The 144,179-nt window shown below is 45.7% G+C and overlaps 1 protein-coding gene across 1 annotated transcript; it reads right to left on the bottom strand.

Moving 5' to 3' along the window:
• Window positions 1–35,118: 35,118 nt before the first annotated feature.
• Window positions 35,119–91,245, bottom strand: LOC138680865 (carboxypeptidase B-like). Its single transcript, XM_069768087.1, has 11 exons — window positions 91,151–91,245; window positions 90,986–91,061; window positions 82,397–82,521; window positions 81,740–81,836; window positions 81,537–81,638; window positions 80,431–80,532; window positions 76,388–76,498; window positions 76,209–76,299; window positions 40,456–40,658; window positions 37,323–37,407; window positions 35,119–35,798 (listed from the first exon to the last, which is right to left on the bottom strand). Exons 1-11 carry the CDS (start codon window positions 91,213–91,215, stop codon window positions 35,617–35,619), a joined length of 1,239 nt encoding a protein of 412 aa, XP_069624188.1. The 5' UTR covers window positions 91,216–91,245; the 3' UTR covers window positions 35,119–35,616.
• Between the last annotated feature and the right edge of the window lie 52,934 nt (window positions 91,246–144,179).

Here is a 144,179-nt window from a genome sequence, read left to right as displayed (position 1 = left end):
GCTTATCCAGCTCTGTCTGCTACTAACCTGCTGTGTCATAGCTGTTTACCTGCATACCATCATAAATATTCTTGAACTCTTAACCTGTTGTCTCTCTCGGCCTCTTTTCTGACCCATGATACTGATCTCCACTGCACTTAGCACTAAGTTTATAACATATACACAGGGTCTGTTTTTTCCTGCAGTCTCCTTCCCCCCCAAAAAAGGGAGCTTTAAATTACCACTTAGTGGATCTATGGGAGTTCTGTTTGGCGTATATCTGCCAGCCACGTTCTGCCTTGTCCATTGTGTGATCTATTACACAGGGCCTGACTTTTCCTGCAGTCTCCAGCCCCCCCAAAAAGGGAGCTTTAAATTGCCACTAAGTGGATCTACGTGAGTTCTGTTTGGCGTATATCTGCCAGCCACGTTCTGCCTTGTCCATTGTGTGGTGTGATACGCAGGGCCTGTTTTTTTCTGCTGTCTGCCCCCCCCCCCCAAAAAGAAAATGGAGCTTTAAATTACCACTAAGTGGATCTACGTGAGTTCTGTTTGGCGTATATCTGCCAGCCACGTTCTGCCTTGTCCATTGTGTGGTGTCATACACAGGGCCTGTTTTTTCCTGCAGTCTCCCCCCCCCCAAAAAAAAAAGGGAGCTTTAAATTGCCACTAAGTGGATCTACATGAGTTCTGTTTGGCGTATATCTGCCAGCCACGTTCTGCCTTGTCCATTGTGTGGTGTAATACACAGGGCCTGTTTTTTCCTGCAGTGTCCCCCCCCCCAAAAAAAAAGGGAGCTTTAAATTGCCATTAAGTGGATCTATGTGAGTTCTGTTTGGCGTATATCTGCCAGCCACATTCTGCCTTGTACATTGTGTTGTGTAATACACAGGGCCTGTTTTTTTTCTGCAGTCTTCCCGCCAAAAAAAGGGAGATATAAATTCTCCAAAAGTTAATATACACCTTCTACCTTGTTTAACAGTGGCATATAATGGTTGTTACTTTGGTAACATTTCCGCAAAAATGAGGAAGTCTGGTGGAAGAGGCCGAGGGCGGTCGTTGCCAGCTGGTACTGATGGAGATGGTGGTAGTGGAGCATCTGGTGGTACTGGGAAAAGCAAGATAGCATCAAAGGCTCAAGGTGTTGAGGCAGCGTCATCATCTGGCTACACAAGGCCTCAAAGTCTCCCTTATCTGGGAGTAGGAAATCAGCTTTTAAAGCTGGAGCAGCAAGAACAAGTTTTGGCTTTCCTTGCTTACTCAGCCTCTAGCTCTTTCACCTCCTCTTCAGAAGCTTCGAAATCTAAAACCAGCAAGTCGTCAGTGGCTGCTCCAGGTCCGGAAAAAGTTGCTTTCTTGTGTCCTTCACCCAAAAAAAAAGTGAAGGATGCGGCAGGCAACACTACACTTTACTCCATGGAGCTCTTTACACATACCGTGCCTGGGTTAGAGAGGGAAATTGTTAAAAGCCAATTACAGGATGAATCGGACCTGGAGTGCACAGATGCACAGCCACAGCTTGATTATTATGCTGTTCCATTGACTCAGATCACTATTTTGCCCTCGCAGTGTACTGAGCCCGAATCTGACCCTGATGAGACTATGGTGCCTAGTCCCGAACGCTATAGCACCTTACACGGTGACACAGAGGACGGTGCACATAACATTGAAGAGGAGGTGATAGATGATCCAATTGTTGACCCAGATTGGCAGCCATTGGGGGAAGAGGGTGCCGCTGCCTTTAGCTGAGAAGCGGAGGAGGATGATCTGCAGCAGCCATCTACATCGCAAAAGCTGTCATCAGGCGGGCCCGCATCAAACCCAAAACCTGTGTCAAAAACCACAACAGGTGTAGGACAGCGTTGCAATCCGGTGACAGTAGCACGGCGTGCAAAGCCTGAAAAGGTATTCCATAGTAGGATGAGTGCAGTGTGGCAATTTTTAACCAAGATCTGAATGATCAGTCCAAAGTTATATGTAAGAAATGCTCAAAGACCTTTAGCAGAGGGAAGAATGTACAAAATTTAAATACAACGTGCATGCGTAGACATCTAACCAGCAGGCACTTGGAAGCATGGACTAACATCCAAATGTCCCGTACTGTTGGTGCACCTGCTCATATTGAAGCTAGTCAGCAACGCAACATTGCTTCCCTCACTGGAAGCCCACCGGTTATGACACCACCAGAACCAAATGTGGATGTATTGTCGCAAGGCCAAAGCAGTCAGGGAATCACAAGGTTCTTGGTTGGAAACACTGTAGGTAGGCCTACATTAAGAATACCATCACCAAGCCTCTCTCAATCTGCCATGTCCACCACCACCCCTGCTAGTTCCACCATATGCAGCTCTCCAGTCCAGCTCAGCCTAAAAGATACTATCGATAGGAAAAGAAAGTACTCTTCCTCTCATCCGCGTACACAGGGTTTGAATGGCTACATTGCTCGACTAATCTCGTTAGAGATGATGCCCTACCGTTTGGTTGAAAGCGAAGCTTTCAAAGCCCTGATGGCCTACGCAGTACCATGCTATGACCTACCCAGTCGACACTTCTTTGTGAGAAAAGCCATCCCAGCACGCCACCAACATGTCAAAGAACGCATTGTCCATGCACTCAGGCAATAAGTCAGTAGAAAGGTGAACCTCACAAGAGATGCATGGACCAGTAGGCATGGCCAGGGACGTTACATGTCCATTACGGCACACTGGGTTAATGTGGTGGATGCAGGGTCCACAGGGGACAGCCATAGTGGCACAGTTCTGCCTAGCCCACGGTCTAGGAAACAGTTGGCTGTAGGCATTTGCCCCTCCTCCTCCTCCTTCTCCTCCTCCAGAAGTGAAAGCTCGTCCACAGAGCGCAGTCGCATGACCACTCCATCCGCAGCTGCCAGTGTTGCACTGTGGTGTCCCATTATGGAACAGCTAGTGGGAAGCGTTAGCAGGCTGTGCTGCAAATGAAGTGTTTGGGTGACAACAGACACACCACGGAAGTACTGGCCAAGTACTTGCAGCAAGAAACTCAGTCATGGCTGGGCAGTGTACATCTTGAGGCAGGCAAGGTAGTCAGTGATAACAGAAGGAATTTTATGGCTGCCATAGCCCTTTCAGAATTGAAACACATACCTTGCCTGGCTCACACCTTGATCCTGGTGGTGCAGTGCTTCCTCAAGAATTACCCTGATTTACCAGCCATGCTCCTGAAGGTGCGCAGACTTTGCTCGCACATCCGCCGGTCGCCCGCACACTCCAGCTGTATGCTTACCCATCAGCGATTGCTGAATCTTCCCCAGCACTGCCTAATAATCGATGTTGCAACAAGGTGGAGCTCTACAGTGCACATGCTTCAGAGGCTGTGCGAACAGAGGCGTGCTGTCATGTATTTGTGGGAGGATACACATACACGGGCAGGCAGTTGGATGGCAGACATGGAGTTGTCTGGTGTGCAGTGGTTGAAGCTCCAAGACCTCTGTCAAGTCCTTCAGTGTTTTGAGGAATGCACACGGCTGGTCAGTGCGGACAACGCCATCATAAGCATGAGCATCCCACTAATGCGTCTGTTGATGCAAAGTTTGATGCACATCAAGGAGCAGGCGTCTGCGGCCGAGGAGGAGGGAAGCCTTGATGACAGTCAGCCATTGTCTGCTCAGGGAACTTTCCTAGACAAGGTGGCGGACGAAGAGGAGGAGGAGAATGATGGGGCTGAATATTTATGGGAGGAGGATGCTTCTCAGGGGGCAATAGAAACTGGTGGCATTGCAAGGTCAGGTACAGGTTTTTTGCGGGCCATAATGATGTAGATTTTCAAGAAAGTGCTCCTCAACCCAGCACAAGCAGTGAATTGACACCTGGATATTTGGCCCACATGGCAGAGTATGCCTTGCGTATCCTAAAACGGGACCCCCGCATTATAAAAATGATGACCGATGACAATTACTGGTTGGCCTGCCTCCTGGATCCACGATACAAATGCAAATTACAAAGTATCATGCCACATGAGAACCTTGAGCAAATATTGGCTACCAAACAAGCAACTCTTGCAGACCGTTTGGTTCAGGCATTCCCAGCACACAGCGGCGCTGATGGTTCTCACTCGAGCAGTAGGGGGCAACATGGCAGAGGTGTTAGATGTGCACAAAGCCGAAGTGGCGTTGGACAGAGGGGATTTATGACCAGGTTGTGGAGTAATTTCCCAATGACCGCAGACATGACAGGTTGTCACGGCCGCTACTCACCACTCCACTCCTGGGTCTCGCCGCGCTGTCCCCGCTTCTTCTGCTGTGGCCGCTGCTCTCGTTCCCCTCGGCCGCTCGTCCTCCAGGTCACGGCGCGCTGTTCCGTCTTCCTCCATCGCTGTTCGTTCCTGCAGTCCGGCTTCCGGTGGGCGGTACGCTCGTCCTCGGCGGGCCCCTCCTCCAAGTCTTAGGAGCTCTGCTTCTGGGCAGGTGCGCAGGATCCTGCGTTAGGCACTCCTATCTGTCCTGGGTCCTCTGATACCGGATGTGATTGCCCGGTGTGCTGCAGTCAATCCAGGTAGAGTGCTTACTATTTCAGGCCGCCTCCTCTGCTAGGAGGTGCCTGAGTGTCTTTAGCTTTTGCTTTTGCCTCCGGTCTCCTTGCTTCTTTGTCCCAGTAGTATGTGCTGGTTTCATCTCGCCCTTTCGCCATACAGCTCCGTCTCTGTTCTCCTACTGTTCTAGCCCGTCATCCCTACCTTCGCTCATCATCTCTCCTCTCTCCCTACAGCTCTGTCTCTGGTATTCCACTGTTCCAGCCTGTCGTTCATCCCCGTGTCCTCAGCTTCTGGTCCCATTGTCCTTGTTTCTGGTTTTCTGTTTAGCCCTCTTCCTCTGTTTTTCCCTTCTTCTGAGCCGTCCCTCTTGGTATCTGCTACCGTGGATAGGAGACCTCTGGGCCTGCTCCTGAAAGCCCCTGTATAGGGGTTGGTTAACATCTGGACTACTCGCCCAGGGGTAGGTCTACCACGGTCCAGAGGGTCCACTCTCTTTCTTGCCTCAGTAATGTTATAGTACACTCAGGCCATGGACCCCGCAGGTGCCGCTTTCTCTGCTCAGAAGGAGCTAGCCCATTTGCGCGATAATCAACAGCGCATCATGTCCTTCGTGAAAAACATGGAGTCTCACCTGACCTCTTTACAAACTTCCGACCCAGTTAACGCTACTCAAATTGCAGGCCTACAGCAAGAGCTCTCCCAGCAGCGTGATACGCAGGCACGTATGCTGTCTTATATGGCTTCCATAGACGACCGCTTATTTAACTTGCAATCAGTCTCCGCGGCTTCTGCTCAAGTTTTGCAAGACTCTAATTTTGCTCCTTCGCCCCATCCGCCACCTCATCTTGGCAAACCTCCTAGGTTTGGCGGTGACCCCAAACTTTGTAGGGGATTTCTTAACCAATGCCGTCTCCACTTTGAACTCCTTCCTCAACAATATCCTACTGATCGGGCCAAGGTGGCTTTCATAGTGTCTCATTTAGAGGGTGAGGCTTTGGCTTGGGTCAATCCCCTGTGGGAGCGGGATGATCCCATAGTCTCCCAATTAGCTTTTTTCCTTGAGACTTTCCGCCGGGTTTTTGATGAGCCCGGGCGCCTAGCCTCCACGACCGAGTCACTTTTCAACCTGCAACAGGGCTCTCTTAGTGTTGGTCAGTACGCCATCCGCTTTCGCACCCTAGCCTCTGAGCTAGGGTGGAACAATGAGGCTCTGGTTGGCGCTTTCTGGCGAAGTCTGTCCAGTCGGATAAAGGATGAGTTGGCAGGACGGGATACTCCAACCTCGTTAGAGGATCTCATATCCCTGTCAACACGCATTGACCTGCGCTTCCAGGAGCGAACTCGTGAGTCCGCTAGAGAGAGGAGGCCCGTTCGTTCTTTACCATCTGTCCGCAGGTCGGGGAGTCCGCGGCCTTTGTTGTCCTCTTCGGCATCCATACCAGAACCTATGCAGGTAGATCGGGTAAAGCTGGCTGAGCAACGTCGTCGGGAGAGACGTTCCCAAGGACTCTGCTTTTATTGTGGTAGTGCTTCTCATCTACTGCGAGCATGCCCTGAGAGACCGGAAAACTCCTCCGCCTAGGACAGGTAAGAGAGGCCTCCCTAGGTGTTTCTGATTCCTCTCAACCCTTGTTTCTGTCTGTCCTGCTTGTTCTTAATCAGAGACGTTTTTCTGAGGTAGCGTATGTGGATTCGGGCGCGGCAGGCAATTTTATCAGTCTTAAGGCAGTTCGGAGGCTTCACGTTCCAGTTCTCTCATTGGACTCTCCTCGTCTGATCGCCTCTGTGGATGGAAGACCCTTGCAGGATGCCATTACCTTGGTTATGGAAGAGATTGAATTACGGATCGGGGTCCTACATCGTGAGAAGATCACTTTCTATGTTCTGCCTAACTTCGCTCATGCTTTGCTTCTAGGATTGCCTTGGCTCCGAACGCATGAACCTACTCTTGACTGGCATTCGGGTGACGTACTCCGTTGGGGATCCACGTTTCAAAAACAGTGTCTATTGTCCGTTTGTCCTGTGGCCCCGCCTTCTGCAGTTTCCGTTCCCCCTGGTCTACCTTCTCCATTCTGGTCCTTCATTGACGTTTTTGATAAGAAAGAGGCTGAGAGTCTTTCGCCACATCGTGCCTACGACTGCCCGATCGAGCTCCTTTCCGGTTCCACCCTGCCTAGAGGAAGAATTTACCCACTCTCTCCTGCTGAAACTAAGGCCATGTCCGAGTATATCCAAGAAAATTTGTCCAGAGGATTCATCCGAAAGTCTTCTTCTCCCGCAGGCATGGGATTCTTCTTCGTCAAGAAGAAAGACGGGTCACTTCGACCTTGTATCGACTACAGAGGTCTGAACAACATTACGATCAAGAACAATTATCCTCTGCCTCTCATTCCTGAGCTCTTTGATCGACTAAGAGGGGCACGAATTTTCACTAAATTAGATCTTCGGGGTGCTTACAACCTTGTCCGAATCCGTGCCGGTGATGAATGGAAGACCGCATTTAACACTCGAGACGGTCATTATGAATACCTAGTCATGCCATTCGGTCTCTGCAATGCTCCTGCAGTTTTCCAAGAATTCGTTAATGACATTTTCCGTGACCTTCTTTACTCCTGTGTTGTGGTGTATCTAGACGACATCCTGGTCTTTTCGGTAGACTTACCGTCCCACAGAAGAAGTGTCCGTTTGGTTCTGCAACGTTTGAGAGAAAATCGCCTTTATGCCAAGTATGAGAAGTGTCTCTTCGGACAAACTTCCTTGCCCTTTCTTGGATACATCATTTCGGATGCCGGTCTTAAGATGGATCCAGAGAAGGTGAATACTATTCTCAATTGGCCGCGTCCCTATGGAATAAAAGCCATCCAGCGGTTTCTTGGATTCGCTAACTACTACAAGCAATTCATATCCCATTTCTCCTCTATAATTCGGCCTCTTACTGCTCTCACCCGCAAAGGTTCCAACCCGAAGACTTGGACCCCGGAGGCCGAGAATGCCTTTGACTCCTGAAGAAGTCCTTTTCTTCCGCTCCAGTACTTCACCATCCAGAGGTTAATAAGCCATTCGTTCTCGAGGTGGATGCCTCTTCCACGGGTGCCGGAGCGGTGCTCTCCCAAAGGTCTCAATTGGGTCGATTAGTTCCGTGCGGTTTCTTTTCTAAGACGTTCTCAGCATCTGAACGTAATTATACCATTGGGGACCGTGAACTTTTGGCCATAAAGCTTGCTTTGGAGGAATGGAGGCATCTTCTTGAAGGAGCTGTTCATCCTTTCGTGATTTTCTCTGACCACAAGAATTTGGCTTACCATCAAACTGCGCACAGACTTAATCCACGGCAGGCTCGATGGTCCCTGTTTTTTGCCCGCTTCGATTTCGAGCTCCGTTTTCAGCCTGGCGACAAAAATGTCAAGGCAGATGCACTGTCCAGACTTTCACAGCCAGAAGACATCGACGAAGAACCTGCGCATATCCTGGATCCCTGCAAAGTCGTCACGGTAGCTCCTCTAAGGATGATCCGTCCTCCTCCGGGTAAGACACTAGTGACGGAGGATGACAAAAAGAGCGTGCTTCGTTGGGGACATTCCTCTAAATTGGCAGGTCATGCCGGGATAAAGAAGACCTTCCTACTCATCTCTCGCTACTATTGGTGGCCTTCGTTACGTCAGGATATCAAAGACTTTGTCGCCTCTTGTCCTTCCTGTGCTAGGTGTACAAGGTGCCAAGACAGTTACCTCGTGGGAGTCTGCTTCCTCTTCCAGTACCTTCTAGTCCGTGGCAACATATCGCCATGGACTTCATTACCGATTTACCAAAATCCTCTGGTTGTACTGTCATCCTTATGGTCGTAGATCGGTTTTCTAAAATGGCTCATTTTGTTCCTCTGCCTGGACTACCCTCGGCTCCAGAATTGGCGAGAACCTTTATTTAGAATATTTTCAAACTTCATGGTTTTCCTCAAAACATCGTGTCTGACCGAGGAGTTCAATTTACGTCACATTTTTGGAGGGCGTTATGCAAACTCTTGAAGGTGTCTCTGGATTTTTCGTCTGCTTATCACCCTCAAACTAATGGACAAGCTGAGCATACGAATCAGATTGTGGCTTCCTATCTTCGTCATTTCATTAACATCCACCAAGATGATTGGGTCAGCCTTTTGCATTGGGCCGAGTTTGCCTATAATAATCACTCTAATGAGTCCTCTGCTAAATCTCCTTTTTTCGTTGTCTTCGGTCAGCATCCGAATATGCCCCTCCCAATTTCTTCCGTGTCTGGAGTTCCGGCAGCAGATTCTTTATCTTCTAAATTTTCTGCAATTTGGGGTGAAGTTAAGGAGGCACTCAATTTGGCCTCTGCTAAGATGAAGAGACATGCCGACAAGAGGCGTTTAGATTCTTCTCCATTTTTTCCTGGCTATAAGGTTTGGCTTTCCTCGCGTTACATTAGGCTCAAGATTCCATCCTATAAACTTGGTCCTCGCTACATCGGTCCTTTTGAGGTTCTGAGTCAAGTCAACGATGTCGCCTACAAGCTGAAGTTGCCTGCCTCACTCCGTATTCCCAATACTTTCCATGTGTCCCTGCTCAAACCTGTTACTCTTAATCGCTTCCATCCTTCTTCCGGTACCTCTCCTCAGTCTGTCTGCACCGATAACATTTTTGAGGTGAGGGATATTTTAGCCATGAAGAGGGTTCGTGGGAGAGATTTTTTCCTGGTGGATTGGAGGGGTTTTGGTCCTGAGGAGAGATCGTGGGAGCCTCGGGAGAATATCAATGCTCCTCGTCTTCTTGACAAATTCCTCTCCGGGATTGGGAGAGGGGATTTTAAGGAGGGGGTACTGTCACGGCCGCTACTCACCACTCCACTCCTGGGTCTCGCCGCGCTGTCCCCGCTTCTTCTGCTGCGGCCGCTGCTCTCGTTCCCCTTGGCCGCTCGTCCTCCAGGTCACGGCGCGCTGTTCCGTCTTCCTCCATCGCTGTTCGTTCCTGCAGTCCGGCTTCCGGTGGGCGGTACGCTCGTCCTCGGCGGGCCCCTCCTCCACATCTTAGGAGCTCCGCTTCTGCGCAGGCGCGCAGGATCCTGCGTTAGGCACTCCTATCTGTCCTGGGTCCTCTGATACCGGATGTGATTGTCCGGTGTGCTGCAGCCAATCCAGGTAGAGTGCTTACTATTTCAGGCCGCCTCCTCTGCTAGGAGGTGCCTGAGTGTCTTTAAGCTTTTGCTTTTGCCTCCGGTCTCCTTGCTTCTTTGTCCCAGTAGTATGTGCTGGTTTCATCTCGCCCTTTCACCGTACAGCTCCGTCTCTGTTCTCCTACTGTTCTAGCCCGTCATCCCTACCTTCGCTCATCATCTCTCCTCTCTCCCTACAGCTCCGTCTCTGGTATTCCACTGTTCCAGCCTGTCGTTCATCCCCGTGTCCTCAGCTTCTGGTCCCATTGTCCTCGTTTCTGGTTTTCTGTTTAGCCCTCTTCCTCTGTTTTTCCCTTCTTCTGAGCCGTCCCTCTTGGTATCTGCTACTGTGGATAGGAGACCTCTGGGCCTGCTCCTGACAGCCCCTGTATAGGGGTTGGTTAACATCTGGTCTACTCGCCCAGGGGTAGGTCTACCACGGTCCAGAGGGTCCACTCTCTTTCTTGCCTCAGTAACGTTATACAGGTACTGCTGCATCGATTCGAAGTGACAGGAGACCGCATTTGTCCAGTATGGTTACCAACTATTTTTCCGCCATTATCGATGTTTTCCCTCTCAGGTCATTCCCCTTTGATTAGTGGGCATCTAAACTAGACACCTGGCCCGAATTGGCAGAATATGCATTACAGGAGCTCGCTTGCCCAGCTGCTAGTGTGCTCTCAGAAAGAGTCTTCAGTGCTGCTGGTTCAATACTGACCGAAAAAAGGACACGTCTGGCTCCCCAAAATGTTGATGATCTAACCTTCATTAAAATGAACCAATCATGGATTTAAAATTATTTTGCCCTACCTTCCCCTGCTGACACGTAGCTTGCCAGAAAAATTTCTTGTATTTGGCCTCCTCTTACTGACTGCTCCAATTCCGCAATTTGCAGGTGCCGGTGTCCACCATAGGCCATTTGTATACCTCCCTTAATGGGCTGACTCCCCCCACAGGGCCGTGGTCACAACTTGGCGCAAGCACCCGTGCGAGTGCCGTTTGCCTGGACAGGTGTGTGTGCCCACTCTTAGGCGACGGCACTGGCACAGGGTCCCACATAGTACAATGAAGTGTCTCTTACGGTGGTGGTGCACAACCAACGTCAGACACACCGTCGTAACATGAGGGGCCCTGTGTCAGTACCACCGCCCACGAGAGAGTGTTCCCCCCCAGCTCTACCACTTGCAATACTTACCTCTCCCTGCTCCACCACTGTGTAGTCTGTGCTGTTAAATCCTTAAATGGCACTGCCATTACAAATTTGTTGCAATGATAGATGATAGTAAAAATATACTGGGGCCAAGGCCTCCATTTAGACCCCTTAATACTTTGCACCAAATACCACTGTCTGCAACTCTGCAGAGGAGCCCACCCCTGTACCTCGCTATGCCACCAGTTTATTTATGAACAATTCCTTGGCAGACATTTAGCCCAATTTAGTATTTTGGCCTACTAACTGTGTCAGCCACTTATAACATTTGTCCTCTGCTGAACAAAGCTATGCCACCCTAGTAATCCTGTTACCAATTGTGAACTGCATGTAGCCTACTTACTTATTTGTGCCTAGTAACTTTGTCAGCCTCTCATAACAGTTGTCCTCCCAGGCAGAACCAAGCTAGGCCGCCTGGTTAGTCCTGCTAGCAGTTTTGAACTGCATTTAGCCACCTTTTTTTTATTTTAAGCCTCTGTCTGTCTGAGCCACACATTACAACTGTCCCCCCTGAAAAAAGCTAGGCCGCCTTGTTAGTCCTGCTAGCAGTTTCGAACTGCATTTAGCCACGTTTTTTTATTATAGGCCTCTGTTTGTCTGTCTGTCTGTCTGCGCCACACATTACAACTGTCCCCCCCTGAAACAAGCTAGGCCGCCTGGTTAGTCATGGTAGCAGTTTTGAACTGCATGAAGCCACCTTTTTTTATTTTAGGCCTCTGTCTGTATGTCTGTCTGTCTGCGCCACACATTACAACTTACCCCCCTAAAGAAAGCTAGGCCACCTGGTTAGTCCTGCTAGCAGTCTCGAACTGCATTTAGCCACCTTTTTTATTTTAGGCCTCTCTGTCTGTCTGTCTGTCTGTCTGCACCACACATTACAACTGTCTCCCCCTGAAACAAGCTAGGCCGCCTGGTTAGTCCTGCTAGCAGTTTTGAACTGCATGAAGCCATCTTTTTTATTTTAGGCATCTGTCTGTCTGTCTGTCTGTCTGTCTGCGCCACACATTAGAACTGTCCCCTAGGGGTACCTAGACTGATTGATCATATCCATGATACCCATGGAGATGATCCTTCAGTCATGAAATTTGCAGGAATTGAAAAGGTGACCCTGCCCAGTCGAGGAGGGGACTTGCACAATATGTTACTTAAGAAGGAGGCAAGGTGGATTATGGACACACGAGCTATGGGCGCTTTAGGGTTAAACGATCGAGTAGATATGTCTATTTTCCTGTGAATAGGTTCGTATATATTTGAGGAGATGCTTTTTTCTCTTAAGGTTTTTTCAGTTTATTAGTTCTGCTGAATATGGGCAAATTATGTGTACTCTATATATGTAAGAGGAAGATTGTAGATAACAAAATGTTTTTTTGCCTACTCTGATGCAAGTCATTGTTAAAAGAGAGCGGTTCAGAGAATCCAGTGGCCCGTTCCCTTTAGGATCAGTGAATATGGGACTAGTCTTGGTGTGATCAGATAGGTTAGCGCCAGGTTGTGGATTAGTACACAAAGTTACTGTTGTTTTTAAGTTGTTTTTATGTATTTTGTATACGAGCTTGGCGTTGGGTGGGGCGGAGTGAGTTTGGTGGGGGGAGGGGTTTCACCTCCGTGCACCTACTTCCTCCGTCACCCTGAAAGCTCGCTCACTGACCCGTGGAAGTGCCAGGTGGGCGCGAAACGGCCGTCGTCAGGCTTGCCGCACTCTGAAAATCTGCACCCCCGGCCGTGAAGATTTTAATGTAAGCAAATAAAGTTACCTCTCTTGGAAGGATCGGTGAGTGCTGCCTTTTCTTTTCTACTTGGATGGATTTTATGATGTGTTTTGGCTGAAGCACCCGTGATCCGGCGGCCACACTCCCATCGCAGGTGAGCAGGCATAATTACCCTTTTGAGCAGTGGTGCGGTCAGCTGAGCTTTCTTATAGATCGATCTAATAAGGGTGTCTGCCGCTGCTTGGTGTTCTCCACTGAAGAAATCTGAGCTTCAATCTTCAGGCTTTCGGGCTATATCAGATATTAAACTACATTAGAACTACTTGTTTGGTTGGGCCTAATAACTGTGTCTGCCGCTGCTTGGTGTTCCCCACTGAACAAATCTGAGCTTCAATCTTCAGGCTTTCGGGCTATATCAGATATTAAACTGCATTTGGGCTACTGGTTTGGTTGGGTGTACTAATGGTGTCTGCCGCTGCTTGGTGTTCTCCTCCACTTTACAAAGCTGAGCTTCAATCTTCAGGCTTTCAGCCTATATCAGATATTACACTGCATTTCTCCTCTTTACAAAGCTGAGCTTCAATCTTCAGGCTTTCGGCCTATATCAGATATTAAACTGCATTTGGGCTACTGGTTTGGTTGGGCATACTAATGGTGTCTGCGGCTGCTTGCTTTTCTCAACTGTACAAAGTTGAGCTTCAATCTTCAGGCTTTCGGCCTGTATCAGATATTACACTGCATTTGGGCTACTGGTTTGGTTGGGCGTACTAATGGTGCCTGCGGCTGCTTGCTTTTCTCCACTTTACAAAGCTGAGCTTCAATCTTCAGGCTTTTGGCCTATATCAGATATTACACTGCATTTGGGCTACTGGTTTGGTTGGGCATACTAACGGTGTCTGCCGCTGCTTGGTGTTCTCCTCCACTTTACAAAGCTGAGCTTCAATCTTCAGGCTTTCGGCCTATATCAGATATTACACTGCATTTGGGCTACTGGTTTGGCTGGGCTTACTAACGGTGTCTGCCACTGCTTGGTGTTCTCCTCCACTTTACAAAACTGAGCTTCAATCTTCAGGCCTTTGGCCTACATCAGATATTACACTGCATTTGGGCTACTGGTTTGGTTGGGCGTACTAACAGTGTCTGCCGCTGCTTGGTGTTCTCCTCCACTTTACAAAGCTGAGCTTCAATCTTCAGGCTTTCGGCCTATATCACATATTACACAGCATTTGGGCTACTGGTTTGGTTGGGCGTACTAACGGTGTCTGCCGCTCCTTGATATTCTCAACTGTACAAAGCTGAGCTTCAATCTTCAGGCTTTCGGCTTATATCAGATATTAAACTGCATTTGGACTACTGGTTTGGTTGGGCATACTAATGGTGCTGCCGCTGCTTGGTGTTCTCCTCTACTTTACAAAGCTGAGCTTCAATCTTCAGGTTTTTGGCCTATATCAGATATTACACTGCATTTGGGCTACTGGTTTGGTTGGGCGTACTAACGGTATCTGCTGTTGTGAATTCTGCTTTTGGGCTCCCTCCGGTGGTTGTAGGTGGTAATGCAGTTGTCCCTGGGCTGCAGTCCTGGTCAGGTGTATCTGCTGATTGCAATTCTGACTGGGGTATTTAGGTTTGCAGGATCCATTAGTCCTTGCCAGTTGTCTATGGTTTTTGGGAGGTGTTGGACCTCTGTCTGGTTTCACCTGCTTAGCTGCCATTTCAGCAAAGATAAGTGTCTGTTTTTTTTTCTTTGGCACACATGCTGTGTGCTGGATTTTTGATTATATTTCTGCTTTGTGTGTAGGATTCTCTGGAGTTGCAGATATACGTTCCACGTCTTTAGTTAGATGGAGGAATTTTTTGTATAATCTGCTGTGGATATTTTTGGAAGGGTTTTATACTGACCGCACAGTGGCCTCTTTTGCTAAATCCTGTTTTCTGCCTGTGTGTGTCTTTCCTCTCCTACTCACAGTCAATATTTGTGGGGGGCTGCCTATCCTTTGGGGTTCTGCTCTGAGGCAAGGTAGTATTCCTATTTCAATCCAGGGGTGTTTAGTCCTCCGGCTGTGACGAGGTGTCTAGGGTTTGTTAGGAACACCCCACGGCTACTTCTAGTTGCATTGTGAGGTCAGGATTTGCGGTCAGTACAGTTACCACCCACTCCAGTGAAAGTTATTCATGCGGCTCCAAGGTCACCGGATCATAACATTACAACTGGCCCATAATGAGTTAAATGCATCTCGGAAGAAGGGAAGAAAGGTGTTGAGCCATTTTTTTTCTACAGTCTGCTTTGTCTTTTCTTCCCTCTTATTCTCTGGGTGGCTGAGGAGTCTTGTGCTAGCATGGATGTTCAGGAATTAGCTTCTCGTGTAGACCAGCTTGCTGCTAGGGTACAGGGTATTTCTGATTATATTGTTCAGACTCCTGTTTTAGAACCGAAGATTCCTACTCCTGATTTGTTTTTTGGTGACAGGTCCAAATTTTTGAGTTTTAAAAACAACTGTAAACTGTTTTTTGCTCTGAGACCTCGATCCTCCAGTGATTCCATTCAGCAGGTTAAAATCGTCATCTCCCTGCTGCGTGGCGATCCGCAGGATTGGGCGTTTTCCCTGGAATCTGGGTATCCGGCTTTGCTTAATGTAGACTCCTTTTTTCAGGCTTTAGGATTATTATATGATGAACCTAATTCTGTGGATCAAGCTGAGAAGACCTTGTTGGCCCTGTCTCAGGGCCAAGAGGCGGCAGAATTGTATTGTCAGAAATTCAGAAAATGGTCTGTGTTGACTAAATGGAATAATGATGCTTTGGCGGCAATTTTCAGAAAGGGTCTTTCTGAATCCGTTAAAGATGTTATGGTGGGGTTTCCCACGCCTTCCGGTCTGAGTGATTCTATGTCTCTGGCCATTCAGATTGACCGGCGCTTGCGGGAGCGCAGAACTGTGCGCGCTGTGGCGTTGTCCTCAGAGCAGATTCCTGAGCCAATGCAGTGTAATAGGATTCTGTCTAGAACGGAACGACAAGGATTCAGACGTCAGAATAGGTTGTGTTATTATTATGGCAACGCTTCTCATGTCATTTCAGTCTTTCCTAAGCGGACAAAGAGGATCGCTAGTTCATTTACCATCAGTACTGTACAACCTAAATTTCTGTTATCTGTGTCCTTGATCTGCTCATTGTCATCATTTTCTGTCATGGCGTTTGTGGATTCAGGCGCCGCCTTGAACTTAATGGACTTTGAGTTTGCCAGGCGTGGTTTTCCCTTGCAGCCTTTGCAGAACCCTATTCCTTTAAGGGGCATTGATGCTACACCCTTGGCTAAAAATAAGCCCCAGTTTTGGATACAGGTAACCATGTGCATGGCGCCAGCCCATCAGGAAGATTGTCGATTTCTGGTCTTGCATAATTTGCATGATGCTAGCGTGCTGGGTTTTCCGTGGTTGCAGGTACATAATCCTGTGTTGGATTGGAAGTCCATGTCTGTGACTAGTTGGGGTTGTCAGGGGGTTCATAATGATGTTCCTTTGATGTCAATCTCCTCTTCTTCCTCTTCTGAAATTCCAGAGTTTTTGTCTGATTTTCAGGATGTATTCGATGAGCCCAAGTCGAGTTTCCTTCCACCGCACAGGGACTGCGATTGTGCGATTGACTTGATTCCAGGCTGTAAGTTTCCTAAGGGTCGACTTTTCAACCTGTCTGTGCCTGAACATACCGCCATACGGAACTACAGTCATGGCCAAAAGTATTCACACCCCAGCAATTCTGTCAGATAATACTCAGTTTCTTCCTGAAAATGGTTGCAAACACAAATTATTTGGTATTATTATCTTCATTTAATTTGTCTTAAATAAAAAAAAACACAAAAAGAATTGTCCTAAAGCCAAATTGGATATAATTTCACATCAAACATAAAAAAGGGGGTGGACAAAAGTATTGGCACCCTTCGAAAAATCATGTGATGCTTCTCTAATTTGTATAATTAACAGCACCTGTAACCTACCTGTGGCACCCAACAGGTGTTGGCAATAACTAAATCACACTTGCAGCCAGTTGACATGGATTAAAGTTGACTCAACCTCTGTCCTGTGTCCTTGTGTGTACCACATTGAGCATGGAGAAAAGAAAGAAGACCAAAGAACTGACTGAGGACTTGAGAAACCAAATTGTGAGGAAGCATGAGCAATCTCAAGGCTACAAGTCCATCTCCAAAGACCTGAATGTTCCTGTGTCTACCTTGCGCAGTGTAATCAAGAAGTTTACAGTCCATGTCACTGTGGCTCTCCTCCCTAGATGTATACGGAAAAGAAAAATTGACAAGAGATTTCAATGCAAGATTGTGCGGATGTTGAATAAAGAACCTCGACTAACATCCAAACAAGTTCAAGCTGCCCTGCAGTCCGAGTGTACAACAGTGTCAACCCGTACTATCCGTCGGCATCTGATTGAAAAAGGACTGTATGGTAGGAGACCCAGGAAGACCCCACTTCTTACCCCGAGACATAAAAAAGCAAGGCTGGAGTTTGCCAAAACTTACTTGAAAAAGCCTAAAACGTTTTGGAAGAATGTTCTCTGGTCAGATAAGACAAAAGTAGAGCTTTTTGGGCAAAGGCATCAACATAGAGTTTACAGGAGAAAAAAAGAGACATTCAAAGAAAAGAACACGGTCCCTACAGTCAAACATGGCGGAGGTTCCCTGATGTTTTGTGGTTGCTTTGCTGCCTCTGGCACTGGACTGCTTGACCGTGTGTATGGCTTTATGAAGTCTGAAGACTACCAACAAATTTTGCAGCCCAGTGTGAGAAAGCTGGGTCTCCCTCAGAGGTCATGGGTCTTCCAGCAGGACAATGACCAAAACACACTTCAAAAAGCACTAGAAAATGGTTTGAGAGAAAGCACTGGAGACTTCTAAGGTGGCCAGCAATGAGTCCAGACCTGAATCCCATAGAACACCTGTGGAGAGATCTAAAATTGGCAGTTTGGAGAAGGCACCCTTCAAATATCAGGGACCTGGAGCAGTTTGCCAAAGAATGGTCTAAAATTCCAGCAGAGCATTGTAAGAAACTCATTGATGGTTACCGGAAGCGGTTGGTCGCAGTTATTTTGGCTAAAGGTTGTGCAACTAAGTATTAGGCTGAGGGTGCCAATACTTTTGTCTGGCCAATTTTTGGAGTTTTGTGTGAAATGATCAATGTTTTGCTTTTTGCTTCATTCTCTTTTGTGTTTTTTTTCATTTAAGACAAATTAAATGAACATAATAATACCAAATAATTTGTGTTTGCAATCATTTTCAGGAAGAAAATGAGTATTATTTGACAGAATTGCAAGGGTGTCAATACATTTGGCCATGACTGTATATTAAGGAGTCTTTGGAGAAAGGGCATATTCGGCCATCTTCTTCACCGTTGAGAGCGGGATTCTTTTAGTTGCTAAGAAGGATGGCTCCTTGAGACCCTGTATTGATTATTGCCTCTTGAATTGAATTACCTTTGCTTACCGATTTGTTTGCTAGGATTAAGGGGGCTAGTTGGTTTACGAAGATTGACCTTCGGGGGGCATATAATCTTGTTCGTATTAAGCAGGGTGATGAATGGAAAACTGCGTTTAATACGCCCGAAGGCCATTTTGAATACCTTGTGATGCCATTCGGGCTCACTAATGCTCCATCTGTATTTCAGTCCTTCATGCATGATATCTTCCGGACTTATATTGATAAGTTCTTGATTGTATATTTGGATGATATTTTGATTTTTTCTGATGATTGGGAGGCTCATGTGGAACAGGTCAGGATGGTATTTCAGATCCTTTGTGACAATGCCCTGTTTGTGAAAGGGTCTAAGTGTCTCTTTGGGGTGCAGAAGGTTTCTTTTTTGGGCTTCATTTTTTCTCCTTCGTCTATAGAGATGGATCCGGTTAAGGTTCAGGCCATTCATGATTGGATTCAGCCCACATCCGTGAAAAGCCTTCAGAAATTTTTGGGTTTTGCAAATTTTTATCGCCGTTTCATTGCTAATTTTTCCAGCGTGGTTAAACCCTTGACCGATTTGACGAAGAAAGGCGCTGATGTGGCGAATTGGTCTTCTGCAGCTGTCTCTGCCTTTCAGGAGCTTAAACTTCGATTTACTTCTGCTCCAGTGTTGCGCCAACCGGATGTTTCTCTTCCGTTTCAGGTTGAGGTTGACGCTTCTGAGATTGGGGCAGGGGCCGTTTTGTCTCAGAGGGATCCTGTTGGTTCCTTAATGAAACCGTGTGCCTTCTTTTCCCGTAAGTTTTCGCCTGCTGAACGCAATTATGATGTCGGCAATTGGGAGTTGTTGGCTATGAAGTGGGCGTTTGAGGAGTGGCGACATTGGCTTGAGGGAGCTAAGCATCGTATTGTGGTCTTGACCGATCATAAGAATTTGATTTACCTCGAGTCTGCCAAACGGCTGAATCCTAGACAGGCTCGATGGTCCTTGTTTTTTTCCCGTTTTGATTTTGTGGTCTCGTACCTTCTGGGTTCTAAGAACATTAAGGCTGATGCCCTCTCTAGGAGTTTTTGCCTGATTCTCCTGAGGTCTTGGAACCGGTCGGTATTCTGAAAGAAGGGGTGGTCCTTTCTGCCATTTCCCCTGATTTACGATGGGTTCTTCAGGAATTTCAGGCTGACAGACCTGAACGCTGTCCTGTGGGGAAACTGTTTGTCCCTGACAGATGGACAAGTAGAGTGATTTCTGAGGTTCACTGTTCCGTGTTGGCTGGTCATCCTGGCATTTTTGATACCAGAGACTTGGTTGGTAGGTCCTTTTGGTGGCCTTCTTTGTCGCGTGATGTGCGTTCTTTTGTGCAGTCCTGTGGGACTTGTGCGCGGGCCAAGCCTTGTTGTTCCCATGCTAGTGGTTGCTTTTGTCATTGCCGGTCCCTGAGAGGCCCTGGACGCATATTTCGATGTATTTTATTTCTGATCTTCCGGTTTCCCAGAGGACGTCGGTTATCTGGGTTGTTTGTGACCGGTTCTCTAAGATGGTTCATTTGGTGCCTTTGCCTAAATTGCCTTCCTCTTCGGATTTGGTTCCATTGTTTTTTCAGCATGTGGTTCGTTTGCATGGTATTCCGGAGAATATTGTGTCCGACAGAGGTTCCCAGTTTGTTTCTAGGTTTTGGCGGGCCTTTTGTGCTAGGCTGGGCATTGATTTGTCTTTTTCTTCTGCGTTTCATCCTCAGACAAATGGTCAGACCGAGCAAACTAATCAGACTTTGGAGACTTATTTGAGATGCTTTGTGTCTGCTGATCAGGATGATTGGGTGGCTTTCTTGCCATTGGCCGAGTTTGCCCTTAATAATCGGGCTAGTTCGGCTACTTTGGTTTCGCCTTTCTTTTGTAATTTTGGTTTTCATCCTCGTTTTTCTTCTGGGCAGGTTGAGCCTTCTGACTGTCCTGGTGTGGATTCTGTGGTTGACAGGTTGCAGCAGATTTGGGCTCATGTGGTGGACAATATGGTGTTGTCTCAGGAGGAGGCTCAACGTTTTGCTAACCGTCGTCGGTGTGTTGGTTCCCAGCTTTGGGTTGGGGATCTGGTCTGGTTGTCTTCCCGTCATGTTCCTATGAAGGTTTCTTCTCTGTTATGATGAGGTAATTCAGTACCACAATGGACATAGAAGTCAGAGCACATACAGTGATCTGACAATAACCCAAAAACATAGAACGAGCTCCGAGACGTGGGATCTCTGCTGACCGCAATCCCTAATCCTCTCCTACCACACTAGAGGCAGCCGTGGATTGCGCCTAACGCTCACTATGCAACTCGGCACAGCCTGAGAAACTAGCTAGCCTGAAGATAGAAAATAAGCCTACCTTGCCTCAGAGAAATACCGCAAAAGAAAAGGCAGCCCCCACATATAATGACTGTGAGTAAGATGAAAAGACAAACGTAGAGATGAAATAGATTTAGCAAAGTGAGGCCCGACTTACTAAACAGAGCGAGGATAGGAAAGGTAACTTTGCGGTCAACACAAAACCCTACAAAAACCACGCAAAGGGGGCAAAAAGACCCTCCGTACCGAACTAACGGCACGGAGGTACACCCTCTGCGTCCCAGAGCTTCCAGCAAGCAAGAAAAAACAAATAGACAAGCTGGACAGAAAAAAACAGCAAACAAAATAGCAAAGCGGAACTTAGCTATGCAGAGCAGCAGGCCACAGGAACGATCCAGGAGGAAACAGGTCCAATACTAGAACATTGACTGGAGGCCAGGATCAAAGCACTAGGTGGAGTTAAATAGAGCAGCACCTAACGACTTCACCACATCACCTGAGGAAGGAAACTCAGAAGCCGCAGTACCACTCTCCTCCACCAACGGAAGCTCACAGAGAATCAGCCGAAGTACCACTTGTGACCACAGGAGGGAGCTCTGCCACAGAATTCACAACAGTACCCCCCCTTGAGGAGGGGTCACCGAACCCTCACCAGAGCCCCCAGGACGACCAGGATGAGCCATATGAAAGGCACGAACAAGATTGGGAGCATGGACATCAGAGGCAAAGACCCAGGAATTATCTTCCTGAGCATAACCCTTCCACTTAACCAGATACTGGAGTTTCCGTCTTGAAAGACGAGAATCCAATATCTTCTCCACAATATACTCCAACTCCCCCTCCACCAAAACCGGGGCAGGAGGATCAACAGATGGAACCATAGGTGCCACGTATCTCCGCAACAATGACCAATGGAATACGTTATGTATGGAAAAAGAATCTGGAAGGGTCAGACGAAAAGACACAGGATTAAGAACCTCAGAAATCCTATACGGACCAAAGAAACGAGTTTTAAACTTAGGAGAGGAAACCTTCATAGGAATATGACGAGAAGATAACCAAACCAAATCCCCAACACGAAGTCGGGGACCCACACAGCGTCTGCGATTAGCGAAACGTTGAGCCTTCTCCTGGGACAAGGTCAAATTGTCCACTACATGAGTCCAAATCTGCTGCAACCTGTCCACCACAGTATCCACACCAGGACAGTCCGAAGACTCAACCTGCCCTGAAGAGAAACGAGGATGGAACCCAGAGTTGCAGAAAAACGGCGAAACCAAGGTAGCCGAGCTGGCCCGATTATTAAGGGCGAACTCAGCCAAAGGCAAAAAGGACACCCAGTCATCCTGATCAGCAGAAACAAAGCATCTCAGATATGTTTCCAAGGTCTGATTGGTTCGTTCGGTCTGGCCATTAGTCTGAGGATGGAAAGCCGAGGAAAAAGACAAGTCAATGCCCATCCTACCACAAAAGGCTCGCCAAAACCTCGAAACAAACTGGGAACCTCTGTCAGAAACGATATTCTCTGGAATGCCATGTAAACGAACCACATGCTGGAAGAACAATTGCACCAAATCAGAGGAGGAAGGTAATTTAGACAAGGGTACCAAATGGACCATCTTAGAGAAGCGATCACAGACCACCCAAATGACTGACATCTTTTGAGAGACGGGAAGATCTGAAATAAAATCCATAGAGAAATGTGTCCAAGGCCTCTTCGGGACCGGCAAGGGCAAAAGCAACCCACTGGCACGAGAACAGCAGGGCTTAGCCCGAGCACAAATCCCACAGGACTGCACAAAAGAACGCACATCCCGCGACAGAGATGGCCACCAAAAGGATCTAGCCACCAACTCTCTGGTACCAAAGATTCCAGGATGACCAGCCAACACCGAACAATGAACCTCAGAGATAACTTTATTCGACAACCTATCAGGGACAAACAGTTTCTCCGCTGGGCAACGATCAGGTTTATTAGCCTGAAATTTTTGCAGCACCCGCTGCAAATCAGGGGAGATGGCAGACACAATTACTCCCTCTTTGAGGATACCCGCCGGCTCAGATAAACCCGGAGAGTCGGGCACAAAACTCCTAGACAGAGCATCCGCCTTCACATTTTTAGAGCCCGGAAGGTACGAAATCACAAAGTCAAAACGGGCAAAAAACAGCGACCAACGAGCCTGTCTAGGATTCAACCGCTTGGCAGTCTCGAGATAAGTCAAGTTCTTATGATCAGTCAAGACCACCACGCGATGCTTAGCTCCTTCAAGCCAATGACGCCACTCCTCAAATGCCCACTTCATGGCCAGCAACTCTCGATTGCCCACATCATAATTTCGCTCAGCTGGCGAAAACTTCCTGGAAAAGAAGGCGCATGGTTTCATCACCGAGCAATCAGAACTTCTCTGCGACAAAACAGCCCCTGCTCCAATCTCAGAAGCATCAACCTCGACTTGGAATGGAAGCGAAACATCTGGTTGACACAACACAGGGGCAGAAGAAAAACGACGCTTCAACTCTTGAAAAGCTTCCACAGCAGCATAAGACCAATTGGCCACATCAGCACCCTTCTTGGTCAAATCGGTCAATGGTTTAGCAATACTTGAAAAATTGCAGATGAAGCGATGATAAAAATTAGCAAAGCCCAGGAACTTTTGCAGACTTTTCAGAGATGTCGGCTGAGTCCAATCATGGATGGCTTGGACCTTAACAGGGTCCATCTCGATAGTAGAAGGGGAAAAGATGAACCCCAAAAATGAAACCTTCTGAACACCAAAGAGACACTTTGATCCCTTCACAAACAAAGAATTAGCACGCAGGACCTGAAACACCATTCTGACCTGCTTCACATGAGACTCCCAATCATCCGAGAAGATCAAAATGTCATCCAAGTACACAATCAGGAATTTATCCAGGCACTCTCGGAAGATGTCATGCATAAAGGACTGAAACACTGATGGAGCATTGGCAAGTCCGAATGGCATTACTAGATACTCAAAATGGCCCTCTGGCGTATTAAATGCAGTTTTCCATTCATCGCCTTGCTTAATACGCACAAGATTATACGCACCACGAAGATCTATCTTGGTGAACCAACTGGCCCCATTAATCCGAGCAAACAAATCAGATAACAATGGCAAGGGATACTGAAATTTAACCGTGATCTTATTTAGAAGGCGATAATCTATACAAGGTCTCAGCGAACCATCCTTCTTGGCTACAAAAAAGAACCCTGCTCCTAATGGCGACGATGATGGGCGAATATGCCCCTTCTCCAAGGACTCCTTCACATAACTCCGCATAGCGGCGTGCTCAGGCACAGACAAATTAAACAGTCGACCTTTTGGGAATTTACTACCAGGAATCAAATCGATAGCACAATCACAATCCCTATGCGGAGGTAGGGTATCGGACTTGGGCTCATCAAATACATCCCGGTAATCAGACAAGAACTCTGGAACCTCAGAAGGGGTGGATGACGAAATAGTCAGAAATGGGACATCACCATGTATCCCCTTACAACCCCAGCTGGACACAGACATGGATTTCCAATCTAATACTGGATTATGGACTTGTAGCCATGGCAACCCCAACACGACCACATCATGCAGATTATGCAACACCAGAAAGCGAATAACCTCCTGATGTGCAGGAGCCATGCACATGGTCAGCTGGGTCCAGTACTGAGGCTTATTCTTGGCCAAAGGCGTAGCATCGATTCCTCTCAATGGAATAGGACACTGCAAGGGCTCCAAGAAAAACCCACAACGTCTAGCAAACTCCAAGTCCATCAAATTCAGGGCAGCGCCTGAATCCAAAAATGCCATGACAGAATACGATGACAAAGAGCAGATCAAGGTAACGGACAAAAGAAATTTTGACTGTACCGTACCAATGGTGGCAGACCTAGCAAACCGCTTAGTGCGCTTAGGACAATCAGAGATAGCATGAGTGGAATCACCACAGTAGAAACACAGCCCATTCAGACGTCTGTGTTCTTGCCGTTCAACTCTGGTCAAAGTCCTATCGCACTGCATAGGCTCAGGTTTAAGCTCAGGTAATACCGCCAAATGGTGCACAGATTTACGCTAACGCTAGCGTCGACCAATCTGAATAGCCAAAGACATAGACTCATTCAAACCAGCAGGCATAGGAATTTCCACCATGACATCCTTAAGGGCTTCAGAGAGACCCTTTCTGAAAATAGCTGCGAGCGCACCTTCTCTCCATTGAGTGAGTACGGACCACTTTCTAAATTTCTGACAATATACCTCTATATCATCCTGAGCCTGACACAGAGCCAGCAAATTCTTTTCTGCCTGATCCACTGAATTAGGTTCATCGTACAGCAATCCGAGCGCCAGGAAAAACGCATCGATATTACTTAATGCAGGATCTCCTGGCGCAAGAGAAAATGCCCAGTCCTGAGGGTCGCCACGTAAAAAAGAAATAATGATCAATACTTGTTGAACTGGGTCACCAGAGGAGCGAGGTTTCAAGGCCAGAAATAGTTTACAATTATTTTTGAAACTCAGAAATTTAGTTCTATCTCCAAAAAACAAATCAGGAATAGGAATTCTTGGTTCTAACATAGATTTCTGATCAATAGTGTCTTGAATCTTTTGTACTCTTGCCGAGAGCTGATCCACACATGAAGACAGACCTTTAATGTCCATCGCTACACCTGTGTACTGAACCACCCAAATGTCTAGGGGAAAAAAAAGGCAAAACACAGTGCAGAGAAAAAAAAATGGTCTCAGAACTTCTTCTTTCCCTCTATTGAGAATCATTAGTACTTTGGGCCTCCAGTACTGTTATGATGAGGTAATTCAGTACCACAATGGACATAGAAGTCAGAGCACATACAGTGATCTGACAATAACCCAAAAACATAGAACGAGCTCTGAGACGTGGGAACTCTGCTGACCGCAATCCCTAATCCTCTCCTACCACACTAGAGGCAGCCGTGGATTGCGCCTAACGCTCCCTATGCAACTCGGCACAGCCTGAGAAACTAGCTAGCCTGAAGATAGAAAATAAGCCTACCTTGCCTCAGAGAAATACCGCAAAGGAAAAGGCAGCCCCCACATATAATGACTGTGAGTAAGATGAAAAGACAAACGTAGAGATGAAATAGATTTAGCAAAGTGAGGCCCGACTTACTAAACAGAGCGAGGATAGGAAAGGTAACTTTGCGGTCAACACAAAACCCTACAAACAACCACGCAAAGGGGGCAAAAAGACCCTCCGTACCGAACTAACGGCACGGAGGTACACCCTCTGCGTCCCAGAGCTTCCAGCAAGCAAGAAAAAACAAATAGACAAGCTGGACAGAAAAAAAACAGCAAACAAAATAGCAAAGCGGAACTTAGCTATGCAGAGCAGCAGGCCACAGGAACGATCCAGGAGGAAACAGGTCCAATACTAGAACATTGACTGGAGGCCAGGATCAAAGCACTAGGTGGAGTTAAATAGAGCAGCACCTAACGACTTCACCACATCACCTGAGGAAGGAAACTCAGAAGCCGCAGTACCACTCTCCTCCACCAACGGAAGCTCACAGAGAGAATCAGCCGAAGTACCACTTGTGACCACAGGAGGGAGCTCTGCCACAGAATTCACAACACTTCTCCTAAGTTTAAGCCTCGGTTTATTGGTCCTTACAGGATTTCTGAGATTATTAATCCGGTGTCTTTTCGACTGGCGCTTCCAGCCTCTTTTGCGATCCATAATGTCTTTCATAGATCTTTATTGTGGAAATATGTGGAGCCCGTTGTTCCCTCTGTTGATCCTCCGGCCCCTGTGTTGGTTGATGGGGAGTTGGAATATGTTGTTGAGAAGATTTTGGATTCCCGTTTTTCGAGGCGGAGGCTTCAGTACCTTGTCAAATGGAAGGGTTATGGCCAGGAGGATAATTCTTGGGTTTTTGCCTCTGATGTCCATGCCGCTGATTTGGTTCGTGCCTTTCATCTGGCTTGTCCTGATCGGCCTGGGGGCTCTGGTGAGGGTTTGGTGACCCCTCCTCAAGGGGGGGTACTGTTGTGAATTCTGCTTTTGGGCTCCCTCCGGTGGTTGTAGGTGGTAATGCAGTTGTCCTTGGGCTACAGTCCTGGTCAGGTGTATCTGCTGATTGCAATTCTGACAGGGGTATTTAGGTTTGCAGGATTCATTAGTCCTTGCCAGTTGTCTATGGTTTTTGGGAGGTGTTGGACCTCTGTCTGGTTTCTCCTGCTTAGCTGCCATTTCAGCAAAGATAAGTGTCTGTTTTTTTTTTCTTTGGCACACATGCTGTGTGCTGGATCTTTGATTGTATTTCTGCTCTGTGTGTAGGATTCTCTGGAGTTGCAGATATACGTTCCACGTCTTTAGTTAGATGGAGGAAATATTTGTATAATCTCCTGTGGATATTTTTGGAAGGGTTTTATACTGACCGCATAGTATTCTGTCCTATCCTTTCCTATTTTATCTAGAGTGGCCTCTTTTGCTAAATCCTGTTTTCTGCCTGTGTGTGTCTTTCCTCTCCTACTCACAGTCAATATTTGTGGGGGGCTGCCTATCCTTTGGGGTTCTGCTCTGAGGCAAGGTAGTATTCCTATTTCCATCTATAGGGGTATTTAGTCCTCCGGCTGTGACGAGGTGTCTAGGGTTTGTTAGGAACACCCCACGGCTACTTCTAGTTGCGATGTTAGATCAGGATTTGCGGTCAGTACAGTTACCACCTACTCCAGTAAAAGTTATTCATGCGGCTCCAAGGTCACCGGATCATAACAGTCTGCCGCTGCTTGGTGTTCTCAACTGTACAAAGCTGAAATTAAATCTTCAAGCTTTCGGCTTATATCAGATATTAAACTGCATTTGGGCTACTGGTTTGGTTGGGCGTACTAATGGTGTCTGCGGCTGCTTGCTTTCCTCCACTTTACAAAGCTGAGCTTCAATCTTCAGGCTTTTGGCCTCCATCAGATATTACACTGCATTTGGGCTACTGGTTTGGTTGGGCGTACTAACTGTGTCTGCCGCTGCTTGGTGTTCTCAACTGTACAAAGCTGAGCTTCAATCTTCAGGCTTTCGGCTTATGTTAGATATTAAACTGCATTTGGGCTACGGGTTTGGTTGGGCATACTAACGGTGTCTGCCGCTGCTTGGTGTTCTCCTCCACTTTACAAAGCTGAGCTTCAATCTTCAGGCTTTCGGCTTATATCAGATATTACACTGCATTTGGGCTACTGGTTTGGTTGGGCGTACTAACGGTGTCTGCGGCTGCTTGCTTTCCTCCACTTTACAAAGCTGAGCTTCAATCTTCAGGCTTTTGGCCTAGGCCTATATCAGATATTAAACTGCATTTGGCCTACTGGTTTGGTTGGGCGTACTAACGGTGTCTGCGGCTGCTTGGTATTCTTCTCCATTTTACAAAGCTGAGCTTCAATCTTCAGGCTTTCTGCCTATATCAGATATTAAACTGCATTTGGCCTACTTGTTTGGTTGGGCCTACTAACGGTGTCTGCCGCTGCTTGTTGTTCTCCTCCACTGTACAAAGCAGTGCCGCCTGTTTAGTCCTGTTACCAATTTTGAACTGCATTTAGCCTACTTTATTCTTTGGGACTATATCTGTGTTTCTTCCTCATCCTGGCCATTGGCCAGCCACTGCTACATGAGTCTGCTGGTACATTGACCCAGACCACTACATTCCCTTTGCACTCTACACAGCCAGAATCTGACCCTGCTGAAAGTCAGGTTCCCCTTCCCGCATACTATACCACCTTACACGGGGACAAAGAGGAAGGTGCAGATGAAAGTATAGGTTCCTTCATCAGGTGGGGGGGCATATTCGTTGGCGACGTCACTGGCACAGGGCCCCTCATAGTACGCAAACGTCTCTCTGCTGGTGGGAGGCACCCCCGCCGTCAAACACACTGCCGTACTTTGAGGGGCCCTCTGCCAGTGCCAATGCGAACAAGTGCCCCCCCCTGCTTGCTCGGGATCACAGCACTTGCAAAGTTTTAATACTTACCTCTCCCTTCTCCACCGCCGTGACATAGTCCCCGTTTCCTGGGCTCATGAAGAACTTGAACCTGAACCAGCCCTACCCCCCCCACAACTTTAGCCAAATGACCCCCAATTTTCAATGCCTAACTATTATTATAAGGTAAATTAAGATTCACAAGCTTAAGTGACAAGAATTGATGTTTTTGACATTACAATGGGCACTGTAGGTGTTTCCCTGTCCTCCACTCACTGCCGACTTTGATTCCCCATTGACTTACATTGGGTTTCGTGTTTCGGTCGATCCACGACTTTTCGCAATAATCGTCCGATTTTACCCGACCCGACTTTCGCGATACCCGACTCGATCCTAAAAAAGTAAAAGTCGCTCAACCCTAGCAGTCACCACATGGAAAACAACCTTTAGGTGGTCCAGCAGATCCAAAGCTGTATTTATTCAACCTTGGGACATAGTGGCTTGACACCAATAGGTCCTTTAAATTTTTTCTTTTTCTGGCAGTCATTGAAGGATAGTTGTTAAGACATTTGGAAAATAATGGGTCACTTCTGAGGATGCCCCAATGTTTTTGGAGACAACTCCTCATCATGGCCCATTCACCTTTATAGGTGGAAATGAATCTTACTATGTCGTGTTGTTCAGACATTTCCTTACTTTTTTGCTTGTGCATAGTAGTTCATCACGTGGCGTATATTTAGCTCTCAAATAGCCCTTTCCGATATTCTTATCACTGTATCCTCTTGTTTGAAACCTGACTTTAAGGTCTGCTGCCTGGGCCTCAAATTTGGTGGTGGAGGAGCAGATCCGCTTCATCCTAAGATGCTGACCAACTAGGATGGCTTTTATCATGCTATATGGGTGGCCGGAATCAGCATGCAAAAGTGAATTGACCGATGTGGATTTTCTGAAAACATCTGTCTGCAATTACATAGTAACATAGTTAGTAAGGCCGAAAAAAGACATTTGTCCATCCAGTTCAACCTATATTCCATCATAATAAATCCCCAGATTCACGTCCTTTTACAGAACCTAATAATTGTATGATACAATATTGTTCTGCTCCAGGAAGACATCCAGGCCTCTCTTGAACCCCTCGACTGAGTTCGCCATCACCACCTCCTCAGGCAAGCAATTCCAGATTCTCACCGCCCTAACAGTAAAGAATCCTCTTCTATGTTGGTGGAAAAACCTTCTCTCCTCCAGACGCAAAGAATGCCCCCTTGTGCCCGTCACCTTCCTTGGTATAAACAAATCCTCAGCGAGATATTTGTATTGTCCCCTTATATACTTATACATGGTTATTAGATCGCCCCTCAGTCGTCTTTTTTCTAGACTAAATAATCCTAATTTCGCTAATCTATCTAGGTATTGTAGTTCTCCCATCCCCTTTATTAATTTTGTTGCCCTCCTTTGTACTCTCTCTAGTTCCATTATATCCTTCCTGAGCACCGGTGCCCAAAACTGGACACAGTACTCCATGTGCGGTCTAACTAGGGATTTGTACAGAGGCAGTATAATGCTCTCATCATGTGTATCCAGACCTCTTTTAATGCACCCCATGATCCTGTTTGCCTTGGCAGCTGCTGCCTGGCACTGGCTGCTCCAGGTAAGTTTATCATTAACTAGGATCCCCAAGTCCTTCTCCCTGTCAGATTTACCCAGTGGTTTCCCGTTCAGTGTGTAATGGTGATATTGATTCCTTCTTCCCATGTGTATAACCTTACATTTATCATTGTTAAACCTCATCTGCCACCTTTCAGCCCAAGTTTCCAACCTATCCAGATCCATCTGTAGCAGAATACTATCTTCTCTTGTATTAACTGCTTTACATAGTTTTGTATCATCTGCAAATATCGATATTTTACTGTGTGAACCTTCTACCAGATCATTAATGAACAAGTTGAAGAGAACAGGTCCCAATACCGACCCCTGCGGTACCCCACTGGTCACAGCGACCCAGTTAGAGACTATACCATTTATAACCACCCTCTGCACCTCAATCTTGATGTCCAGAAAATTCACCTCAGTCTTACTTGTTTGATAAGTCAATTTGATGTTGTTTGTATTATCATTCAGTTGTTGCATAAATTCATGCAAAGCATCATCGGGCCCTTGTCATATGATAAACAAATCATCAATGTATCGCAGCCAGCACTGCACATGGTCCGCGGCCCGTGGCCCCCCCCCACCAAAAATCTCCCTTTCCCAATAACCCAGGAAGAGATTGGCGAAGGAAGGAGCACAGGCCGCGCCTATGGCAGTGCCGCGCTGCAGCAAATAATAAACATCCTTGAACACAAAAAAATTCCTTGTTAGAATGAACGTCAGAAGTTCCATGACCAAATCCCAAATAGCACCATCCAGGAAAAAGCGGACCACCTCCAAACCATCCCTATGGCCAATGCAGGTGTACAGAGATTGTACATCAGCAGCAACGAGACACATGTTGTTCTCCAATTGTATCCCATTGATCCAACGGAGGACATCTGACGTATCCCTAGCATAGGAGGGGAGTGACTCAACCAAAGGTTTTAAATAGTAGTCCACAAATTTACATATGGGGTCACTCAACCCTCCCATGCCCGAGACTATCGGATGGCCTGGTGGGTCAATGGGATTTTTATGGATCTTTTAGACAAAGTAAAGCATTGGAACCATCGGAAATTCAGTAAGTAAACCATCCAACACATGCTTAGGAATGATGCCTCTGTCATGAGCATCCACTAGAATCCCCTCTAATTCATGAAAAAAAATATTTGTTGGATTGTGGTCTAGTTTCCTATATGTCTCCCTGTCTCTCAGATGTTTTAATGCTTCCCTCTCATAAAGGGTACAAGGCCAAAGAACCACATTTCCCCCCTTGTCTGCTGGTTTTATAACTATGTCCTCATAATTTTGAAGCTGTTCCAGAGCTAATCTTTGTTTAGATGTTAAATTATCATGTTTACGTTTTGTAGATATTTTCTGGAAGTCCTGTATGATCATTTTAGTGAATATCTCCACTACTGGACACAGAGACAAGCGGGGAAATTTAGGGGATCTAGGTCCACAGTCTCGTGGAAAGGTACCTACCACATCAGATGTCTGTTCGTCTAAGAGATCCTCCAGTGCCATCAATGCCTCCCTTTCTACATCATCATTTGTTGACACTTGACCATCCTTCTCAAATAGTTTCTTAAGGATTAGTTTCCTTGAGAAGAGGTATAGGTCCTTTGTGGCTGTAAAAAGATCAAATTTATTAGTAGGGGAGAATGTCAAACCCCTTTGTAAAACATCCAATTGATCACCAGAAAGGGCAGAAAGGGTATGATTGGAAAGATTAATTAACTCCAAGCCTTTGTTATCTTTTTTATTTTGTTGGTTATTTTGAGGATTTTTACGCTTCCCAACATTTCTTTCTCGATTGAAACCAGAGTTGCGCAAGTCATAGAACCTTGGCTGTGTCTTACTTGACTCCTCACTAGATGCAATTGATATTGTGGAGGCAGATCTGGCACGGGAGGATCCCCTCGACCGGTTCCCCTTCCTATTCCATCTATAAATCGTGTTGGATTGTTGATCACTCATCCCGTTGGAATTTCCTAGATTTGCTTTCACAGATACCTTTTTCCCATTTAATAAATTCACTCTCCAACTCTGCATTAAATTGAGCCAAGGTTTTACTGGGTAGATCTTGCTTTAGTTTAATTTGAAGTTCCTCAATATTTCTATCCAAGATCTCCAAGTTCATCTGATTATTCTGAGCCAAGAGTTCCATGAAACCTCTAGAGCACCCCGTGGCCAGCTCCTCCCATTTTTGTCTAAAGGTGACATCATCTATCTCAAAGGAAGGAAATACCTGTACCCTGAGTCCCCTCAGTATAAGACCTTTTTCCAAATAATTATTCAAGAATGCCCTAGCCACCAAGTTCTTAACCGCTTATTGAGATGATCCTTTAGTTGTCTGAAAATTTCTTGTTTGGCTCTACCATTGGCCATCAGGGATGCACCAGGATCATCACAAAACACATCATTTAACTGTGTCAGCCACGTTTGTTCAAGGGCTTTATAGTCAAGTTGAAACTGATTTTAGTTGCTGTAAAATATACAGAAATAAACATATACAAAAATGAGCATCAGTTTATTAATACCATATAACTATAGATGGCGAGTCGACTCAAATAACAATATTATTAAACCAGAGAAACAGGAGTCAAAAATGGCCAAAAAGTAAGCAAAATTGCAAAATTTATTGAAAATTCTTATCACTAATTTTCACATAAAAACATACATAATGTTGCCAAGTAGTATATAGTAGATAGTTATTTTTAGAAAATATTGTGACTACATCCGTGGATACAACCAATGATCCAAGTTCACAAGACGGGACAATAGTGAATACAGTAAACATCAAAAGTATATTTAAATAGGCAGAAAATGTGCTGCCAACACATAAGTGCTACTAATATTGATATATGGCAATCCAGCCCAATGGTATAATCACACTAGTGGTGCTAATAAGGTCACCATATATCGCTTGTAAAAAAAATAACTCTCTCATTTAACAGAATAAAAATTCAAAATTTGAAAATTGCAAAATTTTCATAATTTTAGCCAAATTTCCATTTTTTTTTAACAAATAAACGCAAAACTTATCGACCTATATGTCACGAAAAAACAATCTCGGAACCGCTAGGATCTGTTTAAGCGTTATTACCTCATAAAGGGACACTGGTCAGAATTGCAAAAAATGGCCAGGTCATTAAGGTCAAAATAGGCTGGGTCATGAAGGGGTTAATCTAATATGTTCTCCCAATGGAATGGATTTTAGGGTGTGTTTTGTGTGACTACTTGAGACATGCAAAATTGTATTGCCTTTTTGTGGTTTGCAGTTCATTTTACTGTCGATTGGTTGTCCTATATTGCCTTGGAGCTCAATATCTAAAAAAAAGATGGAATGATTCTCCAATTTATATGTAAAACGAATATTGTAGTTATTGGAATTATTGTAATTTATGAAGGCTGGTATGGCAGATATATCTCCTCCCCAAATAAACAAAAAGGTCTGATTTATTTTACGCATTTGTTTCTCATATCCATCTTTACTTTATTATATTTTAAAGAGAACCTGCTAAAAAAAATTGATGCAAATATCATGTAAAAATCCTTGAGTTTCCCTAAATCTGTAGCGCTTTTCTGTTCTGAGCTGCTGTATTCCATTGCACAGATAATCACATTTGTTTCTGCTGGAACACAGTATGTGAAATCTCTGCCTGTAGTCCAGCTGGGTGTTTCTTTTCTCTGGAAGTGTATGCTTTCACCTCTCCCAGAAACTGCCAAGCTGTGATAGTAGTCTAAAGGTACCGTCACATTTAGCGACGCTGCAGCGATCTAGACAATGATGCCGATCGCTGCAGCGTCGCTGTGTGGTCGCTGGAGAGCTGTCACACAGACAGCTCTCCAGCGACCAACTATGCGAAGTCCCCTGGTAACCAAGGGTAAACATCGGGTTACTAAGCGCAGGGCCGCGCTTAGTAACCCGATGTTTACCCTGGTTACCAGTGCTAATGTAAAAAAAAACAATCACTACATACTTACATTCCGGTGTCTGTCCCCCGGCGCTGTGCTTTCCTGCACTGACTGTGAGCGCCGGCTGGCCGTAAAGCAAAGCGGTGATGTCACCGCTGTAATCTGCTTTACGGCTGGCCGGCGCTGACAGTGCAGGGAAGCAGAACGCCGAGGGACGCGACAGACACTGGAATGTAAGTATGTAGTGTTTTTTTTTTTTTTACATTTACACTGGTAACCAGGGTAAACATCGGGTTACTAAGCGCGGCCCTGCGCTTAGTAACCCAATGTTTACCCTGGTTACCAGTGAAGACATCGCTGAATCGGCGTCACACACGCCGATTCAGCGATGTCTGCGGGAGATCCAACGACGAAATAAAGTTCTGGACTTTCTGCTCCGACCAACGATGTCACAGCAGGATCCAGATCGCTGCTGCATGTCAAACACAACGATATCGCTATCCAGGACGCTGCAACGTCACGGATCGCTAGCAATATTGGGGATCCTAGTTAATGATAAACTTACCTGGAGCAGCCAGTGCCAGGCAGCAGCTGCCAAGGCAAACAGGATCATGGGGTGCATTAAAAGAGGTCTGGATACACATGATGAGAGCATTATACTGCCTCTGTACAAATCCCTAGTTAGACCGCACATGGAGTACTGTGTCCAGTTTTGGGCACCGGTGCTCAGGAAGGATATAATGGAACTAGAGAGAGTACAAAGGAGGGCAACAAAATTAATAAAGGGGATGGGAGAACTACAATACCCAGATAGATTAGCGAAATTAGGATTATTTAGTCTAGAAAAAAGACGACTGAGGGGCGATCTAATAACCATGTATAAGTATATAAGGGGACAATACAAATATCTCGCTGAGGATCTGTTTATACCAAGGAAGGTGACGGGCACAAGGGGGCATTCTTTGCGTCTGGAGGAGAGAAGGTTTTTCCACCAACATAGAAGAGGATTCTTTACTGTTAGGGCAGTGAGAATCTGGAATTGCTTGCCTGAGGAGGTGGTGATGGCGAACTCAGTCGAGGGGTTCAAGAGAGGCCTGGATGTCTTCCTGGAGCAGAACAATATTGTATCATACAATTATTAGGTTCTGTAAAAGGACGTAGATCTGGGGATTTATTATGACGGAATATAGGCTGAACTGGATGGACAAATGTCTTTTTTCGGCCTTACTAACTATGTTACTATGTTACTATGTAATATTGTTGTGAAGTTGGTCAGTGTGACGGTACCTTATCAGTCTCAGATGTTGCTGAGCTGTGATTGACAGCAATTGAAAGGGAGTGGTGAAAGTGCATGACCCCCCAGAGAATGCTTTAATAAAATGCTCAGGAAAAATACAAGGAGAGATTTCACATACGGTGCTCCAAAATAAATAAATGTAAATACCTCTGCAACTGAGTGACACAGCACAGAATGGAAAACAATGGAAGAATCAGGAGAGGACAAGGATTTTTGAAAAGTATGTGATTCACTATTTTTGAACAACTGACAGATCCTTTATAAAATTAAATGACATAAAATACAATTCCTTAACTGACATTTATTAATTTTTCTTTTTCTTTTTAAGTCGTTTACATTCATTTTTCCAATTGGTAATTAAAACCAAGAAAGTCAAAAAGAATTACTACGATGATATTTAATACAAATAGATAAAGGATGATCTTCTGTTAGTGGTTTATAATCCAATAGTAGGTTTCAATTAGTCGTTGTGGTAGATGTGATCGGCAATGTATTTCAAAGCCAGCATAGCTTCTTTGCCAACAGGCTTGATTAAATCTGCTGGGAGTGCAAATCCATATCGAATATCACCCAGCTCAACTGTGAAAGAGTACTCTATACGGTTTTCATAAGCCCAATCATCAGAGCGTCCAGCAGCAATGTCTGAAATCCAAAGAGTACAAAATTATTTTAAAGCATATACAATGATAGTGGAGCTAACGGGAAGTTTAGGAAGTTCCAAATAAATGGATGGGGGTCTTCTATTCAGGATTAGAGTAGAACATGTTTACAAAGAGTATTTATCATTGTAAAAGATTTTTCATGTACAAATATTGCCCAAAAGCCTATTTTGCAATGATCACATAATCCTCCTCCAAAAACCATTGTCCTTTAGCTACTTATGTAGTAGCAGGACATGCGGTTGAGGAAGTCTATGGCTCTTCCAGGAAACCTGGGTGAGGTGTAAGGAAACTGGGAAAGATGGATAATTCTAGCAAAGCATAGTTTGCTAAGGGCTTTATTAATTCTTGTTTATGAGTCTGTCTTTTTAAGGAATGAATGGCAACTTTTGTATCGATGTCTGTCCTTCACCTTGAAGCCTGAGTTCCTCTGTAAGGGCTCATGCCGATGACTGTCACTTAGGTCTGAGTCCGATCTGTAAAAACCTCAGATTCAACTTGGATCAGTGTTATTCAATGAGGCAATACCCATGTCCGATTTTTTTTTTCCTTGGATCTAGTGGTCGGAGGAAAAAAATTGTAGCAGGCACGATTTGCCTTTGATAATCACATGGCACTCGCCCATTCATGTCTATTGGTCTATGGAGAAAAGTGGACCGCACTCGAATGACATCTGAGTGTAGTCCGATTTTCTCAGACAGATTGAATGGGGGAGATGGAGAAACTTTTTTTATTCACCTCCTTCGGAAAAATGGATCCCACTGTGATCAAACTCTGATCAGACACTGATTAGCATAACCAGACTGTTTTTCTTTAATGGAGAATATGTTGTTGTCTGCACCAGCCCCAAACCTTGGCCAGTTTAGGTACAGGGCTGATTCATTAATGGATTTAGGAAGGTTTGCAGTGCTTGTTATTTAGGTAGAAGGACAAGTGTCTGAAGGGACAGAAGGCGGCTGTTCAAGAGATTCTGTTGCTGAGAACTGCTAGTTCCTTCTTATAATACAACTTTTAGATTTTTGGGTGGTTGGTAATACAGTAGGTCATGTGTATAATCTGGGAAGCTGATGTGTAGTTAGTGTTCAATTCAACATGGATTACTTTGTGTGTTTGTGCATCAACAATAAAAAACAGTAGAAACTCTGAGCAGAACTTCTATATCACTGTCTCTGACTGCATTGATCCCCTTTTATCTACCGCTACTCAGCTACGCTTCCACACTAGGTAAATTATGGATTTCCAGATGAAAGAGAAGACATTGAGTACATTACCTAGTGGTGCCTGACCAGTTTAATATTTAGGGAGCTAATATTTGATGTGACAGCCCTAATGTAATATATAACGGTATTCATTTATTTATTACACAAGCTTACATATTGTCTAGGCCCTTGTCCAAAATTGCAAAACAATTGAGAAGATCCAAATGGTCTATAAGATGGGAAATGTAATATAAACTAAAAGTGGGGTGTTGATGAATTTGGAATATCTGATCAAAACAAAGACTCACAGTTTGTAGTTCCCCCAGGACCATAAGTGTATTTGGCTCTGTAAAGAGGGGTCATTGCGGAAACTGCTCCTTTGGCAAGATTGTTCTGCAATAGAAATAGGCACATATAGTACGTGTTACACAGCATCATATGTGGATATGACTAGGAAACACACTCACTGCCCCTAGAACTGAAGGTAAATGTCTGACAGGTGCCAAATTAAAGTGAACCATTTAGGATTACTTGTTTATTTGTAGACGGTTAATGTTAAGACTGGCGGAACGCACCAAGAAAGGTGATATAGATGCGTTCGCAGTCCGGGGTCCACCGTGCAGGTGAAAACCTGCTGCTAGTAAATACAGACTATATGGCGGTACACTAAAGTATATACACGTGGGTTCAACCTCACCCAGCGTGAAGGGAGCAATCCTGCTGCGTCACAGGATCGCGGCACCGCACCTAAAGCGCGAGCGAGTAGTCAGCGTACTTAACCCCAACTGGGATTGAAGTCCGATTAGACCCTCGCTGGCACAACACCACAACTGGGTGTGTAAGGAAACTAAGAATAAATATATAAATGCACAGGAGTGCGAGCAATGCTGCACTGACGGACGCCACCAACCACACTGGCTTGGGTATGGAAAGCGCAAGGCAAGCGCACGGCGCCGTACAGGCGGACACAGAAAGAGGACGCTGCAATGTGTGTTTCGTGCTGTTGGATAAGGCGGGCGCTAGATTAGCAAACATACACCTTCCGCGAACAGACATTCAATAGGGAGGGTTATTTAAAGAGCGACTTACACTCACAACACACACACATATTTACAAGACAATACTAGCGCATGGCCGTGCGGTCATGCGCAGTTTATATAGTTGCAGCACAGGAAGTGGCTACAGCACTTTTGCCCTTCCAAGACCTGCCAAGAGGACCAATGGAATGTGCTGCAGAGCCTGAGCACATGACCCTCGATCTCCAACGGGAGATCTTACCCTGGGCATGCTCAGTACGTGCAGACAAGGACTTAGTCCCAGAGAAGTCCGCTCGCTGCTGACCAGCACTGACTTTAATGGCAGAGACTGGAGAAGCAGCAGCAACTCTTCGCACAGAGTCAGACTGAGCGAGACGCTGGGATCGACGTCCCTGCTGAGCAGACTCCACTGCGGCTGGAGGAGAATGGGAGACCGCAGCGGAGATGGATCGAGAGTCCCCCTGTGCAGCAGAGGAAACTCGACTCCTAACAGTTAATGTATCATGGAATAGTGGATTACATAAAAACACAGCTATGGTTATTTTTTTCAGTAAATCAAAGGAGAAAATAAATAATTTACACAAAGGAAAGCAAGAGTTAATCATTTACTCTCATTTATGTTTTCAAATGGTAAAGAAATGCTAATTTAGGTAAGAAAAATCGCTGCCACAGTGTACATTGGTATACTACTTATGTACAGTCCTAATCAGTAAGATAATGAAAATCAGAACATTATACTAGGCAGAAATGTTGTATTTGTAATGTCGTATCTGTCTAAACATTTGCTTTACTGATATTCTATGTCTTTTATGACCTGGCGGACAGGTGTTTAAGACTACACTGTATTTCCAAGTACATATAGCATTGCTATTAGTCTATTGCTTAGGTTAAGCCAAGTACTGGTGATAGTTGTCTACCCCTAAGACTACTGTTGGTGTTGACCAGAATACATGATATTTGGGCATTTCAGTTATGAGCATACAACTCCTCCATACTACCTTGAAGAGGTCCCACCGCAATCTTAGAACTGTATGTAAATGAAGGCTTAGAAGTCCTCTTGGACATAGTCAGCTTGGAGGGGTCCAGGAACTGTATCTGTAGCCCAATCCATTTTTTTGCCTTACGAGGCTGACACCTCTGCCTCACCATGTCTTGCACCAACATTACATTGAATTGGTGTATGCACATTGGGAACTTCTTGTTGCATGCAAAGTTCTCAATGTTTTTCTGTGCATGTTCCCAGTTTGAATTGGAAAAAGACCTTTTTGCATCAATTTTGACTATTGTCAGTGTCTTCACATACACATCTACCACTACCTTCCTTGGGATCCAGTGCCGCTCTGCTCCTCTTCTCGGTGATGTCACTGCTCTTCAGACTCCAGATTACACTGCTCTTTGTGACCCAGAAATGGTTTTTACCATGTAAGCCTATGGAACGTCAGAACAAGGCCTCATAGGCTTACATTGTAAAAGAGATGTTCTGCTCACACAGAGCACAGTGTGACCTGCATAGTCTGAAGAGCAGTGACATAATACAAAAGAAGTATACGCTATTAAAGCTCTTAGGAGTGCTCACTGAAATAGGGATTTGTGCTCTGAAGAAAAAAATCCAAATATTCAAAAATGAGAAAATCTTCGGCATTTAAAATTGAAAGTTTATTATCCAATATTCATGTGAAAACAGAGAGGCAAATTGTCCACCACATATGTAAAAAAAAGAATACGGCACTGGTATATACAAATATACTTCCGCTGCGACGTTTTGGCAGTATAATGCCTTTCACAAGCTAAATCTGTGAGAAATGGGTCTCTGGTAATGAAATATATATGGCCTATCTGCCTGAGCAGTAAGAGCGCCTGTATGCGGAGACGAGCAGCCGGTGTCTGTGTCACAACACAGATTTGGCTTGAGAATGTCATTATACTGCCGAAACGTCACAGCAGAAGTATATCTGTATATACCAGTGCCTTATTCTTTTTTTTTTACATATGTGGTGGATGATTTGCCTCTCTGTTTTCACATGAATATTGGATAATAAACTTTCGTTTTGAGTGCCGAAAATTTTCTAATTTTTGATCATTCAGAAGAAGAGCGGAATAGCCCTGGATCCTAAAGAAGGCGACAGTAGGTAGTTGAGTATCTTAGCACCTTAGCACTACAGTACATACACATACTGTATACACAGATTTAAGGCTTCTTTAAATCTATCCATACTTTCATCCATTACAAAGTCATGGCATCAAGTTCTATAACTTTACAATTTTGACAGTAAAATAATCTTTTTGCTTTTTAGAAGAAAACTGCACTACCTTTAAAAATTGACCACAAATTGATATGAGAAACCCAATTTCTCTGCAGAAGATTTTTACATATACTAAAGATGAAAATCAGTGTCCTACTCACCAGTTCTGTGTGATCTTTGGCAAGAGAATAGCTGTAGGAATAAGGGAAAATCAACATCTGGGAATAAGAATGGATGCTTAGGTAAGCCTTGATAGAGGAAAGGTTCGCGCGGATGAAGTTGGCAAGGGCTTTGCTTTCACTCTCAGATTCGGGACTAGCACCACAATATGTGTCATCACAGGCATTTGAAGAAGCTCCAACAGCTTAAAAAGAAAAACAAAAACACTTTATATGAATGACTTCTATTTAGGCAGCATGTCTGCAAATTACATTTAGTTTGATATTTTGCATTGTGGGAAAAAACAGTATTATTACTGAGTAATCTTATTCTTCAGAGTCGTAGAGTGACGATTTTTGTTTCTCATACACTTTTTGGATCTTTCCTCCTGACTAAATGGCATCACTGCAAAGTCAGGAATAGTTCACAAATAATACTACATGTTACCAGAGGACTGTGTCTTATAAGACACTTCTTAAAGTGAACCTGTCACTAAACTACTACCACAACTGTAATCATGATATTCCTTTCTTTTACCTCTCTATAAGTCATAGAGTAAAGAAATGAATTTATAATCCAGCGCATACAATATGCTAATTATTACCAGAAGAATGATACATTGAACCTAGGTGCATTTGTACTTATCAGCAAACCGAGCATGCGCCAGACACAACAAAGTTCGGACACTCAGCATTCTAGGGCATGCGCAGGGCACTATCGAAGTCTAGGAAGGTACTTCGGGCTTCACAGAGCAAGCTTTGGAGGCTATAAAACAAAATGTAAAAGGCCGGAAACAAGTGATGGTGGCGTTGTGTGAGAAATCTGTGTAACAGGTCCCTTTTAATGGAAAAGAAAAGTACTAAAATACTAAGAAAGCTATATTTTAGGTTTCATTTGGACATCTTAAAGAACCAACTTCTATGTCCTAAATAGGGTTGAGCGAAACGGATCGTTCATTTTCAAAAGTCGCCGACTTTTGGCAAAGTCGGGTTTCATGAAACCCGACCCGACCCCTGTGTGGGGTCGGCCATGCGGTACGCGACTTTCGCACCAAAGTCGCGTTTCAATGACGCGAAAAGCGCCATTTCTCAGCCAATGAAGGTGGACGCAGAGTGTGGGCAGCGTGATGACATAGGTCCTGGTCCCCACCATCTTAGAGAAGGGCATTGCAGTGATTGGCTTGCTGTCTGCGGCGTCACAGGGGCTATAAAGAGGCGTTCCCGCCGACCGCCATCTTACTGTGGCTGATCTGAGCCTAGGGAGAGGTTGCTGCCGCTTCGTCAGAAGCAGGGATAGCGTTAGGCAGGGTCCATTAACCACCAAACCGCTTGTGCTGTAGCGATTTCCACTGTCCAACACCACCTTTTGTTTGCAGGGACAGTGGAAGCTACATTTTTTTTTCCTCAGCGCTGTAGCTCATTGGGCTGCCCTAGAAGGCTCCCTGATAGCTGCATTGCTGTGTGTACGCCGCTGTGCAAACCAACTGCTTATTTCAAAGCACAAATCCTGTTGTTCCTTCCTTTCTGCACAGCTATCTTTTTTGTTTGTCCACACTTTTTATTTAATTTGTGCATCAGTCCACTCCTTATTGCTGCCTGCCATACCTGGCTGAGATTACTGCAGGGAGATAGTAATTGTAGGACAGTCCCTTTTTTTTTTTTTTTTTTTTTTTTTAATTCTCCCTAAAAAAATAAGCTGTGGGAGATTAAGATTGGCATTTCTGCTAGAGTGCCATCTGTTGTGAATTCTGTGATCAAGCTCCCTCCTGTGGTCACGAGTGGTACTGCGGCTTCTGAGTTTCCTTCCTCAGGTGTGAGGTTAAGTCGTTAGGTGCTGCTCTATTTAACTCCACCTAGTGCTTTGATCCTGGCCTCCAGTCAATGTTCTAGTATTGGTCTTGCTTCCTCCTGGATCGTTCCTGTGGCCTGTCTGCTCAGCATAAGCTAAGTTCTGCTTGTGTTACTTTTGTTGCTATATTTTCTGTCCAGCTTGCTTAATTGGTTTTTCTAGCTTGCTAGAAGCTCTGAGACGCAGAGGGAGCACCTCCGTACCGTTAGTCGGTGCGGAGGGTCTTTTTGCCCCTCTGCGTGGTTGTTTGTAGGTTTTTGTGTTGACCGCAAAGCTATCTTTCCTATCCTCGGTCTATTCAGTAAGTCGGGCCTCACTTTGCTAAATCTATTTCATCTCTGTGTTTGTGTTTTCATCTTACTCACAGTCATTATATGTGGGGGGCTGCCTTTTCCTTTGGGGAATTTCTCTGAGGCAAGGTAGGCTTATTTTTCTGTCTTCAGGCCTAGCTAGTTTCTCAGGCTGTGCCGAGTTGCATAGGGAGCGTTAGGCGCAATCCACGGCTACCTCTAGTGTGGTGTGATAGGATTAGGGATTGCGGTCAGCAGAGTTCCCATGTCTCAGAGCTCGTCCTATGTTTTTTGGTTGTGCTCTGAACTTCAAGGTCCATTGTGGTTCTGAATTACCTATACATAACAGTACTGGAGGCCCAAAGTATTATGCTTCTCAATAGAGGGAAAAAAGAAGTTCTGAGACCATTTTTTTTTCTTTGCACTGTGTTTTGCCTTTTTTTTCCCCTAGACATTTGGGTGGTTCAGGACACAGGTGTGGTGATGGACATTAAAGGTCTGTCTTCATGTGTGGATCTTCTCACTGCAAGAGTACAAAATATTCAAGACTTTGTGGCTCAGAATTCTATGTTAGAACCAAGAATTCCTATTCCTGATTTGTTTTCTGGAGATAGAGCTAAATTTCTGAGTTTCAAAAATAATTGCAAACTGTTTCTGGCGTTGAAACCTCGCTCCTCTGGTGACCCAGTTCAACAAGTTAAGATCATTATTTCTTTATTAGGTGGCGACCCTCAAGACTGGGCATTTTCCCTTGCGCCAGGAGATCCTGCATTATGTAATATTGATGCGTTTTTTCTGGCGCTCGGATTACTGTACGATGAACCTAATTCAGTGGATCAGGCAGAAAAAAATTTGCTGGCTCTGTGTCAGGGTCAGGATGAGATAGAGATTTATTGTCAGAAGTTTAGAAAGTGGTCTGTGCTCACTCAATGGAATGAATGTGCTTCGGCAGCAATCTTCAGAAAGGGTCTCTCTGAAGCCCTTAAGGATGTCATGGTGGGATTTCCTATGCCTGCTGGTCTGAATGATTCTATGTCTTTGGCCATTCAGATCGGTCGACGCTTGCGTGAGCGTAAATCTGTGCACCATTTGGCGGTATTATCTGAGCATAAACCTGAGCCTATGCAGTGCGATAGGACTTTGATCAGAGCTGAAAGGCAGGAACACAGACGTCAGAATGGGCTGTGTTTCTACTGTGGTGAATCCATTCATGCTATCTCCGATTGTCCTAAGCGCACTAAGCGGTTCGCTAAGTCTGCCACCATTGGTACGGTACAGTTGAAATTTCTTTTGTCCGTTACTTTGATCTGCTCTTTGTCTTCCTATTCTGTCATGGCATTTGTGGATTCAGGCGCTGCCCTGAATTTGATGGACTTGGAGTTTGCTTGGCGCTGTGGGTTTGTCTTGGAGCCCTTGCAGTGTCCTATTCCATTGAGAGGAATTGATGCTACGCCTTTGGCCAAGAATAAGCCTCAGTATTGGACCGAGCTGACCATGTGCATGGCTCCTGCGCACCAAGAGGATATTCGCTTTCTGGTGTTGCAAAATCTGCATGATGTGGTCGTGTTGGGGTTGCCATGGCTACAAGTCCATAACCCAGTATTAGATTGGAAATCAATGTCTGTGTCCAGCTGGGGTTGTCAGGGGGTACATGGTGATGTTCCATTTCTGTCTATCTCATCATCCACCCCTTCTGAGGTCCCAGAGTTCTTGTCTGATTACCGGGATGTATTCGATGAGCCCAAGTCCAATGCCCTACCTCCGCATAGGGATTGTGATTGTGCTATCGAGTTGATTCCTGGTAGTAAGTTTCCTAAGGGTCGACTGTTTAATTTATCTGTACCTGAGCACGCTGCTATGCGGAGTAACGTAAAAGAATCCTTGGAGAAGGGTCATATTCGGCCGTCATCATCGCCATTGGGAGCAGGGTTCTTTTTTGTGGCCAAGAAGGATGGTTCGCTGAGACCTTGTATTGATTACCGCCTTCTAAATAAAATCCCGGTCAAATTTCAGTACCCCTTGCCGCTGCTATCTGATTTGTTTGCTCGGATTAAGGGGGCTAGTTGGTTCACCAAGACAGATCTTCGTGGTGCATATAATCTTGTGCGTATTAAACGGGGCGATGAATGGAAAACTGCATTTAATACGCCCGAGGGCCATTTTGCGTACCTAGTTATGCCATTCGGACTTGCCAATGCTCCATCAGTATTTCAGTCCTTTATGCATGACATCTTCCGAGAGTACCTGGATAAATTCCTGATTGTATACCTGGATGATATTTTGGTCTTCTCGGATGATTGGGAGTCTCATGTGAAGCAGGTCAGAATGGTGTTCCAGGTCCTGCGTGCTAATTCTTTGTTTGTGAAGGGATCAAAGTGTCTCTTTGGTGTTCAGAAGGTTTCATTTTTGGGGTTCATTTTTTCCCCTTCTACCATCGAGATGGACCCTGTTAAGGTCCAGGCCATTTATGATTGGACTCAGCCGACATCTCTGAAGAGTCTGCAAAAGTTCCTTGGCTTTGCTAATTTTTATCGTCGCTTCATCTGTAATTTTTCTAGTATTGCTAAACCATTGACCGATTTGACCAAGAAGGGTGCTGATGTAGTCAATTGGTCTTCTGCTGCTGTGGAAGCTTTTCAAGAGTTAAAGCGTCATTTTTCTTCTGCCCCTGTGTTGTGTCAACCAGATGTTTCGCTTCCGTTCCAGGTTGAGGTTGATGCTTCTGAAATTGGAGCGGGGGCTGTTTTGTCGCAAAGAGGTGCTGATTGCTCGGTGATGAAGCCATGCGCCTTCTTTTCCAGGAAGTTTTCGCCTGCTGAGCGAAATTATGATGTTGGCAATCGAGAGTTGCTGGCCATGAAGTGGGCATTCGAGGAGTGGCGTCATTGGCTTGAAGGAGCTAAGCATCGCGTGGTGGTCTTGACTGATCACAAGAACTTGACTTATCTCGAGTCTGCCAAACGGTTGAATCCTAGACAGGCTCGTTGGTCGCTGTTTTTCTCCCGTTTTGACTTTGTGGTTTCGTACCTTCCGGGCTCTAAAAATGTGAAGGCGGATGCCCTGTCTAGGAGTTTTGTGCCTGACTCTCCGGGTTTGCCTGAGCCGGCGGGTATTCTCAAAGAGGGAGTAATTGTGTCTGCCATCTCCCCTGATTTGCGGCGGGTGCTGCAAAAATTTCAGGCTAATAAACCTGATCGTTGCCCAGCAGAGAAACTGTTTGTCCCTGATAGGTGGACGAATAAAGTTATCTCTGAGGTTCATTGTTCAGTGTTGGCTGGTCATCCTGGAATCTTTGGTACCAGAGATTTGGTGGCTAGATCCTTTTGGTGGCTGTCTCTGTCGCGGGATGTGCGTTCTTTTGTGCAGTCTTGTAGGATTTGTGCTCGGGCTAAGCCCTGCTGTTCTCGTGCCAGTGGGTTGCTTTTGCCCTTGCCGATCCCGAAGAGGCCTTGGACACATATCTCTATGGATTTTATTTTGGATCTCCCCGTCTCTCAAAAAATGTCGGTCATTTGGGTAGTTTGTGATCGCGTCTCTAAGATGATCCATTTGGTACCCTTGTCTAAATTACCTTCCTCCTCTAATTTGGTGCCATTGTTCTTCCAGCATGTGGTTCGTTTACATGGCATTCCAGAGAACATCGTTTCTGACAGAGGTTCCCAGTTTGTTTCGAGGTTTTGGCGAGCCTTTTGTGCTAGGATGGGCATTGATTTGTCTTTTTCCTCGGCTTTCCATCCTCAGACAAATGGCCAGACTGAACGAACCAATCAGACCTTGGAAACATATCTGAGATGTTTTGTTTCTGCTGATCAGGATGATTGGGTGTCCTTTTTGCCGTTGGCTGAGTTCGCTCTTAATAATCGGGCCAGCTCGGCTACCTTGGTTTCACCGTTTTTCTGCAATTCTGGGTTCCATCCTCGTTTCTCTTCAGGGCAGATTGAGTCTTCGGACTGTCCTGGTGTGGATACTGTGGTGGACAGGTTGCAGCGGATTTGGACTCATGTAGTGGACAATTTGACCTTGTCCCATTAGAAGGCTCAACGTTTCGCTAATCGCAGACGCTGTGTGGGTCCTGTTGTGAATTCTGTGGCAGAGCTCCCTCCTGTGGTCACAAGTGGTACTTCGGCTGATTCTCTCTGTGAGCTTCCATGGTGGAGGAAAGTGGTACTGCGGCTTCTGAGTTTCCTTCCTCAGGTGATGTGGTGAAGTCGTTAGGTGCTGCTCTATTTAACTCCACCTAGTGCTTTGATCCTGGCCTCCAGTCAATGTTCTAGTATTGGACCTGTTTCCTCCTGGATCGTTCCTGTGGCCTGCTGCTCTGCATAGCTAAGTTCCGCTTTGCTATTTTGTTTGCTGTTTTTTTTCTGTCCAGCTTGTCTATTTGTTTTTTCCTGCTTGCTGGAAGCTCTGGGACGCAGAGGGTGTACCTCCGTGCCGTTAGTTCGGTACGGAGGGTATTTTTGCCCCCTTTGCGTGGTTTTTGTAGGGTTTTGTGTTGACCGCAAAGTTATCTTTCCTATCCTCGCTCTGTTCAGAAAGTCGGGCCTCACTTTGCTAAATCTATTTCATCTCTACGTTTGTCGTTTCATCTTAACTCACAGTCATTATATGTGGGGGCTGCCTTTTCCTTTGGGATATTTCTCTGAGGCAAGGTAGGCTTATTTTCTATCTTCAGGCTAGCTAGTTTCTCAGGCTGTGCCGAGTTGCATAGGGAGCGTTAGGCGCAATCCACGGCTGCCTCTAGTGTGGTTGGAGAGGATTAGGGATTGCGGTCAGCAGAGTTCCCACGTCTCAGAGATTGTTCTATGTTTTTGGGTTATTGTCAGGTCACTGTATGTGCTCTGACCTCTATGTCCATTGTGGTACTGAATTATATAAGTATATAAGGGGACAATACAAATATCTCGCTGAGGATCTGTTTATACCAAGGAAGGTGACGGGCACAAGGGGGCATTCTTTGCGTCTGGAGGAGAGAAGGTTTTTCCACCAACATAGAAGAGGATTCTTTACTGTTAGGGCAGTGAGAATCTGGAATTGCTTGCCTGAGGAGGTGGTGATGGCGAACTCAGTCGAGGGGTTCAAGAGAGGCCTGGATGTCTTCCTGGAGCAGAACAATATTGTATCATACAATTATTAGGTTCTGTAGAAGGACGTAGATCTGGGGATTTATTATGATGGAATATAGGCTGAACTGGATGGACAAATGTCTTTTTTCGGCCTCACTAACTATGTTACTATGTTACTTTATCATAACAGTACTGGAGGCCAAAAGTACTAATGATTCTCAATAGAGGGAAAAAAGAAGTTCTGAGACCATTTTTTTTTCTCTGCACTGTGTTTTGCCTTTTTTTTCCCCTAGACATTTGGGTGGTTCAGGACACAGGTGTAGCGATGGACATTAAAGGTCTGTCTTCATGTGTGGATCAGCTCATGGCAAGAGTACAAAATATTCAAGACTTTGTGGTTCAGAATTCTATGTTAGAACCGAGAATTCCTATTCCTGATTTGTTTTTTGGAGATAGAACTAAATTTCTGAGTTTCAAAAATAATTGTAAACTATTTCTGGCTTTGAAACCTCGCTCCTCTGGTGACCCAGTTCAACAAGTTAGGATCATTATTTCTTTTTTACGTGGCGACCCTCAGGACTGGGCATTTTCTCTTGCGTCAGGAGATCCTGCATTAAGTAATATCGATGCGTTTTTCCTGGCTCTCGGATTGCTGTACGATGAACCTAATTCAGTGGATCAGGCAGAGAAAAATTTGCTGGCTCTGTGTCAGGGTCAGGATGAGATAGAGGTATATTGTCAGAAATTTAGAAAGTGGTCCGTACTCACTCAATGGAATGAAGGTGCGCTCGCAGCTATTTTCAGAAAGGGTCTCTCTGAAGCCCTTAAGGATGTCATGGTGGGATTTCCTATGCCTGCTGGTCTGAATGAGTCTACGTCTTTGGCCATTCAAATCGGTCGACGCTTGCGTGAGCGTAAATCTGTGCACCATTTGGCAGTATTACCTGAGCTTAAATCTGAGCCTATGCAGTGCGATAGGACTTTGACCAGAGTTGAACGGCAAGAACACAGACGTCTGAATGGGCTGTGTTTCTACTGTGGTGATTCCACTCATGCTATCTCTGATTGTCCTAAGCGCACTAAGCGGTTCGCTAGGTCTGCCACCATTGGTACGGTACAGTCAAAATTTCTTCTGTCCGTTACCTTGATCTGCTCTTTGTCATCGTATTCTGTCATGGCATTTGTGGATTCAGGCGCTGCTCTGAATTTGATGGACTTGGAGTATGCTAGGCGTTGTGGGTTTTTCTTGGAGCCCTTGCAGTGTCCTATTCCATTGAGAGGAATTGATGCTACGCCTTTGGCCAAGAATAAGCCTCAGTACTGGACCCAGCTGACCATGTGCATGGCTCCTGCACATCAGGAGGTTATTCGCTTTCTGGTGTTGCATAATCTGCATGATGTGGTCGTGTTGGGGTTGCCATGGCTACAAGTCCATAATCCAGTATTAGATTGGAAATCCATGTCTGTGTCCAGCTGGGGTTGTCAGGGGGTACATGGTGATGTCCCATTTCGGACTATTTCGTCATCCACCCCTTCTGAGGTTCCAGAGTTCTTGTCTGATTACCGGGATGTATTTGATGAGCCCAAGTCCGATACCCTACCTCCGCATAGGGATTGTGATTGTGCTATCGATTTGATTCCTGGTAGTAAATTCCCAAAAGGTCGACTGTTTAATTTATCTGTGCCTGAGCACGCCGCTATGCGGAGTTATGTGAAGGAGTCCTTGGAGAAGGGGCATATTCGCCCGTCAACGTCGCCATTAGGAGCAGGGTTCTTTTTTGTAGCGAAACGTTGTGAAACATATATACTCCCTTAAAAAAAACACGATTTATTTTAGAAATAGTCTAAAAAACCACTTCCCAGTGAGTACAAAAAAAAGGAATACAATATCGAATCCAATAGTGCACCTCACCTCACAAATACCCTACACTGACCTGCTATCCCTTCCTAAACAGTGGAGGTTGGCACCCTGATAGATGTTTTGGCGCCCCCACTCCGCGACGGCTGACACCTGCTATCCCTATTAATAAAACTGGTCAGCTAAAGGAGGGAAAACAATGAGCAATCAAAAGGGATGAAGGAAGGTATAAGGCAAAGAAAAAACAAAGGTGCACTACAGATAGATATATGTATAACGTCATCCCTCAATGATGTCCCATATTGTACAGCGAAGAACTGAGACAAAAAACATATAAAGCCGGTGATATGCTCACAGCGTCTCAGTACCACAGTCCATCCGTATATACACACAGGACACGGTTCTATGCATGTACAGTGGGTCAATAGTGGGAGGACAGATATACACCTATCAAAAAAGACCCGGTTCAGTCTAAATTGACATAATGCACAATGGTAACCCCTTGATAAAACTATCGGTGTATTCTCAGAGTATAAAGCAATACACTTCAACTCAGTAGACCCTATAGCATAATACTATATCGGTGAAGGAGATCAAAAAAGAATATGATAGGCTACACATTGGATGCAACATATACCATATAGTGTGCTTACGCAACCGATAGTGGGTATCCATATAAATGCATAGTCAAAAACGACACAAAGAATAGATAATGTCTGCAGCAATACGTGAAGGGGGTATTGTCCCAACATTTGTCACTTAGCTGTCGACGCGTTTCCCCGTTGTACGGTTCCTCAGGGGGCCAGAATGATAATACACCCGAGGTCATAGATGCAGGTGCCCTGATGTCCAGGCAGACCTGACCTCTTTTTTGTAGCCAAGAAGGATGGTTCGCTGAGACCTTGTATAGATTACCGCCTTCCAAATAAGATCACGGTTAAATTTTAGTACCCCTTGCCGTTGTTATCTGATTTGTTTGCTCGGATTAAGGGGGCTAGTTGGTTCACCAAGATAGATCTTCGTGGTGCGTATAATCTTGTGCGTATTAAGCGAGGCGATGAATGGAAAACTGCATTTAATACGCCCGAGGGCCATTTTGAGTATCTAGTAATGCCATTCGGACTTGCCAATGCTCCATCAGTGTTTCAGTCCTTTATGCATGACATCTTCCGAGAGTACCTGGATAAATTCCTGATTGTGTACTTGGATGACATTTTGATCTTCTCGGATGATTGGGAGTCTCATGTGAAGCAGGTCAGAACGGTGTTTCAGGTCCTGCGTGCTAATTCTTTGTTTGTGAAGGGATCAAAGTGTCTCTTTGGTGTTCAGAAGGTTTCATTTTTGGGGTTCATCTTTTCCCCTGCTACTATCGAGATGGACCCTGTTAAAGTCCAAGCCGTCCATGATTGGACTCAGCCGACATCTCTGAAAAGTCTGCAAAAGTTCCTGGGCTTTGCTAATTTTTATCGTCGCTTCATCTGCAATTTTTCTAGTATTGCTAAACCATTGACCGATTTGACCAAGAAGGGTGCTGATGGGGTCAATTGGTCTTCTGCTGCTGTGGAAGCTTTTCAAGAGTTGAAGCGTCGTTTTTCTTCTGCCCCTGTGTTGTGTCAACCAGATGTTTCGCTTCCATTCCAGGTCGAGGTTGATGCTTCTGAGAGTGGAGCAGGGGCTGTTTTGTCGCAGAGAAGTTCTGATTGCTCGGTGATGAAACCATGCGCTTTCTTTTCCAGGAAGTTTTCGCCTGCTGAGCGAAATTATGATGTGGGCAATCGAGAGTTGCTGGCCATGAAGTGGGCATTCGAGGAGTGGCGTCATTGGCTTGAAGGAGCTAAGCATCGCGTGGTGGTCTTGACTGATCATAAGAACTTGACTTATCTCGAGTCTGCCAAGCGGTTGAATCCTAGACAGGCTCGTTGGTCGCTGTTTTTTGCCCGTTTTGACTTTGTGATTTCGTACCTTCCGGGCTCAAAAAATGTGAAGGCGGATGCTCTGTCTAGGAGTTTTGTGCCTGACTCTCCGGGTTTATCTGAGCCGGCGGGTATCCTCAAAGAGGGAGTAATTGTGTCTGCCATCTCCCCTGATTTGCGGCGGGTGCTGCAAAAATTTCAGGCTAATAAACCTGATCGTTGTCCAGCGGAGAAACTGTTTGTCCCTGATAGGTGGACGAATAAAATTATCTCTGAGGTTCATTGTTCGGTGTTGGCTGGTCATCCTGGAATCTTTGGTACCAGAGAGTTAGTGGCTAGATCCTTTTGGTGGCCATCTCTGTCGCGGGATGTGCGTTCTTTTGTGCAGTCCTGTGGGATTTGTGCTCGGGCTAAGCCCTGCTGTTCTCGTGCCAGTGGGTTGCTTTTGCCCTTGCCGGTCCCGAAGAGGCCTTGGACACATATCTCTATGGATTTTATTTCAGATCTTCCCGTCTCTCAAAAGATGTCAGTCATTTGGGTGGTCTGTGATCGCTTCTCTAAGATGGTCCATTTGGTACCCTTGTCTAAATTACCTTCCTCCTCTGATTTGGTGCCATTGTTCTTCCAGCATGTGGTTCGTTTACATGGCATTCCAGAGAATATCGTTTCTGACAGAGGTTCCCAGTTTGTTTCGAGGTTTTGGCGAGCCTTTTGTGGTAGGATGGGCATTGACTTGTCTTTTTCCTAGGCTTTCCATCCTCAGACTAATGGCCAGACCGAACGAACCAATCAGACCTTGGAAACATATCTGAGATGCTTTGTTTCTGCTGATCAGGATGAATGGGTGTCCTTTTTGCCTTTGGCTGAGTTCGCCCTTAATAATCGGGCCAGCTCAGCTACCTTGGTTTCGCCGTTTTTCTGCAACTCTGGGTTCCATCCTCGTTTCTCTTCGGGGCAGGTTGAGTCTTCGGACTGTCTTGGTGTGGATACCGTGGTGGACAGGTTGCAGCAGATTTGGACTCATGTAGTGGACAATTTGACCTTGTCCCAGGAGAAGGCTCAACGTTTCGCTAATCGCAGACGCTGTGTGGGTTCCCGACTTCGTGTTGGGGATTTGGTTTGGTTATCTTCTCGTCATATTCCTATGAAGGTTTCCTCTCCTAAGTTTAAACCTCGTTTCATTGGTCCGGATAGGATTTCTGAGGTTCTTAATCCTGTGTCTTTTAGTCTGACCCTTCCAGATTCTTTTTCCATACATAACGTATTCCATAGGTCATTGTTGCGGAGATATGTGGCACCTATGGTTCCATCTGTTGATCCTCCTGCCCCGGTTTTGGTGGAGGGGGAGTTGGAGTATATTGTGGAGAAGATTTTGGATTCTCGTGTTTCAAGACGGAAACTCCAGTATCTGGTTAAGTGGAAGGGTTATGCTCAGGAAGATAATTCCTGGGTCTTTGCCTCTGATGTCCATGCTCCCGATCTTGTTCGTGCCTTTCATATGGCTCATCCTGGTCGTCCTGGGGGTTCGGTGACCCCTCCTCAAGGGGGGGTACTGTTGTGAATTCTGTGGCAGAGCTCCCTCCTGTGGTCACAAGTGGTACTTCGGCTGATTCTCTCTGTGAGCTTCTGTTGGTGGAGGAAAGTGGTACTGCGGCTTCTCAGTTTCCTTCCTCAGGTAATATGGTGAAGTCGTTAGGTGCTGCTCTATTTAACTCCACCTAGTGCTTTGATCCTGGCCTCCAGTCAATGTTCTAGTATTGGACCTGTTTCCTCCTGGATCGTTCCTGTGGCCTGCTGCTCTGCATAGCTAAGTTCCGCTTTGCTATTTTGTTTGCTGTTTTTTTTCTGTCCAGCTTGTCTATTTGTTTTTTCCTGCTTGCTGGAAGCTCTGGGACGCAGAGGGTGTACCTCCGTGCCGTTAGTTCGGTACGGAGGGTCTTTTTGCCCCCTTTGCGTGGTTTTTGTAGGGTTTTGTGTTGACCGCAAAGTTATCTTTCCTATCCTCGCTCTGTTCAGAAAATCGGGCCTCACTTTGCCTCTAGTGTGGTTGGAGAGGATTAGGGATTGCGGTCAGCAGAGTTCCCACGTCTCAGAGCTCGTTCTATGTTTTTGGGTTATTGTCAGGTCACTGTATGTGCTCTGACCTCTATGTCCATTGTGGTACTGAATTACCTTATCATAACAGGGTCCCCGACTTCGTGTTGGGGATTTGGTTTGGTTGTCATCTCGTTATATTCCTATGAAGGTTTCCTCTCCTAAGTTTAAGCCTCGTTTCATTGGTCCGTATAGGATTTCTGAGGTTCTTAATCCTGTGTCTTTTCGTTTGACCCTTCCAGATTCTTTTTCCATCCATAACGTATTCCATAGGTCATTGTTGCGGAGATACGTGGCGCCTGTGGTTCCATCTGTTGATCCTCCTGCCCCGGTTTTGGTGGAGGGGGAGTTGGAGTATATAGTGGAGAAGATTTTGGATTCTCGTGTTTCAAGACGGAAACTCCAGTATCTGGTTAAGTGGAAGGGTTATGGTCAGGAAGATAATTCCTGGGTCTTTGCCTCTGATGTCCATGCTGCCGATCTTGTTCGTGCCTTTCATATGGCTCATCCTGGTCGGCCTGGGGGCTCTGGTGAGGGTTCGGTGACCCCTCCTCAAGGGGGGGGGGTACTGTTGTGAATTCTGTGATCAAGCTCCCTCCTGTGGTCACGAGTGGTACTGCGGCTTCTGAGTTTCCTTCCTCAGGTGATGAGGTTAAGTCGTTAGGTGCTGCTCTATTTAACTCCACCTAGTGCTTTGATCCTGGCCTCCAGTCAATGTTCTAGTATTGGTCTTGCTTCCTCCTGGATCGTTCCTGTGGCCTGTCTGCTCAGCATAAGCTAAGTTCTGCTTGTGTTACTTTTGTTGCTATATTTTCTGTCCAGCTTGCTTAATTGGTTTTTCTAGCTTGCTGGAAGCTCTGAGGGAGCACCTCCGTACCGTTAGTCGGTGCGGAGGGTCTTTTTGCCCCTCTGCGTGGTTGTTTGTAGGTTTTTGTGTTGACCGCAAAGCTATCTTTCCTATCCTCAGTCTATTTAGTAAGTCGGGCCTCACTTTGCTAAATCTATTTCATCTCTGTGTTTGTGTTTTCATCTTACTCACAGTCATTATATGTGGGGGGCTGCCTTTTCCTTTGGGGAATTTCTCTGAGGCAAGGTAGGCTTATTTTTCTGTCTTCAGGCCTAGCTAGTTTCTCAGGCTGTGCCAAGTTGCATAGGGAGCGTTAGGCGCAATCCACGGCTACCTCTAGTGTGGTGTGATAGGATTAGGGATTGCGGTCAGCAGAGTTCCCACGTCTCAGAGCTCGTCCTATGTTTTTTGGTTATTGTCAGGTCACTTTGTGTGCTCTGAACTTCAAGGTCCATTGTGGTTCTGAATTACCTATTCATAACAGCCATCCCTGTGTGTGCCACCTCTCTCACATAGTGGGCCATAGAAAGCCTTTTTTTTTTCTTTTTTTTTTATTGGGTTTATAAATTCTCCCTGAAAAAAAAAAAACAGTGGGAGATTAATATTGGCCTTTGGGCTTGTGTGCCAGTCCTGAGTTTGCCATCTCTCTCAAATAGTGGGCCATATAAAGCCTATTTATTTATTTTTTTTTAAATTTGGTTTCTAAATTCTCCCTGAAAAAAATAACAAAAAACCGTGGGAGATTAATATTGGCCTTTCTGCTTGTGTGCCAGTCCTGACTTCTGAGTGTGCCATCTCTCTCTCTGAAATAGTGGGCCATAGAAAGCCTATTTATTTATTTTTTATTTGGTTTCTAAATTGTCCCTGATAAAATAAAAAAAAACAGTGGGAGATTAATATTGGCCTTTCTGCTTGTGTGCCAGTCCTGACTCATGAGTGTGCCATCTCTCTCTCTCTCAAATAGTGGGCCATAGAAAGCCTATTTATTTTTTTTTATTTGGTTTCTAAATTCTCCCTGAAAAAATAAAAAAAAACAGTGGGAGATTATTATTGGCCTTTCTGCTTGTGTGCCAGTCCTGACTCCTGAGTGTGCCATCTCTCTCTCAAATAGTGGGCCATAGAAAGCCTATTTATTTATTTTTTATTTGGTTTCTAAATTCTCCCTGAAAAATTAAAAAAAAATCAGTGGGAGATTAATATTGGCCTTTCTGCTTGTGTGCCAGTCCTGACTCCTGAGTGTGCCATCTCTCTCTCTCAAATAGTGGGCCATAGAAAGCCTATTTATTTTTTTTTATTTGGTTTCTAAATTCTCCCTGAAAAAATAAAAAAAAACAGTGGGAGATTAATATTGGCCTTTCTGCTTGTGTGCCAGTCCTGACTCATGAGTGTGCCATCTCTCTCTCTCTCAAATAGTGGGTCATAGAAAGCCTATTTATTTTTTTTTATTTGGTTTCTAAATTCTCCCTGAAAAAATTAAAAAAAACAGTGGGAGATTAATATTGGCCTTTCTGCTTGTGTGCCAGTCCTGACTCCTGAATGTGCCATCTCTCTCTCTCAAATAGTGGGCCATAGAAAGCCTATTTATTTTTTTTATTTGGTTTCTAAATTCTCCCTGAAAAATAAATAAAAAAACAGTGGGAGATTAATATTGGCCTTTCTGCTTGTGTGCCAGTCATGACTCCTGAGTGTGCCATCTCTCTCTCTCAAATAGTGGGCCATAGAAAGCCTATTTTTTTTTTTTTTATTTGGTTTCTAAATTCTCCCTGAAAAAATAAAAAAAAACAGTGGGAGATTAATATTGGCCTTTCTGCTTGTGTGCCAGTCCTGACTCCTGAGTGTGCCATCTCTCTCTCTCAAATAGTGTGTTAGGGTTTGCGGAACGCACCAAATATAATGTTTATTAAATGGAATTGGTGTGTTCGCAACCCGGGATCCACCGTGCAGGAAAGTACCTGCTGCTAAATAATGGCGGCTCTATATGGCGGTATATACCAACTCTGTTAGCTTCACAGAGTAACCGCGAGAGGCAGGCTCTGTGCCCTGTTAGACTTTCACAGAGGCACAGGCCAACTACCCAGATGTGAGCAGTGAGTGGTCATGCATGCATACACAATCTCCTTGCCGGAGGTGCCAGCATTCTAGGGGCTTATTTCAGCCGGGTCCCTGAACACATACAAACGCATGCGGATGGCGGATGGCGCAAAGCATATGACAAAAGACGATACTAGCGCATGGCCGTGCGGTCATGCACAGTTTATATAGTTACAGCACAGGAAGCTGCTACCAAAGTTTTGCCCTTTCAGGACCTTCCTGGAGGACCAATGGGATGCGCTGCAGTACCTGAACATGTGACCGAACATGTGACACTCGACCTCCAATGGGAGACCTTGCCCTGGGCATGCTCAGTGTGTGTAAATAAGGACTTAGTCACAGAGAGGCCTGCTCGCCGCAGATCAGTGCAGGGTACCATAGGAAAGCCAGAAAAGGCAGTAGTGACCCTATGCACCGAATCAGCCTCAGCGAGACGCTGGGAGCGACGTCTCCGCTGAGCAGACCCCACTGCGGCCGATGCTGAATGGGAGACCGCAGCAGACACGGATCGAGATTCCCCCTGTGCAGCAGAGGAAACTCGACTCCTAACATTACCCCCCCTCCTAGGGCCCCCCTCCTTGAGCCTCACTACGCTCAAAAGCTGCAATAAGCAGCGGAGCCCGAATGTGCTCCACAGGCTCCCAGGTTCTATCCTCTGGGCCGTGACCCTTCCAGTCCACCAGATAAAATTTCTTGCCACGTACCACCTTGCACCCCACAATAGCATTCACCTCAAACTCATCCGTGGATGAACCCGATGTCCCAGCAGATGACTCAGAAAACCAGGACAAATGAACGGGCTTTAAGAGGGAAACGTGAAAAGTATCGGTGATACCAAGGCGTGAAGGAATAGCCAAACGGTAGACCACAGGGTTGACCTTTTCCAGAACCTTAAACGGGCCAATGTAGCGAGGAGCAAACTTAGTGGACTCAACTTGCAGCCTGATGTTATGGGCGGAGAGCCACACTAAGTCGCCAGGAGCAAAAACCGGAGCGGGGCGCCGGTGTGTATCAGCCGAAACCCTCATTCTCTCTTTGGAGGCCCGGATGGCATCCTGTGTGCGGTCCCAGATGTCACGTGCCTCCACCGCCCAGTCTGCCACCCTAGAATCGGTGGATGACACGGGCATGGGCACAGGGACACGCGGATGCTGGCCGAAATTAAGGAGAAAAGGAGTTTGACCAGTGGAATCGGCTACGGCGTTGTTCAAGGCAAATTCCGCCCAAGGTAGCAAAGATGCCCAGTCATCCTGCCTAGCAGAGATGAAATGTCGCAAATATGTCACCAGAGTCTGGTTGGTTCTCTCCACCAACCCATTCGTCTCGGGATGGTATGCAGAGGAGAGGTTTAACTCTATGCTGAGTAAATGGCAGAGCTCTCTCCAAAACCAAGACGCGAACTGGGGACCCCGATCGCTGACAATCTTATCAGGCATACCATGCAATCGGAAAACGTGCTTAATGAACAACACCGCCAAGGCCCGTGCTGAGGGTAACCGAGGAAGCGGCACCAAATGCACCATCTTAGAGAAATGGTCGGTGACAACCCAAATAATGGAGCAGCCACGCGACTTGGATAGGCCCACCACAAAGTCCATCCCGACCATCTCCCAGGGCCTGTCTGCCACCGGTAGAGGGTAAACCAACCCAGCAGGCCGTTGCCGAGGAGACCGATTCTGGGCGCAGGAAACGCACGCCTGAATATAGTCCCTTACATCTCGGGCCATACGCGGCCACCAGTATGTTCTCGCCAAAAGCTCAGATGTCCTCTTGATCCCAAAATGCCCACCCACTCTGGAGGAGTGAGCCCAAGAGAGAACCTCCGGTCGCAAGTTAGCTGGTACGAAAGTCTTGCCCGGGGGCACAGACTCAAGCGAAACCGGAGCTACAGTTCTCAGGCTCTCAGAAGGGACAATAAGCCGAGGCTCCTCCTCCTCCGATGACACTACGGAGCGGGAGAGAGCGTCAGCACGAACGTCCTTCTCCCCGTAGAGGAAATGGAGAGTAAAATGGAACTGGGAGAAGAACAGGGACCATCTAGCCTGGCGAGAATTCAGCTGCTGGGCCATTTGTAGATATACCAAGTTCTTGTGGTCAGTGAAGACTTGGAAGGGAAAGCGAGCTCCCTCCAAGAGATGTCTCCACTCTGAAAAAGCCAACTTCATGGCTAGCAACTCCCTGTCCCCGATGGAATAATTCCTCTCCGCTGGTGTGAAGGTCTTGGCGAAGAAGAAGCAAGGATGCTTCCGACCTTGAGCATCCTTTTGGAAAAGGACTGCTCCAGCACCAACGAATGAGGCATCCACCTCCAAGATAAATGGTTTATCAACATCGGGGCGATGTAGGATGGGAGCGCTAGCGAAGTGTGACTTGATCGAGAAAAAGGCTTTGGAGACCTCCTCTGACCACAACTTGGGATTTGCTCCCTTTTTGGTGAGGGCAACCAAGGGAGCTACCAAAGTTGAGAAGTGTGGAATGAACTGGCGATAGTAATTAGTGAACCCCATAAAGCGCTGCACCGCTTTAAGAGAATGGGGTTCCTGCCAGTCCATTACAGCCTGTAGCTTGGCAGGATCCATAGCCAAACCCTGGGCAGAGATGATGTAACCAAGGAAAGGCAAGGACTCCTGCTCAAACACACACTTCTCCAACTTGGCGTAGAGGGAGTTTGCCCGTAAGAGGTCGAAGACTTTGCGAACATCTCTCCGATGGGAGTCAATATCTGGAGAGAAGATGAGAATATCATCCAGATAGACTACGACTGAGGTGGTGAGCATATCCCGGAAGATGTCGTTCACAAAGTCTTGGAAAATGGCTGGGGCATTACAGAGCCCAAAGGGCATCACCAGATATTCATAGTGCCCATTCCTAGTGTTAAAAGCCGTCTTCCATTCATCCCCCTCACGGATGCGAGTCAGGTTGTAAGCACCCCGCAGATCTAACTTCGTAAATACCCTCGCTCCCCGTAGCCTATCAAACAGCTCAGATATCAGGGGTAATGGGTACTTGTTCTTAACGGTGATGGCGTTAAGACCCCTGTAGTCTATGCATGGACGTAAGTCTCCAGTCTTCTTCTGTACGAAGAAGAACCCAGCCCCTGCCGGTGACACTGACTTCCTAATGAATCCTCTTGCCAGATTTTCTTGGATGTACTGAGACATTGCCTCCGTCTCCGGGAGAGATAACGGATAGACTCGACCCCGGGGAGGCTCAGCACCAGGCAAGAGGTCAATAGGACAGTCATAGGGGCGGTGAGGCGGAAGGGTCTCCGCAGCTCTTTTGGAGAACACGTCTGCATAGGGCCAATAGTGCTTGGGGAGAGAGGAAAGATCTGCGGGTACCTGTGTAGTAGCAACCTGAACGCACTCCCTCTGACATCTACCCTCGCAGGATTTACTCCATCCCAAAATTCTCCCAGAGGACCACTCAATATGAGGAGAATGGTAGCGAAGCCATGGTATCCCCAACAGGACCTCATCAATTCCCTCAGGAATGACTAATAGGGAGATTATCTCCTGATGTGATGGAGACACAGAAAGCGTGAAAGGAATGGTTTGGTGGGTAATCTGTGAGGGTAGTGTTGACCCATTTACCACTCGAACGGTTACAGGCTTGGCGAGCATCACCAAGGGTACTGCGTGACGCTAGGCAAAAGAGGAAGACATAAAATTACCCTCTGCCCCAGAATCCACGCATAGCTCGACCATAAGAGTGGATGGGCCTATGGTAATTGTCCCCTTGAAGGACAACTTTGAGGCAAACGTCGCCGTGTCTAGTGTACCTCCTCCAACTGCCACTAGACGCTGACGTTTCCCCGACCGCTGAGGACCCTTGGAGGCAAGATGTCCTGACTGCCGGCAAACATGACGGACCTTATGTGCACGGGCGGACTGAGACTTGGATCCCGCTCGTGTCACCTCTAAGGCCTCATGTGACTCGGATGCCTGGACTGGAGATTCCAAAGGTTTGGCGAAGGTGGGAGCCAGCCGAAACCTCTGCCTACACTGGGCTCGCTCCAACCTTCGCTCGTGAAAACGAAGGTCTATGCGAGTAGATATGGCTATGAGCTCCTCCAGTGTGGCGGGAATCTCCCTAGTGGCCAAAGCGTCCTTCACATGGTCAGCCAGCCCCCTCCAAAATACGGGAATGAGGGTTTTATCTGGCCATTCCAACTCAGACGCTAATGTCCGGAAGAGAACAGCAAAATGGCTGACCATGGTTGAACCCTGAGTCAAAGCCAGCAGTTGGAGCGCTGTATCATGGGTGACTTGAGGTCCTAAAAAGACCTGTTTCAGAGAGTCCAGAAACCGAGGAACACTCCGCACCACATGATCGTTGCGCTCCCACAGCGGCGTAGCCCACTCCAACGCTCTGTCCGACAAGAGGGAGATTATGAATCCCACCTTTGCCCGCTCAGTAGGGAAACGTGCAGCCAGGAGCTCGAGGTGTATACCACATTGGCTCACGAAACCCCTACAGGACTTACTGTCCCCAGAGTATCTCTCAGGCAAAGGAAGGTGAGATAGCGTCGGAACAGAGGTGGCAGTGGGTAAAGCTGCTGCAGCCACGCTAGCAGCCTGAACAGCTATTGCGGTAACATCCACCGCCGAGGTTGCACGCTCAAGAGACGCCAACCGGCCCTCCAGCAGCTGGATGTACCCCTGCAATCGCTGTTCATCCACCATTACTTAGCCAGATCTTGGCAATAGTATACTGTTAGGGTTGGCGGAACGCACCAAATATATTGTTTATTAAATGGAATTGGTGCGTTCGCAACCCGGGATCCACCGTGCAGGAAAGTACCTGCTGCTAAATAATGGCGGCTCTATATGGCGGTATATACCAACTCTGTTAGCTTCACAGAGTAACCGCGAGAGGCAGGCTCTGTGCCCTGTTAGACTTTCACAAAGGCACAGGCCAACTACCCAGATGTGAGCAGTGAGTGGTCATGCATGCATACACAATCTCCTCGCCGGAGGAGCCAGCATTCTAGGGGCTTATTTCAGCCGGGTCCCTGAACACACTTATACACAATCTCCTCGCTGGAGGTGCCAGCATTCTAGGGGCTTATTTCAGCTGGGTCCCTGAACACATACAAACGCAAGACCACATTGGCGCAAAGCATATGACAAAAGACGATACTAGCGCATGGCCGTGTGGTCATGCGCAGTTTATATAGTTACAGCACAGGAAGCTGCTACCAAAGTTTTGCCCTTTCAGGACCTTCCTGGAGGACCAATGGGATGCGCTGCAGTACCTGAACATGTGACCGAACATGTGACCCTCGACCTCCAATGGGAGACCTTGCCCTGGGCATGCTCAGTGTGTGTAAATAAGGACTTAGTCCCAGAGAGGCCTGCTCGCCGCAGATCAGTGCAGGGTACCATAGGAAAGCCAGAAAAGGCAGTAGTGACCCTATGCACCGAATTAGCCTCAGCGAGACGCTGGGAGCGACGTCTCTGCTGAGCAGACCCCACTGCGGCCGATGCTGAATGGGAGACCGAACAGACACGGATCGAGATTCCACCTGTGCAGCAGAGGAAACTCGACTCCTAACATAGTGGGCCTTAGAAAGCCTATTTATTTATTTTTTATTTGGTTTCTAAATTCTCCCTGAAAAAATAAAAAAAATACAGTGGGAGATTAATATTGGCCTTTCTGCTTGTGTGCCAGTCCTGACTCCTGAGTGTGCCATCTCTCTCTCAAATAGTGGGCCATAGAAAGCCTATTTATTTATTTTTTTATTTGGTTTCTAAATTCTCCCTGAAAAATTAAAAAAAAAACAGTGGGAGATTAATATTGGCCTTTCTGCTTGTGTGCCAGTCCTGACTCCTGAGTGTGCCATCTCTCTCTCTCAAATAGTGGGCCATAGAAAGCCTTTTTTTTTTATTTGGATTCTAAATTCTCGCTGAAAAATTAAAAAAAAAACAGTGGGAGATTAATATTGGCCTTTCTGCTTGTGTGCCAGTCCTGACTCCTGAGTGTGCCATCTCTCTCTCAAATAGTGGGCCATAGAAAGCCTATTTATTTATTTTTTATTTGGTTTCTAAATTCTCCCTGAAAAAATAAAAAAAAAAACAGTGGGAGATTAATATTGGCCTTTCTGCTTGTGTGCCAGTCCTGACTCCTGAGTGTGCCATCTCTCTCTCTCAAATAGTGGGCCATAGAAAGCCTATTTTTTTTTATTTGGTTTCTAAATTCTCCCTGAAAAACTAAAAAAAAACAGTGGGAGATTAATATTGGCCTTTCTGCTTGTGTGCCAGTCCTGACTCCTGAGTGTGCCATCTCTCTCTCTCAAATAGTGGGCCATAGAAAGCCTATTTTTTTTTTATTTGGTTTCTAAATTCTCCCTGAAAAACTAAAAAAAAACAGTGGGAGATTAATATTGGCCTTTCTGCTTGTGTGCCAGTCCTGACTCCTGAGTGTGCCATCTCTCTCTCTCAAATAGTGGGCCATAGAAAGCCTATTTTTTTTTTATATATGGTTTCTAAATTCTCCCTGAAAAAAAAAAACAGTGGGAGATTAATATTGGCCTTTCTGCTTGTGTGCCAGTCCTGACTCCTGAGTGTGCCATCTCTCTCTCAAATAGTGGGCCATATAAAGCCTATTTTTTTTTTATTATTTGGTATCTAAATTCTCCCTGAAAAAAAAAAAAAAAAACAGTGGGAGATTAATATTGACATTTGTGCTTGAGTGACAGTCTCACCCACCTGTAAAGGTATATCTAAATCATACTGAAGTTATAGCTCACCATGTAAGTTGTTTGACAGCAACAAATACCGTTACTTTGGTTACGTTTTTAAAACAATGAGGAAGTCTGGTGGAAGAGGTCATGGCCGTGGGCGTTCATTGCCAGCTGGTAATGATGGTAGTGGTAGTGGAGCATCAGGTGGTCGTGGGAAAAAAAATATAGCACCTAAGTCTGGAGCTGTGGAGCCAGGTTCGTCGTCTGGCTACACAAGGCCTCGAACGCTCCCTTTTCTGGGAGTAGGAAAACCGCTTTTAAAGCCGGAGCAGCAAGAGCAAGTTTTGGCTTACCTTGCTGACTCATCCTCAAGCTCTTTTGCCTCCTCTTTTGAAACTGGTAAATGTAAAAGCAGTGCGTCGTTAGTGGATGTTCACGGTCAGGGACAAGTCGCTTCCTTGTCCTCTTCAGCAAAAACAGCAACAGAGAAGGATGCAGCAGGCGACACAACGGGTTACTCCATGGAGCTCTTTACACATACCGTCCCTGGCTTAGAAAGTGAAACAGTTAACAGGCCATGCCCATTACTAGTTGAATCGGACATGGAGTGCACTGATGCACAGCCACAGCCAGACTACTATGCTGCTCCTTTGACTCAGACCACAACATTGCCCTCGCAGGGTACTGATCCAGAATCAGACCCTGATGAGACTATGTTGCCCCGTCACGAACGCTATACCACCGACTTACACGGTGACACAGACGAAGTTGCACACGAGATAGAAGAGGAGGTTATAGATGACCCAGTTGTTGACCCCGATTGGCAGCCATTGGGGGAACAGGGTGCAGGCGGCAGTAGTTCTGAAACGGAGGAGAAGGGGCCGCAGCAGGCATCAACATCGCAACAGGTTCTATCTGCCGGGCCCGTGTCTGGCACAAAACGCGTGGCAAAGCCAAAACCTCTTGGAGGACAGCGTGGCCATCCGGTTAAAGCTCAGTCTGCAATGCCTGAAAAGGGATCCGATGCTCAAAAGAGTGCAGTCTGGCATTTTTTTAAACAACATCCAATTGATCAGCGCAAAGTCATCTGTCAAAAATGTTCAACTACCTTAAGCAGAGGTCAGAATCTGAAAAGTCTCAATACAAGTTGCATGCATAGACATTTAACCACCATGCATTTTCAAGCCTGGACTAACTACCAAATGTCCCTTAAGGTTGTAGCACCCTCGGCCAATGAAGCTAGTCAGCAACGCTACATCCCTTCCGTCACTGTAAGGCCACCATTTTCCGCACCACCTGCAGTATCTGTGCAGGTTTCTTTGCCAGGCCAAAGCATTCAGGGTCAGGGAATCACCAGTTTCGTAGTAGGAAACACTGCATCTAGGGCACCGGCGGAAACAATACCGTCTCCAACCGTCTCTCAGTCTGCCATGTCCACCGGCACACCCGCTAGTTCCACGATCTCCAGCTCTCCAGTCCAGCTCACCCTACATGAGACTCTCGTTAGAAAAAGGAAGTACTTATCCTCGCATCCGCGTACACAGGGTTTGAACGCCCACATAGCTAGACTAATCTCGTTAGAGATGATGCCCTACCGGTTAGTTGAAAGCGAAGCTTTCAAAGCCCTGATGGACTACGCTGTACCACGCTACGAGCTACCCAGTCGACACTTTTTTTCCAGAAAAGCCATCCCAGCCCTCCACCAGCATGTTAAAGAGCGCATCGTCCATGCACTCAGGCAATCTGTGAGTACAAAGGTGCACCTGACAACAGATGCATGGACCAGTAGGCATGGCCAGGGACGTTACGTGTCCATCACGGCACACTGGGTGAATGTGGTGGATGCAGGGTCCACAGGGGACATCAATTTCGGGACAGTTCTGCCTAGCCCACGGTCTAGGAAACAGTTGGCTGTAGGCGTTCACACCCCCTCCTCCTCCTCCTCCTCTTCGTCCTCCTGCAGAAGCGAGAGCTCGTCCACAGACCGCAGTCGCCCAACCACTCCATCCGCAGCTGGCACTGTTGCACACCAGTTGTCCCATTATGGGGCAGCTACTGGCAAGCGTCAGCAGGCTGTATTGGCTATGAAGTGTTTGGGCGACAACAGACACACCGCGGAAGTTCTGTCCGAGTTCTTGCAGAAAGAAACGCAGTCGTGGCTGGGCACAGAAGATCTTGAGGCAGGCAAGGTAGTGAGTGATAACGGAAGGAATTTCATGGCTGCCATCTCCCTTTCCCAACTGAAACACATTCCTTGCCTGGCTCACACCTTAAACCTGGTGGTGCAGTGCTTCCTGAAAAGTTATCCGGGGTTATCCGACCTGCTCCTCAAAGTGCGCGGACTTTGCTCACATATCCGCCGTTCGCCCGTACACTCCAGCCGTATGCAGACCTATCAGCGGTCTTTGAACCTTCCCCAGCATCGCCTAATCATAGACGTTGCAACAAGGTGGAACTCAACACTGCACATGCTTCAGAGACTGTGCGAACAGAGGCGGGCTGTTATGTATTTGTGGGAGGATACACATACACGGGCAGGCAGTAGGATGGCAGACATGGAGTTGTCAGGTGTGCAGTGGTCGAAGATACAAGACATGTGTCAAGTCCTTTAGTGTTTTGAGGAATGCACACGGCTGGTTAGTGCAGACAACGCCATAATAAGCATGAGCATCCCCCTAATGCATCTGCTGATGCAAAGTTTGACGCACATAAAGGATCAGGCGTCTGCAGCAGAGGAAGAGGAAAGCCTTGATGAGTCAGCCATTGTCTGGTCTGGGCAGTGTACAGGACGAGGTAGCAGGCGAAGAGGAGGAGGAGGATGATGGGGATGAGTATATTTTTAATGAGGAAGCTTTTCTGGGGCCACTGGAAATTGGTGGCATGGCAAGGCCGGGTTCTGGTTTTTTTGAGGGACACAAGTGACGTAGATTTGCCTGAAACTGCCCCTCAACCAAGCACAACCGCAGATTTGACAACTGGAACTTTGGCCCACATGGCGGATTATGCCTTACGTATCCTCAAAAGGGACACACACATTACTAAAATGATGAACGATGACGATTACTGGTTGACCTGCCTCCTTGATCCTCGCTATAAAGGCAAATTGCAAAATATTATGCCATATGAGAACTTGGAACTAATATTAGCAACCAAACAATAAACTCTTGTTGACCGTTTGCTTCAGGCATTCCCAGCACAAAGCGCCCGTGATCGTTCTCACACAAGCTGCAGGGGCCAGCAGACCAGAGGTGTTAGAGGTGCAGAAATCAGAAGTGGCGTTGGACAGAGGGGTTTTCTGACCAGGTTGTGGAGTGATTTTGCTATGACTGCAGACAGGACAGGTACTGCTGCATCAATTCAAAGTGACAGGAGACAACATTTGTCCAGTATGGTTACTAACTATTTTTCATCCCTTATCGATGTTCTCCCTCAACCGTCATTCCCATTTGATTACTGGGCATCCAAATTAGACAGCTGGCCAGAATTGGCAGAATATGCATTGCAGGAGCTTGCTTGCCTGGCAGCTACTGTCCTATCAGAAAGAGTATTCAGTGCTGCAGGTTTAATATTAACCGAAAAAAGGACTCTTCTGGCTACCCAAAATGTTGATGATCTAACCTTCATTAAAATGAACCACAACTGGATTTCGTATTCTTTTGCCCCACCTTGCCCGGCCGACACCTAACTTTCATATGAAAAGGTCTTGCCTGTGGACTACTCTGAATGACTTTTCCAATCTCGTAATTTGCAGCAGCTGATTGTCCAGCATACGACATGTTTACACCTCCCTAAATGGCCAAACTCCCCACACGGGGCCGTGGTATCGCCACTTGGCGCAAGCACCCGTGAGAGTGCTGTTTGTCTGAAGAGGTGGGTGTGCCCGCTTTTGGTCTACGGCACTGCCACTGGGTCCCTCATAGTACAATAAAGTGTCTCTGGCGGCGGTGGTGCGCACCCAACGTCAGACACACTGTTGTAACATGAGGGGCCCTGGGCCTGTACCGCCGGCCACAAGAGAGTTCCCCCACCCCCAGCTCAAACATTGCTCTACCACTTGCACAATTATCTCTCACAGTTCCACCAATGTTTAGTCTATGCGCTGACATCCTTAAATTCCTGCCACTGACAATACCATTGTGTTGACATGTATGATGGTACTTAACATAGTCAGGGGCAGTGTCCTATATTTACCCAAGTAAATACTTTGCGCCAAATTACTAGGTCTGAAACTATGCAGAGGAGCCCACCCCTGTACCTAATGATTGCACCCATTTGTGTTTTCGTTTTGTTGTAATGCGAGACATTGACATGTATTTATTGTTTGGGACTACTAACTGGCAGACACTCATTACAATCGGCCTCCGCTGACAACACCAATGCTGCCTGTGTACCCCTGCAAGAGAATTCCAAGTGTCTACAGCCAAATTTTATTATGTTAGGCCTACTACGCCTGTCTGCGGTCTCTCCTTCCACTAGTCCTCCACTGACCAGACCACTGCTGCCCGTGTACCCCTGGAACCAATTTTAAAGTGCCTACAGCCCAATATTATTATGTTAGGCCTTCGAAGCCTGTCTGCGGTCCCTCCTTCCACTAGTCCTCCACTGACCAGACCACTGCTGCACGTGTACTCCTGGAACCAATTTTAAAGTGCCTACAGCCATATTTTATTATGTTAGGCCTACTACGCCTGTCTGCGGTCCCTCCTTCCACTAGGCCTGCACTGAACAGACCACTGCTGCCCGTGTACCCCTGGAACCAATTTTAAAGTGCCTACAGCCATATTTTATTATGTTAGGCCTACTATGCCTGTCTGCGGTCCCTCCTTACACTTGTCCTCCACTGACCAGACCACTGCTGCCCGTGTACCCCTTGAACCAATTTTAAAGTGCCTACAGCCCAATTTTATTATGTTAGGCCTACTACGCCTGTCTGCGGTCCCTCCTTACACTTGTCCTCCACTGACCAGACCACTGCTGCCCGTGTACCCCTGGAACCAATTTTAAAGTGCCTACAGCCATATTTTATTATGTTAGGCCTACTATGCCTGTCTGCGGTCCCTCCTTACACTTGTCCTCCACTGACCAGACCACTGCTGCCCGTGTACCCCTGGAACCAATTTTAAAGTGCCTACAGCCATATTTTATTATGTTAGGTCTACTACACCTGTCTGCGGTCCCTCCTTCCACTAGGCCTCCACTGACCAGACCACTGCTGCCCGTGTACCCCTGGAACCAATTTTAAAGTGCCTACAGCCATATTTTATTATGTTAGGCCTAATACGCCTGTCTGCGGTCCATCCTTCCACCAGGCCTCCACTGACCAGACCACTGCTGCCCGTGTACCCCTGGAACCAATTTTAAAGTGCCTACAGCCCAATTTTATTATGTTAGGCCTACTACGCCTGTCTGCGGTCCCTCCTTACACTTGTCCTCCACTGACCTGATTACTGCTGCCCGTGTACCCCTGGAACCAATTTTAAAGTGCCTACAGCCATATTTTATTATGTTAGGCCTACTACGCCTGTCTGCGGTCCCTCCTTACACTTGTCCTCCACTGACTAGACCACTGCTGCCCGTGTACCCCTGGAACCAATTTTAAAGTGCCTACAGCCCAATTTTATTATGTTAGGCCTTCAAAGCCTGTCTGCGGTCCCTCCTTCCACTAGTCCTCCACTGACCAGACCACTGCTGCCCGTGTACCCCTGGAACCAATTTTAAAGTGCCTACAGCCATATTTTATTATGTTAGGCCTGCTACGCCTGTCTGGGGTCCCTCCTTCCTCTAGGCCTCCACTGACCAGACCACTGCTGCCCGTGTACCCCTGGAACCATTTTTAAAGTGCCTACAGCCCAATTTTATTATGTTAGGCCTACTACGCCTGTCTGGGGTCCCTCCTTCCACTAGGCCTCCACTGACCAGACCACTGCTGCCCGTGTACCCCTGGAACCAATTTTAAAGTGCCTACAGCACAATTTTATTATGTTATGCCTACTACGCCTGTCTGCGGTCCCTCCTTACACTTGTCCTCCACTGAGCAGACCACTGCTGCCCGTGTACCCCTGGAACCAATTTTAAAGTGCCTACAGCCATATTTTATTATGTTAGGCCTATTATGCCTGTCTGCGGTCCCTCCTTACACTTGTCCTCCACTGATCAGACCACTGCTGCCCGTATACCCCTGGAACCAATTTTAAAGTGCCTACAGCCCAATTTTTTTATGTTAGGCCTACTACACCTGTCTGCGGTCCCTCCTTACACTTGTCCTCCACTGACCAGACCACTGCTGCCCGTGTACCCCTGGAACCAATTTTAAAGTGCCTACAGCCATATTTTATTATGTTAGGCCTACTATGCCTGTCTGCGGTCCCTCCTTACACTTGTCCTCCACTGACCAGACCACTGCTGCCCGTGTACCCCTGGAACCAATTTTAAAGTGCCTACAGCCATATTTTATTATGTTAGGCCTAATACGCCTGTCTGCGGTCCCTCCTTCCACTAGGCCTCCACTGACCAGACCACTGCTGCCCGTGTACCCCTGGAACCAATTTTAAAGTGCCTACAGCCCAATTTTATTATGTTAGGCCTACTACGCCTGTCTGCGGTCACTCCTTCCACTAGGCCTCCACTGACCAGACCACTGCTGCCCGTGTACCCCTGGAACCAATTTTAAAGTGCCTACAGCCATATTTTATTATGTTAGGCCTACTACGCCTGTCTGCGGTCCCTCCTTACACTTGTCCTCCACTGACCTGTCTACTGCTGCCCGTGTACCCCTGGAACCAATTTTAAAGTGCCTACAGCCCAATTTTGTTATGTTAGGCCTACTACGCCTATCTGCGGTCCCTCCTTACACTTGTCCTCCACTGACCAGACCACTGCTGCCTGTGTACCCCTGGAACCAATTTTAAAGTGCCTACAGCCATATTTTATTATGTTAGGCCTACTACGCCTGTCTGCGGTACCTCCTTACACTTGTCCTCCACTGACCAGACCACTGCTGCCCGTGTACCCCTGGAACCAATTTTAAAGTACCTACAGCCCAATTTTATTATGTTAGGCCTTCAAAGCCTGTCTGCGGTCCCTCCTTCCACTAGTCCTCCACTGACCAGACCACTGCTGCCCGTGTACCCCTGGAACCAATTTTAAAGTGCCTACAGCCATATTTTATTATGTTAGGCCTACTACGCCTGTCTGCGGACCCTCCTTCCACTAGGCCTCCACTGACCAGACCACTGCTGCCCGTGTACCCCTGGAACCAATTTTAAAGTGCCTACAGCCCAATTTTATTATGTTAGGCCTACTACGCCTGTCTGCGGTCCCTCCTTCCACTAGGCCTCCACTGACCAGACCACTGCTGCCCGTGTACCCCTGGAACCAATTTTAAAGTGCCTACAGCCATATTTTATTATGTTAGGCCTACTACGCCTGTCTGCGGTCCCTCCTTACACTTGTCCTCCACTGACCAGACCACTGCTGCCCGTGTACCCCTGGAACCATTTTTAAAGTGCCTACAGCCATATTTTATTATGTTAGGCCTACTACGCCTGTCTGCGGTCCCTCCTTACACTTGTCCTCCACTGACCAGACCACTGCTGGCCGTGTACCCCTGGAACCAATTTTAAAGTGCCTACAGCCATATTTTATTATGTTAGGCCTACTACGCCTGTCTGCGGTCCCTCCTTACACTTGTCCTCCACTGACCAGACCACTGCTGCCCGTGTACCCCTGGAACCAATTTTAAAGTGCCTACAGCCCAATTTTATTATGTTAGGCCTTCTAAGCCTGTCTGCGGTCCATCCTTCCAATAGTTCTCCACTGCCCAGACCAATGCTGGCCGTGTACCCCTGGAACCCAGCTGAAAGTGCATGGAGCCAACTTTTTTTCTTTGTATTATATTTATAAAGCCCAGATGAACTACGCTGTACCACGGTTCAAGCTACCCAGTCGACACTTCTTTTGTGAGAAAAGCCATCCCAGCTCTCCACCGGCATGAAAAAGTCTGCATTGTCATAGCACTCAGGCAATCAAACAGTAGAAAGGTGCACCTGACAAGAGACGCATGGACCAGTAGTCATGTCCACAAAAAGTTACGTGTCCATTACGGCGCACTGGGTTAATGTGTTGGATGCATGGTCCACAGGGGACAGCCTACAAAGTCTGTCTGCAGTCCCTAATTCAAATTGTCCTCCGCTGACCACACCACTGCTGCTCGTGTACCCCTGGAACCAATTTTAAAGTGCCTACAGCCATATTTTATTATGTTAGGCCTACTACGCCTGTCTGCGGTCCCTCCTTCCACTAGGCCTCCACTGACCAGACCACTGCTGCCTGTGTACCCCTGGAACCAATTTTAAAGTGCCTACAGTCATATTTTATTATGTTAGGCCTACTACGCCTGTCTGCGGTCCCTCCTTACACTTGTCCTCCACTGACCAGACCACTGCTGCTCGTGTACCCCTGAAACCAATTTTAAAGTGCCTACAGCCCAATTTTATTATGTTAGGCCTTCGAAGCCTGTCTGCGGTCCCTCCTTCCACTAGTCCTCCACTGACCAGACCACTGCTGCCTGTGTACCCCTGGAACCCAGCTGAAAGTGCATGGAGCCTACTTTTTTTCTTTGTTTTATATTTATAAAGCCCAGATGAACTACGCTGTACCACGGTTCAAGCTACCCAGTCGACACTTCTTTTGTGAGAAAAGCCATCCCAGCCCTCCACCGGCATGAAAAAGTCTGCATTGTCATAGCACTCAGGCAATCAAACAGTAGAAAGGTGCACCTGACAAGAGACGCATGGAACAGTAGGCATGTCCACAAAAAGTTACGTGTCCATTATGGCGCACTGGGTTAATGTGTTGGATGCATGGTCCACAGGGGACAGCCTACAAAGTCTGTCTGCAGTCCCTAATTCAAATTGTCCTCCGCTGACCACACCACTGCTGCCCGTGTACCCCTGGAACCTATTTTAAAGTGCCTACAGCCATATTTTATTATGTTAGGCCTACTACGCCTGTCTGCGGACCCTCCTTCCACTAGGCCTCCACTGACCAGACCACTGCTGCCCGTGTACCCCTGGAACCAATTTTAAAGTGCCTACAGCCCAATTTTATTATGTTAGGCCTACTACGCCTGTCTGCGGTCCCTCCTTCCACTAGGCCTCCACTGACCAGACCACTGCTGCCCGTGTACCCCTGGAACCAATTTTAAAGTGCCTACAGCCATATTTTATTATGTTAGGCCTACTACGCCTGTCTGCGGTCCCTCCTTACACTTGTCCTCCACTGACCAGACCACTGCTGCCCGTGTACCCCTGGAACCATTTTTAAAGTGCCTACAGCCATATTTTATTATGTTAGGCCTACTACGCCTGTCTGCGGTCCCTCCTTACACTTGTCCTCCACTGACCAGACCACTGCTGGCCGTGTACCCCTGGAACCAATTTTAAAGTGCCTACAGCCATATTTTATTATGTTAGGCCTACTACGCCTGTCTGCGGTCCCTCCTTACACTTGTCCTCCACTGACCAGACCACTGCTGCCCGTGTACCCCTGGAACCAATTTTAAAGTGCCTACAGCCCAATTTTATTATGTTAGGCCTTCTAAGCCTGTCTGCGGTCCATCCTTCCAATAGTTCTCCACTGCCCAGACCAATGCTGGCCGTGTACCCCTGGAACCCAGCTGAAAGTGCATGGAGCCAACTTTTTTTCTTTGTATTATATTTATAAAGCCCAGATGAACTACGCTGTACCACGGTTCAAGCTACCCAGTCGACACTTCTTTTGTGAGAAAAGCCATCCCAGCTCTCCACCGGCATGAAAAAGTCTGCATTGTCATAGCACTCAGGCAATCAAACAGTAGAAAGGTGCACCTGACAAGAGACGCATGGACCAGTAGTCATGTCCACAAAAAGTTACGTGTCCATTACGGCGCACTGGGTTAATGTGTTGGATGCATGGTCCACAGGGGACAGCCTACAAAGTCTGTCTGCAGTCCCTAATTCAAATTGTCCTCCGCTGACCACACCACTGCTGCTCGTGTACCCCTGGAACCAATTTTAAAGTGCCTACAGCCATATTTTATTATGTTAGGCCTACTACGCCTGTCTGCGGTCCCTCCTTCCACTAGGCCTCCACTGACCAGACCACTGCTGCCTGTGTACCCCTGGAACCAATTTTAAAGTGCCTACAGTCATATTTTATTATGTTAGGCCTACTACGCCTGTCTGCGGTCCCTCCTTACACTTGTCCTCCACTGACCAGACCACTGCTGCTCGTGTACCCCTGAAACCAATTTTAAAGTGCCTACAGCCCAATTTTATTATGTTAGGCCTTCGAAGCCTGTCTGCGGTCCCTCCTTCCACTAGTCCTCCACTGACCAGACCACTGCTGCCTGTGTACCCCTGGAACCCAGCTGAAAGTGCATGGAGCCTACTTTTTTTCTTTGTTTTATATTTATAAAGCCCAGATGAACTACGCTGTACCACGGTTCAAGCTACCCAGTCGACACTTCTTTTGTGAGAAAAGCCATCCCAGCCCTCCACCGGCATGAAAAAGTCTGCATTGTCATAGCACTCAGGCAATCAAACAGTAGAAAGGTGCACCTGACAAGAGACGCATGGAACAGTAGGCATGTCCACAAAAAGTTACGTGTCCATTATGGCGCACTGGGTTAATGTGTTGGATGCATGGTCCACAGGGGACAGCCTACAAAGTCTGTCTGCAGTCCCTAATTCAAATTGTCCTCCGCTGACCACACCACTGCTGCCCGTGTACCCCTGGAACCTATTTTAAAGTGCCTACAGCCTAATTTTGTTATGCTAGGCCTACTACGCCTGTCTGCGGTCCCTCCTTCCAATACTCCTCCACTGACCACACCACTGCTGCCCGTGGACCCCTGGAACCTATTTTTTATTGCATAGAGCATCCTTTTTTTAATAGTAGGCGTACAATGTCTGTCTGTGGTCCATAATTGAAATTGTCCTCCACTGACCAGACCAATGCTGCCTGTGTACCCCTGTAACCTTTTTTAAACTGCATTGAGCCACATTTTTGGTTTAAGGCCTACTACCTGTGTCTGTCTGCGCCACTCAATACAGCTGTCCTCCTTTGAAAAAAGCTGAGCGTCAATAGTCTGGTTTTCAGCCTCTAGGAATTTGAAAACTGCATTGGGGCTACTACTTCGGTAGGGCCTACTAACGGTGTCTGCCGCTCCAAGGTGTTCCCCAGGTTTCCTCGCCATTGCTTCAATCTTCTGACTCTCGTTTAGTAGTTGTTGAAAACTAAACTGCATTAGGCCTACAAATTGGGTATGGGGTGTAGAGACGGTGTGTTCCACTCCAAGGTGTTCCCCAGGTTTCCTCTCCATTGCTTCGATCTTCTGACTCTCGTTTAGTAGTTGTTGAAAACTACACTGCATTAGACCTACAAATTGGGTATGGGGTGTAGAGACGGTGTGTTCCACTCCAAGGTGTTCCCCAGGTTTCGTCTACATTGCTTCGATCTTCTGACTCTCGTTTAGTAGTTGTTGAAAACAACACTGCATTAGGCCTACAAATTGGGTATTGGGTGTAGAGACGGTGTGTTCCACTCCAAGGTGTTCCCCAGGTTTCCTCTCCAGTCTCCATTTCTTCGATCTTCTGGCTCTACTTTAGTAGTTGTTGAAAACAACACTGCATTAGGCCTACTAATTGGGTATGGAGTGTAGAGACGGTGTGTTCCACTCCAAGGTGTTCCCCAGGTTTCGTCTCCATTGCTTCGATCTTCTGGCTCTTCTTAAGTAGTTGTTGAAAACAACACTGCATTAGGCCTACTAGTTGGGTTGGGGCCTTCTATCTGTGTCTGCCGCTCCTTGCTGTTCTCCTACTGTGAACAAAGCTGTGCCGCCGGTTTACTACTGTTGACAATTTTGAACTGCATTTAGAATACTTACTGATTTGGGCCTACTCTCTGTGTCAGCCTCTCATTCCAGTTGTCCTCCACTGAACAAAGCAATACCCCCTGGTTAGTCCTGTTACCAATTTTGAACTGCATTTAGCCCACTTTATTCTTTGGGCCCATATCTGTTTCCCCCTCATCCTGCCCATTGCCCAGCCAGTGATAGATGAGTCTGCTGGTACATTGACCCATAACGCAACATTCCCCGTGCACGCTACACTGCAAGATTGTGACCCTGCTGAAAGTCAGGTCCCCCTTCCCACATACCATACCACCTTACACGGGGACAAAGAGGAAGGTGCAGATGAAGGTGCAGGTTCCTTCATCAGGTAGGGGGAGGAATACTCGTTGGCGACGTCACTGGCACAGGGCTTCTCATAGTACGCAAAAGTGTTGCTGCCGGTGGGAGGCGCCCCCGCCGTGAAAACACACCGCTGTACTTTGAGGGGCCCTGTGCCAGTGCCAATGCCAACGAGTGGGTCCCCCCTGCTTGCTCAGGATCACAGCACTTGCAAAGTTGAAATACTTACCTCTCCCTGCTCCACTGCCGTGACGTGGTCCAGATGTCCTGGGCCCACTGATTGCTTGAACCAGCCCTAACCCCCACAACTTTAGCCAAATGACCCCCAATTTCAAATGCCTTACAATTATTATAAGCTAAATTACGATTGACAAGCTTCAGTAGCAAGAATGGATGTTTTTGCCAATACAATGGGCTCTGTACATGTTTTCCTGGCCTCTACTCACTGCCGACTATGCTCCCCCATTGACTTGCATTGGGTTTCGTGTTTCGGTCGATCCCCGACTTTTCGCGATAATCGGCCGATTCCACTCGACTCGACTTTTGAGATAGTCGGGTTTCGCGAAACCTGGCTCGACTCTAAAAAGGTCAAGGTCGCTCAACTCTAGTACTAAAGACAAGAGCCTTGATTATTGTAGATCTTGATACCGAAGTTCTGTTCGCTTGTCCACTGCTCTCAAGGCATAGAATGAATATCCATTGATTTCAATAATCACCTTATTACACTAGGTGATGCTCAGCAGCAAAATGTCCACTGCAACATCTGGGCAGGGTACTGCTATATGTGTATAAAATAGAAGACCTCTTCACAAAAGGAAGAACTGCACTTACTGCACCATTTAGCATCAAAGTTTCTGTTGAGATCAGTTCCAATGCAGGAACTATTTTTGTTAATGGATCGAGTCTTTTTCCACATACGGTCCTATAGAAAATAATTCCAAATATATTACAATTCTGGCAGATTTCAGTGACTCAAAGTTAGCTCCATTCTTATGTGCTTAGTTACTTACTGAGGACCAGGTGTACACATAGCCATCAACATTCAAGACTGGAAGGACGTAGAAATCCAGATTGTTAAGGAGGTTGGTCACTTGTGAATTGACACCATAAGATTCAACAGCCTATGAAGAAAATTAAATAGGGGTTGCCCACTTTATATTTTCTTGAATAGATGAGCAGGAAACTTGATGTTGTGACACTTTTGGCTCCACCACCAAGGAAATGCCAACTTGTTACTCAGAAACTCTCTTCTCCAAAGTACATTTGATGGAGGAGCATGTGACCACACCTGTACATCAATCTTTCCCTACTGAAAAACAGCTTTTCTACATGCGTTGTTTTTCAACTGGCTCTTCAATCAATAACTGCCATTTTGAGAATGAAAAAGACATGCAGTCTATGAGGAGGGCTGCACTACCAAGCTGGATTAGCTTCAATGATATGCTGAAGGTGACAATTGTTCTTTAAGCATTTTATATGTACATGTGCAGTATGTGGTGTGCTGAACAAATGTAATGCTTTATAGTTAATGCTAAAGGTTCACTTATTTTCATGAGATACATAGAGATTACAATATATAGATATACTGCAGTTAGAGGTCTTGCAGTGATTACTAGATGATTTATGGGGGTCTCGACCACTAGAGCCCCCATTGATTGGAAGAACAGTGTACTTTTATCTCCATTAAAATGAAGCAGTAGTGTGCGTGCTTGACTGCCACTCATTCATTCCATATGTGGCTGCAGATCTCTGCACTCATCTTTCTCCGGTAGCCCCATAAAGAATGAATGAAGTGGTGGTTGGACTCTTGCACTAATGCTCCCTTCTAACAGGGATAAAAGTTCCCCATTTGGGTTAATCGACGGTGGTCCTACTGAACAATACATTATCATCCTTCCCTTTGGATAGCTAAAATCTTGTTTTCACTTGAGAACTCGTTTAAGAAACATGATGTTGCGATGTTGGTAATGCGGCTAATGTGATTTATCTTGAATTTTCAAAGGCATTTGATTCTGTATCATATAACAGTCTTATACTGAAGCTACAGAAGCAAGGACTGGGGAAACTATATGCAGATGGGCAAGGAATTGGCTAAATGACAGGAAGCGGGACGGAGTAATCCCATTGCTTCATATACAGTACAGACGAAAAGTTTGGACACCTTCTCATTTAAAGATTTTTCTGTATTTTCATGACTATGAAAATTGTACATTCACACTGAAGGCATCAAAACTATGAATTAACACATGTGGAATTGTATACTTAACAAAAAAGTGTGAAACAAGTAAAAATGTCTAATATTCTAGGTTCTTCAAAGTAGCCACCTTTTGCTTTGATGACTGCTTTGCACACTCTTGGTATCCTCTTGATGAGCTTCAAGAGGTAGTCACCGGGAATGGTCTTCCAACAATCTTGAAGGAGTTCCCAGAGACACTCAGCACTTGTTGGCCCTTTTGCCTTCACTCTGCGGTCCAGTTCACCCCAAACCATCTCGATTGGGTTCAGGTCTGGTGACTGTGGAGGCCAGGTCATCTGACGTAGCACCCCATCACTCTCCTTCTTAGTCAAATAGCCCTAATATAGCCTGGAGGTATGTTTGGGGTCATTGTCTGTTGAAAAATAAATGATGGTCCAAATAAACGCAAACTGGATGGAATAGCCTGCCGCTGCAAGATGCTGTGGTAGCCATGCTGGTTCAGTATGCCTTCAATTTTGAATAAATCCCCAACAGTGTCACCAGCAAAGCACCCCCACACCATAACACCTCCTCCTCCATGTTTCACACTGGGAACGAACCAGGCACGTAGACTCCATCCGTTCACCGTTTCTGCATCGCACAAAGACACAGTGGTTGGAACCAAAGATCTCAAATTTGGACTCATCAGACCAAAGCACAGATTTCCACTGGTCTAATGTCCATTCTAGGTGTTCTTTAGCCCAAACAAGTCTCTTCTGCTTGTTGCCTGTCCTTAGCAGTGGTTTCCTAGCAGCTATTTTACCATGAAGGCCTGCTGCACAAAGTCTCCTCTTAACAGTTGTTGTAGAGATGTGTCTGCTGCTAGAACTCTCTGTGGCATTGACCAGGTCTCTAATCTGAGCTGCTGTTAACCTGCGATTTCTGAGGCTGGTGAACCCCATAAACTTATCCTCAGAAGCAGAGGTGATTCTTGGTCTTCCTTTCCTGGGACTGTCCTCATGTGAGCCAGTTTATTTGTAGCGCTTGATGATTTTTGCCACTGCACTTGGGGACACTTTCAAAGTTTTCCCAATTTTTCGGACTGGCTGACCTTCATTTCTTAAAGTAATGATGGCCACTTGTTTTTCTTTACTTAGCTGCTTTTTTCTTGCCATAATACAAAGCTGTGTATCCACCAGACTTCTGCTCAACACAACTGATGGTCCCAACCCCATTTTTAAGGCAAGAAATCCCACTTATTAAACCTGACAGGGCACACCTGTGAAGTGAAAACCATTTCCGGTGACTACCTCTTGAAGCCCATCAAGAGAATGCCAAGAGTGTGCAAAGCAGTCATCAAAGCAAAAGGTGGCTACTTTGAAGAACCTATAATATAAGACATATATGTTCAGTTGTTTCACACTTTTTTGTTAAGTATATAATTCCACATGTGTTAATTCATAGTTTTGATGCCTTCAGCGTGAATGTACAATTTTCATAGTCATGGAAATACTGAAAAATCTTTAAATGAGAAGGTGTGTCCAAACTTTTGGTCTGTACTGTACATTAAATGGCAGTATGCTCAGGCTACAGAACAGAAGAAGGACTTGGGGATTCTGGTTACAAGTAAGTTGAGCAGCAGTACTCATTGTCAGTACTCAATGTCAAGCAGCAGCCGCAAAAGCAAATAAGGTTTTTGAGGATGTATAAAATGAGAGATAAAATACTGCGATCACAGCATACTGTGTTGTTACCTTTTTATAAATCACTGGTGAGGCCACATTTAGAATATGGGATCCGTATAGGACTCTACATTTTAAAAAGGATATTCAGAAGTTAGAGTCAGTTTAACCCTCTGTCAACAATGGATCTGACAGGCGCAGCTCTTCTACTTTCATTTCTCCGTTCTCACCAGATTTTCAGGAAACCTCCTCCCTCTAGATAGTCTCCTGGCTCTAGCTGCTGTGTGAAACCTGATACCACAGTTGGTCTGCAGAGCTTCAGGAAGGAAGATATAGCTGTGCTGGCTTCTCAGGCTCATTGATCCCGAACACATTACACTTTATAAGGTTGGTATGTAATATTTTTAGTCATTACTATTGTTTATTTAGCTTGTTTTATAAATGGATAGAGAAAGGTTTGTGGATATTTCACATAAATAAGGCAGATTTTCTTACAAATGAAAGTGTGCTTCTCAGGAGTTTTGAAATTTGTGTATATCAAAGTTATTACTTTTCTGTTGAGTAAATGGGTTTGTTTTGCAGCTGATAATGTGTAGTCTCTTTTATTATATCCCTATGAAGGTCTATGATCACTTTTAGATCACTGAAATTGAGAAAATTAGATATCCTAGGCATTTTTCTAACCTGCGCTTGACAGGCACATTGTTCCATTACGAGTCAGTGCGAATATTGTTCCTGACGGAGGGTTAAAGACGGGCAACTGGATTATTACAAGGGATGGAAGGCCTCTCATGTGATGAGAGATTGGAAAAGATTGGCTTGTTTAGCTTAGAAATAAGACGCCTCAGGGGAGATCTCATTTACACGTCTAAAGACTGTATATTTGTGGTCAGTACAAAGGACTGGCACATGTCTTATTCCTTCCAAAAACTATACTAAGGATCAGGGGGCACTCATTAGGAGTGGAAGAAAGGTGATTCCGACAGTTAAGTGGGAAAAGGTTCTTTACAGTTAGAGCAGTCAGACTGTGGAATGCCCTGTTATAGGAGGTAGTAACGAACTGGATTGTTTCCTCAGTACACAACTAACATTGTGTTAATTTAGTGACAAAATGTATAATTGGTGGAGGAAGATTGATATTGATGGATCTAGGTCTATTTTCAACCTGTGTAACTATGTATCCATGAGCTCTTACGTCCTTCACAAACCACTGGCAGAAAGCAGGGGAGATCCATTCTCTTGCATGAGATCCACAGTCAATGAAGATTGCCTTCTTGTTTGATCCACTCTTTCCGATCTTTAAGAATAGAATGAAACAGATTTGACCATCACCATATGAAGGAAATGTAAGTGGTTACATGTAGGCCTAGACAATCTTTACATTTAAGTAGAGCTGTATCTGATTGTATGAATGGACTGTATGTGATTCTTTCATCTACCATTATTTTGTATTAGGGGTGATGCTGAATTCTCCCAGGGTTTGGTTAAAACGGTAGAGGGAGCAGAGTACAGTGCATGACTTAGCCTTTATGGCACCCAGAGGAAAATATTTTATCATCAAGGGTGCTCCAATGACAAAAGAATTGGGTAAAACTACTTGATGTGTATGGGAAGGACATCTTTCATCAGTGGAACATGGAGAAGAAAAACAGGGTTGTGATAGCACAATTGTAGAGATATGTCTACAGATGAAGCTTTTCTTAAACTAGCTCACGAGAAAGATGTCATGATTCAGAAACTTAACTCCTAACACAACTCATGCTATTGAATTTGTACAGTTACTTGTCAACTTACAATACATTTTTTGCATCTAGAAATCTGTCATTTTAAGAAAGAGTACATATGCATGTAGATATACACAAACCAATATCGCTGGTACAATATTATCAAGTCATATGTTTTATTGCGTTATCTTATGAGGTAAGTGTTAAAAATAGCAGTGTCTTGTCCCCTTTTATGTATACATGCAGTAACTATGACAAACGTCTAATGATAGTGGCTCCACATCAAATGAAATATATAGATAGATTTAGGTAAAAAAATAAAGTGGCACTCTTCATCCATAAAACATAATATATTTATTAAATCTAAATAAAGAAAATAAGCTGCAAGAGAGCTGTGTATGACACATACAGAGATGCTTCATCAGGTCACGATTACCTATTGAAGCATCTTTGTATGGTAAACAGCCATCGTCTGCATGCATTCCGTTTACCTGGACTTGTATTGCATTTGTCTACGCTAAGATGCCAAGCGATCTTTTTTGTCTTATATTAGGCTATATAGATAGAAGTATCTTACCTTCAGCAAGTAAAGAGGTCGACCCTCATATGAGCTTCCAATCTGAGAACGGGACACCAGACCTGGGTTCTGAGCAGCAATGTTGGCAGACCAAGCATTGATCTGTAGAGAAAACACTGGTTAGTTTATTTTTACAGTGTATTTGTAGATGTAATTAGACATATAATTGGCTATTTCATTTTTATGTTGCAAGAGTTTCTTACTGTATCAAGATCATTGTACTTCTCATAGCTGTGCACAGCACGAATGTTGCTATCACGCTGCTTTACCAGGGCCTCCTCGAGGTCATCAATCATGATTCTCAGAGAAAAGGAAAATATAGATTTAGTTCAGTAAATTCTCAGTTATTAAACCCATAATATGTTTAAAGGGCTTGTCCACTACTCAGACAGCACCTTCTCTTATATGCCTCCTTATATATTGCCGTTCCAGTGAAATTTGCTCCTGATCACGGGAGACCTGCAGCTAATCAGCGGCTGTTTCATTCTCAATTGCGTTGGTTGTTACTGTCATTTGGAAGACATCAGAAAGCAGAAGCTGCTCACACTGCTTCTCGATGTTAGTTTTGTCCTAAAGAAGTGACAGTGAATTGGCCACTAATTACTTGCAGGTCTTACATAATATAAAAACATCACAGGAGCCCGGGAAGAGCCAGTGCTGTCATAGTTGAAACGGCACTAGAACTAGAAATGTAGAGATTGAGGAGGTGTTGTCTGACAACCCCTTTAAATAATACATTTTACCTTCTATCTTAGATTGGGAAAAGTGGAATATTAAAAGTCTATTGATTTACATGAAAGATCCCAATTTATTGCGTATTATTGATAAAAGGAATCTGAGAAAGTGACAACTCAACTTACTCAAAGGGAATTTTACTTTGTTGAAGGAGAGCCTGAACATCAAAGGCCACTTGACTTTCAGCTCGGAAGTCAACATGTTTGCCTGGTTTTACAAGCTCAATAGTGTCTGGAACCCAGAAGTCAAGCTGGAATAGAAAAAATAAGATAATTCATATACAGCTGCAAAGTGTATTTGGCACGGATTTAAATGGTAATTTATACTATATGGTACCATAAAATATGCAATTCATTGTGATGATACATGATGAACATTCTGCCAAGATGCTGGCCACCAGTACAACCATTCTATATAGTTACGTTTTTTCATTTTCCTGTGTTATATATGCTTTGTTTGGTTTGCTATATGGGTTTGTAGCATCTATTTGTACATACTGTGTAATTGATGTCCACTCGTTATGTTTTTCTAGTACTTACTGGCATCACCACTGAGGCTGTGCAGTGTTCACCTGGCACTATGGCACATCTTTGATCCAATACTGTAAAACATTGCACTCCCCTGCTTCAACAGCAGTAAAGCTTTGGAGGTCACCTACTATCCTTAATTTAGAGAATAGGAGAGATAACAAGCCATCTCACCACTGCAGACAATTTTTGGCGGCATTGGATCACTGCAGTTGTCATGTGCCATTACGGTATTGTCATTGCACAAGCTGGTGGGCAACATATTTCCCTGGGTTAAGTTCTCTTCTCAATGTGATCATTCTCTATTGTGCCCCTGCTGATCTCTGTGCATTAACACCACAATCCATCAGAGCAACCATCTTTCTCTCATACGAAATGTGAAGACTGTAGCCATGACTGCTGCAGTAGGTGACACCCCCTCCAGATGTTGATTCCCTGAGACAAGTAATTAAAGTGTGTCTAACGCCAGACTATGGTTGCCATTTTCATTTAAGAAAATAGTTGACAGTCACAAGCAGATGATTTTTTCTAAATAACACATCAAAAATGCAGATTTTTGTCCATATTGCCACCTAGACCCTACATTCTAGAAAAGGTCTCTCTGAAGTTCCAGATTGTGGCATCCCGGCTTGCAGAGTGGAATCCCACAACCGTTCACAGCTTTCCTTACTGTGAAACTGCAAGATCTTGTGTGTTTTCACAAAATCTCATGCTTTAACTAAATCCGTGCAACCACATCCTTTTGGAAGCAGTTAAAGGGGTTCTCCAAGTCTTTTATCAAAAGTCTACGGTCACTTTATGTGACTGCTGACTTCTAAATCATCACTGTGTGTTCACCGCATGCTGTAAGAACTTCCAATTTCATCAGCGAGATAAATATGCATACTTCCTGTCACATTCAGACTAGACGTATGTGGCCTCCAACCAACTTTTGTGATGTGTTATGTCTATCCTGTGTCATAACATACAACTCTCGCAATTTCTTCTAGGGTTCCTAAATTATTATACACCATTTTAAAGGTTGATGGCATGCTACATCCCAAAGGCGCCATTGGACTCTATCATGCAGCACGGAATAGATGTGACTGCAACTGATTGAAACCCCTGCACCCCTTATAATTACTTTCTGAGGACATCTGCTTGTTCTCAATGCAACCTGTAGTGTAATTTAAAGAAGAGTTGACCTAGACACTACTCATCACCAGTAGAAGCTTAAACTAAGAAATATTCAAGAGTCTTCAGAAGTGAAATGATTATTTCTGTTAGTAAATTATGAAGTACTAGATGGTGGCCCGATTCTAACACATCGGGTATTCTAGAATATGCATGTCCACATAGTATATTGCCCAGCCACGTAGTATATTGCCCAGCCACGTAGTATATTGCCCAGCCCCCTAGTATATTGCCCAGCCACGTAGTATATTGCCTAGCCACGTAGTATATTGCCCAGCCACGTAGTATATTGCCCAGTCACATATTGCCCAGCCACATACTATATAGCACAGCCCACGTAGTACGGTATATTGCCCAGCCACATAGTATATAGCAGAGCCACGTAGTATATTGCCCAGTCACGTAGTATATTGCCCAGCACAGAGCCACGTAGTATAGAGACAAAAAAAAACATATACTTATCTATAGCCCGTTGAAGTCCTGCTATACTCACCCTCCGCCGCCTTTCTCGCTCCATTGCAAACGGCAGCTTCCGCTCCCATCCCAGGGCTGGTGTGAGCAGGACCTATGATGACGTTGCGGTCATATGACCGTGACGTCATGGCAGGTCCTTGCAGCACACCAGCCCTGGGACGGGACCTCACCGGAAGCTACCTCTTGCAATGGAGCGGTCCCGGGAGCTTGGAGAGGAGCGAGAAAGGCGGCGGAGGGTGAGTATAGCAGGTTTTTTTTTTTATTATTATTTTTAACTTGATGCTGTGTAGGCAGCATCAATAGTAAATAGTTGGGGACACACAGGGTTAATAGCAGCGGTAACGGAGTGCGTTACACCGTGGGCCGTTACCGCTGCCATTAACCCTGTGTGAGCGGTGAGTGGAGGGGATTACGGAGCGGGCGCCGGGCAGTGAGTGCAGGGGAGTAGGGTAGGGACTAATCGGACTGTGGCCGTCGCTGATTGGTCGCGGCAGCCATGACAGGCAGCTGCCGAGAACAATCAGCGAACGAATAACCGTGACAGAAGGACAGACAGACAGACGGAAGTACCCCTTAGACAATTATGTATATAGATTACCATTTTATTAACTATGAAAAATGATAAAGTTAGTAAAGTAGTGCATTCTATGTCTAATGTGGACAGATCTGTGAGTACAAGACAGGATTTTCCTTGGTTTTCTCCTCGTCCTTCTGGGTAAGTAACTTACTCTTAGGCTGCCGTCACACTAGCAGTATTTGGTCAGTATTTTACATCAGTATTTGTAAGCCAAAATCAGGAGTGGGTGATAAATGCAGAAGTGGTGCAAATGTTTCTATTATACTTTTCCTCTAATTGTTCCACTCCTGGTTTTGGCTTACAAATACTGAGGTAAAATACTGATCAAATACTGCTAGTGTGACGGCAGCCATACTCTGAGATAAATAAGAACTGCCTTTTAGACGTTCTCTGTACTTCATTTATACCGAGCTGAAATTAATTATAATAGACCACTAGAAAAAAAGTCAGAAAGTGTTAATTATATGTGGTCAATGGAAACGGTCAAACCCTGAATTAAAGCTACAATGCATGACTTCAATGTTCCTTGGTGTTTGTTGTTTCTGATGTACAAGGACGGAGATGCTTTGAGATTGATTTTGAATACAGATGAAAGGGAGATTCATTATACAATGAAAGCATGAAGGCTAAAATAACAGAGTTCATTCTTAAAAGTAAGATTCAACTTCATAAAGACAAACGTCCAGGGGTTTAAATGGAATTTATTAAAATATATACTAATATACATACACACACAGCTAAAACCAGGGTAAGATCTCCTCTACTGCTAAATTTTTGGTGGCAAGGGTCCATAGAAAACATTAAAATATTTTATTTCTTTTCTGGAAGGAATGAAAACTATGTTAAGATTGTTAGCTCTATGGGACAGACATACTGTAATTCAATGTCTGACACTTAGAAAAGACTTGGATCATGATTAGGAAGGGATGTTAGCTGACACAGACCTACAACTCCTTAGTACAGAGCAAGGTTTGGGTGGCTGAATGCCCTCAATCAAAAGGTAAAACTATTTTTCTACTTGCATACAGTAATAGCCTGTTCTCCAGAACTAAGGTGATGGGTATAGTACAGGGCTGGGCAATACATTTTCCCGAGGGGCCACATGGGAGACCGTGACTACTGTGGAGGGCCAAACCAATAGGCCGAAATTAATTCTACTCAATATTAATATTTATATATTATAATTATTATATTATTGATAATTATATTAATATTAATTGTATCACTTAATGTTGAGCTGACATAAGTTTACTGACATTCCCCTATATATCTTATGAAGTTGGAGCGCCCCCAGACGCAGGGCCGCGGCTTACTCGGTACCGGTCCTCTGCTGGCTCAGTTCTGGGGATGTCACAGTGGCTGGACCTGGTCTGTGACCCTGCTAAGGGGCGTCCAATGAAAGGTGATGGGAGTCTGTCAAGGTTTCGTGACGCCACCTGTGGTGTTCGATCAGGGTGACCAACGATGCTTGGGGTCCAGTGGGGTGATGTGATGGCAGCTAGATGATATACCTTCCCACAGGTGAAGTATGTCCCCAGGGCTTCCCAGTAAGGTGGATGGTGTTGGTGTGAGGTGCAGACAATAACGAGGACACATGGTTGCAGTCTCTTTACCTCTTTACTGAAGACCAATAGCGCCTGTGTGTTGTAGTGCTACCCTGCTGAGCATTCGGAATAGTCCTCACAACTTCTGTTCTCATTCGTTCGTTCATTCTAGTTCTTTCTAATTCTTTCTCTTTTGTTCCAGATGTTTCTAGTTTCTCGTCCCCCAGGTATGTTATGGCTAGGACGCACCCGTATGACGGGAAGGCTCGGAGCTCTTCCGGGACCCTAGAGACGCCCCTCTCCACGCGTTGCCCCCTATGTCTGCGTAGGAAATTTAAGGTAGACAGCCAACCTATAATTAACTGTCCTGCGGAGTTTGAAGTAAGGCATAGAGTCAGTTACTTCCTCGGTGTTCCGGCCACCGGCTACGTGCCTCAGTAGGATATTGCCATTCTCGGGGCACGACTCCTACTGGTTCTAGTTGTGCTGATCTCGTTTCTCACTGTTCCACAATATCCTTCGCTTCGTGTTTCTTTCTTAGGATACCGCCGCAAGGTAGTGCAGGCGCGGTTCCGTAATGTTCTGTTCTGTTCGCTAGGTACCTGCCAGGTTCCCACGCCTGGCAGGGACCCCCCTGAATCTTCTCCCTGCAGCACCTCCGGCTGAGGGATGCTGCCTGAATCCAACCCAGTCAGCTTCTGTTCTAACTTCCTATCCAACCCCTAGTTTTACCAGTGTGAGGAGTGGCCCAATAAATAAAGCCTTTTTCTCCTCCTAGTGGCCGGAGTGTGAAGTGTAATGTGTGCTGGTGATACCTGGTCAGTAGAATTCCTTTAGTGCCATCAGACGTACCATCACTCCCCTTAGTGGCAGAGTAACGTTACTGCAACGACCAGATCTCTGGGGCGCTGCAAACGCAAGTACAGCTCCTTCTGTATACCATATAAGCCCCCCAACACCCCCTTATATGCGGAATGAGCCCCAAACAGCCTCCCCATATGCAGCAGGAGCCCCACACAGCCTCCCCCATATGCGGCATGAGCCCCACACAGCCTCCCCCATATGCAGCATGAGCCCCACACCTTCCTCCCCATATGCGGCATGAGCCCCGACAGCCTCTCCCATATGTGGCATGAGCTCTAAACAGCCTCACCATATACAGCATGAGCCCCTACAGCCACCCTATATACAACATGAGCCCCACACAGCCTCCCTATAAGTAGCATGAACCCCAGAGTCTCCCCATATACAGCATGAGCCCCACACAGCCTCACTATATACTCGGCATGAGTCACAAACCGCCTCCCTATATACACTGCATGAGCCCCAAATAGCCTCCCTATATACACTGCATGAGCCCCACACAGCCTCCCCATGTACACTACATGAGGCCCCCATAGGCTCCCCATATACTGCATGTGGCCCCCATAGCGTCTCCAAGTGCAGAATGATGCATTCATAGCCTCCCTATGTGCAACATGATGCCTCCATGGCCTCCTCATGTGTAGCATGTCACCCCATAACCTTCCCATGTGCAGCATGTCATCCCCATATCCAGCACCATGAGCAGCACCATGTGCAGCATGTCACCACCATATGCAGCATGTCACCCCCATATGTAGCACCAGGTGCAGCATGTCACCCCCATATGTAGCACCAGGTGCAGCATGTCACCCCCATATGTAGCACCAGGTGCATCATGCCACCCCCTTATGCAGCATCATGTCATCCCCCATATGCAGCACCATGTCACCTCAATATGCAGCACCATGTCACCCCCATAGCCTCCCCATGCCCACCAAAACATCCCATACACATGAAAAAACACCACATACTCATTCCCCTCAGTCCCGTTCCCCGGTGCTCGGCTTCTCTCCCTGCCTTCGGTGTCTGCAGTACACAGTTGACACGATTAAATGATGGTATTGTGTCAGCTGTATCACACGCTGATCCACCAATAGATTCAGTGTGGATATAGACAGCAGAGACAGCGAGCGGGCAGACATGGTGCGGACCGTGGGTCATTGTTGTCAGCCCCTCGGCTATCTCGGTCCGCGCGCTGGACTGAGAAAGCCAGAGGGCCGGATATGGCCACTTTGCCAGGTCTGGTATAATAGGTAAAGGGGCACCTAAAATAACATTGAGAAGATGAGGAGTTGGAGTACATTTATAGACTTTATAGACTGCAAAATGACTAAATCAGTGCTTTGATTTAAAATTTCTTTATTACATGGCTGAACAAGATAATAACTCTGTAGTTGCCAGGGAACACCATGCAGCTTTCTTTATTGCTACGGAAGACTAATAAATTACTGATTATCCATCTTAGAGATATCGTAACAGTTTAGGGAATGAGAAAACAGAGATTGCATTCTGAAATCCTGACTTGGGAAACAAAGGTGCCTGTCCTATCCCTGCTGGTCTGCACACTGACTACCTTTAAGTCTACATTTGCACCATAATGAGATTTGAGATTTGAAGAACTACTGTGGCCCCCAAAAATGTATACACACTTCATAAGTGGTTATTTATGCCCTTATTAAAAACCTGAATTGAATTATGATGGCCATATTATTATTATTATTATTATACATTTTTATAGCGCCATTTATTCCATGGCGCTTTACATGTGAATACGGGCAAATATAGACAAATACATTATGTACCATTACTCTATGTGGAAGATGTATGTAGTCACATTATTGCTAAGATCCTCCATGTAAAGGTCATTAGTAGGGTTGAGCGAAACGGGTCGAAAATTTTCAAAAGTCACCGACTTTTGGCAAGGTCGGGTTTCATGAAACCCGACCCGACCCCTGTGTGGGGTCGGCCATGAAGTCGGCGATCTTTTGAATCTAGAATCGGAATTCCGATACCGATTCCCGATATGTTTAAGATATCGGGAATTGGTATCGGAATTCAGATTTAAGTGTAAAATAAAGAATTAAAATAAAAAATATCGCAATGCTTACCCTCTGACGCGCCCTGGTACTAACCGGGAACCTTCCTTCCTTAGAATCAGCCTTCCAGGACCTTGCGGTGACGTCGCGGTGTCGTCGCGGCTTGTGATTGGCCGCGCGGCCGCCCATGTGACCGCTCGCGCGACCAATCACAAGCCGCGACGTCACCGAAGGTCCTGGAAGGGCTGATTCTTAGGAAGGAAGGCTGCCGGAAAGAAGCAGGGTGCGTCCGAGGGTGAGTATATACCTAATAGTAATATACTCACCCTCGGACGTGCCCTGCTTCTTTCCGGCAGCCTTACTTCCTAAGAATCAGCCCTTCCAGGACCTTCGGTGACGTCGCGGTGACGTCGCGGCTTGTGATTGGTTGCGCGAGCGGTCACATGGGCGGCCGCGCGGCCAATCACAAGCCGCGACGTCACCGCAAGGTCCTGGAAGGCTGATTCTAAGGAAGGAAAGTTCCCGGTTAGTACCAGGGCGCGTCAGAGGGTAAGTATTGCGATATTTTTTGTTTTAATTCTTTATTTTACACTAAAATATGAATCGCAGGGCCTGAAGGAGAGTTTCCGCTCCTTCAGACCCTGGGAACCATGGAAACCCAATACATTGCATTGGGTTTCAGGTTTCGGCCGACCCCGACCCCGACTTTTTTATAGGATCGGCCGATTTCACTCGACCCGACTTTTGAAAAAGTCGGGTTTCGTGAAACCCGACCCGATCCTATAAAAGTAAAGGTCGCTCAACCCTAGTCATTAGTAGAGTCAATGAAATTTAAATGTGAGTGGACACTGTAACTAAAGTTGTTTGTGCAATAATTCACTGGAATCAGAAGTGTCTGGATGTTAATGGTGACCACTTTGAGCACCCAATGTGATTACAGAAGTCAAACATGACTTACAGCTTTCCATTTTTTGTCTATATCTGGGAATAGTCTAGATATAAAGCTTTTATACCGATTTTTCATGTTGAAATATGTATCCATTTTTTTGGACTACCCTGTTTTGTCATGCGTACAGTCCGTCTATCCATTCTAACTAGTGATGAGCGAATATACTGGTTACTCGAGATTTCCCGAGCACACTCGGGAATATTTTTTAGTGCCCGGAGATTTAGTTTTTATGGCAGCAGCTAAATGATTTACATCTGTTAGCCAGCATAAGTACATGTTGGGGTTGCTAGGGAATCCCCACATGTACTTATGCTGGCTAACAGATGTAAATCATTCAGCTGAGGAGAGGAAAACTAAATTTCTGAGCACTAAAAAATATTCGGAGGACCCCGAGCGTGCTCAGGAAATCTTGAGTAACGAATATATTCGCTCATCACTAATTCTAACTCTTTGTACACTATTTATCTAGGTCTAAATTGAGATGATGTCTATATATATCCAGAGTTACTCTTAAGTTCCTCCTATATGTATGGACTTGACTTGACTTGACTTGATTTGAGCTGAACATACCTTAGCATAATTATCTAATGATCTGATGAATTCAACATCCTTGTAGCTTTGTGGAGTTACCCGGAAAACTTTCTCCCTGTAAGTAAAAGGTAATAAATGTTAATGTTAAAACCCTTCTCCATATTTTATTATGTAAACATAGCCCATGTTAAACATGGCACTTACCCATGAAAGCCTCTGGGTTCAGCGGACACGGCCGCAATACTCACAAGGATAAGTATGATCCACATGGTGATGAAGGTAATGGTATTCAGCTTGGTTTCCCATTTATATACACAGACTGTTTATCTAGGTCATGATTTGCATGATTTGCAGAGAGAAGTTTCGTGCCCATTAGTCTGTCTCATGCATGATTGATTATAGCACTGGCCTTGTTGTATTTACCCAATACCTTGATTTTGTTCACCTGTGTATTAATTTATGGAAATTCATGGCAAATCCATTGTATAGAGAATGCACACTGTTTTTTTTAGTTTTCCTGAAATTGAGGAGGAGTTTCTTTAAACAACATTTGAAATTTTTTCATTCATGAATATTTATTATAGAACAGCTCTGGGGTTTACTTTTAATGTAAAACATACAACGACTTTTACTACAGGTTTAGTATAGGTTAATGTGGGAAATTTGCATTGTTTTGCTCAATAATTAATTATTTTGTATCTAAATTTGCATATTGCTAGAAATCATAGTTGCAAAATTATAATAAATTATATTTTTTTATATTGAGAGTTTTGACCTGATATTTGTAATCAAACATGCTCTATAGTGAGTAGAAATAATTTTCATTAGATGAGATAATTCTCGTTTTCACATAAAATACAGGTTTTTAAAGGGAGTCTGTCAGTCCTAATTAGCTAAGCATATTGCTTTGTGAGGCAGAGATACCCTATAAAATAAAAATATTTCCACCAGGTTCACAAGAGCATATAAAAAATTGTCTGATTTTCATCTAGAGAACTTGGATGATTTTTTTTTTTACTTAGCATTCCCTACGTTTTTTATGCAGCAGTTATTAATAATTTACAAGAACATTTACAGATTCCTATGTTTCAAAATGACAATGTATATGTAGAATATGATGCTGTACTGTGGCTCAATATAGCATCTGTGGCACCCCTAGGGGTATTTGCCACAAAAAAAGTAACTGACACTAAATACAAATATTAAAGATAGCAAAACTGCACTACCACCTCCGGCCAGAAGGGGGAGCTCCAGAGACTCCCCTTGATCCATTCTGGTCTGAGAGAAGAAATGGCAGTTGGGCTAAGGAGCTGAAAGTGAGAGGTCATACAGCTGAATTTCTAACAGCCCTATGACGGTTTCCAGGCCCAAATCACCGGCCTGAGGAGAAGAGGGACAGAGAAAAAGGATATTGTGAGAACCGGGTAGCATTAATCACTACCCAGAACAGGCGCAAAGACGGATACCGTGGCTGTATTCATTATATATAATACAGCAACCGGAAAAACGTGAGGTGAAATCAGCTTCACTAGGGCCGGACGCAGCAACAGACACAGAGTTCAGCGGTACTCCCGGAGGGGGTAAGCCGATAAAAGGACTCGGGTTGCCCGTCGAACCAGGACCCGGAGGGGACAGATTGGGCCGGCAGCCAGTTCACATACAGCAGCAGGGCCATACAGAAACTGCGTACAATAAGAGGCGAAGACCCCAGCAAGCTCAAAGTAACTCAGAGTTCCCATACAGACTCCGGTGACAGGACTGGTTGTAAATCCCTTTATGTTGAAGTAAATTGGTTAAATGTTTCAGTGCCTCAGTCTTTCATTTGGACAATAGCCATCTATCTAGGATCGGGATCATCACCGCTGGGAGAACCTGCTGCTGATCAAGTAAGTGTCTTTTCCCTCACGATACCCTTACACTGTGTATTGCCTGAGGCCACAGCACCGGGTCAAGCCACCCGTGACATACCCCTCAAGAGACAGACGCCATTGGTCCGGTGCTGGGTACCCCGGCCTCTTGGGCGTCACAATTGGTGTCACGAACAGGATCGAGCCAGCCCATATACCGGGTATTGTGTGCCGTGATTGGAGCCCAAAACTTTGAAAACTTGGATGAAAAATCTTGAAAATTGACTTTATTAAAGAAAATTCCATTTCCCATTAAAAACTATTGAAAGTGACTTTTCCCCATTGGTTATAATGGAGTAAAGATGGCCGCCATCCCCTGAGGTAATCACCCTGTAACCGTTAGGCACGAGACTGTTAATTGGGCTACGCCATTACTTGAGCCCCAGTCTGACTGAAAAACTTCAGAATCCGCCATTACGGAGCGCACGGCGGGCGGGAGCAGCAGGGGGCGTGTCATTGTGGGCGGCACCAAAGTGAGCGCTCTGACGTCAGAGTAAGGGGAAAACCAATCCTGCTGCACAGCGGAATGAATCTACACTATCCCGACGGAAGCGGAGGACCGGAAGGGTCCGGATTAACTAAGGGGGCACAGTATGTCGCAGCACGGAGACGCCGCAGCACCCGGCAACGCTAATGCAGCTGAAAGACAGAGTGTCAATAGAGAGTCCGGCAGCGCAGCGGTGCAAGGAGTGGTGCCCATCATGCCGGTGCTGATGCCATATACCCCGGGTGGCCCGTGGCTTCCAATGTATGAAGGTGAGCCTAATACCCTTGAAAATTTCAGAGAAAAGATGCTGGCCCATTTTGACATGTTCCCCGTGGGTGAAGTTCAGCGTGTTAGTCTCCTGATGATGCAGTTAAGTGGCCATGCTAAGCGAGAAGTCACAGCATGGGCAGCTGATCTAAAAGACACTGTTGAACGCATATTTGCTGGATTAAAAGCTACATTTGAAACCACTGCCAGCAGCAAAGCTAAAATACGATTCTTTAATTGCAAACAAAAAGCTAATGAGGGCGTAAGAGACTTTGCCTTAAACCTGCAGGAAGCCCTTAAATCACTTACACTGGCTGAACCCATTTTTAACACCGGAGCGGATAAACTGCTAAGAGATCAATTTATTGAGGGACTCTACACCCCTTCTCACCGGGGGCATGTGAGCATGCTTGTTTTTAAGAACCCTGAATTGACATTTGCCCAATTAAAGGAGAGCGCTATACGTCTCCAGCTGGCAGAGGCACCTCAGGATCAGGATCCTGCGCAACCCATGGCAGAGGCACCTCAACAACAGGGAGTGCCAGTGACATCGGCTATGTCCGGGGCCATTGCTAAGCCTCTGGGGTCCAGTACTAATGAGGCTCTTCAACAAAAGCTTGACTCTTTAACTTATGTTGTTGCTTCAATGGCTAAAACCATGCAGGAGATGAGAGGACCCAAGATGGAGTTGGCAAACCGTAGAGAGGATGTTCCATGGATGAGACCCCGGAGATACCCGACATGGAGAGGACGACCCCGCGACCGCTACCAACCGGATGGACAGCCCATTTGCCGCCATTGCCAGCAGCCAGGCCACTTTGCACGAGATTGTGATTTAAACGGGAATCCCCTGGGAAGGCGGGCCGCTTCGCAGGAATGAACTTTCAAGGCCCAACACCCTGGCACGACAGGTACATCGGAGGACGACCCATTATCCCTATCGTGCTGGACGGAATTCCCCTCAACGCTTTGCTGGACACAGGTTCCCAGATTTCATCTATACCGTATATCCTTTATAAGAGGTACTGGGCTGATGCAGATATTGATAAAGGGCCCTCTGATGTTGAACTAGATATATGGGCTAGTAATGGTAAGTTGGTACCGAAACTAGGATTCAGGGAGATGACCATAAAGATTGGTAAAGTAGAATTGAAGAAACAGGGTATAATTGTTGTTGATGTTGACCGGCGGAACTGTGAACCAACTGTATTGATAGGAATGAATGTGTTAGAGAACTGCTTTTCCGAAGTTATTTCTGTCTTACAGCAAATTGCTGAAACTGCCCAATCCTGCCAGCAGAGAGTTCTCCAAAGGGAAATAAAAGTATTGATGTTAAGGCAACAGGTAGAAGTTGCAGGTGGAGAAATCGGCAGTGTGAGGGTAAGTGATCCAATGTCTATTGTAATCCCACTAAAAACAGAAATGCTGGTATGGTGTAGAGCAGCCATTGGTACTAAGGGACGAGATTATCAAGCCTTAATAGAACCAGTGTACACCGACAGCAGGCCCACTATACTCACAGCACGAGGGGTAGTCGAGGTACACCGGGGACGAGTGCCGGTACGACTTTTGAACTGTGGAGAGGAAGAGGTCACTTTGCCAAGATATGCTACAGTGGCAAAGCTATATACTGTTGACAACAATGCCATCACAACCATTGAGCCCTTAGAACCAACCTGTCAGGTGGAAGGCAACGGCTCAGACGGAGAATTGGAGGATTGGTGCCAACAGCTACATGTGGGCATAAGTTCAACACCTACCCATCAAAAACAAGGGGTGTATAGGCTAGTGACGGAATATGAACAAGTCTTCAGTAAACACCCATTGGACTTCGGACGGATAGGAGGGGTAGAACACACAATCCCCACCGGTGACCATCATCCAATAAAAGAAAGATATAGACCCATACCGCCCGCTCACTATCAATGTGCAAAAGATATGCTGAGGGAAATGAAACAGGCCGGGGTAATAAGAGAGAGCTGTAGCCCCTGGGCGGCCCCTCTAGTGATTGTCAAAAAAAAGGACGGAACCATGAGAATGTGCGTAGACTACCGGAAGATTAATAACATCACCCATAAAGACGCCTACCCCTTGCCTAGTATAGAAGAGTCCTTGACTGCTTTGAAATCTGCTAATTATTTTTCCACCTTAGACTTAACAAGTGGGTATTGGCAAGTCCCTGTGGCTGAGAGAGATAAGGAAAAGACGGCATTCACCACACCAATGGGTCTAAGTGAATTTAATCGCATGCCGTTCGGACTCTGCAATGCATCCGGTACCTTCCAGCGGCTGATGGAATGCTGCCTCGGACACAAGAACTTTGAGACCGTCCTCCTGTACCTAGATGATGTGATCGTCTACTCAAAGACTTACGAGCAACACTTAAAAGAACTGGCAGAAGTGTTTGAAGCCTTATCCAGGTATGGCATGAAAATCAAGCCATCCAAATGTCACCTTCTCAAGCCAAAGGTACAGTACCTGGGACACATCGTGAGTTCGGAGGGAGTAGCACCGGATCCCGAGAAAATAACGGCCATAAGGGATTGGCCGAGACCTACCAGCGCAAAAGAAGTGAGGCAATTCCTGGGATTGGTGGGTTACTATCGCAGATTTATAAAAGGATTTACCAAGTTGGCAGCACCCTTGCAAGACGCCTTGGTAGGGCAGACGAAGAAACCTTCAAACCGAAACCCTCCTTTCCAGTGGAACGACGAAAGGGAAGACTCCTTTGAACAACTAAAGAAGGCACTAACCGGTGAAGAGGTTCTGGCATACCCAGATTACCATCAACCTTTCATCCTCTACACCGATGCCAGTAATGTGGGACTAGGAGCGGTGCTGTCACAAAAGCAAGAAGGTCGGGAGAAAGTCATCGCCTTTGCAAGTAGAAAGCTCCGGCCTACTGAAAGAAATCCAGAAAATTATAGCTCCTTCAAATTGGAACTACTGGCAGTAGTTTGGGCTGTGACTGAACGTTTCAAACACTATCTGGCCGCTGCAGAATTTATTGTCTATACTGACAACAATCCGTTGACCCACCTGGACACAGCCAAATTAGGTGCGTTAGAACAGCGATGGATAGCCCGGTTATCTAATTACAACTTCAAGATCAAGTATCGAGCAGGTCGCAAGAATGGAAATGCCGATGCCCTATCCCGGATGCCACACTTGAGAGATGTAGAAGAAGAAACGGGGGAGCTTGAAGAAATTGAACTACCAGCCTTCCATCATCCCAAGGCAAAACATCATCAGTCAAGTACCTATCAGAAACAACAAGAGGTGAATTTTAATCCGTTAGCACACCATAGATGGGCTGACACCCAAGACAGCAATCCGGCTGTGAAGTTGGTGAAGGAACTGTTAACTGAGCAAAGTGCATATCCCGATGAGGATGCCCCAGAAGAGACGCATCAACTCTGGAAAGAGAGAGGCAAAATGTTCCTGTATCAAGGGAAGCTCTGTAGAAGGTACACCAATCCGAAAACACATGAATTGGTTTGGCAGATTATCGTGCCTAAACAAGATGTCAAGACGGTCCTCGAAGCTTACCATAATGGTGCTGGTCACTTCGGTTGGAAAAAGTTAGAAGTACTTCTAAGAGAAAGATTTTATTGGGTCGGGATGAGAAAATCAATCGAACAGTGGTGCAGAAATTGTGGCCCGTGCAACCTCAGAAGAAACGATCAAAAGAACCAAAGAGCACCACTGCAGCCCATAATCACCAAACAACCACTTGAACTTGTAGCCATGGACCACGTGAAGTTGACACCAAGCCAGTCCGGCTATGTCTATGCCTTGACCATCGTGGACCATTATTCACGCTTCTTGGTAGTAGTACCCGTAAAAGATCTGACAGCAAAAACAGCAGCCAAAGCGTTCCAAACGTACTTTTGTAGACCCAATGGATATCCGGAACAGGTTCTCACCGACCAAGGTACAGCCTTTGAATCAGAGATCTTCAGAGAATTCTGTAATATGTATGGTTGCAAAAAGATCCGGACGACGGCCTATCATCCACAAACAAACGGCTTATGCGAGAAGATGAACCATATTGTAATAGACCTACTAAAGACTTTACCTGAGACAGAAAGGAATCAATGGCCAGAGAAAATGCCTGACTTGGTGGATCTGTATAATCATGTCCCGGTGAGCTCCACCAACTGCACCCCAGCTTACCTTATGCGTGCAAGACCCGGCCAATTACCAATTGATCTAGAAATGGGAATTCTGAAACCAGACGCAGAAGTTCAAGACTCCAATTGGGATATCATACGGCAAAAGCAGTATCGCCAAGTGCAAGAGAGTGTGGAAAGAAGCCTTCAGCAAACTAGAGAAAGACAAGAGCGAACTTTCAACCAGAATGCTCTAGCGACCCCATTAAGACCGGGTGACCAAGTGCTCAAGAGAAATCGTCGAACCAATAAACTAGACAATCAGTGGGAAGCCAGACCCTACACAGTTTTACCAACAAGAATGGATAATCCTAAAATGTGTCTCATTAGCAAAAGCGGAGGCTTAACATCTGTACTAGTGTCAAGAGACAATCTTAAATTATGTCCGGAAGCATTGAAAGAGCCAGAAGTTGTCCAGCCAGAACCAGAAGTTATTCAACCCATGCAGGTCCAACCAGTAAAGGAAAAAGAAGAGGAAATGTATCACACCTGTATAGGAGACTTTCCCAAAACTCTACTAACATACCATGGTGCAGTAGTGGTTCCCATGGTGGCCTTTTACCCAACACCGAACCCAATACCAGAAGTCCCAAGACAGGAAGAGGCTGACCCCGTACTACAGGAGGTTCCAGGCCAGGAAGAACAGATTCCTGATCAGAGTAATCCCATTCACGGTGGACTTGCCAACTCCATAGTCATGGAATTATCTTTAGCAGAGCGGGCAGATACTACATCCGCAGTAGACAGTAGTACACCACATGAAGAGATACCGCTATTACGTAGATCACAGCGTAGTACCCAGGGTCAATTACCGGCCAGGTATGCGGATTACCAACTATAAAACTATAGTCATTGTTATCATTCTGCAACGTTTAAGCCCAGTACCTACAGAGACTTGTCTGTATGAACTTCTTGCATATTCTTGAACTTTTTATCAGCCCGGAGGCACTAAATCAAAGCTCCGGAAAGACTGCTTTTTGAACTTTGCTTTTTGCTCTTTTTGAACTTTCTTTAGACTTTATATTGATAACTCCGTTGGAAAAATTGAACTAAATTCCTGGACACAAAGTGCAGTGCCTTTCCTAGTACCTTCAAGGATAGAACTTGTATTAATAGACGCTATTTGAAGTGACTTTTTACAGAACTCTATTTTTGTTTCCTTGAGTGGTTTTTGTAACTTTTCATTTTTAAGACTCTGTACATATTAATTGTTATTTCAAAATGTAATCGTCCCACAGTCCCGGAGTACTGTTCTTAACTAAGGGGGAATGTGGCACCCCTAGGGGTATTTGCCAGAAAAATAGTTACTGACACTAAATACAAATATTAAAGATAGCAAAACTGCACTACCACCTCCGGTCAGAAGGGGGAGCTCCAGAGACTCCCCTTGATCCATTCTGGTCTGAGAGAAGAAATGGCAGTTGGGCTAAGGAGCTGAAAGTGAGAGGTCATACAGCTGAATTTCTAACAGCCCTATGACGGTTTCCAGGCCCAAATCACCGGCCTGAGGAGAAAAGGGACAGAGAAAAAGGATATTGTGAGAACCGGGTAGCATTAATCACTACCCAGAACAGGCGCAAAGACGGATACCGGATCCGTGGCTGTATTCATTATATATAATACAGCAACCGGAAAAACGTGAGGTGAAATCAGCTTCACTAGGGACGGACGCAGCAACAGACACAGAGTTCAGCGGTACTCCCGGAGGGGGTAAGCCGATAAAAGGACTCGGGTTGCCCGTCGAACCAGGACCCGGAGGGGACAGATTGGGCCGGCAGCCAGTTCACATACAGCAGCAGGGCCATACAGAAACTGCGTACAATAAGAGGCGAAGACCCCAGCAAGGTCAAAGTAACTCAGAGTTCCCATACAGACTCCGGTGACAGGACTGGTTGTAAATCCCTTTATGTTGAAGTAAATTGGTTAAATGTTTCAGTGCCTCAGTCTTTCATTTGGACAATAGCCATCTATCTAGGATCGGGATCATCACCGCTGGGAGAACCTGCTGCTGATCAAGTAAGTGTCTGTTCCCTCACGATACCCTTACACTGTGCATTGCCTGAGGCCACAGCACCGGGTCAAGCCACCCGTGACATACCCCTCAAGAGACAGACGCCATTGGTCCGGTGCTGGGTACCCCGGTCTCTTGGGCGTCACACATCCAATTTTGTTTTGAGCACCTATAGACATCAATGGGTCAATTTCATTCGATACACTGAAGAACTCTGTGCATGCTGTGATTTTTGCACATGCATATTTGGTCAGTGAAAAAAAATTGCTCATCTGTACTACGCCATAGAAGAATATTGGTCCTGGTACTGTCCATTTTTTTATGGATAGCACATGAACCGATATTACAGTCATGTGAATGGGGCCTTGATATTCTAGTCAATGCTTTGGTTCTGTTTAATAAAATCTACTAATTTGGGTGTTCAGTGCACCCTTGGTGTAGTCAAGAGTAGTGATAGGCAAACCAGAACAGTAAAGTTTGGGGTCTGTGTCGAACACCTAGTGTTCGTGCATGGACTTCTCCAGGAAGTCTGTGTTACTGATCAGAGTCAGTGTTTCTCGAGCTGTCACACAGATGACAGCATTTGAACCATCAGTTCTGACAAAAGGTAAGTAGGTTACTGCCTGTCACAGGCATTGGTAGATGAGAGTACTTCTCTCATCATTGTATGCCTGCTCTCACTGAAACGATGATGAGCAGAGTTGAGCGACTTTTACTTTTTCAGGATCGAGTCGGGTTTCGCGAAACCGGACTTTGACAAAAGTCGGGTCGGGTGAAATCGGCGGATTATTTTGAATAGTCGGTGGCCGACCGAAACACGAAACCCAATGCAAGTCAATGGGGAATCAAAGTCGGCAGTGAGTGGAGGACAGGAAAACACCTACAGTGCCCATTTTAATTCCAAAACATCAATTCTTATTTTTTAAGCTTGTCAATCTTAATTTACTTTATAATAATAGTTAGGCATTGAAAACAGGGGGTCATTTGGCTAAAGTTGTGGGGGGGTAGGGTCGGCTAAAGATTTTCGTGGGCCCAGGAAATGCGGAATACGTCACGGCAGTGGAGAAGGGAGAGGTAAGAATTTCAACTTTGCAAGTGCTGTGATCCTGACCAAGCAGGGGGGCCTACTCCTTGGCACTGGCACAGTGCCCCTCATAGTACGGCGATGTGTTTGACACCGGGTGGTGCCTCCCACTGCCAGAGACACATTTGCGTACTATGAGGGGCCCTGTGCCAGTGATGTCGCCAACGAGTATGTCCCCCCCACCTGATGAAGGAACCTGCACTTTCATCTGCACCTTCCTCTTTGTCCCCGTGTAAGGTGGTATAGTATGCGGGAAGGGCAACCTGACTTTCAGCAGGGTCAGATTCAGGCTGTGTAGAGTGCAAGGGGAATGTAGTGGTCTGGGTCAATGTACCAGCAGATTCATCTAGCAGTGTCTTGGCAATGGGCAAGATGAGGAGGAAACACAGATATAGGCCCAAATAATAAGGTAGGCTAAATGCAGTTCAAAATTGGTAAAAGGAGTAAACAGGTGGCATAGCTTTGTTCATTGGAGGACAACTGTAATGAGTGGCGCAGACATATTTAGTAGGCCCAAAATAAAAAAGTAGGCTAAATGCATTTCAAAATTGGTAACAGGACTAAACAGGCGGCATAGCTTTGTTTAGTGGAGGACAACTGTAATGAGTGGCGCAGACACAGTTAGTAGGCCCAAAATAAAAAGTAGGCTAAATGCAGTTCAAAATTGACAACAGGATTAAACAGGCGGCCTAGCTTTGTTCAGTGGAGGACAACTGTAATGAGTGGTGCAGACACAGTTAGTAGGCCCAAAATAAAAAAAGTAGGCTAAATGCAGTTCAAAATTGGTAACAGGACTAAACAGGCGGCATAGTTTTGTTCAGTGGAGGACAACTGTAATGAGTGGCGCAGACACAGTTCATAGGCCCAAAATAAAAAAGTAGGCTAAATGCAGTTCAAAATTGGTAACAGGACTAAACAGGCGGCATAGCTTTGTTCAGTGGAGGGCAACTGTAAGGAGTGGCGCAGACACAGTTTGTAGGCCCAAAACAAAAAAGTAGGCTAAATGCAGTTCAAAATTGGTAACAGGACTAAACAGGCGGCATAGCTTTGTTCAGTAGAGAACAACTGTAATGAGTGGCAGACACAGTTGGTAGGCCCAAATAATAAAGTGGGCTAAATGTCTGCCAAAAAATAGTTCATAAATAAACAGGTGGCATAGCTAGGTAGTGGGGTGGGCTCCTCTGCTGAGTAGCAGACAGTGGTAGTAGGCGCACAGTATTAACTGGTCTAAATGGAGGCCAGGGCCCCTGTATATTTTAACTATCATCTATCATTTCAACAAATTTGTATTGGCAGTGCCATTGAAGGATTTAACAGCACAGACTACACAGTGGGGGAGCAGGGAGATGTAAGTATTGCAAGTGGTAGAGCACTGTTCGAGCTGGGGGGAACACTCTCTCGTGGGCGGCAGTACAGGCACAGGGCCGCTCATATTACGACGGTGTGTCTGACGTTGGTTGTGCACCACCACCATCAGAGACACTTCATTGTGCTATGAGGGACCCTGTGCCAGTGCCATTGCCCAAGAGTGGGTGCACACACCTGTCCAGACAAACGGCATTCACACGGGTGCTTGCTCCAGGTGGCAACCACGGCTCTGTGGGGTGAGTCAGCCCATTTAGGGAGGTATAAAAATGGCCCAAGGTTGACATTCAGCAGCTGCAAATGGCGGAATTGGAGAAGTCAGTAAGAGGAGGCCAAAAGCAAGACATTTTTCAGGTAAGCTATGTGTCAGCAGGAGAAGGTGGGGAAAAATAATTTGAAACCATGATTGGTTCATTTTAATGAAGGTTAGATCATCAATATTCTGGGTAGCCAGATGTGCCCTTTTTTCGGTCAGTATTGAACCAGCAGCACTGAATACTCTTTCTGATAGCACACTAGCAGCAGGTCAAGCAAGCTCCTGTAATGCATATTCTGCCAATTCAGACCAGGTATCTATTTTATATGCCCAGTAATCAAAGGGGAATGACGAGTGAGGGAGGACAACAAAGAACCCTATGTACGGAGATCAATAAGTGTGTGTTGCATATAAATAATATATTGGTGCATAATAGCCAAATTAAGAACAAGGTAAGACAAAAAAGTGCAATATAATAAAATGCCTTTATTAAAAATATATAATGGGCAACAAATGGCAACTACAGAAGTGTGCCTGTCACTGGAGGTAAATATATAAAAAATATTCAGCAACATAGTAAATAATTCAACGGACACAGAGAAGGCTAGGTACGTATATAGGAAAAAAAAATATATGTATATAGCTACGATTCAATGGCTAAGACTAAGAGGCACTCAGAATTTGCAATGAGAGGTACACAGAAAATATATAAAAAATATATATATAAAGATGTACAAAAAATGTGCTACACTCAATGTAAAAAAGTGAATAAATGGCAAGACAACCTTGATAATAAAAATGAAAAAAATGAAAAAAATATAAATATGTGCAAAAATTGCAAATAAAGTGCACAAAAAGGTAAACGGCGCCCGTATTATAGGCAACAATTAATGTGAAGCCTGCTTATAGGCAAAAGGGTTAAAGTGCATGTGGACAGAGAAAATAGCGTATGTGGATAGTGATACACGTGCCGAAGGCACATATACTGAATGCAGAGTTTAATGAGCAAATACCAAATACCTCCTCCTTTAAGCGGTCCGATCCTCCAGGTACAGCACTTTTGCCACTACCACCAGATGCACCACCACCACCATCAGTACTAGCTCGCAACCACCGCCCATGGCCTCTTCCACCTGACTTCCTCATTTTTTGGAAAATCTAACCAAAATAACAACCGTTATATGGTACTGTAAAACAAGGTAGAAGATGTACAGGTCCTTCTCAAAAAATTAGCATATAGTGTTAAATTTCATTATTTACCATAATGTAATGATTACAATTAAACTTTCATATATTATAGATTCATTATCCACCAACTGAAATTTGTCAGGTCTTTTATTGTTTTAATACTGATGATTTTGGCATACAACTCCTGATAACCCAAAAAACCTGTCTCAATAAATTAGCATATCAAGAAAAGGTTCTCTAAACGACCTATTACCCTAATCTTCTGAATCAACTAATTAACTCTAAACACATGCAAAAGATACCTGAGGCTTTTATAAACTCCCTGCCTGGTTCATTACTCAAAACCCCCATCATGGGTAAGACTAGCGACCTGACAGATGTCAAGAAGGCCATCATTGACACCCTCAAGCAAGAGGGTAAGACCCAGAAAGAAATTTCTCAACAAATAGGCTGTTCCCAGAGTGCTGTATCAAGGCACCTCAATGGTAAGTCTGTTGGAAGGAAACAATGTGGCAGAAAACGCTGTACAACGAGAAGAGGAGACCGGACCCTGAGGAAGATTGTGGAGAAGGACCGATTCCAGACCTTGGGGAACCTGAGGAAGCAGTGGACTGAGTCTGGTGTGGAAACATCCAGAGCCACCGTGCACAGGCGTGTGCAGGAAATGGGCTACAGGTGCCGCATTCCCCAGGTAAAGCCACTTTTGAACCATAAACAGCGGCAGAGGCGCCTGACCTGGGCTACAGAGAAGCAGCACTGGACTGTTGCTAAGTGGTCCCAAGTACTTTTTTCTGATGAAAGCAAATTTTGCATGTCATTCGGAAATCAAGGTGCCAGAGTCTGGAGGAAGACTGGGGAGAAGGAAATGCCAAAATGCCTGAAGTCCAGTGTCAAGTACCCGCAGTCAGTGATGGTGTGGGGTGCCATGTCAGCTGCTGGTGTTGGTCCACTGTGTTTCATCAAGGGCAGGGTCAATGCAGCTAGCTATCAGGAGATTTTGGAGCACTTCATGCTTCCATCGGCTGAAATGCTTTATGGAGATGAAGATTTCATTTTTCAGCACGACCTGGCACCTGCTCACAGTGCCAAAACCACTGGTAAATGGTTTACTGACCATGGTATTACTGTGCTCAATTGGCCTGCCAACTCTCCTGACCTGAACCCCATAGAGAATCTGTGGGATATTGTGAAGAGAAAGTTGAGAGACGCAAGACCCAACACTCTGGATGAGCTTAAAGCCGCTATTGAAGCATCCTGGGCCTCCATAACATCTCAGCAGTGTCACAGGCTGATTGCCTCCATGCCACGCCGCATTGAAGCAGTCATTTCTGCCAAAGGATTCCCGACCAAGTATTGAGTGCATAACTGAACATTATTATTTGATGGTTTTTTTGTTTGTTATTAAAAAACACTTTTATTTGATTGGATGGGTGAAATATGCTAATTTATTGAGACAGGTTTTTTGGGTTATCAGGAGTTGTATGCCAAAATCATCAGTATTAAAACAATAAAAGACCTGACAAATTTCAGTTGGTGGATAATGAATCTATAATATATGAAAGTTTAATTGTAATTATTACATTATGGTAAATGATGAAATTTAACACTATATGCTAATTTTTTGAGAAGGACCTGTATACAAATGTGTTGAGATTTTAAATCTCCTTTTTTTGGGGGGGAGACTGAACAAAAAATCAGGCCCTGTGCAAAAAACAACACAATGTAAATGGCAGAAAGTGGCTGGCTGATATACGACAAACTAACAGGACAGAAGTATATCCACTTTTTTGGGGGGAATTTGAATCTCCCCTTTTTTGGGGGGAGACTGAACCACAACTTTCCTGGAAAGCTCCCAGGCTCGAGTTCATATGAGGACAATCAGCAAAGGGCACATCACCGCGACTGAAGGTAACTATAGGTCATTGACCTACATTACCTTCATTCGCTGGGGTTTTGCAGGCAAGAGCACAGCTGCATTATAGCAGAGCTCCTGCCTGTAAAATATTTTAACCCCTTCAGATGGATTTACATTGTGGGACGTTACAGATCAACTGAAAGTATGTATATTGTTGGTTTATTATTTTTCCTTTGTTACAGAGCGAGGGTCTTCAGGTGGATTGAGAGAGCAATAAAATATTAAAACAACCTGTGTGTTTATTTCATTAACCCCTTCATGACCCAGCCTATTTTGACCTTAAAGACCTTGCCATTTTTTGCAATTCTGACCAGTGTCCCTTTATGAGGTAATAACTCGGGAACGCTTCAACGGATCCTAGCGATTCTGAGATTGTTTTCTCGTGACATATTGGGCTTCATGTTAGTGGTAAACTTAGGTCGATAATTTTTGCGTTCATGTGTGAAAAAATTGGAAATTTGGTGAAAATTTTGAAAATTTCGCAATTTTCAAATTTTGAATTTTTATTCTGTTAAACCAGAGAGATATGTGACACAAAATAGTTAATAAATAACATTTCCCACATGTCTACTTTACATCAGCACAATTTTGGAAACAATTTTTTTTTTTGCTAGGAAGTTATAAGGGTTAAAATTTGACCAGCGATTTCTCATTTTTACAACGAAATTTACAAAACCATTTTTTTTAGGGACCACCTCACATTTGAACTCAGTTTGAGGGGTCGATATGGCTGAAAATACCCAAAAGTGACACCATTCTAAAAACTGCACCCCTCAAGGTACTCAAAACCACATTCAAGAAGTTTATTAACCCTTCAGGTGCTTCACAGCAGCAGAAGCAACATGGAAGGAAAAAATGAACATTTAACTTTTTAGTCACAAAAATGATATTTCAGCAACAATTTTTTTATTTTCCCAATGGTAAAAGGAGAAACTGAACCACGAAAGTTGTTGTCCAATTTGTCCTGAGTACGCTGATACCTCATATGTGGGGTTAAACCACTGTTTGGGCGCACGGCAGGGCTTGAAAGGGAAGGAGCGCCATTTGACTTTTTGAATGAAAAATTGGCTGCACTCTTTAGCGGACACCATGTCACATTTGGAGAGCCCCCGTGTGCCTAAAAATTTGAGCTCCCCCACAAGTGACCCCATTTTGGAAACTAGACGCCCCAAGGAACTTATCTAGATGCATAGTGAGCACTTTGAACCCCCAGGTGCTTCACAAATTGATCCATAAAAATGAAAAAGTACTTTTTTTTCACAAAAAAATTATTTTAGCCTCAATTTTTTCATTTTCACATGGGCAACAGGATAAAATGGATCCTAAAATTTGTTGGGCAATTTCTCCTGAGTACACCGATACCTCATATGTGGTGGTAAACAACTGTTTGGGCACATGCTAAGGCTCGGAAGGGAAGGAGCGCCATTTGACTTTTTGAATGAAAAATTATCTCCATCGTTAGCGGACACCATGTCACGTTTGGAGAGCCGCCGTGTGCCTAAACATTGGAGCTCCCCCACAAGTGACCCCATTTTGGAAACTAGACCACCCAAGGAACTTATCTAGATGCATATTGAGCACTTTGAACCCCCAGGTGCTTCACAAATTGATCCATAAAAATGAAAAAGTACTTTTTTTCACAAAAATTTTATTTTAGCCTCAATTTTTTTCATTTTCACATGGGCATCAGGGTAAAATGGATGCTAAAATTTGTTGGGTAATATCTCCTGAGTACACCGATACCTCACATGCAGGCGTAAACCACTGTTTAGGCGCACGGCAAGGCTCGGAAGGGAAGGAGCGCCATTTGACTTTTTGAATGAAAAAATAGCTCCAATCGTTAGCGGACACCATGTCACGTTTGGAGAGCCGCCGTGTGCCTAAACATTGGAGCTCCCCCACAAGTGACCCCATTTTGGAAACTAGACCACCCAAGGAACTTATCTAGATGCATATTGAGCACTTTGAACCCCCAGGTGCTTCACAAATTGATCCATAAAAATGAAAAAGTACTTTTTTTTCACAAAAATTTTATTTTAGCCTCAATTTTTTTCATTTTCACATGGGCATCAGGATAAAATGGATGCTAACATTTGTTGGGCAATATCTCCTGAGTACACCGATACCTCACATGTAGGCGTAAACCACTGTTTAGGTGCACGGCAAGGCTCGGAAGGGAAGGAGCGCCATTTGACTTTTTGAATGAAAAATTATCTCCATCGTTAGCGGACACCATGTCACGTTTGGAGAGCCGCCGTGTGCCTAAACATTGGAGCTCCCCCACAAGTGACCCCATTTTGGAAACTAGACCACCCAAGGAACTTATCTAGATGCATATTGAGCACTTTGAACCCCCAGGTGCTTCACAAATTGATCCATAAAAATGAAAAAGTACTTTTTTTCACAAAAATTTTATTTTAGCCTCAATTTTTTTCATTTTCACATGGGCATCAGGGTAAAATGGATGCTAAAATTTGTTGGGCAATATCTCCTGAGTACACCGATACCTCACATGCAGGCGTAAACCACTGTTTAGGCGCACGGCAAGGCTCGGAAGGGAAGGAGCGCCATTTGACTTTTTGAATGAAAAAATAGCTCCAATCGTTAGCGGACACCATGTCACGTTTGGAGAGCCGCCGTGTGCCTAAACATTGGAGCTCCCCCACAAGTGACCCCATTTTGGAAACTAGACCACCCAAGGAACTTATCTAGATGCATATTGAGCACTTTGAACCCCCAGGTGCTTCACAAATTGATCCATAAAAATGAAAAAGTACTTTTTTTTCTCAAAAATTTTATTTTAGCCTCAATTTTTTTCATTTTCACATGGGCATCAGGATAAAATTGATGCTAACATTTGTTGGGCAATATCTCCTGAGTACACCGATACCTCACATGTAGGCGTAAACCACTGTTTAGGTGCACGGCAAGGCTCGGAAGGGAAGGAGCGCCATTTGACTTTTTGAATGAAAAAATAGCTCCAATCTTTAGCGGACACCATGTCACGTTTGGAGAGCCGCCGTGTGCCTAAACATTGGAGCTCCCCCACATATGACCCCATTTTGGAAACTAGACTACCCAAGGAACTTATCTAGATGCATATTGAGCACTTTGAACCCCCAGGTGCTTCACAAATTGATCCATAAAAATGAAAAAGTACTTTTTTTTCACAAAAATTTTATTTTAGCCTCAATTTTTTTCATTTTCACATGGGCATCAGGGTAAAATGGATGCTAAAATTTGTTGGGCAATATCTCCTGAGTACAACGATACCTCACATGTAGGCGTAAACCACTGTTTAGGCGCACGGCAAGGCTCAGAAGGGAAGGAGCGCCATTTGACTTTTTGAATGAAAAAATAGCTCCAATCTTTAGCGGACACCATGTCACGTTTGGAGAGCCGCCGTGTGCCTAAACATTGGAGCTCCCCCACATATGACCCCATTTTGGAAACTAGACCACCCAAGGAACTTATCTAGATGCATATTGAGCACTTTGAACCCCCAGGTGCTTCACAAATTGATCCATAAAAATGAAAAAGTACTTTTTTTTCACAAAAATTTTATTTTAGCCTCAATTTTTTTCATTTTCACATGGGCATCAGGATAAAATGGATGCTAAAATTTGTTGGGCAATATCTCCTGAGTACACCGATACCTCACATGTAGGCGTAAACCACTGTTTAGGCGCACGGCAAGGCTCGGAAGGGAAGGAGCGCCATTTCACTTTTTGAATGAAAAATTAGCTCCAATCGTTAGCGGACACTATGTTGTGTATGGAAGGTATGTAGTGTATGTCAGGTTGGTGTGTGTGTGGTGTAGTATTCACCACACACACACACACACACCTGACGTACACTATACCACACCACACCAAACTGACGTACACTACGCCATACACACCCTGACACTACGTCAGGTTGGGTTGTGTAGTGTTAGGTTGGGGTGTGGTGTAGTGTACGTCAGGTAGGTGTGTGTGGTGTAGTGTACACCACACACACACACACACCAACCTGACGTACACTATACCACACCACACACCAACCTGATGTACACTACGCCACACACACCAATCTGACACACTACGTCAGGTTGGTGTGTGTGGTGTAGTGTATGTCAGGTTGGGGTGTGGTGTAGTGTACGTCAGGTAGGTGTGTGTGGTGTACTGTACACCACACACACACACCAACCTGACGTACACTATACCACACCACACACCAACCTGATGTACACTACGCCACACACACCAATCTGACACACTACGTCAGGTTGGTGTGTGTGGTGTAGTGTATGTCAGGTTGGGGTGTGGTGTAGTGTACGTCAGGTAGGTGTGTGTGGTGTACTGTACACCACACACACACACCAACCTGACGTACACTATACCACACCACACACCAACCTGATGTACACTACGCCACACACACCAATCTGACACACTACGTCAGGTTGGTGTGTGTGGTGTAGTGTATGTCAGGTTGGGGTGTGGTGTAGTGTACGTCAGGTAGGTGTGTGTGGTGTACTGTACACCACACACACACACCAACCTGACGTACACTATACCACACCACACACCAACCTGATGTACACTACGCCACACACACCAATCTGACACACTACGTCAGGTTGGTGTGTGTGGTGTAGAGTGTATGTCAGGTTGGGGTGTGGTGTAGTGTACGTCAGGTTAGTGTGTGTGTGTGGTGTTGTGTATATCAGCCTGGTGTGGGTGAGTTCTGTAGTGGAATATCAGGATGTGGCTAGTCCACGGACGTGTGATGAATTCTGAAGCATTCATTCAAACACAGTGCAGGTTTGTCGGGACACGTTTCACATTGGAAACGAGTTTCCCTTCTTATCCCCCTTTTATAGCACACCCGGCACCTTTTTTTTGCTCTCCCCTCACAGGGAAAATGTTGCACCGGTACCATACGGGAGACTTGAGTTCCAGCAGTGCTGGGGCCCGCTCCTTCCTCGTCTCCAAACATCAGGGCCTTTATCACCGCCTCCTGGAACTGAAGGAAGGTGTTGTTGGTCTGGCCTGCACATCGTGATAGCACGTATGCGTTATACAGAGCCATTTGTACGATGTGCACAGCCAGTTTTTTATACCACACCTTCGTTTTCCGCATGGCACTATAGGGCTGGAGGACTTGATCAGAAAGATCAACTCCCCCCATGTGTTTGTTGTACCCCAGGGCACAGTCCGGTTTGTGGACCTGTGCTGGGGTACCTCGAACAGTGCTGGCCGTGGTGCCGGGACCATGGATTGTTGTCAAGAAAAAGACGTCCCTTTTGTCTTTGAACTTGACCGCAAGCATGTTGCCACTACATTGGGCCCGGCTCTCACCCTTTGGGAGAACCTGCTCAATTAGTGACAAAGGGAGACCCCTCTTGTTTCTGCGCACAGTACCGCAAGCAACGGTAGCTCTGGCAGAGAGGGACTGAAAGAGTGGGATGCTTGTATAAAAGTTATCAACGTACAGATGGTAACCTTTATCAAGCAGTGGGTGAACCAAATCCCACACTATTTTCCCACTCACCCCCAGAGCAGGTGGACAATCTGGGGGCTGGATACTGCTGTCCTTTCCTTGATAAACTCTAAAGCTGAGAGTGTACCCTGAGGTACTCTCACAGATCTTGTAGAGTTTTATCCCGTACCTCGCCCTTTTGCTTGGCAGGTACTGACGGAACTGAAGCCTCCCTTTGAAGTGGATGAGGGATTCATCCACACAAATTTCCCTTTGGGGAATGTACACTTCAGCAAACTTGTTGCTGAAGTGTTCGATGACCGGCCGAATTTTGAACAATCTATCAAAATTCGGGTCATCGCGAGGAAGGATGTCCGTATTGTCCCTAAAGTGGAGAAGTTTATGAATCGCCTCAAAACGTTTGCGATTCATAACCATGCCAAATACTGGAGTTTGATATAAAATATCAGTACTCCAGTATTGGCGAAGTTCTGGTTTCTTCACAATTCCCATGTGAAGGACCAGTCCCCAATATTTCATCATTTCTACGGAGTCAACGGGCTTCCAAGTAGTAAATGATGAAACTGGGTTTTGGGCAAAAAATTGCAGGGCGTACAAATTTGTTTGCTCCACCATGAGACTGACGATTGACTCCGAGAAAAAGACTTTGAAAAAGTCTATCTCCCGGAGGTTGGCAGTCTCAAATTGGATTCCTGATTGGGGAATGAAATCAGGAATCCGTGGAGCAAAGTTTTCAGGGACGGGGGTCCAGACGGGGGCACTAGTGCTAGGTTGGGCGTCACTAGCACTAGGTTGGGGGTCACTTACACTTGGCTCCGACTCTCCTCCCCTGGGCTCCGGCTCCCCTCCCCTGGGCTCCGGACGATTTCTCGGCCTGCGACATCTTGGGGGTGGCGAGTCGGTGTCACTAGGGGAGGAAGAGTGGGAGGAATACAGAAAAGTGGGGTCCTCTCCCTCACTATCAGCTTCGGAGGCAAGAAAGGAATATGCCTCCTCAACTGAGTACAGCCTTTGTGACTGGGATGACTGGGATGAGCGGGACATTGTGTGTGTGGTGCGTGTGCGTGTGTAAAAAAAAATCTAAACTTTATTATAGTGTTGCGTGTGCGTGTGTATGTGCGAGTGTTTGGTGCAACTCTTCTGCAGGAGGAGGCTATCAGGAGCGGGGAGCTGTCAGACGCGTGGGGGGGCTGTCAGGCGCGTGGGGGCTGTCAGGCGCGGGGGGCTGTCAGGCGCGGGGGGCTGTCAGGCGCGGGGGGACAGGAGGGGGCTGAGGAGATGCAGCGTCAGATGGAGATGAAGCTGGCAGCAGCAGGTGATCAGGGGGCAGGGGGTGATCAGGGGGGCAGGGGGTGATCAGTGGGTGATCAGGGGGGCCAGGGGGTGATTAGCGGTGATCACTGAAGAGGGTGATCACCAGGGCAGGAGGGGCTGACAGACACAGGGGCGGTAGCAGAGAAGAAAACGCAGCAGCAGCAGCAGGTGATAAAGGGGGGCAGAGGGGTGATCAGGTGGACGGGGGGGGGCAGGGGGTGATCAGGGGGGGCAGGGGGTGATTAGCGGTGATCACTGAAGAGGGTGATCACCAGGGGAGGGGCTGACAGACGCAAACGCGGTAGGAGAGAAGAAAACACAGCAGCAGCAGCGGGTGATGAAGGGGGGCAGAGGGGTGATCAGGTGGACAGTGGGGGGGCAGGGGGTGATCAGGGGGGGCAGGGGGTGATTAGCTGAAGATCACTGAAGAGGGTGATCACCAGGGGAGGAGGGGCTGACAGACGCAGGGGGCAGTAGGAGAGAAAACACAGCAGCAGCAGCAGGTGATAAAGGGGGGCAGGGGGTGATCAGGTGGACAGGGGGGGGCAGGGGGTGATCGGGGGGGTAGGGGGTGATCAGGGGGGGCAGGGGGTGATTAGTGGTGATCACTGAGGAGGGTGATCACCAGGGGAGGAGGGGCTAACAGATGCAGGGGGCGATAGGAGAAAAGAAAGTAGAGCAGCAGCAGGTGATAAAGGGGGGCAGGGGGTGATCAGGTGGACAGGGGGGGGGGGGCAGGGGGTGATCGGGGGGGTAGGGGGTGATCAGGGGGGGGGCAGGGGGTGATTAGTGGTGATCACTGAGGAGGATGATCACCAGGGGAGGAGGGGCTAACAGATGCAGGGGGCGATAGGAGAAAAGAAAATAGAGCAGGAGCTGGTGATAAAGGGGGGCTGGGGGATGATCGGGGGGGGGCAGGGGGGAGGGAGCGGAGGTTGGGGGGAGTGGAGGACAGGAGAGGGGAGGTACCTGTCCTCAGCAGCAGCGGTGGTACTGGCGGTAGCAGTGGGGGAGGCGGCGGTGGCAGTGGGGGATACGGCGGCGGCGCTCTGAAGATGTGTGCGGCGGCTGCGGCGGCGATCGCGGAGTCTGGGGGGGCAGGTGAGCAGTCGGGCACCTCGCTCCTCAGCTTCCACGGATGGGATGAAGCTGAGGAGCGAGGCAGACGCTGTTTTTCTCCGCCCCTCCAGCTCTGATTGGAGTGCTAACGTCACATGGACGCTAGCTCCAATCAGAGCTGGAGGGGGTTAAAAAAAGGTCAGCAGCGGTGATCGTAGACCCGGGGGGGCAAAGCCACCCCCCCTGGGGTGAAGTACAGGTCCCCCTGCACCTGCGGGTACGGTGACATTTGAATGACCCCGGTCACCGGACCCGCAGGGAAGCATTCCCGCCATGACGCCACATAGGCGTCATGGGTCGGAATGGCACCGACTTTCATGACGCCTACGTGGCGTCATGGGTCGGGAAGGGGTTAAAATAATTTTTAATAATGTGTGTGTGTTTTTTTTAACCATTTCATGCTATTGGATTAATAATGGATAGGTGTCATAATTGACACCTCTCCATTATTATTCTGGCTTAATGTCACCTTTCAATAGCAAGGTGACATTAACCCTTCATTACCCCATATCCCACCGCTACACGGGAGTGGGAAGAGAGTGGCCAAGTGCCAGAATAGGCGAATCTTCCAGATGTGCCTTTTCTGGGGTGGCTGGGGGCAGATGTTTTTAGCCAGGGGGGGAACCAATAACCATGGACCCTCTCCAGGCTATTAATATCTGCCCTCAGTCACTGGCTTTACTACTCTGGCGGAGAAAATTGCGCAGGAGCCCACGCCAATTTAACCCTTTAATTTAATAGCAAGAGCGCCCAAATTTTGCACATACACACTACTAACATTAGTAGTGTGGAATATGCAAAAAAAATGGGGATATGACATGGTTTACTGTATGTAAACCATGTCTCAAATCATGTCGGGTTTAGGAAGGAGATAGCAAAAGCCGGCAATTGAATTACCGGCTTTTAAGCTATCTAGCGCTGGATGAAATATTAATATATATACATATATGTGTCTCAATGACATATATATATATATATATATATATATACATATATATATATATACCTATTCTATGTGTACACATTTATTCTACCTATTCTATTGTAAGCTGTCAGTGTGATTTTACTGTACACCGCGCTGAATTGCCGGCTTTTCTCTCTAACACCGCTGCGTATTTCTCGCAAGTCACACTGCTGGTCCGTGTGTAATCTGTATTTTTCTGGCCCCCATAGACTTTCATTGGTGGATTTTTTGCGCAATACGGTGACAAACGCAGCATGCTGCGATTTTCTACGGCCGTAGAAGACCGTATAATACGGATCAGTAAAATACATCTGATAGGAGCTGGGGCATAGAGAAGCATTGTACCGTATGCAATCCGTATTTTCAGCACCTCTCTTACATCCGTAAAACTCGCTAGTGTGAGGCCAGCCTAAGGTTTACAGGCTTCAGACCGAGTATACCAAGATGGCGATTTAGAATGACACTGCACATGCGCAAATGACACTCACCTGGAAATGGTTAGGGTCTGATGAATAAGTAAATGATGGGTGCACACCCACAAGCCAAATAAGCAGTATTAGGCTATGTTCACACTTTGCAGATTCCACTGCGGATTTTTCCGCAGCAGAATTCCAAAATCCGCAGTGAAAACCGCAGCGCGTTTTCACTGCGGATTTATCGCGGTTTTTACTGCGTTTTCTTCTGCGGATTTTCAACTGCAGTTTTCTATTGGAGCAGCTGAAAATCCGCAGAAAAGAAGTGACATGCTGCGGAATGTAATCCGCAGCGTTTCCGCGCGGATTTTTCTGCAGCATGTGCACAGCGTTTTTTGTTTCCCATAGGTTTACATTGAAATGTAAACTCATGGGAAACTGCTGCGGATCCGCAGCGGTCAAATCCGCTGCGGATCCGCAGCAAAATCCGCAAAGTGTGAATATAGCCTTAGGGTATGTGCACACGTCAGGATTTTTTCCTGACAAAATCCTGAGAATTCTGCCAGAAATCCGCGTTCTTTTTTCGTGTGGATTTCTCGTGGAATTTGCGCGTTTTTGCGCATTTTTAGCGTTTTTTTTTATTTTCTATCCGCTAAAAATCCGCAAAAAGATAGAGCATGTCCGGATTTTTTGCGGTATGCGTTTTTTTTGCGGAAAAAAACGCTAACATCTGCACAAAAAATGCGGAATGCATTCTAAATGATAGGATGCATAATGTTAGCGTTTTTTTACCGGATTTATAGCGTTTTTATGGCAAAATTCCACAAAAAAAATGCTAAAAATCCTGACGTGTGCACATACCCTTAGACTGCAAAATGCCAGAGCGCTGATGAAGGAATGTTACACAGGCGTTAGGAGGTGCAAAAAGGTTGTATCGCTCTGAGAATGAGCAGACAAGGAATGAATATATCAAGATGGCAGTTTAGAATTAATACAGCGCGTGCGCAGATGACACTCAAGCAGAGCTATTAAAAGTCCATATGGACATATCTACACAGACAAAATACACTGTATTGGACAGCAGGACGCATTGAGCGCAAAAACAAGAGATTATACAAGCGCTAAAAAGTGCGGATGGAAAGGTGATCCAAAAATGACGCCGCTCCACACAAAAACTACAATATACAAGCAACACACCGGGTATATATAAATACAACTAGGGGCTACATAGCGTAAGCGCAAATGATGCTCAATCAAAGGCTGATAAAAGTATAATAAATTCGTAAAAGGATAGTTTTGCCCTCACAGGCGGAATAAGCAGTATTGAATTGTAGAACATAAAAGCGCCAAACAGGGAACATTATCCAGGCACCGAAGACTGCCTCATAAACAGAAGTGCGCAAGTTGATTATCGGTAGTATGCATTAATACGGTCACACCATATTCATCAAAAAAGATGATATCTGAACAATCAAATGTTTAGAGAATAGAAAATGTTATTACTGTTTCTTAGTTCACACCCAGTTGCCGACAAGGTATGTATTTACAAAAATTTAGACATCGCTGTACAAATGGATACCACATATATACCAGATTTTGTCAAAATTGGTATAAGATAGAGGCCCCCATCATACAGTTTAGCAGAAAAAGTGCCGCATACTAGATATCCTAATGTCATTAATTGGTTGCCTGTGGAAACCGATAGTAAAAAACACCACAGAATCAAAGGATAAATCTGAAATCTGGACACATACATGCGTAAGGATGTGCACTGCAGAAATAGTAGTAATAATAATGGGCACTTTTTACCCCCTGATGAAGCCACGGCTGTGGCGACATGCGTTGGGTCTTTGACCCCCCTTGGACCTCTGATTGGATTTGCACATTGCTGGGCATGTTCGATAGGATATATTTTGAGACTAGGGATGCACTCTTTTTGTGGTTATGCTAATTGACAGACAGGTTTGACTAGTGCATGTCTTATAGATTCACATGCACACCCTTTAGCATGCGGGCTGGGTTGTGCAGGTCAGCTAACTACTTGTTGGACAGGTCTATCTGGTGCACATTATAATTGCACATTCTATATGTCGCACACATACTCCTGTCTATGTTAATGTAATTTAATTATTCTGTTGTCAGCAATTTACACACATACTGACAATATAGGGATTTTTTATGTGTTTGATGTTTGCACATAACGGCTTTGTTGTGGGGTTCATTCAGCTGATGCATGTTGTTTATGCATATGACCACATGCCGTATATATATTTCCGCTTTGTGCATGCAGCTTGATCCTAGAGCCCTATTGTCAGACATTTTCTCTATACTAATAATGAGAGTATTTTTGATATGCATATACATATACCCTCTCCATTTTTGTCTATATATCATGCAAATAAAACCTCTACTATATTTGAATAATAACAAATTCATTCATATTGAGTACCGTATATTGATTTCTTTTGGTAGAGGTCTGTTGTAGGTAGGCATGTTTTCTGTTTATTACAGCCTGCAGCGTATTATAGGTCTGTTTATTTACCCACACAGCTGCCATTCATTTTGTGTAATTTGACTGGTCATATTAGATCTTTCCACACACTCTGCATAATTTTCAGACCTGTACATGCCTCCATTGCAATAGCGTGATTTGATTGCTTGTAGTGGGGATTTTTACCCCTCATACCACATAGGCATTGGGGTATTTCTATATTAATATTGATTATATGTTTTTTGTGTGCCGTTCATTATTACAGTCTGTCATTTTTTGGGGCATACTTATTTCCTCCTGCATACAGTCATGCCCTATATCCTTAATTGTATAGCATAACAGTGCAATACCCATTTCGTTGGGCCCTGGTCTATTTTGTCCAGCACCTAGGGGGCATTATTTCTCTTTTTGGGGTTTGATTTACTGTTTTTAACATTCATGTTTTTAGGTTATTGTTTGTGTGGTTTGTTTGCTTTTGTACTCTCAAATAAATTATTTTTTTCAAATATTGTGCATATGGGGTGTTCCTCAATTTTCTGTATGTCTCTTTTCTTCTCTTTTTTGTCAAAGTGGATCTATGTCAGTTCTGTTAGTTTGTCGTATATCTTCCAGCCACGTTCTGCCATATACATTGTGTAGTGTTATACACTGGGCCTGAGTTTTGGTGCATTCTCCCCCCAAAAAAGGGAGATTTAAATTGTCACAAAGTGGATCTTCGTCAGTTCTGTTAGTTTGTCGTATATCAGCCAGCCACGTTCTGCCACTTACATTGTGTAGTGTAATACACTGGGCCTGAGTTTTGGTGCAGTCTCCCCCCCGAAAAAAGGGATATTTAAATTGTCACAAAGTGGATCTATGTCAGTTCTGTTAGTTTGTCTTATATCTTCCAGCCACGTTTTGCCACTTACATTGTGTAGTGTTATACACTGTGCCTGAGTTTTGGTGCAGTCTTCCCCCCAAAAAAGGGAGATTTAAATTGTCACAAAGTGGATCTATGTCAGTTCTGTTAGTTTGTCGTATATATTCCAGCCACGTTCTGCCACTTAGGCCGGTTTCACACGTCAGTGGCTCCGGTACGTGAGGTGACAGTTTCCTCACATACCGGAGCCACTGACACACGTAGACACATTGAAATCAATGCGCCTGTGCAGATGTCATTGATTTTTGGCGGACCATGTGTCCGTGTGCCAAAGACGGAGACATGTCAGTGTTCGTGGGAGCACACGGATCACACGGACCCATTAAAGTCAATGGGTGCGTGTAAACACGTACCGCACATGGATGACGTTCGTGTGCCGTCTGTGTGCTGTTCGTGTGCGTTTTCCAAATTTTAGGGTTAACATTTGAAGCAATTGTAGCAATAACAGACAGGTGTCTAGACATTGATTGGGCCAAAGCTAAACATAAGTCTAGACATCATTTTAGCCTCTGAGGTGAAGTTGGCAATTTATCTGAGTGCTGGCATCTTCATACTCTGCTGACTGGCTAAGATTATGTCCCTTCGTGTGGACACAGAGAAGCTAATTACTTTGGTGGAGCAACATCCGGAATTATGGGACACACGATGCGAAGGATACCATGACAGGCTGGCGATCGAACGTTGTTGGTTTGCTATAGCTGAGCAGCTGTACCCCAGACGTGGTTGGTCCACATATTCACCCGCAAAGCAAGCAAAGTTTGGTAAGTTACCCCATAGGTGTTCCTTGTTTTATTAAACATGCAATTCTGAGAAACATATGACCAAAAATCATATTGTGCATTATATATGTTAGGGTCCATATCTTACCATCATAATCATTCGGCTTATGTGTTCTTAAGATTTATATTTACATGGACCTTATCATATACACTTTACAATATTCTTAGTACTTTCCAGTATGTTCCCTGTGTTTGCTTTCTTATTTTCTCATGATGCATGCTTGTTTCTAATTGCCCAAAAATGCAGTGTGTGTTTGTGTCAGCATTTTCGGTATTGTGTGTATCTTTAGATTTTTTTAAGTGTTTTTGTCATGTTTGCAAATACTAAAGAATACCTAGGTAACTCAACGCCTAGTTGTCTGGCATGTTCCCAACCTGGATTTTTGACACACAATTCCCTGCTGTTACTAAACGTGTTACATTAAATTAGGCAAAGTGAACTGTATTCAAGCATATCTCCATAGATGTATAACATTATTTTCTCTTATGCTTAACAAGGCTTTTTTGTTTTATCTATGTTAACCCCTCTCTGACCTTAGACGTACTATCCCGTCGAGGTGCCCTGGGCCTATCTGACCCTCGATGGGATAGTACGTCATAGCGATCGGCCGCGCTCACGGGGGGAGCGCGGCCGATCGCGGCCAAGTGTCAGCTGCCTATCGCAGCTGACATCCGGCACAATGTGCCAGGAGCGGTCACGGACCGCCCCCGGCACATTAACCCCCGGCACACCGCGATCAAACATGATCGCGGTGTGCCGGCGGTGCAGGGAAGCGCTGCGCAGGGAGGGGGCTCCATGCGGGCTTCCCCGAGCCCCCCGCAGCAACGCGATGTGATCGCGTTGCTGCGAGGGTCTCCTACCTCCTTCCTCACTGCAGGCCCCGGATCCAAGATGGCCGCGGCATCCGGGTCCTGCAGGGAGGGAGGTGGCTTCACAGAGGCTGCTCAGAGTCGGCACTGTGAAGCCTGCAGTGCTGCATATCAGATCGGTGATCTGTGAGATCACCGATCTGTGATGTGTCCCCCTGGGACAAAGTCAAAAAGTTTAAAAAAAATTCCAAATGTGTAAAAAAAAAAAAAAATTCATAAATAATGAAAAACAAAAAATATTATTCCCATAAATACATTTCTTTATCTAAATAAAAAAAAAACAATAAAAGTACACATATTTAGTATAGCCGCGTCCGTAACGACCCAACCTATAAAACTGGCCCACTAGTTAACCCCTTCAGTAAACACCGTAAGAAAAAAAAAAAACGAGGCAAAAAACAACGCTTTATTATCATACCGCCGAACAAAAAGTGGAATAACACGTGATCAAAAAGACAGATATAAATAACCATGGTACCACTGAAAACGTCATCTTGTCCCGCAAAAAACGAGCCACCATACAGCATGATCACCAAAAAAACAAAAAAAGTTATAGTCCTGAGAATAAAGCGATGCCAAAATAATTATTTTTTCTATAAAATAGTTTTATCGTATAAAAGCGCCAAAACATAAAAAAATAATATAAATGAGGTGTCGCTGTAATCGTACTGACCTGAAGAATAAAACTGCTTTATCAATGTTACCAAACGCAGAACGGTATAAACGGCTTCCCGAAAAGAAATTCATGAATAGCTGGTTTTCGGTCATTCTGCCTCACAAAAATCGGAATAAAAAGCGATCAAAAAATGTCACGTGCCTGAAAATGTTACCAATAAAAACGTCAACTCGTCCCGCAAAAAACAAGACCTCACATGACTCTGTGGACTCAAATATGGAAAAATTATAGCTCTCAAAATGTGGTAACGCAAAAAATATTTTTTGCAATAAAAAGCGTCTTTCAGTGTGTGACGGCTGCCAATCATAAAAATCCGCTAAAAAACTGGCTATAAAAGTAAATCAAACCCCCCTTCATCACTCCCTTAGTTAGGGAAAAATTAAAAAAATGTATTTATTTCCATTTTCCCATTAGGGCTAGGGTTAGGGTTAGGGTTAGGGCTAGTGTTAGGGCTAGGGTTAGGGTTAGGGTTAAGGCTAGGGCTAGGGATAGGGCTAGGGTTAGGGCTAGGGTTAGGGCTAGGGTTAGGGTTAGGGTTAGGGTTAGGGTTAGGGTTAAGGCTACACTTAGGGTTGGGGCTAAAGTTAGGGTTAGGGTTGGGGCTAAAGTTAGGGTTTGGATAACATTTACGGTTGGGAATAGGGTTGGGATTAGGGTTAGGGGTGTGTCTGGGTTAGAGGTGTGGTTAGGGTTACCGTTAGGATTAGGGTTAGGGGTGTGTTTGCATTAGGGTTTCAGTTATAATTGGGGGGTTTCCACTGTTTAGGCACATCAGGGGCTCTCCAAACGCGACATGGCGTCCGATCTCAATTCCTGCCAATTCTGCGTTGAAAAAGTAAAACAGTGCTCCTTCCCTTCCGAGCTATCCCGTGTGCCCAAACAGGGGTTTACCCCAACATATCGGGTATCAGCATACTCAGGACAAATTGGACAACAACTTTTGGGGTCCAATTTCTCCTGTTACCCTTGGGAAAATACAAAACTGGGGGCTAAAAAATAATTTTTGTGGGAAAAAAAAGGATTTTTTATTTTCACGGCTCTGCGTTATAAACTGTAGTGAAACACTTGGGGGTTCAAAGTTCTCACAACACATCTAGATAAGTTCCTTGAGGGGTCTAGTTTCCAATATGGGGTCACTTGTGGGGGGTTTCTACTGTTTAGGTACATTAGGGGCTCTGCAAACCCAATGTGACGCCTGCAGACCAATCCATCTAAGTCTGCATTCCAAATGATGCTCCTTCCCTTCCGAGCCCTCCCATGCGCCCAAACGGTGGTTCCCCCCCACATATCGGGTATCAGCGTACTCAGGACAAATTGGACAACAACATCTATGGTCCAATTTCTCCTGTTACCCTTGGAAAAATACAAAACTGGGGGCTAAAATATAATTTTTGTGGGAAAAAAAATTTGTTTTATTTTTATGGCTCTGCATTATAAACTTCTGTGAAGCCCTTGATGGGTCAAAGTGCTCACCACACATCCAGATAAGTTCCTTAGGGGTTCTACTTTCCAAAATGGTGTCACTTGGGGGGGGTTTCAATGTTTAGGCACATCAGTGGCTCTCCAAACGCAACATGGCGTCCCATCTCAATTCCTGTCAATTTTGCATTGAAATGTCAAATATCCCTCCTTCGCTTCCAAGCTCTGTCATGCGCCCAAACAGTGGCTTACCCCCACATATGGGGTATCGTCGTACTCAGGACAAATGGTACAACAACTTTTGTGGTCCATTTTCTCCTGTTACTCTTGGTAAAATAAAACAAATTGGAGCTGAAGTAAATTTGTTGTGAAAAAAAGTTAAATGTTCATTTTTATTTAAACATTCCAAAAATTCCTATGAAACACCCGAAGGGTTAATAAACTTCTTGAATGTGGTTTTGAGCACCTTGTGGGGTGTAGTTTTTAGAATGGTGTCACACTTGGGTATTTTCTATCATATAGACCCCTCAAAATGACTTCAAATGAGATGTGGTCCTTAAAAAAAAAGGTGTTGTAAAAATGAGAAATTGCTGGTCAACTTTTAACCCTTATAACTCCCTAACAAAAAAATGTTTTGGTTCCAAAATTATGCTGATGTAAAGTAGACATGTGGGAAATGTTACTTATTAAGTGTTTTGTGCGACATATCTCTGTGATTTAATTGCATAAAAATTCAAATTTGGAAAATTGCAAAATTTTCAAAATTTTCACCAAATTTCCATTTTTTTCACAAATAAACGCAGGTATTATCAAAGAAATTTTACGACTATCATGAAGTACAATATGTCACAAGAAAACAATGTCAGAATCATCAGTTGAAGTGTTCCAGAGTTATAACCTCATAAAAGAACAGTGGTCAGAATTGTAAAAATTGGCCTGGTCATTGACGTGCAAACCACCCTTGGGGGTAAAGGGGTTAAATGGCCGTTGGCCTATATGCAAAAAGTATTGCCCTTAAAGTCTCTTTTCCTTTTTTTGATTTTTAAATTTAGGAGAAAATATAATGTTAAACATGTAAGGATCAACATGTGCTGTTTTTTATCAAAAAAAAAAAAAGGATTGTAGTGTTTGATATTAACATGTCTTGCTGGCCACACCACAGTTTGTGTGTGTGACTGATTGAAAGCAAATGTTTCTACTTAATTAATGCCATCATCCACAATTATTCACACAAGGCAAGCCCTTACATATGGCTAATGGCCAATGCTACTTGTTTTAATGTTTGTGTTGGTAGACACAGACACAGTCATGCAGCCTATGTTTTGGCCAAGCGTTTATAACAGTACTCATACTATTTAAATCGTACTTTTCCACATTACAACATGGTGCAAAATGGTCACACAATTATTAGTCATAAATGTTTTTTATATATTTTATTTTTAAAAAAATTATTTTACAGCCAGACATGATGATCACAAGCATAATACTTTGAAACTCTAACATAGATGAACACATTGTGTTGTTTAAGGAATATGTTGTTATTTGTGGGAATGTGACTTGTTGTGTCTCTACTAGTGTTAAGCATTCGGATACCGCAAGTATCGGGTATCGGCCGATATTTGCGGTATCGGAATTCCGATACCGAATTCCGATATTTACCGCATATCGGATACCGGAATCGGAAGTTCCCAGAATTCAAAACTGCACACAGCAGCCAATGAGGAATGAATGGAAGTGTGGGCACATCCTGTTTAGCATGGTGGGCATGTAACTACTGGCAAGGCTGTGATTGGCTGCTGAAATGATGTCACGATGCACTATAAAAAACGCTGCCTCCATTTTGCGCTCACTCTGCTGTGATTTCAGTTAGGGACAGGATGCTGTGTTCTAACTGAGGGCCAGTTGAGATAGCGAATTGCTTCATTGCGCTTTTCCAAGGCTAATTTAGCAAACGCTGTGTGTTCACCTTGCTCTTGCCTTGCAGCGCTGTTTTAACAGCGTTCTGCAAGGTCTCTGTGTGTGTGTGTGTGTGTGCAGCTCACTCTGTAGTCTGTGTGCAGCCATATACCCGGTTGTATTCAGCTCAGGGGGGGTTCACACTGCCTCATACTGTTCTATCCATTGCCCTTTTTTGCTCATAGTGCAGCCTGCTGCACATTTTTTCTAAAATTTCCTATTAGTGTCTTTCCACCCGTCTCCAGCTAAATTGTGGAAAAACACTACATAGGATAACCTAGAGGAGGGTTTTTGGGCCTTGCAGTGCCGTTTACGGCTGTCTGCACGGTCTCCGTGTGAGCGCAGCTCGCCCTGTAGTCTGTGTGCAGCCACAGCCGACTGTATTCAGCTCAGGGTGCGTCACTGCCTCATACCATTAAATAACTTGTCCTTTTTTGCTCATAGTGCAGCCTGCTGCAAATTTTTTCTAAAATTTCCTATTAGTGTCTTTCCACCCGTCTCCAGCTAAATTGTGCAAAAACACTACATAGGATAACTTAGAGGAGGGTTTTTTGGCCTTGCAGCACCGTTTACGGCTGTCTGCACGGTCTCCGTGTGAGCGCAGCTCGCCCTGTAGTCTGTGTGCAGCCACAGCCGGTTGTATTCAGCTCAGGGTGCGTCACTGCCTCATACCGTTAAATAACGTGTAATTTTTTGCAAATAGTGCAGCCTGCTGCAAATTTTTTCTAAAATTTCCTATTAGTGTCTTTCCACCCGTCTCCAGCTAAATTGTGGAAAACACTACATAGGATAACCTAGAGGAGGGTTTTTGGGCCTTGCAGCGCAGTTTACGGCTGTCTGCACGGTCTCCTTGTGAGCGCAGCTCGCCCTGTAGTCTGTGTGCAGCCACAGCCGGTTGTATTCAGCTCAGGGTGCGTCACTGCCTCAAACCGTAAAATAACTTGTCCTTTTTTGCAAATAGTGCAGCCTGCTGCACATTTTTTCTAAAATTTCCTATTAGTGTCTTTCCACCCGTCTCCAGCTAAATTGTGGAAAAACACTACATAGGATAACCTAGAGGAGTGTTTTTGGGCCTTGCAGCGCCGTTTACGGCTGTCTGCACGGTCCCCGTGTGAGTTAAACTCGCTCTGTAGCCCGATCTGCACCAAAAAAAAAAGTAAAGTTCACCAAACACCACTTAACACTTGTGTAGGCCACATTTTATCAATAATAAAGAAGCCTAACAAAATACCCCTAAGAAAAGACGCTAGATATATAGTACCGTGTCCACATAAATACGTAATTTGCACAAGTTCTACGCTATATATACAGAGAAAGCATATGAGAGAAATGCGTATTAAGAACAAATCTTTATTGAAATAGAAAAATACTAAAAACCATAGAGATACACACAGTTAAAAAATCTGGTAGCCAAAAAAATGCTCAAGATGTGAGCCAAACAAATGTATGCGGCACCCCTCCTGGATAGACAGCGTTACAAAGGAATAGTAATCCACACATCAGTGTATTCATAGGACTGACATAATTCAGATTGTGAGTCATAGAGCAATACCTCGGGTAATCTATAAGGGACATCAAGCCATAGTGGCATACCCGACTCTCACTACCCAGTAATACCCGTAACAATAAGAGCAGTGTATATCAATATACTCACACAGAAATATCAGTCCTTGCTGGTGTCCAGGAGATGGTGCCACAGCCCCTACGCGCGTTTCGGCGGCGTGCCTCCGTCAGGGGAAGTGGCATCATACTCCCAGAATGCTCCTTTTAAACTAGATTTGGCCAATCACAATGTTGATAATGCGGATCACGTGATTCTATACAGGGAGGATGTGGATATCATTAACATGGGCATGTGATCCAACCGAGTGGCATGCCGGTATTTGTAGTCTCATCTAGTTGTTCCCCACATAGTGCTCACAGCACATGATGCATACGTCATCGGCAGTTACAGGGTAGGTCAGAAAGGTAGGCGCGCCCATGGTGGCTGACAACGTAATGGGCACAGAGTTTCCAGCCGCGCGGCCGCATACGGAAGGAGACCCGGCCCATCAGTCCACCCACCACACATGATGAGCACCACCGCCAGCCACTCCCCCGGAGCGCCTAAGCGCATGCGCCACAGTCATACTTCACCGTGCACGGGCTACAAGCATCTCCAATCTTGTCCATGATGAATGGACATCGTTCATCTCCACATCCCAGGATCTGAGTAAGTCTCAAACTCCATTCTCCCTCGATACAGAGGGAAGACCCCGTCACATGTATATCCCAGTCCTACTCTGTATATATAAACATCAGCTTAAAATAAGTCAATGGCGTAAATGGAGCAACGTGTACACTTACAAATAGCACCCAAAAGTCAATATGGTGCAGTCAATATTATCTGGCTACGTGTGACGTGAATGTGACAAAAGAAAATATGATGAAGAAAAGAGAAAAAAAGAGAAAAAAGAGAAGAAGTGCAAATAGAAGTGCAGAGGTCTAGTTGGTCTGAATTGCATCCAATTTGGATGTTACAACTAGCATATTGACAAATGACCAAACGCTGCCGTGCATCAAATAAAATCAGATACAAAATCAGATCAAATCGAAGTTATCTATATAGGAATCCCAAGAGGATTAATCTTATATGTGTAAGGATGACCCCCAACAGTGTAGACAAAGTATATAGAAGAAGATACATACCTGCGTATATGAATATATCCACACACGCACGTATGTATGCGTGCAATAAGAAATCCGATTATTATATCCACCCAAAGAGGAAATATATATATACACGTGAGAGCAGTGCGAAGTGTAAAAGTATATATATTTAATAAAAATGGCCATGTAGACCAATGAGACGGTCACATATATACCGAATAAAGTGCAGAACCATAATATCTCACTAGAGATCAGAAATAAAAGTGCAAATAGTGCCAGTGCAAAGAACCATATGGCTCCTTAACTTTACCCTATGACTATCACTATAGAAACCAGCATGCCCCCATGAACATTCACAAAGGTATTATTACAAAAACAATTTTCCTTGTATTATGAATCAAGTATGTCATGTAGATAAACATTATTGTTGGCCTCATTATTCTTAAACAAATAAGTCTCTCTTGTCTCATAGATCACGTTTGATCCAGCGGATGGTTGGTCCATAATGATATACTTGGTGATGATTCTTGGATACTATTTTGTCCATATTTCACAGAAGCAATCATTCTTTTTGGGATGGTGTACGTCTGAAGCCAACCAGGAAGACGGGAGGAAAGAGGATCGGTAAGTATTATGAGATGATATACAATCGCACCATTCTTCTATGACGGCATACTAAGGAGCATGGGAGAAAGCAAATATTAATACCAGAATAAAAACAATTAAAATCATTAAGACGAGCAACAAGAAAAAAATTAAAAGACAATGATGCCAAAAAAATTAACATTGCACGGTGTCAGGATTCTAAACAAGAGGAGCAAAACATCAAAGGTTTTTTTAAATAAAGGAGGCAAAGCTTAATGTCTCATTAAGTCCGTCTGGCTGTAATGTGCGGAGTGTCCAGATCCACTTCGCTTCTTTCTGTGCCAGATTGCGGCTTAAGTTTCCTCCACGGAGGTTAGGGCGAATGTGATCAATACCTTTGACCTTCAAACCAGATGGGTCGCAGGAATGGTACTTTTTAAAATGTTTTGGAAGCGTCTTTAATTTATCCATGTCATCCTCTTTTGCAGCCGCCAAAATATCGCGGACATGCTCTCGTACCCTCACTTTTAAGGCCCTTGTTGTCAGGCCTATATATATTAGTGAGCATGGGCATGTTGCATGGTACACAACTGTTTGTGTCATGCAGTTGATGGCGTGTGTAATCACAATTTTTTTCCCATCTGATGACAAAAATTCCCTAGTTTCTTCTATATTTGGGCAAGATATATATTTCCCACATGGTACACACTCCCAAGTATTGGCAGGCCTTTTACTCTTACCTGCGAAGATCTGTGGTTGGTTCGTCGGTGTGTAATAGCTTCTCACCAAATGGTCCCGTAGGTTGTCACAACGCCTAGCTGTTATTGTAGGTCTTTTAGGTAAGTATTGTTGTCATTTCCTGTCAGCTAGTAGGATCGGCCAGTGTCTTTGCATTATTTCGTGCATTCTTTGCCATTGGGAGTGGTACCGTGTCACCATCCTCACAGAATCCATCTTTGGTTTTGGGGGTTTAGGATACATCAGACCGTGACGGTTAGCGTTTCTCGCTATATTATATGCATATTTAATGGATCGTCGACTGTATCCCCGTTCCAAAAATCTCCTCTTCATTTCAGTCGCCTGTACTTCAAAATCGTTGATTGTAGAACAAATACGTCGGATCCTTAAGAACTGACTTACGGGCATGAATTTAACCGTATGCATAGGGTGAGATGATGTTGCGTGTAGTATGGCATTCACGGCAGTGTCTTTCCGATAAATATCCGTCTGTAACAAACCAGAGAGATCCTTCTTAACCACAACATCTAGAAATTCAATTTGAGTGGTGTGGTAATTGTATGTCAATCTAATGTTGGGATTATTAGAATTCAGATCACAAAAAAATTCTTCAAGTGCAGCTGGTGTACCCCGCCAGATCAGAAAAATGTCGTCAATGTACCGGGTCCAGAGAATGACCCGGTCCATCGACGAACACTGATCCGCGGAGAATAGGTCCCTCTCCTACAGCCCCAGGAACAGGTTGGCATAAGATGGTGCACATGCCGCCCCCATCGCTGTTCCCGGGAGCTGCAGGTAGAAAGACCCATTAAAAGTAAAAAAGTTGTGCGTCAATAGAAAATCCAGCAGTTGTATGAGGAATCTGATTTCATCTCGAGAGAGCGTATTCATGGAGAGATAGTACTCAGCAGCCTGAAGTCCGTCATGATGTCGAATGCTTGTGTAGAGGGACTCCACATCACAAGTGACGAGCAACATGTCCTCGTCAATGTGTATGGAGTCCACTCTACACAGAAAGTCAGAGGTATCTCGTAGAAACGACCGAATTGTTTCAACCAAAGGTTTTAGAAAAAAATCGATGTATTTACCCGTATTCTCGGTTAAGCCCCCAATCCCAGATATGATGGGCCTACCTGGTGGATTCTTGATGTCTTTATGTATCTTCGGTAATAGATACAGTGTGGGGATAACCAGATTCTTGGTCCACAAAACTTCTCATGTTTCTTGAGTAATAATCTCCATATCCAGTGCAGTCTGGAGTATCTTCCCCAACTTTTCCCTGTATGATGACATAGGGTTGAATGTCAATTTTTTATAACAGACTGATTCTCTAAGTTGGCGATACACTTCAGTTTCGTACATCTTGTTCGGCCACACCACGATATTGCCCCCTTTATCAGCGGGTTTAAATGTTACATCGTCAAGTTTTTTAAGACGTTTCACTTCCAGTCAGGTTATCTTTGGAGATTTTCTTGGATATCTCCTCAAAATCCTTTGCCACAAGCTGTACAAAAATTTCAACGTTGGGACATATAGATAACGGGGAGAATTTTTTTGATTTTTGCTTGATTATAGAAGGTACAATACCTAGAGGTGGTAGATCATGTTCTCGGCTGAGGCCCTCCAGAATTTGTAGTGCTTCTTGTTCTTCAGGCATTGGAAACATACGTCTTATGTCCTCATTGTGAAACCATTTTCTAAAAACAAGTGATCTGGCGAATATATGAAGATCTTTGACGGCCGTGAAGATGTCGAACCTACTGCTGGGTGAAAAGGTTAGACCTTTAGACAAAAGTTCAATCTCGACATTAGAAAAAGAATGCTCAGATAGGTTAATCACCTTTGGTATGTTCTTTGGATCATATGCTCCTCTCTTAATATTTGGGAGTTTGTGATCCGCTTTTCGCTTGTGATTACCAAAGCGAGTCTTCATTGAGCCATATGAGTACTGAGAATTATCAGATGATTCCCCCACTGAGGATGCTGAGGACATCGATGCTGATCTCTTATTACATATCCTCATGTCCCGTCTCCTCCACCTATACACCTGATTCTGCTGAAAATCCATGGTGTCACGTGTCAGTTTTTTCCCTTGTGTTAACTTAATCTGTTCCTCCCATTCTTCAGATTTTTTAGTCATTAATGTATTAAAGGAAGCGATTATCTCTGGTGTACCATCTCTTTTTAATATCGTATAGAGTTAATCAATCTCACCTTCAATCGCCGTGATTGAATTCTTGTTCAGTTCAATTAGTTACTCCATAAATTGGTAGGATCCTTTACTGCATACCCCCTCCCATTTTGTAATAAAGCTTTCATCTTCTACTGGAAAAGAAGGAAAGATCTGGATCCGAAGGCCGCGTGGAATAAATTTCTTTTTTATGTAGTTTTCAAGGAACGCCCGGTTCCACCAGATTTTAGTCCTGTTATGCATTAACCTTTGTATTTTTAATTGTAATGTGCTCAACTCGTTGCTGTCTCCTGACCCCGTGCAATTTGACTCACCGAACACCTTGGCTACTTGTGTCAGCCAGACGCTATCCCTGGCTTTAAAGTCCATGAGTGCAGAAGGTACTTAATTCTGTGAAAATACACAGCAAAAATAGATAAAGAAGCCTAACAAAATACCCCTAAGAAAAGACGCTAGATATATAGTACCGCGTCCACATAAATACGTAATTTGCACAAGTTCTACGCTATATATACAGAGAAAGCATATGAGAGAAATGCGTATTAAGAACAAATCTTTATTGAAATAGAAAAATACTAAAAACCATAGAGATACACACAGTTAAAAAATCTGGTAGCCAAAAAAATGCTCAAGATGTGAGCCAAACAAATGTATGCGGCACCCCTCCTGGATAGACAGCGTTACAAAGGAATAGTAATCCACACATCAGTGTATTCATAGGACTGACATAATTCAGATTGTGAGTCATAGAGCAATACCTCGGGTAATCTATAAGGGACATCAAGCCATAGTGGCATACCCGACTCTCACTACCCAGTAATACCCGTAACAATAAGAGCAGTGTATATCAATATACTCACACAGAAATATCAGTCCTTGCTGGTGTCCAGGAGATGGTGCCACAGCCCCTACGCGCGTTTCGGCGGCGTGCCTTCGTCAGGGGAAGTGGTATCATACTCCCAGAATGCTCCTTTTAAACTAGATTTGGCCAATCACAATGTTGATAATGCGCATCACGTGATTCTATACAGGGAGGATGTGGATATCATTAACATGGGCATGTGATCCAACCGAGTAGCATGCCGGTATTTGTAGTCTCATCTAGTTGTTCCCCACATAGTTCTCACAGCACATGATGCACACGTCATCGGCAGTTACAGGGTAGGTCAGAAAGGTAGGCGCGCCCATGGTGGCTGACAACGTAATGAGCACAGAGTCCCCAGCCGCGCTGCCGCATACGGAAGGAGACCCGGCCCATCAGTCCGCCCACCACACATGACGAGCACCACCGCCGGCCACTCCCCCGGAGCGCCTAAGCGCATGCGCCACAGTCATACTTCACCGTGCATGGGCTACAAGCATCTCCAATCTTGTCCATGATGAATGGACATCGTTCATCTCCACATCCCAGGATCTGAGTAAGTCTCAAACTCCATTCTCCCTCGATACAGAGGGAAGACCCCGTCACATGTATATCCCAGTCCTACTCTGTATATATAAACATCAGCTTAAAATAAGTCAATGGCGTAAATGGAGCAACGTGTACACTTACAAATAGCACCCAAAAGTCAATATGGTGCAGTCAATATTATCTGGCTACGTGTGACGTGAATGTGACAAAAGAAAATATGATGAAGAAAAGAGAAAAAAAGAGAAAAAAGAGAAGGAGTGCAAATAAAAGTGCAGAGGTCTAGTTGGTCCGAATTGCATCCAATTTGGATGTTACAACTGTTAGGACTGGCGGAACGCACCAAGAGAGATGATATAGATGCGTTCGCAGTCCGGGGTCCACCGTGCAGGTGAAACCTGCTGCTAGGAAATGACAGACAATATGGCGGTATTCAAAAGTATACACGCGTGGGTTAAACCTCACCCAGCGTGAAGAAAGCGATCTGTTGCGTCACAGGACCGCGGTACCGCACATAGAGCGCGAGCAAGTGGTCAGCGAACTAAACCCCAACAGGGATTGTAGTCCGATTAGACCCTTGCTGGCACTACACCGCTACTGGGTGTGAAAGGAATTATATAATTAAGGCACCGAAGTGCGAACTGTGCCGTGCTGGCAGGCACCACTAAGCACCCAGACGTGGGTCAGGAAGCGCACACTGGCGCGTGGCACCGCACTGGCGGTCACAGCAGTAGACGCTGACACGTGTGTGACACGTTGAGTGATAAGTCGGGCGCTAGATAGCAGCCATACTCCATACGCGAACAATCATACAATAGGGTAGGGGTATTTAAAGAACGACTTGCACTCACAACAAACACACGTATTAAATTGTACACTAGCGCATGGCCGTGCGGTCATGCGCAGTTTATATAGTTGCAGGACAGGAAGCGGCCACAGAAACTTTGCCCTTCCAAGACCTGCCAAGAGGACCAATAGAATGCGCTGCAGAGTCTGAGCACATGACCCTCGATCTCCAACGGGAGATCTTGCCCTGGGCATGCTCAGTGTGCGCAGACAAGGACTTAGTCCCAGAGAAGTCCACTCACTGCTGACCAGTATAGGCTTTACAGGCAGAAGCTGGAGAAGCAGCAGTAACTCTTCTCACAGAGTCAGACTGAGCGAGACGCTGGGATCGACGTCCCTGCTGAGCAGGCTCCACTGCGGCTGGACGAGAATGGGAGACCGCAGCGGAGACGAATCGAGATTCCCCCTGTGCAGCAGAGGAAACTCGACTCCTAACAACAACTAGCATATTGACAAATGACCAAACGCTGCCGTGCATCAAATAAAATCAGATACAAAATAAGATAAAATCGAAGTTATCTATATAGGAATCCCAAGAGGATTAATCTTATATGTGTAAGGATGACCCCCAACAGTGTAGACAAAGTATATAGAAGAAGATACATACCTGCGTATATGAATATATCCACACACGCACGTATGTATGCGTGCAATAAGAAATCCAATTATTATATCCACCCAAAGAGGAAATATATATATACACGTGAGAGCAGTGCGAAGTGTAAAAGTATATATATTTAATAAAAATGGCCATGTAGACCAATAAGACGGTTACATATATACCGAATAAAGTGCAGAACCATAATATCTCACTAGAGATCAGAAATAAAAGTGCAAATAGTGCCAGTGCAAACAACCATATAGCTCCTTAACTTTACCCTATGACTATCACTATAGAAACCAGCATGCCCCCATGAACATTCACAAAGGTATTATTACAAAAACAATTTTCCTTGTATTATGCATCAAGTATGTCATGTAGATAAACATTATTGTAGGCCTCATTATTCTAAAACAAATAAGTCTCTCTTGTCTCATAGGTAAGGTTTGATCCAGCGAATGGTTGGTCCATAATGATATACTTGGTGATGATTCTTGGACATGATGATTCAGACAACATTTTTGGGGGTTTAGGATACATCAGACGACCCGGTACATCGACGACATTTTTCTGATATGGCGGGGTACACCAGCTGCACTTGAAGAATTTTTTTGTGATCTGAATTCTAATAATCGCAACATTAGATTGACATACAAGTACCACACCACTCAAATTGAATTTCTAGATGTTGTGGTTAAGAAGGATCTCTCTGGTTTGTTACAGACGGATATTTATCGGAAAGACACTGCCGTGAATGCCATACTACACGCAACATCATCTCATCCTATGCATACGGTTAAATCCATGCCCGTAAGTCAGTTCTTAAGGATCCGACGTATTTGTTCTACAATCAACGATTTTGAAGTACAGGCGACTGAAATGAAGAGGAGATTTTTGGAACGGGGATACAGTCGACGATCCATTAAATATGCATATAATAGAGCGAGAAACGCTAACCGTCACGATCTGATGTATCCTAAACCCCCAAAACCAAAGATGGATTCTGTGAGGATGGTGACACGGTACCACTCCCAATGGCAAAGAATGCACGAAATAATGCAAAGACACTGGCCGATCCTACTAGCTGACAGGACATTACAACAATACTTACCTAAAAGACCTACAATAACAGCTAGACGTTGTGACAACCTACGGGACCATTTGGTGAGAAGCTATTACACACCGACGAACCAACCACAGATCTTCGCAGGTAAGAGTAAAAGGCCTGCCAATACTTGGGGGTGTGTACCATGTGGGAAATGTATATCTTGCCCCAATATAGAAGAAACTAGGGAATTTTTGTCATCAGATGGGAAAAAATTTGTGATTACACACGCCATCAACTGCATGACACGAACAGTTGTGTACCATGCAACATGCCCATGCTCACTAATGTATATAGGCCTGACAACAAGGGCCTTAAAAGTGAGGGTACGAGAGCATGTCTGCGATATTTTGGTGGCTGCAAAAGAGGATGACATGGATAAATTAAAGACGCTTCCAAGACATTTTAAAAAGTACCATTCCTGCGACCCATCTGGTTTGAAGGTCAAAGGTATTGATCACATTCGCCCTAACCTCCGTGGAGGAAACTTAAGCCGCAATCTGGCACAGAAAGAAGCGAAGTGGATCTGGACACTCCGCACATTACAGCCAGACGGACTTAATGAGACATTAAGCTTTGCCTCCTTTATTTAAAAAAACCTTTGATGTTTTGCTCCTCTTGTTTAGAATCCTGACACCGTGCAATGTTAATTTTTTTGGCATCATTGTCTTTTAATTTTTTTTCTTGTTGCTCGTCTTCATGATTTTAATTGTTTTTATTCTGGTATTAATATTTGCTTTCTCCCATGCTCCTTAGTATGCCGTCATAGAACAATGGTTGTATATCATCTCATAATACTTACCGATCCCCTTTCCTCCCGTCTTCCTGGTTGGCTTCAGGCGTACACCATCCCAAAAAGAATGATTGCTTCTGTGATATATGGACAAAATAGTATCCAAGAATCATCACCAAGGATATCATTATGGACCAACCATCCGCTGGATCAAACGTGACCTATGAGACAAGAGAGACTTATTTGTTTAAGAATAATGAGGCCTACAATAATGTTTATCTACATGACATACTTGATGCTTAATACAAGGAAAATTGTTTTCGTAATAATACCTTTGTGAATGTTCATGGGGGCATGCTGGTTTCTATAGTGATAGTCATAGGGTAAAGTTAAGGAGCTATATGGTTCTTTGCACTTGCACTATTTGCACTTTTATTTCTGATCTCTAGTGAGATATTATGGTTCTGCACTTTATTCGGTATATACGTGACCGTCTTATTGGTCTATATGGTCATTTTTATTAAATATATATACTTTTACACATCACACTGCTCTCACGTGTATATATATATTTCCTCTTTGGGTGGATATAATAATTGGATTTCTAATTGCACGCATACATACGTGCGTGTGTGGATATATTCATATACGCAGGTATGTATCTTCTTCTATATACTTTGTCTACACTGTTGGGGGTCATCCTTACACATATAAGATTAATCCTCTTGGGATTCCTATATAGATAACTTCGATTTGATCTGATTTTGTATCTGATTTTATTTGATGCACGGCAGCGTTTGGTCATTTGTCAATATGCTAGTTGTAACATCCAAATTGGATGCAATTCGGACCAACTAGACCTCTGCACTTCTATTTGCACTTCTTCACTTTTTTCTCTTTTTTTCTCTTTTCTTCATCATATTTTCTTTTGTCACATTCACGTCACACGTAGCCAGATAATATTGACTGCACCATATTGACTTTTGGGTGCTATTTGTAAGTGTACACGTTGCTCCATTTACGCCATTGACTTATTTTAAGCTGATGTTTATATATACAGAGTAGGACTGGGATATACATGTGACGGGGTCTTCCCTCTGTATCGAGGGAGAATGGAGTTTGAGACTTACTCAGATCCTGGGATGTGGAGATGAACGATGTCCATTCATCATGGACAAGATTGGAGATGCTTGTAGCCCGTGCACGGTGAAGTATGACTGTGGCGCATGCGCTTAGGCGCTCCGGGAAAGTGGCCGGCGGTGGTGCTCGTCATGTGTGGTGGGTGGACTGATGGGCCGGGTCTCCTTCCGTATGCGGCCGCGCAGCTGGGGACTCTGTGCTCATTACGTTGTCAGCCACCATGGGCGCGCCTACCTTTCTGACCTACCCTGTAACTGCCGATGACGTGTGCGTCATGTGCTGTGAGCACTATGTGGGGAACAACTAGATGAGACTACAAATACCGGCATGCCACTCGGTTGGATCACATGCCCATGTTAATGATATCCACATCCTCCCTGTATAGAATCACGTGATGCGCATTATCAACATTGTGATTGGCCAAATCTAGTTTAAAAGGAGCATTCTGGGAGTATGATGCCACTTTCCCTGACGAAGGCATGCCACCGAAACGCGCGTAGGGGCTGTGGCACCATCTCCTGGACACCAGCAAGGACTGATATTTCTGTGTGAGTATATTGATATACACTGCTCTTATTGTTACGGGTATTACTGGGTAGTGAGAGTCGGGTATGCCACTATGGCTTGATGTCCCTTATAGATTACCCGAGGTATTGCTCTATGACTCACAATCTGAATTATGTCAGTCCTATGAATACACTGATGTGTGGATTACTATTCCTTTGTAACGCTGTCTATCCAGGAGGGGTGCCACATACATTTGTTTGGCTCACATCTTGAGCATTTTTTTGGCTACCAGATTTTTTAACTGTGTGTATCTCTATGGTTTTTAGTATTTTTCTATTTCAATAAAGATTTGTTCTTAATACGCATTTCTCTCATATGCTTTCTCAATAATAAAGTCTAGTCCACACTTTACAAAATTAGTGTTTCTTACACCTGTTAGGAGGAGCATTTCAGGAATAAGCACACTAAGGCCTTAGTACTTTTCTGCTTATCTTTATCTGTCAACCAAGATGAAGAGGGCAGGGAGTAAGGCACGTGGGCGTGGGCGCGGAGCAGGGAGAGGAGCAGGGAGAGGACGTGGTGATTCTGTGCCTGCTGCGGGCACCGGTGACTCATCATCACCCAGTTTCAGCAGGGAACAGTCCTTCATGTGCAGCTTTGTCGGAGAGCGTCGTGCACCGCTGCTGCGTGAAGATCAAATTGAAGCCGTTGTCGGATGGATGGCAGCTAACACATCGGCATCGACTTCAATTAGTGCCACATCCTCTCAGGCACAGACCACTGGAGAGCAGCCATCTGTCTCTTCACCACCTGCCAAATTGGCCAGGCAGTCAGAGAGCCCAGGACAGGAGCCGTCTCTACTTCTGTTCTCTGAATCTCTTGGCTTGGAAACAGGGGGCCAGCCAAGCAGCATTGGAGAAATGGAAGAAGAGGCAGTGTGCTGTGATGCCCAACAGCTTTGTCTCTCTGACTCTGAAGAGGCGGGTCGGCCAGTGCCTCCGGTGACCACAGCACAGTACGCATCTGATGATGAAACTCAGGTGCCGCTTTCTAGTGCGTACTGTGCTGCCGAGACTACCCAGGAGGAGCAGTTGGTGGCAGAGGGTAGTGGAGATGATGAGGTCCTTGACCCATCGTGGCGTGAGGAACAGGAAGGTGGTGGGAGCAGCTCTAAAGGAAGAGATTCCCCTAACGGGCCAAAGAGGGAGAGGGAGGGGGAAGACTGCGGAGTCTATAGCCTCCACTTTGGCACCCGTTAGGAGCCTGTCTCTTCCAAAAGCCAAAAAGGGTGCTCCCAAGACTTGCAGTGCCTGGTCCTTTTTTGACACAGTTGCAGATGACATTTGTTTTGTCAAATGCAAGCTGTGTCATCAGAAAGTCAAAAGAGGGAAAAGTGTCAGCAACCTCAATACCACAAATATGTGGAAACATGTGCGGACCAGGCACGCGGTGGAGTTACAAAAACACACTGAAGACCTAGGCCAACCAACAGCGGCAGCTACCACCTCTTCAGCTCGTGTTGCCTCTTCCTCCAGCTCACACACAGCTGGTTCGGCTTCCTCCCAGGATCGCCATGGAAGAACCTCTGACACTGTTGTCCAGAGACCTAGTGTAATTCCACCCACAGCACCACGTTCCCAGTCATCCTCATGCTCCCAGCCTAGTCTACAGCCATCGGTAGTACAGGCATAGGAGAAAAGGCGGGCATTCTCGGCAAACCACCCCCGAGCACAGGCTCTGAATGCAGGCATTGACAAACTTCTGTCACTGGAAATGCTCTCATTCAGGCTGGTGGAGACTGACAGCTTCCGTGACTTGATGGCATTGGCAGTCCCACAGTACAAGGTGCCCAGCCGCTTTTACTTCAGCAGGCAAGCTGTCCCTGCCCTGCACAAGCATGTGGAGGGACACATAAAACACACGTTACTGAATGCCGTCAGTAGCAAGGTCCACCTCACCACCGATGCGTGGACCAGTCAACATGGACAGGGGCGATACCTTTCCCTCACTGCCAATTGGGTTAATGTTGTTGAGCCAGGTACAGATCGTGCGAGTGGCGCAGGACGTGTCCTGCCCACTCCAAGGATTGCAGGAATCCAGTCTGTACGCATTGACTCCTCCTCCTACACAAGTTCCTCAGAATCATCGCTGCAGGAGCCATCACAGTCCACCTCCACATGGACCCGTGAACGTTTACCTGTTACGACCAACATGAGCACAGCCGTGGCCAAACGTCAACAGGCCGTCTTGAAATTAGTTTCTTTGGGGAATCGAAGCCACACAGCGCAGGAGCTCTGGAATGCCATCAAGCATGAGAGCTATGTGTGGTTTGTGCCAGCGAATCTCCAGCCAGGCATGGTAGTGTGTGACAATGGTCGAAATCTGGTGGCAGCTTTGGCCATTGGCAACCTCATTCACATCCCATGTCTGGCACATGTGCTCAATTTGGTTGTGCAGAGTTTTCTGAGGGACTATCCGGATCTTGATGCACTGCTGCACAAGGTCCGCCTAGAGTGTGCTCACTTGCGGCGTTCCAGCTTGGCAAGATCCCGCATAGCTGCTCTGTAGCGCCGATTCCGCCTTCCGGAACACCGCATCATATGTGACCTACCTACCAGGTGGAATTCCACGTTACATATGTTGGAGCGGTTGTGTGAGCAGCAGCAAGCAGTAATGGAGTACCAGCTGCATCAGGCGCAAAGAAGTCGCAGTCAGCGCTGATCAGACTTCACAACCACATAGTGGGCCACTATGAAGGACGTCTGCCAGGTTTTGCGTTCTTTCGATTATTCCACGCGGATGGCAAGTGCAGATGATGCACTAGTCAGCATGACTGTCCCCCTTATCTGCCTGCTTCAACAAACACTGCAAGTGTTAAGGGATGATGTTGCGAAAAAGGTGGAGGATGAGGAGTCACCTTTTCCATCAGCTTCTGGAGAGTCAGCGCCACGTGGTTCCTCACAAAGGGGCAGGCAGGGGACACTTTGTGAGGAGGATGAGGAGGAGTCAATGGAGGAGGAAGAGCTCCGTCCAGAGGAGGGAGTTACACAATTGTCCAGTGGTCAGTGTGTACAGCGAGGGTGGGGTGATGACGAGCGGGCAGAGATCATGTCTCAAGCAGGGGACAGCGTTTCTGGGCCAGTTGGCAGTCTGCAGCACATGGTTGATTTCATGCTGCAGTGCCTGAGAAATGACTGCCGCATCGATCACATTCTCAACATGCCTGATTATTGGGTGTTCACCCTCCTTGATCCTCGCTACCGGGACAACGTCCAAAACCTCATCCCAGCGTTGACCCGGGAGCGTAAAATTCGGGAGTACCACGAAACACTAGTGAATTCCATCATCTTCTCCAGTCCAACTGAGAGGAGTGCTGCTAGTGCTTTACAAAGCAGCTCAGTGCGTCGAGGCACTGGAGAAGGCTCTGCACAAAGAGGGAGCAGAAGCAGTGCCTCTGCCCAAGGCAAGCCCAGTATGGCACAACTCTGGCACACTTTTGTGTGAACGCCCCAAATGTCTATACCATCACCGGCGGCTCCAGTCAGAAGGAGGCAATGGTTCCGTCAGATGGTGACAGACTACATGTCTTGCCCTCTTACTGTACTCCCAGACGGCTCTTCCCCTTTCAAGTTTTGGGTCTCTAAGCTGGATACATGGCCAGAGCTAAGCCAGTATGCATTGGAGGTGCTGGCTTGCCCTGCGGCTAGTGTCTTATCGGAACGTGTCTTTAGTGCCGCAGGTGGTGTACTAACAGACCGTCGCATGCGACTATCCTCCGATAACGTTGACCGGCTTACTTTTCTGAAAATGAACCAGGCCTGGATATTGCAGGAATTTGCCACTCCTCTGCCTGATTAAGTAATTGGGTGTCATCCAGGTCTCCTGATGTGTTCATCTTTCTACCACCTGAACTGCAATTCCTGGGCTCCAACACAGCCAGTTGCGGCTCAGAAGTGCAGGCTGCACAGTCAAAACATATGACCCAGTGTTATTGGGTTTCAGTAACGTCAGCTGATCCCCAGCTGTGTAGCCGTCAATGTGTCCTGCGACTGCCACACTGGCACAACAACCTAAATGTAAGGGAACCTGTCCCACCCCCCCCGGCATTTGTTACTGAAAGAGTCACCTTGTGCAGCAGTAATGCTGCACAAGGAAAAGGTAGCTCTTTTAGTTTAGCTCCTTGCACACGCAGAACTTAACACTTATAAAATGTGTTCACTGATACCGTTATACCGTCCCGGAGGTGGGACTTTCCTACGTAATGTGACGCAGCACAGCCGTCATTCCTACCCCCTTGGTGCCGTGCGCTGCCTCCTCAGCATTGTTTTAAGCTGTCACGGACCCTGCGCTGTTCTGTTATCCCTTGGCCATGCCCAATTTGCGCTGCCTGTCTTCTGACATGATTTGGTGTCAGGCTGGCTGCGCCTGTGCGGCCGCGCTGCCCGAGATCCCGCCTCGCAGTGTCTTCTGATTGAATCACACTGCGGGCCTGGGATCCATGGGCATGCACAGTGCATATCTTCCCCTCAGGCTCTCGCTCATCTCCCTCTGCCTTCTTCAGACTGTGCGCCGTTAGCTGATCCCTAATAGCATGCCACGGCCGTGACGCCGCACAGTCTGAAGAAGAGGGAAGGAGGGGAGTGAGAGTCGAGGATATGCCCTGTGCATGCCCATGGATCCAAGGCCCGCAGTGGGATTACATTAGACGACACTGCGAGGTGGGATCTCGGGCAGCGTGGACGCACAGGCACTGACAGCCTGACACCTAAATGATGTCAGAAGACGGGCACCGCTAAGTGTGCATGGCCAAGGGATAACATACCAGCGCAGGCTCCGTGACAGCTTAAAACAACGCTGATGAGGCAGCGCATGGCACCAAGGGGATAGGAATGACAGCTGTGCTGCGTCCCATTACAAAGGAAATTCCCACCTCCGGGACGGTTTTACGGTATCAGGGGACACATTTTAAGTGTTTACTTCTGTGTTTGCAAGGAGCATAATTAAAAGAGCAACCTTTTCCTTTTGCATCCTTAGTGCTGCACAAGATGGCTCTTTCAACTACAAACGTCTTGGGGGGGGGTTAAATGTTCCCTTTCAACTTGCTCCAATCAGGCTTCGGCCTACACTCTGTTCCTTTGCTACTCGTGCTGTCCCTGGGCTCTAACACCGCCAGTTGGTGCCTGGATGTGCTGTCCGCACAGTCAACAGTCGCTCCTCTGTTATTGGGGTTCAGTAATGTCAGCTGATCCCCAGCTGTGTGTGCAGCAATACCTCCAATCTGCTCCTCCTGCTGTCCCTGGGCTCTAACACTGCCAGTTGGTGCCTGGAAGTGCTGTCTGCACAGTCAACAGTCGCTCCTCTGTTATTGGGGTTCAGTAACGTCAGCTGTTCCCCAGCTATGTGTGTGGCAATACCTCCAATCTGCTCCTCCTGCTGTCCCTGGGCTCTAACACTGCCAGTTGGTGCCTGGAAGTGCTGTCTGCACAGTCAACAGTCGCTCCTCTGTTATTGGGGTTCAGTAACGTCAGCTGATCCCCAGCTGTGTATCCGGCAACGTGTCATGCGACCGCCACGCTGGCACAACTAAAATGTAAGGGAACCTGTCCCCGCCCCCCCTAGGCGTTTGTTACTGAAAGAGCCACCTTGTGCAGCACTAATACTGCACAAGGAAAAGGTGGCTCTTTAAATTATGCTCCTTGGAAACGCTGAAATACACACTCATGTAATGTGTCCCCTCACACCGTCAAACCGTTCCGGAGGTGGGACTTTCCTTTGTAATGTGACGCAGCACAGCCGTCATTTCTACCCCCTTGGCTCCATGCGCCGCCTCCTTAGCGTTGTTTGATTCTGTCACGGACCCTGCGCTGTTATGTTATCCCTTGGCCATGCACAGTTTGCGCTGCCCGTCCTCTGACATCATTTGTTGTCGGCCTGGCTGCGTCTGTGCGTTCACGCTGCCCGAAGTCCCACCTCGCAGTGTTGTCTAATGTGATCCCACAGTGGGCCTGGGATCCATGGCCATGTGCAGTGCATATACTAGCCTCTCACTCCCCTTCTTCCCGCTTCTTCAGACTAGGCGGCGTCAGCAGATCCCTAATAGCATGCCACGGCCGTCACGCCGCACAGTCGGAAGAAGCAGGAAGGAGGGGAGTGAGAGGCGATGATATGCACTGCACATGCCCATGGATCCCAGGCCCGCAGTGGGATTACATTAGATGACACTGCGAGGTTGGATCTCGGGCAGCTTGGACGCACAGGCACTGCCAGCCTGACACCTAAATGATGTCAGAAGACGGGCACCGCTTAGTGTGCATGGCCAAGGGAAAACATTACAGCGCGGGCTCCGTGACAGATTCAAACAACGTTGAGGAGGCGGCGCACGGCACCAAGGGGGTTGGAATGACGGCTGTGCTGTGTGACATTACAAAGGAAAGTCCCACTTCCGGGACGGTTTAACGGTGTGAGGGGACACATTATATGAGTGTGTAGTTCAGCGTTTGCAAGGAGCATAATTTAAAGAGCCACCTTTTTCCATTTGCAGTATTACTGCTGTACAAGATGGCTCTTTCAGCACCAAATGCCTGGGGGGGTTAAAGGTTCCCTTTCAACTTGCTCCAGTGCAGGCTTCGGCTTACACTCTGCTCCTCTCCACCTGCTGACCCTGGGCTCTAACACCGCCAGTTGTTGCCCGGAAGTGCTAGCTGCACAGAGAAAAACACCTGCCAATGTGTCAGTGGGGTTCAGAAACGCCAGCTGTTCTTGTGCTGTGTAGCCGGCAACGTGTCCAGCACAAGACACGCTGGCACAATAACAGACATTTTCCTGCCTCCAGTGCAGGCTTCGGCCTACACTTTGCTCCTCTTTGATTCCCTGGGTTTCAACACTGTCAGTTGTCACCTGGAAGTGTTGTCTACACAGAAAAAACACTCGCTGATGTGTCAGTGGGGTTCCGCAACGCCAGCTGTTCCCCTGCTGTGTAGCCGGCAACGTGTCTTGCAAACGCCACGTAGACACAACAGACCTAAAGCTGCCACCAGTGCAGGCTTCGGCCTACACTCTGCTCCTCTCCACCTGCTGACCCTGGGCTCTAACACCGCCAGTTGTTGCCCGGAAGTGCTAGCTGCACAGAGAAAAACACCTGCCAATGTGTCAGTGGGGTTCAGAAACGCCAGCTGTTCTTGTGCTGTGTAGCCGGCAACGTGTCCAGCACAAGACACGCTGGCACAATAACAGACATTTTCCTGCCTCCAGTGCAGGCTTCGGCCTACACTTTGCTCCTCTTTGATTCCCTGGGTTTCAACACTGTCAGTTGTCACCTGGAAGTGTTGTCTACACAGAAAAAACACTCGCTGATGTGTCAGTGGGGTTCCGCAACGCCAGCTGTTCCCCTGCTGTGTAGCCGGCAACGTGTCTTGCAAACGCCACGTAGACACAACAGACCTAAAGCTGCCACCAGTGCAGGCTTAGGCCTACACTCTGCTCCTCTCCACCTGCTGACCCTGGGCTCTAACACCGCCAGTTGGTGCCCGGATGTGCTAGCTGCACAGAGAAAAAAACCTGCCATTGTGTCAGTGGGGTTCAGCAACGCCAGCTGTTCCCCTGCTGTGTAGCCGGCAACGTGTCCTGCAAACGCCACGCAGGCACCTGAACTGAAATTAAAGGGAACCTGCCCCC

This window comes from Ranitomeya imitator, chromosome 5 (genome assembly GCF_032444005.1).
Source record: "Ranitomeya imitator isolate aRanImi1 chromosome 5, aRanImi1.pri, whole genome shotgun sequence".
In the NCBI taxonomy this organism is placed as follows: domain Eukaryota; kingdom Metazoa; phylum Chordata; class Amphibia; order Anura; family Dendrobatidae; genus Ranitomeya; species Ranitomeya imitator.
Note: the sequence above shows the minus strand (reverse complement) of the source record. Positions and strands in the feature narration are given on the sequence as shown.

Excerpts from the sequence above, each read along its gene's own strand:
- LOC138680865 (XM_069768087.1), bottom strand. The coding sequence starts at position 91,215 with ATGTGGATCATACTTATCCTTGTGAGTATTGCGGCCGTGTCCGCTGAA. Across the intron at positions 81,639-81,739 it reads AGTACAATGATCTTGATACA|ATCAATGCTTGGTCTGCCAA; the intron begins GTAAGAAACTCT and ends TTTTCTCTACAG. Across the intron at positions 40,659-76,208 it reads CTTTGATGCTAAATGGTGCA|CTGTTGGAGCTTCTTCAAAT; the intron begins GTAAGTGCAGTT and ends TTTCTTTTTAAG.